Here is a 144,179-nt window from a genome sequence, read left to right as displayed (position 1 = left end):
GTGAGGAGGATCTAGCTCCTACAATCTCTCCTCCTTGTCTCATTCGAGTTTTTTCCCTTAATTAGCCAAAATTGCCATGATTTTCTCTCAAAAACCTGCAATTAATGCACATTAGACCACTAGACATAACATCTTACTTTTACTTATCACACTAAGAAAAATATAATTAAAATATGTATGGAATTATGAGAAGAGTTGATTTTAATAAGATTGGAGGTGTAATAAGGTCCATGTAGTTACCCAATGATGAGGCTCATCATCACCCCCTGATGAGCCTCATCATTGAGTAATTATATGGGCCTTAATTGGCCTTAATTCACCTCCTAGCTTAGTCAAACCAACTATTCTCACCACTTACTGCATACTTTTGATTATATGTTGTTTATGAAATGAGTTAGAGTTGGATATGTTGCTTTGTGTCTAGTGAGCATGAAATGCAGGAATAAAGGATAAAATCAAGGAAAATGCAGGTATAAAGGATAAAAGCAAGGAACTATGGCAAAGACCTTGGTAAAACTAGAATGGGACAAGGGAGAGTAATTATAGGAGGTAAATCCTCCTCATTTACTACCCCTCCATTTGAATATTCCTCCACCAGCTCGGAGTGCAAACAACCATCACTTTGAAGACTATAAGACAACCGAGCAAGTGAAAAGGATAGAAACCAATTTTTCTTCAGTTAGAGGCCAAGCCTCCCTAATGGGAAGGAAGTCATTAGAGACTTCAAATGTATAAATAGAGAGGCTTAGGACCTCAGTAGGATTCGGACTTCTATTGTAAAACTCTGTTTTATTTCTGAGCTACAAAGACTTGTGATAGTTTGCTCTGTAATCCATGGTTTTTATAATAAGAATGAGTTATGTTTAAGCCAGCTCTAAGTTAACTCCGAGGGCTGAAGCTCTTGGGTTAGGGCCCGACCCAAGCAACCACAACTCCTCTTTATTGTACATGTATGCTAGCATAGTTTCCTAGTTTTCATTGTTCATTTGCTTAAATAGCTTCCTGGTTTTGTTTATTTGTTTAAATAGCTTTCTGGTTCTGTTCAGTTGCTTAAGTAGGATTCATGGTTTTTCTGGTTATTTGCTTAGGTAGCTGCATTATTCATTACTGAAGCATAGAGTAGATCAGTTGTGTTGTATTTTTCTTCCATTTATGCCTTCTTTCATTTCACAGGTTAGTTAGAGGAAAAAGATCACTATCAGGTTGTGTGTAGGTGTCTCGGCCTCATCTCCTCCCTCTGGGACCATGACTTGAGGAAGGGACCCTTCAGCAACCCCAAAAACACAGGTTTCTGGTTCTTGCATGAGCTATGGAGTTTGTTGTTTGATGCAGTTACTCGTTCACCTCACTGTGTTTCTCTGTCGTTTTCCTTTAAAAACCTCCTTCAACACATTCTTCAGGCATCGCTTCCTCGTCGTCTGATCCACAACGAACCTTCACAATCACCGTCCGATTCACTATTTTCTGTAACTACTGCCTCGCGTGGAGTCCACCACTTACTTTATGAATTTTAAGTCCCCACCTTTGATCTACCTCGCCTGATCCAACGGTTGTCGCTTCACCTGATCACCAACTAGCTTGGCCGATCTCCACCATTGAGTAGCCCCGCCTGATCCAACGCCTATCGCGCAATCTTGCGCGGATTAGTGCACGAACGTTATCCGCCTGAGAGCATGTGAGAAAAGTGGTTTTCTCATGCTACGTGTCGCGCAGTAAGGCTAATTGTGTGAAATTTCCAAATACATCTTACAGCCTGAAGGGCATGCGAGAAACTACTTACCGCCTTACAAACTCGCTCCCTTATTTTCGCACGTTTCTTTTTCCCACGATATGATCTCCGTTGTCCATCTCTTGACTTCACCCACACGATAAGATCTTAGCCGTTCATCGCTCTTGTTAGCCTCGTTCATCCATCTCTTAACTTCACATGTACGATTAGATCTCGGCCATTCATCTCCTGTTAACCTCGTTCATCCATCCACTCACCTAATCCCTTGCGACACGATCTTCGTCGTTCATCTGCTTTGTTCCCTTGTTCGTCCATCCATTCACTTAAGTCTTTGCAATAAGATCTCCACCGTTCATCCTATTAGTTAACCCTGTTTGGCCATCTATCTACGTAACCTCCTACGATCCAATCTCCATTGTTTATTTGCCTTTCACCCGACTGATCCAACGGTTCTTATGCATTGTTGCTCCCTCACGTCCTACTTTCATCGATTTCAACCTCCGATTACTTTTTCCGCTTGAAACCCGATTTAGCCTAAGTTTCTTTGTTACACCTTAGTCTAGTTTTGATGCTCTTTACTTCTGTAACATAGATAATTAGCATTAGGTTAGTGTTAATTTAGCAATTCTTCTTAGCATAGCTATTTAATTGGTTAGTTAGGTCATGGTGTGATTTAGCATTTCATGTTGTTTTCTTCAATACTATAGTAGACGTAGCTCTCCCTTAGGATAGATTTGCTCTTCTTCCATTAAAGAGTTAAGCTTCTTCTGACCCTATAGAAGTCTGGCTTGGAACCCCTGGGGTCTCTTGCCAAATCAACAGTGACAACAAGCAGTACCTTCACTTCTACTTGTGCATATAACACTGTCACCTCCAAGTTTGTACGAACCCCGGGTTGATAAGTAAAGCTGGTAGCCCTGAGAGTTGCAGCATTATTGTTGCAATACCTAGGCTCATCACATTTAGGCACTGTTGTCAAGGAGGTGTCTAAGTAGAAGTAATTACTGCTTTCTTCTATTTCTAGTCTTCAACTTTCTTTTCTTCTACTTCTTATCCTCAGTATTATTCCATTAGTTTATTTTTGCAAAAGTAATCTAGTTTCTTTCTTTGTTTCAGTTGTCATTATCTGCTTTCCTTTCCATTCTACAAGTAGTTTCTAGCTTTAACAAAATCTTACAAAAACCAGCCCAAAAACATTTCCTTTCATGCCTCGTAGGAATAGGGACAATTCAAGTAAATTCGTGACAAATACCCCCACTACATCCAATAGTCAACATTCTCTCTTCTTTGGTGACTGTGAAGTGGAAGAACCTTTAGGTGAGGAACCTTAACTATTTGAAGAACCTACAAGGGAAGAAGAAGAGGAAAAACCCATTCCTACTGAACTAATCTCTGCAAACCAAAATGACAGTGGAGATAGAGAGAGAATTGAGAGTGCCTTCCCCATCAGGGAAACCAATGGGGACACTAAGATGAAGAATATAAGCCCCTTTGCTCTACCTCATTTCCATGGCCTGACCACAGAGGACCCTGGCACTTTCCTATTTGATTTTGTTGTTATATGTCGAACCTATGACTATACAGATGATGAGAAAAAGTTAAAATTTTTTCCATCTACCCTCAAGGATGTAGCATTGTGCTGGTTGATGGGTTTACCTGGAGATAGCATCAAAACTTGGGCTCAGATGCAACAAACTTTCAACAACAAATATAGGGACTATTGTAGGTCAAAGGATACTAAAGAAGAGATTTTCAGGATGACCATAGGCCAGGATGAATCCTTAGAAGACTATGAAGAAAGATTCCAACTCAGTTACAAAAGGGCCAGGTGCACACTTGACCTTGAGTCACTCAAGTTGGTCCTGCTTAGAGGAGTAAGGAAGGATCTTCTAGATACCTTACATATGATAACAGGAGGAGATGTCTACCAATTACCCTATGAGGATATTAAGAGTGTCTTTAGAAACCATTCTAGGGCAGCCAAGAAAAAGGGTAGGGGTAGTCAACCTATGGCTAGTACATCATCCTCCAACTCATCCATCAAGGGTGAATTGGAAATATGCTAGAAGATTTCAAAAGTGATATGCTGCAAACCCTTGCCTTGCAATTGGACACCATGAACATTAAAAGGAAGCAAGAGGAAGTAGAGAGAGCCTTGGCCATCTTTTGTCCTAGATGCACCAGGAGGAATCCTAGGAATGAATGTCCATTGAACTGTATTAAGATTTGCTCAGTCTCTGAAGAAGACCACTCCACAGACAAGTGCCCTTCTTTACCTAGCCTCAAAGTTGTATATCAAGGAGTTGAAGGTGTCACTGAGTAGCTTTGCTACATCAACCAAAGGAGACCTCCTGGGCCTATACCATACCAACAGGGTATGCAAGGGTCATCCCATGCATATTACAACCCCAACCAAACAACAACTATACCTTCATGGGGACCCCCTGCTCATCCTTCCTGGTCTAAACCCCCTCCTTGGTCTTATGCATCTCAGTATCAATCCCAGCTAGCCAGTCAGTCATTTCAACCTCATGTTCAGCCAAAACATCAGTGGAATACCCCACACCAGGGGTGGAGGCCCCAACTTCCTACCCAACCACAACTCCTGCACTCTGCTCCACCCAAGCAACCCCAGATGCCTGCCCAGTCAAATTTGAACCCAAACAATAGGCAGGCTCAACAAGCATACAGTGGAGAGACATCATACCCAACTTATGTTGTAGAAATCCAGGAGATCAACCTAAGATATGGGAGGATTCTCCCAAACAACCAACCTCCCTATCGACATAAGGAGGTTGAGGAAGAAAGAGAGGAAAGCAACCTTAAAGTAAATCCACCCTTTCCTGAGAGATTAACCCAACCACTCCAGCTTACCCCAGAAGAAACTAAACTTCTAGGAGAATTAAAAAATCTATGTGTAAAGATCCCCCTTCTCCAGGCAATCAAAGATGTTCCCATTTACAATAAATTGATTAAGGAGAAGTGCTTCAAGCATCCAGGAAGAATAAAAAGGGATGCCCCTACCATTAATGTCATTGGGCAGTTGTTTGACTTAATGTCGAGGCAAGTAATATGTCCAAAATATTTGGACCCTGGAAGCCCTGTAGTAGATGTGCACATCAATGGCACTATTGTCCCACACACTTTGATTGATCTTGGGGCTGCCATTAAAGTGATGACCAAGGACACCATGCTCAAGGTCAACCTCCAAGGGTCATTGAGGAAGACCACAACAGTTCTACAACTTGCAAACAGTTCCACAATCACCCCTGAGGGAATTATGGAAGATGTGATGGTCTCCATTGACTCCTGGGAGTACCCTATAGATTTCCTAGTTCTCTAGCCTAAGGCTAAGCTTACTGGTTACCCTCTCATCCTTGGGAGGCCATGGTTGGCCACAGCTGATGCTTACATTAGCTACAGAGCTGGAAATATGACCTTCAAGAATGGGCATATTTCCAAACAGTTAGTATTATACCCTCCTGCTCAACCTACCCTAGAGCATGATTTACCTTTATGGTTAGAGGAGGAAGAAGATGAGGTTTATTCTGCTCGACTTTATGCTTTGGAAGCAACCATAGGAGGAGGACAGCAAGATTAGGATGACTTAATTGAACACCTGCTCCAAAGTCCAACTACTAGTTCATTACCATTAGAAGAGGAAGTAAGGGAAACCCAGAGCAATCATCTAATTGACTTATGCTTGGCCAATTCCAACCCACTCCGTGTCAAAACCATAGAATTTGGCTTAGAGAGAACTTTAAAAATTAACCGATCTCTTTCTGCTTTAGAAGAGGAAAAGCTATGCAATATGTTGAGAGAACACCTAGAAGCCTTCGCCTGGAGTTATAATGAAATGAAGGGAGCACACCCCTCAGTATGTACTCACCACATATACATCAAAGAAGGTTGCAAGCTAGTCAGGCCCACAAAGGAGGATGAATCCAGCTCTTAAAGACATATTCAAAGAAGAACTGCAAAAACTGCTAGATGCAGGATTCATTTATCCTACTCAGACAATGAGTGGGTCTCTCCTTTAGTGTTGGTTCCCAAAAAAAAGATAAGTGGAGGATTTGTGTTGATTATAGGGAGTTGAACAAAGCCACAAAGAAGGATCATTTTCCCCTACCCTTCATTGACCAAGTGCTAGATGGCCTAGCAGGGAAGAAGTTTTTTTCCTTCTTAGATGGATTCAGTGGGTACAACCAAATCCAAATCTGTCCAGAAGACTAGGATAAGACCACATTCACATGTCCTTGGGGTAATTTTTCCTATAGGGTCCTTCCTTTTGGCCTATGCAATGCTCCTGCCACCTTCCAGAGAGCAGTCTTAAGTATTTTTGTTGAATTAGTACATGATGCTGTGGAAATCTATATGGATGATTTTACACCTTATGGTTGTGATTTCCAAGAAGCCTTGACTAACCTAGGAAAAGTATTACACAAATGCATTGAAATGAATCTGTCTCTCAGTCCAAAAAAATATGAATTCTTAATGACTGAATGGACTATGCTAGGTCATTTAATATCTCAGCAAGGACTGTAGGTAGACCCAAACAAAATAGCAATCATCCAAAGGGTCCCACCTCCACAAAAGCAGAGATATGTCAGGAGTTTCTTAGGATTAGTTGGATACTACTGAAGGTTCATAAAGGACTTTAGCAATTTGGCCTCTCCTTTGTTCGGGTTGTTTTCCAAAGATTCTGAGTTTATATGGTCAAAGAGTTGTCAAGAGGCCTTAGACATTCTAAAGGGTAAGTTAACCACTGCACCAATCCTTAGAAGCCCAAATTGGGCCCTCCCTTTTCATATTCATGTTGATGCCTCACACAAAGCCATAGGAGCAGCGTTAGGTTAGGAAGAAGAGAAATTGCCCTATGTCGTCTATTTTACCAGTAAGAACCTGTCAAAGGCTGAGCTAAATTATACTGTGACTGAAAAGGAACTCCTAGCTGTTGTGCATTCATTAAACAAATTTAGGCATTACATTACAGGCTATCAAACATTTGTGCATACTGATCATGTTGCAATCAAATATTTAATGAATAAACCAGATGTGAATGCTAGAATCATAAGATGGTTGCTTTTATTACAGCAGTTTGATGTAACTATTGTTGATAAGCCTGGTAAGGAAAATGTAGTTGCTAACTTTCTATCTAGGATGAATCTGCCTGCAAGTGAAGAAGGAATGGTGGATGACCAGTTACCAGATAAGCATTTGTTTTCTATTTCAGTTCTCTCCCCATGGTTTGATAATATAACAAACTATCTAGTATCATCACAGTTCCCACCAAACTTGCCCTCCAAAAAGATAGTCAGAAAGAGCGCCCCCGTCACCTGGATTGGGGGCAATCTATTCAAACTTGGCCCAGATCAAATCTTAAGAAGGTGTGTAAGGGAAGAGAAAGTCTTTGACATCCTTCTAACCTGTCATGATGGGCCTTGTGGAGGTCACTTTGCAACAAAGAGGACAACATTCAAAGTGTTGCAAGCATGCTATTATTGGCCTACTCTTCATCAGGATGTGAAAAAGTACATTAGTCAGTGTGATCGGTGACGGAGGATGGGAAATCCTACTCCAAGAGATGAAATGCCCCTACAACCTCAAGTGACTTTCAAGCCATTTGGCAAGTGGGGCATGGACTTCATTGGGCCTATCAACCCTCCTTCAAAGCAAAAAAAACACATCATTGTGTGCACTGGTTATTTGACTAAGTGGGCTGAAACCAAGGCAATTAAGGTAGCAACAGAAGAGAAGGTGGCTGAGTTCCTAAGGGATAATATATTCTACAAATTTGGGTACCCTAGAGAGCTAGTCACAGACCAAGGCAGTCAATTTACCTCCAACATGATTGAAGAATTGCTCAGCCATCACAAAATTAAGCATAGGACCTCCACTCCCTATCATCCACAAGCTAATGGGCAAGTGGAGGTGACCAATAGGGCACTGGAGAACATCTTAACCAAGGTAGTGAGCAGCAATAGAAAGGACTGGGCAGAGAGACTAGTTGAGGCCACCTGGGCCTATAATACCACATGGAAGACCACCATTGGATTTACACCCTATGAGCTGGTCTATGGGAAAAAGGCTTTGTTATCCATTGAGTTTGAATATAACACATTGAGGATGGCAGCCCAACTAGATTTGGATCTCATTCATGCATAGAAAGAAATATTGTTACATTTGAATGGCTTGGATGAATTCAGAATGCAGGCCCTCCTACATACAGAGATAGTTTAGCTTCAGAGGAAGATCTAGCATGACAAGCAGACAAAGGAGAAGCAAATTCAAGAGGGAGACTGGGCATTGTTATATGATTCTAGGTTTAAAGACTTCAAGGGCAAGCTAAGGAGAAGGTGGCTCAGACCTTATGTGGTGGAAAGATGCCATGACAATGGTTCAGTGCAAATCAGAACTATTGATGAAGAAGCCATTCCATTGCTAGTTAATGGACACCGATTGAAAATGTACAAGAGGCCTTTATCAAAACAAGAGTTCATTGACAATATCAATAAGATAGTGATGATGGTGGAGCAAGTTCCAGCTCCTCCCTCATCAGGTCACTGAAAAAGGAAAAAAGAATAAGGATTCAGGTGAAAACCTCCATGAGGCACCTGAGTCCCATCTTTGGGTTGAAAACCTCATGAGGTGGCCCAAGGATGAGAAAAATGAAAAGGATAAGAATATCCCTGGGTGAAAACCTTCCTTGAGGCGCCCAGGGCAGATATCTAGGGTGAAAACCTCTCTGAGGTAGCCTAGGTGTTTTTTTCAAAAAAATATATAATAATAAAAAAGAAAAAAACATAATTGTTATTTGCAGGTGGGTGAAAAAGACAAGTAAGGAGCAAAGAGAAGATCCGAAGGGAACCCTGCCTCACATATATTCATCTCCTCCACTCCTTACCATGCATCCATCCATCAATTCCAATGTTTTTACTTCATTACTTTAATTTCAGGTAAAGATTGTGTTTTCTACATAATCACCTCATCCATTACCATCATCCATGCATCCACACACACTCCTACTCCCTCTGTCCATTCATCACAGCACCATCTAGCAACATGATCAAGAAATTATAAGGGAGACACCAAACATTTCCAAGTGGTAATCTAGGGGCTCCACAGCAGCAACAGCAACATCAGACAGGAGCTCCAGAGTAGCAACAATAGCATCAAATCCAGGAGCTCCACAGAAAAAATAGTAGCATAAGATCTAGGAGCTCCACAACAGCAGCACCAACATTAGATCTCTAGTCATAGACACCTCCAAAATCCAAGAAACCATCAACAGACAACAGAAGAGGAAGAAGAACGACCATCAGTAGCACCTGTGATCTTTGACAACTGAAACATGGCATCAATACCACAAGTAAGTATCCCACTCACTCACTCATATGCATCATTTGATCAAAAGTTGTAAAGGTTACGAGGTAGTTGGTTTATAAGTGAAAAGGTGGCAAAAAAGGAATTTCCTTAATAAGTCAAAAGAGAATGCAAGAGTCCATAGAGACAGTATTGTTTTGGAAACCATTTGAGAAGAATTGAAGAATTAAGACTTGGGGTAGAAACACTAGTTCACCAAAGACTCAGCATACCCTATTTTCTGATGCAATCACTCATAGACTCCAACAACAAAGTAAAGAATGGAATTACTAGCAGTTAGTTTACCATGGGTTGACCAGAATCCTCATTAAGGATGCCCTCCAAAACCTCAGGATCCCTATAAAATGGTCAGTCTTCAGAGACTTACCAGCAAAGGATGACATCAAAACCCTCACCTATGATGTTAATCCTTCTGTCAGTGAGGAGGAGGCAAAACAAGAAGAAGAAGATATAGAGCTAGATGGGGATGAGATGGGTGAAGAAGAAACTAATATAGAGGAACATGCTGAAAGAAGACAAGGAGGATGATGTTGAAACAAGAGGAGGAAACAAAGGAAGAAACTGATGGAGATTTGAAAGAACAACAAAAGGAAGAAGATAAGAAAAACAGAGAGGACAGCTATAGGAAAAGAAAGACCAAATAGCATATATGGCCAGCCTCTCCTTGGAGGCCATCTAGTGTAGGATGCCAACTAAATCCTATGCTCTTTACCTTAGAGAACAATGGCTGCAATTTCATATTAAAACACTAGCACAAAGGGGCACCATGCCATTTCAGGACTGCAGACAGTTTATTGATCTTTGTGATCAAAGTGCACTAGGGGATAGGGCCAAAATGGCTGAGTTTTACTTGCACAATATGGCCCTCATAGACATGAATATTTGGGATCCTAATGCAGAGCTAGAAGATCTACAATTAATGGTCTTGGCATCATGGATGAACCATGAGAAGTCAAGGGCTACAGAGATGAAAATAATATTGGCCAAAGAGAAAAATGAACCTCTTTTTCATTAGAGTTGAACAATCAAATCCCATGGCCCTAATCAATACCCATAATCAAATGGCAAATGATCCTCAGTTGGCACCTAGATATCTTGCTGCCCAAGAGCAAGCAATTTCACATTTTCAAAATATGTTTAGGCTACTAAGAGATGATAATATACATGCCTTCTAAAGGAAATCGAACACACTGCCACACAACTTGAAGATCAGAGAATATCACTCCCCTCAAAGGTTGAGAGAGGCACTCAATAGGACACATATGTATAAGCAATCAATGCAAAGGTTGAAGGTCAATTGAATAGGCCTAAAACTCAGTCCACCACTAATCCTAGGGATGCTAGAAGGGAGAAAAGAAGAAGAGGAAAAGAGGTAGTGGGAAGAAGTAGAAAGGAAAGCAGACTTCTATCAACAAGAAGAAGAGACCACAACAGAAGCATGGGATGTCAGAGAGGCTACCAGAGCCATGAAGGACATGGACATTGACTAAATTGTTCAGAGGATGAGCAACACTTTCAGTAGGGGGGTGATGATGAGCCCCATCATTGAGTAATTATATGGGCCTTAATTGGCCTTAATTCACCTCCTAGCTTTGTCAAACCAACTATTCTCACAACTTATTGCATACTTTTGATTATATTTTGTTTATTAAATGAGTTAGAGTTGGATATGTTGCTTTGTGGTCTAATGTGCATGAATAAAGGATAAAAGCAAGGAAAATGTAGGTATAAAGGATAAAAGCAAGGAACTATGGAAAAGACCTTGGTAAAACTAGAATGGGACAAGGGAGAGTAATTATAGGAGGTAAATCCTCCTCATTTACTACCCCTCCATTTGAATATTCCTCCACCAGCTCGGAGTGCAAACAACCATCACTTTGAAGACTAGAAGACAGCCGAGCAAGTGAAAAGGACAGAAACCAGTTTTTCTTGAGATAGAGGCCAAGCCTCCCTAATGGGAAGGAAGTCGTTAGAGACTTAAAATGTATAAATAAAGAGGCTTAGGACCTCAATAGGATTCAAACTTCTATTGTAAAACTCTTTTTTATTTCTGAGCTGCAAATACTTGTGACAGTTTGCTCTGTAATACATGGTTTTTATAATAAGAATGAGTTTTGTTTAAGCCAGCTTTGAGTTAACTCTGAGGGTTGAAGCTCTTGGGTTAGGGCCCAACCCAAGCAGCCACATCTCCTCTTTACTGTACATGTATGCTAATATAGTTTCCTGGTTTTCATTTTTCATTTTCTTAAATAGCTTCCCGGTTCTGTTTATTTGTTTAAATAGCTTTTTCGTTCTGTTCAGTTGCTTAAGTAGGATTCATGGTTTTTCTGGTTATTTGCTTAGGTACCTGCATTATTCATTACAGTAGCTTAGAGTAGATCGGTTGTGTTGTACTTTTCTTCCATTTATGCCTTCTTTCAGTTCACAGGTTAGTTAGAGGAAAAATATCACTATCAGGTTGTGCGCAGGTGTCTTGGCCTCATCTCCTCCCTCTGGGACCATGACTTGAGGAAGGGACCCTTCAGCAACCCCAAAAACACAGGTTTATGGTTCTCGCATGAGCTATGGAGTTTTCCGTTTGATGCAGTTACTCATTCACCTCACTGTGTTTCTATGTCGTTTTCATTTTAAAACCTCCTTTAGCATGTTCTTCAGGCATCTCTTCCTCGCCATCCGATCCATAACAAACCTTCACAATTATCGTCTGATTCAGGAATTTCTCCAACTGCTACCTCGCATGGAGTCCACCACTTACTTTATGAACTTTAAGTCCCCACCTTCGATCTGCCTCGCCTGATCCGACGGTTGTTGCTTCACCTGATCACCAACTAGCTTGGTCGATCTCCACCATTGATCAGCCCCGCCTGATCCAATGGCTATCGCGCAATCTTGCGCAGATTAGTGCATGAACGTTATCCGCCCGAGAGCACGCTAGAAAAGTGGTTTTCTCGTGCTACATGTCACGTAGTAAGGCTAATCGCATGAAATTTCCAAATACTGCTTATAGCCTAAAGGGCGCGCGAGAAACTACTTACCGCCTTAGAAACCCACTCCCTCATTTCCGCACATTTCTTTTCCCCGTGATATGATCTTCGTCGTCCATCTCTTGACTTCACCCGCGCAATAAGATCTTAGCCGTTCATCGCTCCTGTTAGCCTTGTCCGTCCATCTCTTGACTTAACCTGCACGATTAGATCTCATTCATTCATCTCCTGTTAACCTAGTTCGTCCATCCACTCACCTAATCCCTCGCGACACGATCTTCGTCGTTCATCTGCTTTGTTCCCTTGTTCATTCATACATTCACTTAAGCCTTTGCAATAAGATCTCCACCGTTCATCCTATTAGTTAACCTTGTTTTCCCATCTGTTATCTCAAAATCAGATCCTGATAGGCTATTGGTCAGGTTGACTCTAAGTAACTATTTCAAACCGACTTTAGGCTGAGGCTTAGCCTCCTCAACCTGAGAGGGCTCTCTCTTGATGGATTAATGATTTTGATTAAAGATAAGATGGCTAACTCTTATAGAACAGCTGTGAAAAATATGAATGATGTAAACACATTAAACAACTATCCATTGGGCTTATGGAGTCAACAACACCTCAATATAACAATAAACTCAACCTTACATGGAAGTCAGGGCATTCAGCATTTAAACATTCAGAACATAAACTCATATGGGACCACACAGTTTATAAATGTATACAGGAAGTCAGAGCACATTCAGTGAATTCTGAGTGATTATACATCCATACCACTGTAAGAATTAAGAAAAGGACAACATCACATATTCTGAACATAAAAAATCCTTCATGAATCCTGAGAAGTAAAGTCAAGCATGTATTACTGAAAATGAGTCTTACATAGGCCAAATACAAGCTTTTCCATAAATTTTCCAACCCTGATTACATTGTTGTTTCAGCTATATATAGAGCTCTTATTCTAACTGATCGAGATTCCTCCTCCAGCATGAGGGGAATTCGAAAACTACTTCTATTACTAACAACTCTTAAACTCTAACTACTTAATAAATACAACAAAGTGTTGACTGGAGTTTTTAGAGATCTAAATCAACTATGACTCTAACTCCATATTACATGCATGATGGCTATAATTAAGATGATTCCTTTCTATGACATCTGGTTCTCTTTCAGTTTGGCTGAGATGGGTGTTTAATGCTCCATGTTGACCTTGGATGTTGTATCTTCTTTACTGTCCAGAAAAATTAGGAGACTATCCTTGCTTCTCGGCTGTATGATCTTCAAATCTTCATAAGTCGGTTTTTTAATTGTTGTCCCTCAAAATATGAAGGTGGCCACGTTTTGATGTGTTGTACGCTGTTATGAAACCTGATTTGATGATGTGTCATCCACTGTTTCGAAAACAAAAAGGAAAACGTATTCAAGCTGTCTGATACATGCTTCAATATCCTTATGATATGACAAAATGCCACTTTTTTGATTCAAACTATTTATTTCCACTTGTGCTAGTCTGATTGGCTGTTGTAACTTCAGGTGTTCTCGTTGTACACAACTGTCCTTCAAAATTTTCCTGCTTCAACTTCAAAACTGCTTGATTTATGTTGAAATCATCACTTTCAGCAGTTTCGTAGCGCGCTACGAAACTGCTGAGTTATTTAAAACAACTTGTTTTTAACCTGAGACCTTTATTAACCGAGTGCTTGATTGCCAAAAACTTCTTTAGATTTTCCAAAGGCCGAATAGGGATTTAGATTTCTTCAGAAAGATAAGATCAAGCAAACTTATCAAAATTTTGAAACAAAATCTTACTTGAAATGAAAACTCATTTAGCAAGTCCTTTAAGTTGGCTTAGCTGTGCCTTCAGATCTTCAATTTGTTTCTTCATAACCTTATCCCCAGCTCTCAATTGCATATTGATCATTCTGATGTACTTGGCTTCTTTGATTGCTGGTACTGTCCAGGTGTGAGATTGTGTATTGCAATCAACCACTTCTACTGTTGCATTCTCTTCCCATAGAGTTTTAATTCTATAATAGTTTGCTTGTATGACTGCATGTCTTCTAGCAGCTTTCTTCAATTTGGCAATCTCATGCTTAGCTGATTCTAATTGGCTCTTCAGGTCTGCTATATTATCTTCTTTAGATGTAATGACTGTTTTGCCTGTGTTTTTCTTTTGCCAACGTTGTGTCCCTTCCCCTGTTTCCTCTGTTCTTGGCAGTGCTTCCTGTACTTGCTGGAATCTCCTTGTCATAGGTCTTCTAGGTTTAAAAACAAACTCTTCAGCTGGCTCATCAAATTTAAGCCTTTTTGAGGCCTTGGCTTTCTTGGTGCTTTCTTGTTCTGACTGTATCAACTCAATTTGAACTGGTAGAGACTGCTCAAAGTCAATAGTCTGTGATAAGTCATTTAAACTTCCCTTGGACACTGGACTTTCTTCGACTGCTATAGCTTTACCTTTTTCCTTATTCATCTGGCTTCTTGTTTTTATCCTTGAGACTACTTCAGATGTGCTTGTTTCAGGTACAGTCTTTTTACCATGAGCTTTTTCCTTAGTTGATTGCTGAGGTTGATCTTGGATGATGAGTGGCTTCACTTGTTTTCTTACTTGTGAATTTGGAACTCTTTTAGCTCTTGCTTCTGTTTGGAGCTCAGCTATTGTAAAATCTCTAGCAGGTAGAGGAGTGAGGCCAGTCTGGCTTTTGAAGCCAGCCATTAAAATGAATGAATTCCAATCTCTGTCTACCTTTTGGAGCCCATCTAAAACCAGTAGTTTGATCAAACCATGATGAAACAAAGAGGTTTCACAATCCTCTTTCCTCAGCTGTACCTTATCACACATCTTACTCAAACTACGGAAAAGATAAAAGGGTAAGTCTATGGAGACCTTCCCGGTGAAATGCAAAAGGAGTTTAAAATGGTAAGAGTAAACCTTGTTATACCTTCCTTCACAAGTCAGATATTTATGTATGCAGGTGAGTAAATGAGCATAATATTCTTTGACATAACTCTTGGGCATTGCCTTACTTAAATCTTCATTTACAAATTCATCCTTCAAAAACTCCTTGCAAGGATTCATGTCAAACTTGAAGTTTTTAAACCATTGCTCTTGTCCTCGTGGGATCTCTGTCACAGTAGATATCACTTCTGGCGAAACCTACAATTCTATCATGGCTACTTTTGAATTCAAGCCTGTGAAGTTAAGTGCAAATTCTTTAGTTACCTGTGCGTGTCCTCCTTGTAACTTTTTACAAAAATTCCAGCACCCGGCCTTTTTAAATGCTTTCTCCACCTCTTTATTTCTCAGCGTTATATCTAAGCCTTCAGGCTCAGTCCTTAGACATTTGCCGGATCTGTGCTCCTTTTTCTCCATTGATTCTTCCAAATCTTCGCAAACAATGACTACCAGCTCCGGTTGGAATTGTGATTCAGCTTCTATTTGAATTCAGCTTCGCTTGATTATCAGCCTCGCTTGATTATCTTTGTAGTTGAATTTTAAATTTTGCCACTTAAAATCTTTCAAGTTGTAATCTTGCAGATTTTTCTTTCATGCAAGACTTACGACCATCATTAAGATTTATGCACGGTGGTCTTTCTTGGAAATGATGATTCGTGCGTATCAACAGATCTAGTGGTGGTGATAGTGGCAATGAGTGGTGAAATGTGATAAGAGGGGTACATGAGCTGACATGAGAAGACACGGCCTATGAATCACCTAACGGACTTGACATTTCGGGAAAGATTCGCTGCGAAATATATGAATCCATGATTTCACAGCGCTGTCAGTTTTAAATTTGAATGACGCGCTGCAAAACTGCCTAATCAGGATTGCGCTGCGAAACTGCCTAATTGGGATTGCGCTGCGAAACTACAAAAAGGCACGGTGACTGACATAAGATAGCAGGTGGCTATAAAACAATGGTAGATGGAGGGGAACCAATGGGAGCTGAGAATAACTTGACTCAAAAACTCTTCAAAACTTCAGATTCTAAGGGAAGAAAATTAAAACAAAAATAGACTAGCACTGACCTTTGTCATCGGGCTAGGATGAAAAAGTTACATATATCAATTTTAGTTCTAAGTGATAACACCATCTATCTACGTAACCTCCTATGATCCAACATCTGTAGTTCATTTTCCTTTCACCCAACTGATCCAATGGTTCTGATGCACTGTTTCTCCCTCACGTCCTCCTTTCACCGATTTCGACCTCCGATTGCTTTTTCTGCTTGAAACCTGATTTAGCCTAAGTTTCTTTGTTACACCTTAGTCTAGTTTTGATGCTCTTTACTTCTAAAACATAGATAATTAGCATTAGGTTAATCTTAATTTAGCAATTCTGCTTAGCATAGTTGTTTAATTGGTTGGTTAGGTCATGGTGTGATTTAGCATTTCATGTTGTTTTCTTTAATACTGCAGTATAAGCAGCTCTCCCTTAAGGTAGATTTTCTCTTCTTCCATCAAAGAGTTAAGCTTCTTCTGACCCTATAGAAGTCTGGCTTGGAACCCTTGGGTCTCTTGCCAGATGAGCAGTGACAACAGGCAATACCTTCACTTCTACTTGTGCATATAATACTGTCACCTCCAAGTTTGTACGAACCCCGAGTTAATAAGTAAAGCTGGTATCCCTGGGAGTTGCAGCATTATTGTTGCAATACCTAGGCTCATCACCCCCCTAATGAAAGTGTTTCTCATCCTCTGAGCAACTCAATCTATATCCATGTCCTTCATTTCTCTGGTGGCCTCCCTGACATCCCATGCTTCTATTGTAGTTTCTTCTTCCTGTGAATAAAATCCTGCCTTCCTCTCTATCTCTTCCCACTGATTTCTCTCTTCCTCTTCTTTCCTTCCTTCCAACATTCCTAAGAGTAGTGGTGGACTGAGTCTCAAGCCAATCCAATTAACTTTGAGTCTTTATACAGTTTTCTTGTACATGGGTGTTCTATTTAGTGCCTCTCTCATTCTCTGAGGAGAATGGTATTCTATGATTTTCAGGCTATAGGGAAAGGTGTTCCATCTCCTTTGGCAAGCTTGCATGCTGTCATCTCCTAACAACCTGAACATGTCTTCAAAGTGTGTGACTGCTTGCTCTTGGGCAGCAAGGTACCTAGGTGCAAGCTTAGGATCATTTGCAATTATGTTGTGGGTGTTGATGATAGCCATTGGGTTAGATTGCTTAGCTCTTATCATGAGGGGTTTTGTCTCTTCTCTTTCCATTACCTTCTTCATCTCTGCAACTCTTGCCTCCTCATGATTCATCCATGATGCTAAGGCCATCAATTACAAGTCCCCTAGTTTTGAATTTGGGTCCCACACATTTAAATCTGTCAAGGCCAAGTTGTGTAGGTAAAACTCAGACATTTTTGCTCTATCTTCCAAGGTGCTTTGATCATAGAGATCAATGAATTGTCTATAGTCTTGGAAGGGCATAGTGCCTCTCTATGCTAAAGTCTTAATTTGGAATTGCAGCCGTTGTTCCTTAAGATACAAGGCATAAGAATTTGCTAGCATCCTGCAATGGATTTCCTCTAAGGATAAACTGGCCATAGCTGCCAATTGGATTTCCCTTTCTTGTAATTGTCCCCTTAGACATGCATTCTCTGCTTCCAACTGAGCTTTCATCATTGCCTCTCTGTCCCTTATGCTGCTCAGTTCTCTCCCCATGTCCTTTACTTTCTCCTCCATGTGGTCGACATCCTCCACTCCTTTGGATTTGGAGATTTTCATCCACCTGTGTGTTCTTTCCCTTTCTTTTTCAAGCTCAAAGAATAAGGGGATGGAAAATTTATGTGGGATGACCCTACCCCTTCAATGAACCTATAGTAAGAATGGAGGTTGGGTTGAGGAATAGGTTCTCTTAGTTCTAGGTCTTCCTTCTCTGTTTCTTACTGAGTGATACCTTCTTGGTCCATTTTCTGAGTTTCCTATAGGTTTAGCAGAGTTTCCTGTAGGATGGCCTCTGCTTCCTGTAGGTCTTTCTGTGTCTCTTGTAGGAGACCTTTTCTCTTTGATGGGGTAGAACTTGTGACAGGCCTCCTAACATAGGTGATAGGATATTTGGGAGAGGCTTTCCCTGATGATCCTTCTCCCTGATTTTTCTCAAGAGGAGCTATATTTTTTTGCTGCTTTGGTGAGTCTTCAATGACAATAGGAATTTTGGTGGGTGTTTGAGGTCTTCCTTGCCTGATCCTTGTGCTTTTTCTTATCCTAAAGTACAATGGGGTTTGTCTCTATCTCTTTCTTTTGACTTGATAGGTGTACTTAGGGCAGTGAGAGAAGTTGTTGCCTCTTTCTCAGTGGGTTCTGGAGATTCCCTTGTTGATTCTTCCCCTTATTTGCCTTGAATTGTAGAGCTATGTTCTTCTTTCTATTTTGTTTCCTATTTCCCATTCTCCTTCTCATCCTTGTATTTTTCTTCCTCTTCTTCCTCCAGTTCCTCACTCTGTGCATATGTTTCTTCTTCTGTATCTTCCTCATTTTCCTCCTCATTTTCTTCCTCTTTTTCCTCCTTTGTTTCCTCTTCATCCCTTTCACTAGCAATGGGGCTTTTGTCCTATTCAAGAGATTTTATTTCTCCCTTTTCCTGCATGTATCTAAATTTGTCCATGTAATAGGGAGTCTTTTATTTTAGAGAGCATCTTCTAGGATAAGTTTGATTAACCCATGATGGGCTAGCTGTTGATGTTTTCCCTCCTGCACTTTGATGCTCATTTCTATCATTGATTGAAGAAGAAAGTAGGGTATACTTAGTCTGTTTTGAGGAGGTGTGTCTGCTCCAAATCTTAGTTCTTGGAGAAGCCTGAAATGGTATCCATACACCACACTATATCTCCCTTCACATGACATATATTTAATGAGGTGGTAGCTAACTTCATTCCAAGGGTATGGAAGGCTTTCTCTTCTGACCCATTTTTGTCCTCCATTGCCTCCTCCCCTTCCAAAAAGAATTTCTTCTTTGCAAGGGTGTTGTTACCCTTATCTTCTTTTCTCAAAGGCAACCCTAAAGGAAGTGTGGTGATTATGCTTATGACTTCAGGGGTGATTTCTACTGATAAGCATTTCACCACGACAGTGGCATGGGTCCTAGTGAGGGATATGAGTGAGAGAGCAAAGTCTCTGGCCACCTCATCATCGTATCCCCTCATTCTTTCAAAGAAATCCATCCAATTGTGCCTTGTGAAGATTTATACTATAGGAGGGTGCTGATGAATTCTTACTATGTTTATGGGTTCCCTCTTGTTAAAACCCCCTGTCATCTTTCTCTTGGTAATTGTGGAGGCTTGTATGGGTATATTTTGAGAATTCTAGTGGGTGAGAGATTTAAATGATAACTCTGCAATATAATTCCCCTAGACTGCAACTTCCTTAACCAAATGGAGGATTTTTTCTTTATTTTTAACTGGAAAATATGGGAAGGTATAGCTCCTACCTCCTGGTTACTGTCTAATGAGGCCAACCTTTGATCTTTCCTCCCTAAATGCCCACTGATAATGTAGATGAATTCTCTGTATCCTTTAGGTCTTCCTGTAGGTTTTCCTGTAGGTGCCCTTGCGCTGCAAAATACTCATTGTCTTTCCCGTAGATGTTGCTTCAAGAGGTCGAGAGAAACCTTGTTTCGATGAATCCTCGAGATTGTGAATGCCTTCTTTGCATGGAAATCAGTGTTTTATTTCCTCATATGGGTGATCGTGTGGGATGGTGTGTTGGCTGCCTAAGTACAAGCACCCACTTTTGGACCATTGGTCCCACTATCACTCCATTCCTCCTTACCTTGTAATCATCTCCCACTTCGATCATCCGTAATTTAACCATTTTTAGCCTTATCTCCCTTTTTCCTCTGATTTGACTGTTGCCACGTGTGGATTGGTCTAACTGTTTTCTCCTCGTTGATTGGCCGAAGGTGGCCAAGTTAACTGGCCACCTTTGCTTATAAAACCAACTCTTACATAATCCTACATTTTTTTATCATATCATGCTAACGAGAGAGAATAAGCAAGATGACATACTTGTGGGTAATATGCTTTAGTGATGCTGCTTGTTGGAGAATGTTGTCCCTGTGTTGTGTATTTGCTGCATATTTTTTCTTTGTATTGGCCTCTTTTGATGCTTGTTTCCTTTGATGTGCAGGTATTGGAGAGTGATGATGATGATCCTGCTACTGCTGCTAAGCTCTAGAGGATCTTTCTTAACATTGGGATCTCTATACTAAAGATGACTGCAACCTTGTGAAATTTAATTTTGTGGGATAGGCTGCTACAGGATTTCCTACAGGAAACCTACAGGACTTCCTGTAGCTGCCTCTCCCCTAAACTTTCATTTATTTATTTATTTATTACTTTTGGAGCATAAGGATTGTTGCCATGGGTATAGAAGGGGTCTAGTGATTGGCAGGTGATAGGTATAACCTTCAGGTATTGTCCCCTTGTCCTCTGTGCTCACCCTCTTCTATTATTTTTTTTTTTTTTTTTTTTTTGAAAACTGTAATCTTTTTGGAATTGACTTATTGGATGAATGCAGGGGTAACATGGTGATGGGAGGCATGGTGATGAGGTGGTGGAGTGAAAATTTTATTTTTTGACACAGGCTGGTCATCCCCTTGCTCTAGGGTCACTTTTCTTGGGATTCCCAAGCCACTGTAATTCCTACAGGAAACTTCTGTAGGTTTCTAGGGAATCCTGTAGAAAACACAGAGCCTGTGTAAACTGAGCTGGAGGAGTTCATAAATGGAGGGATTGATGGGATAATGAAGAATATGGGATGGAGGAATGAAAATATGGAGTGTATAGGTCCTTCTTCTCCTCTCAAGTTGCTCTGATCCTCCTCCTGCTGACCTGCAAACAACATTTTCAAAGTTTTTCTTTTCTCTTTTTTTTTTGAAAATAACTAGTCTGCCTCCAAGAGGTTTTCACCCAAAGATCTTTTTTTTTTTTTTTGACACCATTGGGCTGCCTCAAGAGGTTTTCAACCCAACAGTGGGACTCAGGTGCCTCATGGAGGTTTTCACCTAAGTCTCTTTATTATTTTTTCTTTTTTTTCTTTCTTTTTTTTTCTTTTTTCAGGGACTTCATGGGGTAGAAGTTGAGACTTGCTCCACCACCATCACTGTCTTGTTGATGCCATTGATGAATTCTTGCTTTGACAAGGCTTCTTGTAGACCTTCAATATGTACCCATTGACAAGTAAAGGAATAACCTCTGCGTCAATGGTACTTACCTGTATTGAACCATTATCATGACATTTTTCTATGACATAGGGCCCTAACCATCTAGTCCTTAACTTGCCTTTAAAATCCTTGTATCTGGAATCATACAACAAAGCTCAATCACCTTCTTAAAACTATTTTTCCTTTATGTTCTTGTCATGCCAGATTTTCCTCTGAACTTGAGTCACCTCTATCTGCAGGAGGGCCTGCATTCTAAATTCATCTAACCCATTCAGTTGGAGCAATCTTTCTTGTTATGCCCTGGTGAGCTTTAGATCTAGTTGTGTTGCCATTCTTAAGGTGTTGTATTCAAATTCAATGGAAAACATGGCCTTCTTCCTACAGACTAGCTCATAAGGAGTGAATCTAGTGGTGGTCTTCCAGGTGGTATGGTAGGCCCACGTGGCCTCAACTAATCTATCTGCCCAGTCCTTTCTGTTGTTGCTAATTACTTTGGTCAGAATGCCTTCCAGCGCTCTGTTGGTTACCTCCACTTTCCCATTGGCCTACGGGAAGTAAGGAGTGGATGTTCTATGCTTGATCTTGTGTTGGCTTAATATATTTTCAATCATGTGAGATGTAAACTGACTGCCTTGATCAGTGACCAGTTCTCTAGGGTAACCAAACTTATAAAACAAATTTTCCCTTAAGAACTCAGCCACTTTCTCCTCTGTTGTTGCTTTGATGACCTTGGCTTCAACCCACTTAGTTAAACAGTCAGTGCACACAATGATGTACTGCTTTTTCCTGGATGGAGGGTCAATGGGTCCAATGAAATCCATTCCCCACTTGTCAAATGGCTCAAAGTCACTTGAGGTTGCAGAGGCATTTCATCCCTTGGGGTAGGTTTCCCATCCTTTGGCACCAATCACACTGACTAGTATACCTCCTCACATCCTGGTGAAGAGTGGGCCAGTAATAACTAGCTTGTAGCACCTTGAATGTTGTCCTTTTGGCTGCAAAGTGACCTCCACAAGGCCCATCATGACAGGTCAAAAGGATGTCAAAGACTTCCTCCTCCCTGACACATCTTCTCAGAATTTGATCTGGGCCTAGTTTGAAGAGGTTTCCCCAATCCAAGTGAATGGGGCGCTCTTCCTCACAATCTTGCTTTTCTCTTTGGAGGACAAATTTGGTGGAAACTGTGCAGACACCAGGTAATTTGCTATGTCAGCAAACCATGGAGAGAGAACTAAAATGGCGAATAAGTGTTCATTCGGTAACTGATCATCAACCATTCCTTCCTCCCCTACAGGCAAAGTCAATCTGGATAAAAAAATCTGCAACAACATTCTCCTTGCCAGGCTTATCAATAATAGTTAGATCAAACTGTTGTAATAAAAGTAACCATCTAATAATTCGGGCATTTACATCAGGTTTATTCATCAAGTATTTAATTGCAGCATGGTCAGTATGTACAAATGTTTGGTAACCTGTAATGTAATGCCTAAATTTGTTCAATGAATGCACAACAACTAGGAGCTCCTTTTCAGTCACTGTGTAGTTCAGTTCGACTTTTGATATATTCTTACTGATGAAGTAAATGGCATAAGGTAACTTGTCATCTATCTGGCCTAGAGTTTCTCCTATGGCTTTGTGAGAGGCATCAACATGTATATGGAAAGGAAGGGCCCAATTTGGGCCTCGGAGAATAGGTGCAGTGGTCAACTTGTCCTTTAGGGTGTCCAAGGCCTCTTGACAACTTTCTGACCATAAAAATTCAGAGTCTTTGGCCAATAACCCAAATAAAGGAGAAGCTAACTTGCTGAAGTCTTTTATAAATCTCTTATAGTATCCATCTAAACCTAGAAAATTTCTGACATCCCTCTATTTTTGCGAAGGTGGGACCCTTTGGATGATGTCTATCTTATTTGGGTCCACCTACAGTCCTTTCTGGGATATTGAATGACCTAGAATAGTCCCTGCAGTCATCAAGAACTCACATTTTTCAGGACTAAGGGACAAGTTCATTTCAATGCATTTGTTCAGCACCTTACCCAAGTTGGACAGAGCCTCCTGGAAATCACACCCATAGGGTGTAAAATCATCCATATAAATTTCTATTGCATCATGGACTAGCTCAACAAAGATACTCAGGACTGCCCTCTGGAAAGTGGCAGGGGCATTGCATAGGCCAAAAGGAAGGACCCTATAAGCGAAAGTACCCCAAGGACAGGTGAAGGTGGTTTTATCTTGGTCCTCTGGGCTAATCTGGATTTGATTGTACCCGTTGAATCCATCTAGGAAAGAAAAAACTTTTTCCCTGCTAGGCCATCTAGCACTTGGTCAATGAAAGGTAGATGGAAATGGTCCTTCTTTGTTTCTTTGATTAACTCTATCTAATCGACACAAATCCTACACTTCCCATTTTTCTTTGGAAACAACACCAAAGGAGAAACCGACTCACTGTCCGAGATAGGGTAAATGAATCCTGCATCCAACAGCTTTTGCAGTTCTTCTTTGACTATATCCTTGAGAGCTAGATTCATTCTCCTTTGGGGTTGTCGGATTGATTTGAAACCTTCTTTGATATAAATGTGGTGAGTACACACCGAGGGGTGCACTCCCTTCATTTCCTTGTAACTCCAAGCAAAGGCATCTAGATGCTCCCTTAGCATGTTTCACAACTTTTCTTCTTGGTGTACAAAAAGAGAGGGGTTGATTTTCAAAGTTCTCTCAGGGCGAATTCTATTTTTTTGACACGGGTAAGGTTTGAATCAGATAAGCATAGATCAATCTGATGGTTGCTCTTGGTTTCATTTACTACTTCCTCTAAGGACAAGGTGCTAGGAGTTGGAATTTAGAGTATGTGTTCAATCAAATCATCTTCATTCGACTATCCTCCTCCCATGGCAGTTTCTAGGGTATAGAGTTGGGTTGAGTAGATTTCATCTTCTTCCTCCTCTTCTAGCCATAAAGGTAAGTCATGTTCTAGAGATGGTTGAGCAGGAGGGTACAAGACCAATTTCTTGGACATATGCCCATTTTTTATAGTCATATTTCCAGCCCTGCAGCTGATGTAGGCATCGACAATGGCTAACCAAGGCCTCCCAAGTATGAGAGGATAACCACTAAGCTTAGCCTTAGGCTGGAGAACTAGGAAGTCTGCAAGGTACTCCCAGGAGTCAATGGAGACCATCACATCCTCAACAATCCCCTCAGGGGCTACTATGGAATGGTTTGCAAGTTGCAAGACTATTGTGGTATTTCTTAATGAACCCTGGAGATTGAGCTTGAGCATGGTGTCCTTAGTCATTACATTAATGGCAGCCCCAAGATCAATCAAAGTGTGTGGGACAATGGTGCCATTGATGTGCACATCTACTACAGGGCTTCCAGGGTCCAAATACTTTGGGCAAATTACCTGCCCCAACATTAAGTCAGACAGTTGTCCAATGACATTAATGGTAGGGTGTCTCTTTTTTGCCTCCTTGGATGTTTGAAACACTTCTCTTTAATCAATTTGTTGTAAATATGTACATCCTTTATGACTTGGAGAAGTGGAATTTTGACACGTAGATTTTTCAATTCACCCAGAAGTTCATTCTCTTCTGGGGTAGCTGGACTGGATGAGTTAATCTCTCAGGAAAGGGTGGTGGATTCACTCTAGGCATGCTTTCCTCTCTTTCCTCCTCACTCTCCCTAGGTGGAGATGGAGGTTGGTTGTCTAGGAGTACTCTCCCAGATCTTAGGTTGATTTCCTAAATCTCCATAGCATAAGCAGGATAGGATGTCCCCACTGTATACTTGTTGTGCCTGTCTGTTGTTCGGGTTCATATTTGGCTGGGCAGGCATCTGAGGTTGTTTAGGTGGAGCAAGGTGTAAAATATGTGGTTGAGTAAGAGGTGAAGGGAATAAGGCTGGAGCATTGTTTTATGGGGGCCTCCACCCCTAGGGTGGTGCATTCCACTGAGGTTGTGGCAGAGTATATGGTTGAAATGACTGGCTGGTTGGCTAGGAATGGTATTGAGGTGCAAAAAGACCAAGGATGAGGTGTAGACCAGAAGGGATGAGCAGGGGGGGCCCCAAGAGGGAATGGATGTGTTCTGATTAGGGTTGTAATATGGATGGGATGACCCTTTCATGCCCTGCTAGTATGGCCGAGGCCCATGGGGTCTCCTTTGATTTATATAACAGAGTTGTTCAATCACCCCTTAAGTTCCCTGATACAGAGATTTTAGTCCAGGTAGAGAAGGGAACTTATCTATGGAGTCATTTTTTCACAGACAGAGCAAATTTCATAACGTTTAATGGACATTCATTCTTAGGGTGCCTCCTTGTGCATCTAGGACAGGAGATTGCTAATTCTCTCTCTGCTTCCTCCTGCTTTCTCTTGATGTGCATAGTGTCCATGTGTAGGGCAAGGGTTTGCAACATTTCACTCTTGAAATCTTCCAACATATTTCCAATTTAACCTTTTATGGATGTGTTGGAAGAGGATGAGATGACCATTGGTTGACTACCCCTACCCTTTTTCCTAACTGCCCTAGAATGGTTCCTAAAGACTGTCTTGATATCTTCATAGGGTAGCTGGTAGATGTCCCCTCCTACTAGCAGGTTTAAGGTATCCAGAAGATCTTCCCTTACCCCTTGGAGCAGGACTAGCTTCAGTGACTCAGGATCAAGTGTGCACCTGGCCCTTTTGTAGCTAAGCTGGAATCTTTCTTCATAATCCTCAAAGGATTCATCATGCCCCAAGGTCATCCTAAAAATTTCCTCTTTAGTGTCTTTGGACCTACAGTAGTCTCGATACTTGTTGTTGAAGACTTCCTACATATGAACCCAGGTTGTGATGTTATCCCCAGGTAAATCCATGAACCAGTGCAAAGTTGAATCCTTGAGAGTGGATGGGAATAATTGCAACTTCCGCTCATCAGTGGTGTAATCATAAGTTCTACATATGACAGCAAACTCAAACAAGAAAGTATCTGGATCTTCTGAGGTCAGGCCATGGAAATGAGGAAGAGAAGAGGGGCTTATGTTTTTCATCTTGGTATCCCCATTAGTTTCTCTGATGGGAAAAGCACCCTCAATTCTTTCTCTATCTCCTTTATCATTTCTATTTTCATCCATTAGGTCAGTTGGAATGGGTTCTCCTTCTTCTTCTCCCCCTGTAGGCTCTTCAAAAATCTCTGGTTGTTTGCCTAAGGGGTCCTCCAATTCACAGCTACCGAAGAAGAGGGAAGGTTGGCTGTTTGAAGTGGTGGGGGTATTTGGTAGAAATTTTCCTAAGTTATCCCTATTCCTATGAGGCATGAAAGAAGTGTTTTTTTGTGGTTTTTTCAAGCTTTGAGACTAATTGCATAATTGAAATAACAAACTGAATGGAAACTAACTGGTGAATGAAATCTAACTTGCAGAATAGAGAAGAAAGAAACCAACTTACATTTACTTTTTCAAAAATGAAGCTAATAGCATAATGTCAGAGATAAGAAATGGAAGAAAGAAAGCAGAAATCACATCGTACTCAGACACCTCCCCGACAACAATGCCAAAAAGTGATGAGCACAAGCATGCAGCAAGAATGTTAACTCCTGGGGCTACCAACTTTACTTTATAAACCCGAGGTTCGTACAAACTTGGAGGTGACAGCGCTATATACACAAGCAGATGTGATGGGTCCACTCTTTGTCACTGCTAGGCTGGCAATAGACCACTATGGTTTCTCAAACCAGCCTTCTATTGATTCAAAAGAAGTTTGATTACCAATGAGGAAAGGGGGAATTTGCACTAACTTAAATATTGTCTACTATAGTAAGGAAAGACTGAAATCAAATGCTTAAACACACCACTCATCTAACTAATTGCTAAGATGCTTTGCTTCAAAAGAATGCTAATTTAACATGTGTGTAATCCTACTGTCCTAGGCATGCAATATGAAATAACCAAACACTCTACTGTTGTGCATGTAAATGAACACAATAACTCTTTTTTCCTTTTTGTCCTTTTTTGTTGTGAAAAATATGAATGCTAAATCCTCTTGCTGATGTGGCAGGTGGGTTAGAGATGGTGGTGAAAGTTCATATGGATTGGGAGGCAAGTAGGGGTATTCTCATGTCTTCCTAGATTCTTTTTCCACAATTCGGCCTCCAAACAGGCCACTACAGGTCGTCCTATAGGATGTCCTAATGCTTCCTACAGGATGTCCTAATGCTCCTACAGGATCCAACTGAGAGAAATAGGAGTGATTTTGAAGGTGGTGTAGGGCTTGGGGAAGGTGAATGGTAGGAGAAATAAGGCAAGGGAGTGACTAAGAATTCTTCAGAGCTCAAAACAGAGTTTGTAAGATGGTTGGATTTTCTCAACAAACCTGGAAAGTTGTTCTTATGGAATGATGAATTGGTTGAGGGACTTAGTGGATTTTGGTGATCATGTATGGATGAGGTTAGGCTGGGGTTGTTGTTCATGAGATCTCCTTGCACTGTTGAAACACCTTCACTGCATCAATCACTGGCATTTATCCATGAATCATGTCAAATAAGAAAGATTTTCAATCAACTAAAGAAAACAAAATTTCATTATCTAGTTGCCTAGTTCATGCATGGAAATACTTGTAGAATAATGTGAAACACTATGAGATCTAATACAAGGTTGAAGATATCAGAAATGACAATTGAATCCTATTCTTGAAAATTGAAGAGATGTTGGCCTAAGTAGCAAAAAACCCTAAATTCCATAAGAAATCAGAATTCTGTCTTTTTGGGGCTGCATAGGAGTTCTTTCCTCAAACCATGGTCCCTAAAGGGAGGAGTGAGGAAAAATCCACATGCTAATAGCTTTTTGGTATTCCTTTATATTTCTAAGCTACTACTAAAGTAATGCACAAATGGAAGCAAACTAATCAAATTCACAACTACTTGTAATGAAATAATGCTAAAACCAATTCAACCATTAATATATGAAATCAACTAAGCATACAAGTACAAGAAGAGGAGTCTTTGCTGCTAGGTTTGGGCCCTAACCCAAGAGCTTCAGCCCTCTGAGTCAACTCAATGCTGGATCAAGGAAATGCTCATTCTCATTATCATATCAGAAAAATTACATAACAATGTCTTCCACAAGTCTTGAACTTGAAAACGCTTAGTCGTCTTACATAAAAAATCTGAATACTAATGAGGCTTTATGCCTCCTTATTTATACAACTGAAGTCTCCAACGACTTCCTTAAATCTAGGGAGGCTTGGCTCCCAAATTCAAGATGAACTGGCTCTTAACTGTCACTGGCTCGACTGCCCATGATCTTCATGACTCAGCTACTTGCAACTCCGAGCTAGTGTGATTTGATGGAGGAATATTCGAATGAGTGAGGATTAAATGAGGAGGATCTATCTCCTACAATCTCTCCTCCTTGTCTCATTCGAGTTTCTGCCCTTAATTAGCCAAAATTTCCATGATTTTCTCTCAAAAACCTGCAATCAATGCACATTAGACCACTAGACATAACATCTTACTTTTACTCATCTCATTAAGCAAAATATAATTAAAATATGTAAGGAATTATGAGAAGAGTTGATTTTAATAAGCTTGGAGGTGTACTAAGGTCCATATAGTTACCCGATGATGAGGCTCATCAAATGTTTGAATCATTTTGGATTGAGAATGGGCAAAAGAGTACGACTGTGATTTTGGGTCGACACTTGATGAGTTACTTTGCAGATATGGGAAACTTATGCTAGTTTTTAAGCCAGAGAGATCAGATCTCTTCACAGTCTTGTAGGAAATGTTGTAAAAAAAAGACCACCATATAGTGGTAGGTACATGTTCAACACATCTCTTTCAAGTTGCACTATAAGCATTATCACCCCCAGGTCATTTTAGACCAACGAATGTTATTTCTGCGAAACTGAAAAAACACAATCCTTTTTTTTATGAATGGGTAATAAACCCCCCTCATTGGGTTCACCCTCTTCAATTGATCCTTTTAGAGGTCATGCACATGATATTTTTGGTTTGTATGAATGGATGAAAATTGTCATATGCCTTCCCTTCGTTGTAGTTAGGCTGATGTTATTCGGGTTGTGGTTTCTGGCCACCAAATTAATTATTCAAGGATGTAATGACAAGCACACCCCATGCCCAAATGGAGATTCAAGACCATTCTTATCTCCTACCTATGCTCTCATTGTATTCTATTTTTCTTCGAGTATCGTTGGATATGACATTCTAGGAAGATTGCTTCAAGAACATCATAAATAGGAGTGGGCCCAACTTCATCTTATAGAGTTGAGATGGCTTACTAAGAAAAGACAATTTGCTTAAGCATGATATAAGCATGTGGATTTAGTGATAGATTTATTTCTATGGGTCCTGCGAGAATCTGCAAAGATAAACCACCATATCTCTACCAGGTAGATCAACAAGTGATCTCGAGGTTCATTATAGGGTATCTCTATCCTTGAACCCTCATTCATCATGGTTATGGGTCAACCACACAAAACCCTTTACCAACAAAGTCCATTTGTTGGAACACACACTGTCCACCTCATAGTTAGCACACCAACATTAAAGGGTATCTCTATCCTCGACTCTTCATTCATCATGGTTATGGGTATCTAACATGCTTGGCATCTTTCCACCAGATATATGCTTTTCCTTTGAGACTGAAGTTACCTATCTTAGCTTTCATATTCTTTAAGTAATCATGAAGTCTGAAAAATTTCCTCACTCCAAGCAACCATGCTTCCATCCTATGATTTGGTCATCTTACCATCAAAAGTAGGAGGCTTGGATTTCTTGAATTCCTCTGGAAAATACCCCTTCTCACTCCTCATATAATGATGTTGGAAATGATGGCGACGGTGTCTCCTAGAAGTAGAGTTAAAATAAAATTTATGTGTACTAGCCCTCCTCTCAGGTGTACCCAAGGGTCTTCCACTCTTTACTGTATCATCACAGTCCATCCTATACCTTTTCTGAGACCGGATTCCATCTGCTCCATTAGTCTTTTCTTCTTGTATATCTCCATGACTGGTCCCCAACTGTCCATGTTTTTGTAAATCTAAAAGGTTTTGAAGAATAACTGCATTAACCTCAACTTTCTTTTCTTGATCTTTTGCAAGCCTTTCTTGGGCTTCAATCAATCGCTCATTATCATATTTACAACTTCTGATCTCTACCCTCAAACTTCTTAATGTATCTACTAGATCAAGAGAGTCTCCCTCTCCGTGCTACTTAAATAATTTTTCCCATCCCACTAATTTCTCTTCTAGCCTATATGGGGAGTCATATGAACTGTAATTAACCATTTTCCTCTTCATCTCTTGGCCTTCTATTTCTTGCAACATACCATTTTTAGATAAAATAAAAGGCATAATCAAAAGCATTACCTAAATTTTACTTATGGTGAAGCTATTGCATCTGCATAGGTCAACCCAGATTAGAATGATAGATAATATTATCAAGACCATATCAATTCATACATGGATCAAGATAATATTATAAAACTGCAAAACCTAATAAAAATCAATAAAATAACTATGACTACGAAGATGGAAGGAGTAACGAAAGGGGAAGGATACAACCCTCTCAGTGATTTAGATGGCTGTCCCTCGTTTGTCTAGATCCGAATAGAGACACGTACATATTGAAAATAAGTGTTGCTACATCCTAGGAGCAATTCGTTGATACAAGAGTGGTTCAATGAGCCATTTTCATTGGTGGGATGGCCCTCTGTGAGAATGTTGTTTATTGACACGCACACATGATAAACATATAGGTAACTCGCATTCATGCATAACAATCTACATTTACCCTGAGGTCCAGTGCTATGAGCCTGCTCTGTTACCACTCTATAACACTCCACCCCACATTTACCCACTTTAACTTACTTACTAGGATAAACATGAGATGAGAGTTACTATGCAGGACCCAACTCCCAAGATTCAGCTATGGAAATGGGGTCCACTTTTCCAAACTTACTATAACGCCCAGGGGCACTGGATCACACTATTGTCCATCTATTTTCACTGGTGATCATTCTCCCTGAGTCTATAACACTCTTTGACCTATATTGCATCCCAGCCACATGCACAAAGACCATTCAGTGTGGAGAGAGGGCTCCAGTCACACACAAAACTCAACCACTCTGCGGCTTCAACTGAATTTACCCAGTTTTGAGAGTACGATCGGAGACTCTGTTCTAGATTTTTAGGGCTAGCCTACAAGCCAACTACCCAGAACTGCCCAGAACTCTAACAACAGTTTGTATAATGCCTCATACTTTGTTTCCAAGATCTACACTTGCTCAAGCTTACAAAACATATGTTATTCATTTCTATAAACACTTTGTAGACATAGTACATGTAGGTCATGAATGCATATCTGTTCACTCTTCAATTAATTTCACCAAATGTTCAACAAGAAGACTTACTTCCCTCTCATACTAGCTGTAACAAACACATATTATCTCATGAATTCATATAAACTATACAAGAATCTGTCAACCATGGACACGATCAATAATAAGAGCACATCATCTAATAAGAAATATACCATGCATGTAACCAACATTTAACCAGAATGCCATGAAAAACCAGTCATATAATCACACATTAAACCAAACTTGTGCTCATGGATGTCAATAAATAATAATTCATAATAACATATGTATAATGGCAACCAAGTCAGGGACTTCCATGTACCACCCGACCATAGATTGGGGCTAAACCAAATCTTTCTTCCAGCCCAATCACCCCATGCCATATTCCAAGACTGAATGCGGGATCACATGGGATAAACCAAAACATAACCAAATAGGGAATCTAGAGGAAACCCACATCCACCCTCAAGCCATAGTGATTTCACCTAAACCGGTCCAAAAATCACCAAACCAGTACAAGTTTGGATGCCTAAAAATTTCTTCACCATACCTAGAGGAATTTTCCTATCTCCACCCACTTGTCAAGAGCTTACCCCGGAGAAAACCATCTCCACTCTCAACGCTTGGGATTTTCCTAAGACCATCTCAATCAAGACTAAAAATCTACCGACAATCCAAAGCTCAACGAAACAGGGAACCCACTACATCATGGCTATCCAAGAAATGACATGAGGCAAGGATGTACATCATTGTCAATCCAGGAAAATCCCATGCCAATGACAACAAAAATGGCCAATAAATCAATGCATGTACCATGCATTCAAATCCTAGCAAGATAATTGACATGCACACTATTACTTGCAAAAATCCTCCTGTTGGCTACTCTTTCCTTTGTTCTTTTCTTCCCTTGTTTGTTGTTGTTCAATCCTTCTTGGCTTCCACATGAATTCCTCTTACGCTCCTTGATTTCCTTGCTTGTTCCTTGCATTTGTCCAAGTTCCCTCCTTTCTCCTTGTTGTAGTGTTGTTGTAGATTCTTCCTCTTTTTCCTCTCTTTTCCCCAAAATATAATGCTAAAATGTTTTCTCTCCAATTTCTTTTATTTTCTTTTCCTTTTTCTTTGTTTTCCCTTGCATGCATATTATTTTACTATTTTTTTTCCTTTTCTTGTCTCTTCCTCTTTCCCACTTGTTGAAGTGGAATTTCTTTCATTTTCCTTTATTTCTTTTGCACTTTGCCACATGTCCTTTCTAGCCTGTAATAAATAATTTGCCATTTATTGCCTTTTTTCATCTTACCAATGCCAATTTCCATAGTCAACAAATAAATAGTTAACCACAAGAGGATCCCAATGTAATGCTTTTCCTTTCATTAATCTTGGAATACATGTCCCATGACCTTGGTTTGATTTTTTCTTTTATAATGTCCATACATTATTTATTCACATGAAATTTTAACCCGGGGCCGTTACATTCGTGTTAACATATTACCTTTGGATTTGATTTTTTTATAACATCTAAAAATGAAGAAACAAAATATTCTTCTATGTGCTTATAGTTCAATTCATTTATTTATTTAATATCTAAATATGAATGAATGTTTTGTAATTGGCATTTTAGACATAAATTTTATCACTCATTAGAAATATTTTCCTATTAACATTGTAAAATAATGTACATAAAGCTTATAAATGCCATATGCATATTGATCATCTAATTTTCCTATAGTCATTGACATATTTTTTTTTTTTTCTAGGTTAAGACTAAACTAAGTACCCACGGGGAATTGAACCAGTGACCTATCGCAAGGAGTGCCTTAACAGCGCACCCATTCACCGTCAATCCAAAGCCCCGTGGGCTATAGTCATTGACATATTATGTATTAAATGCATTGCATATTCTTTGGCATTTGAATGAGTTGAATATTAATGTAAGCAACACACTTCCAAGTACTTCTAGTACCCGTAGGGAACTTGATGTAGTTGAACATTGCCATAAAACTATCTTATATGGTGTTGAGGAAGGTGAGATGACACCTTATTATTTGTAATTCTATTCTCTATGGTGTACATGTACCAACATGAAATTCTTTAATAAGACAATGTCTATGATTTGCAAGTCTATTATTTGAATGCATTAGAGTAGATGTTGAAGCCAAAGAGGGCCACAATGAGGAGCTTGTTCTAAAAATATCGAATACCAAGCATACATCAATGGTTGCAATCTCCATAATTGTGGTGATTCTTATGCTGCCCCACTTTGAAATCCTTGTTGATTGAAGGGCACACATCCTCTTTCAATGATGACCACATTGTGATGTTGATAAAAGTGACTCACGATTTCATCCCTCTTACAATGCCCTCTACCACTTGGGATTGTAGAGAATAGGGTCAATGATATCAAGACCCTACCATCAGTTGTCTATGATAGTAAAACTTATGACCATTGCAATCACTGCAATATAGTAATAGTAATCGCATTATCTTTGTATTAAATTTTTTAACAATATCTAAAAATGAAATATGAATATTATTTTTCTATTTTCTTATAAAATGGATTTTTTTTATAGTAATATATAAATACAAATATGAATGAATGTTTTGTAATTGGCATTTTAGACATAAATTTGATCTCTCATCAAAGACATTTTCTTAAATACTATAAAATAGTGTATAGAAATCTTATAAACACAATATGTGCACATATTGATCATTAAATTTGGCTATACTCATTAACATATTAAGAAGTATTATATGCATTGCAGCCTCCTTGGCTTTAGAGTGAGTTGAATATTAATGTAAGTGACACCCTTACAAGTACTTATAATAGTCCCAAGATGCCTAATGCAATTGAATATTCCCATAAAAATATCTCTGATGGTGTTGACGAAGGTGAGACAACATCTTATTGCATCTAGTTCCATTTCCTCGAGTGGATAGGTATCAACATGAAATTATTAATACAATAATGTTAATGATTTGTAAGTTTATTTTTTGAGTGGATGAGATTAGATGTTGAATCCAAAGAGGGCTTGAAGCTGGAGCATGCCAATCATTATGTAACTCAACATGTAGCCAATCCATAATGAAACTCACATCGCCTCAATAGGCATTCACCTGCTCGTTTGTGTTTTCCAACGCAAGAGGAATTTATCTATGGCATTGGGGAATGTAGTTTGATTTATCTCTAGTTTCTTCATGCTTAGCGGGGTCTGTAATTTTCTTTGGAAAATTATTGAATATGGTAGTATTCGAGTAGCCTAGCCGTACTTGAATCCTTGGTGATCGGTCCAGGGAAACGACACCCCTTGCTGGTAGATTACTACTTTTTCCTGACAAGTTTTTAGCATTTGCTTTGTCTGCAATGCAAGAAGGATGATATTGTTTCCCCCCTCTGTCATTTGTTTCCTTTTTCCTAGTATTTTTCTCTTGTAGGCTAATCATATTATCAATTTCGCTAGGATTCATCACCTTTATCTCTTTGTGGTCATATTTCAACTTCAGCCTCTGATCTCCAGGCTTCTCTGCATATGTCCCCTCATGGTCGTTTAAATCCATCCGAATTGGGCCTCCATCTCCCACTCTCAGAATTTCCTTTGTTCTCCTCTCCCCCACTATTCCTGTACCCTCTTCCCTCTTCCAGGCTATGTAGGTGATTATTTTCTTGACCCTCTGCAGCTGGAAGTTGACATCTCCTAGCTTCCAGACCTATCGCATTTGATGGGCTAAGCTAGTAGTTTTTTGTGGTGACTATTCCTTTTGTTGTCCCCCGTCCATGTCCCTGTGATAAAAAGCCTCTTTGGAACCTGTCCAACTCCTTTTCTCCCTGCCTTGGAGTCTGATTTTTCTATACTCTCGGCTCCCATTGCCATTCCTAACCAACGAGCTTAGGTGCGTAGAGGAGCAACACCTACCAAGAGAGGGCCCATAGGGGTAGTATGAGGATGCACCATTGTTTAGAGAAAGAAACCACCATATATTAAGACCTCACCCCAGGGCCCATACAGGAACTCACTTATGTTGAGGGAAAGGGCTCTGCTCGAAGACCTCATCTCTTGAACATGGAAGTTCTTGTAAAGATGACGACTTGGGTTCTCAATAATGGCCACACTCAAGGTAGGTATAGGCACTACATGCAGACAAACGATCTTTACTGGAACATGAAATTCTTGCTGGGTAGAGTTGTTTTGGACTAGCATGAGCATAGAGCAGACATTATTCACTCTTTCGAACACCTAGATCAGCATATGAAAGACCTAGATCATAGGATGGAGCATATATAGCAACATCTCAGAATCCCACCCCCATCTAGGGGTACGACCAAGGATGAAAAAGATCCCATCCAGATTGCTACTACTAACTCAAACCCATTTTCCTGATAGTATATTATTACTTCGTCATATTGGCATTTTGCTTATGATGTTTTCTTTTTCCCAATTAGGCATGTCACTCTTTGTTGTAAAATTTTGAAACACTCTTCTACTTAGTTATCTTCTACCTCTCTTAGGAGAGTTTATTTTTGGTGATGGTTAGGTCTCCCATGTGAGAGATTGGCCTAAGACTTCCAACACTTCTATATAATTTCTATTTATACAAGAAATACAATTCACCTCACAAAAAAAACAAAGGGCATCCTTGCTCTTGACAAAGCTATGTGTAGGAAACAAACAATGGACTATAAAGCTGAATCCCACAAATGGACGATGGAGGAAAATTGGTGTTGGTGGAGAACAAGCCAGATAGATGGAGGAATAATCAATGTACAAGCCTTTCATGATTGTTTTAAAAACGTCAATAAACATGGCACAACAATTATCCTGTTCGAAGTCATCCGCTAAAATTTGTGTCAACAATTAAGATCAAATCAATACTCATCTGATGAAAGGAAAAATATGACATCAAAATATCAATTACTTTATAAAAACATCTTATAACGCAAATATATCATTATTATTATCCAATTTTAAGGTCACGGCCAAGCCAGACACCACATCGGTTTATGAGACCCCTTTGTTTGTGAGACAAGGGACCCACCTCCACGCAGTGATTTGACTGCTAAGTCTACGAAAGCATACATACTCTACCCCCCTCTAATTTTGAACTTGTGACATTTTAAAGAAAAACACATGCTCTTAACCATTAAGCCCACTCAAATAAACATATATTAATTTAATATATACAAATTGTATAACTCTATCACTTAAAAAATAAACATATTATCGAAAAAATAAACATGTTTATAAATTTGCTTAATATTTTCTTTGCAAGGTTCTCACTAAGTTCAAAGACTAAAGAGCTTTCATGGCCAAACAATTGCCTCTTTGTAAAGCACAAAGATTAGAAATTTTTTACAATGGCATACAAACATCTAATTCAACGACGTTTAGACATTTGTATAATAGAGGGATTTTAGATTATGAATTTCGTACGCTTAAAAAGAGAAGTTTTCTAACCTTGAAATAACCAAAAGCTTGGAATGCGGGTGCACAAAAAAATCTCGAAAAGTGCAAAATCACTATAAACATTGGAGCATAACAATTAGTTCGAGCATATAATCACCTACAAAACTACATTTATAAATACAGTGTCTTTTTGCGTTAACCGTAACTTTTTTTTTTGCATAATAATAATTATGCTTTAAAAACTGAAAAGAAAATTAAAAATATATAATTATTTTTATTTTTATTTATTTTTTTATTTATTTATTTTTTTTTTTTTTTTTTTTCCGAAGGTGGCAAAACCTATCAAACTCAGGTGTCAAACCAACAGTGAGGACAACCATCTCTGGCTGCTATCCGCGAATGTCGATTTAACTCATCACCGTTATCAAGGAAAACCACGCCACCTGTAATAACCCTTGGTGGTCCGTAAGGGAGCAGGCTTTCACATCCTGCCAGATGCCTCTGGGTCTTGGGCCGTTAACCTGTTTCCTTACGTCCGAGGAAGACGAGCTCTTAGCCAAGCAGAAGCAGTTTTACGGCATACTCCAGGCCGAAAAAATATATAATTATTGCTTAATGTTTTTTATTTTATTTTTATTTTTTATCTTTTTAATTTTTAAGTCAATTAACAACTTTATGATCATGAGTGTTTTAGCGTAAATCAATTTATGCAATTTGTTTCGGTATTATATTTTATTAGTATTTTAAGTTTAAATAAAATTTTGTAGTTTTTTAGTTATGTTGATGGGTGTTGTATGTGTAATATATTTTTTTTATTAATAACTTAGATTGGATCATTATATTGTTTGTTATTATTTTGAGGCTTTTAAAGTGAAAAAAAGTGGAGGAATAAGCAAAAAGGATAATTTGTACTAGTGATTAGTTTGACAAATTAGGGTCTGAAACCTTGTGGAGCAGTTTGAGGCATTAAATGACATTTTTTGGGGGTATAATTTTGCCACGATGTGCCACTATTTTTTCATATTCTGCACAAAGAGACCCTTCCAATGATGCAAGAATTGCATCAATCAGAGTACAAATGCAAAAGTTATGTCACTTGGATGTTGACCTCCCTGTTTTGACCATCTTAATTCAAGAGGATGCCACGCCAACCCCCATTATTCAAGGAAAGGGTCTGGCCACATGATCATGACGAATAAGACTCTAAAAGAGTCAATATTGTAACTCTAGCTAAGGATTGGAGTCAAACCTAACCACTAGTAGGTTATTTGGCTGTGTTATAACCAGACCACTAGAAAGAAAAGGGGCTCCATTCTTTCGAGTGCATTTTGTTCCACGGACGAGTAGAGTAGTTGGGAGGGATAGGAAGAAAGCACATGGAGATGATTTGTGCACAATAGTAGCCCACAATGTAACCACTTCCCATACCCTTAAGAGTCCCAGGCTATGAGAGGTGTTACTTGTTTGACCTAATCTTCAAGCTCTGTTATGAATATGGGGTTACAACAAACTCATTTTTCGAAGTCTACGAAATTTAATTTGATACCACCATTGTGTTCAACTCATCGAGAGAATTTCAATGAAATAAATTCTATCTTGATATGAGTCCTGGATCGAGAGTTATGCTCATTAGAACTTTTTTCCTATTAAAGTAACCACGTCACCATTTAAATGTCATGTGGCACCCACACGAACTCTATCTAGACCTCATTGCATTGCCACACCATCATAATATGAGGTTCGCTTGCACATAATTGTGGCAGATCATTTACTCTGTGAAATGAACAAGTTTTCTGTGTGAGGAAACCAACGACAAAGGTCGTTGATTGTGGTGGAGCCCCAAAATCCACATCACACAGAATCAGAGATTTCCCAGCTCCACCTTCCCTGCACAAATTCCATTATGAGTCTAATGGCCTGATGGTCCCACCTTCAACACCTCCCACATTGGATCAGCTTCACCTATCCCCACTCTACTCATATTGTTTGATGCGTCTGATGCAGATGGTCGACAGGCGATGGGGTTCACCCCTGAGCCACGTCACAACGGATTTGACCCTTTACTCATTTGTCTACTAAAATCCATCACAAACTCGACAACCCGACAACCTTGTGGCAGGGTTCCACTCTAAAAAAATATGTTGTTAGATCAACTCTCTAGTAAAGAAAATGATATCCAGTTCAACTCATATCCAAACTATCGAAATGTATGTACCCTTACCACCTCCAAATCCCCAGATTTGTTCCTCATTTTGGAATGAAGGCCGACCCTGAAGTAATTTAGGCCCTCACTAGGGATGTAACCATCACATGTGAACTTCACTTAGAATAAATCCATCCCTAGAGAAATTTGGGTTGTCACCAAAGTGGCTACACCCCACCAGCGTTGGACCCCCATATTCTCAGATTTTGATGACACGCTAAGAAAAAAGGGAAGACGGGAAATTTCTTAAGACATGGGGATGACAACCTAAATGCGAAATTTCTAGGTAGATGGTCCAAGGCATTGTAACAACCCTAGTGAAAATCCCATGTAATAAAAGTTAATAAAGGCAAAAATAATAACCATGGTTGATGGGACACTTATTCCAAGTTGAATGTTGGGCAAGACATCCTAGGGGGTGTCCATTTCGTTTATTATGGCTAAGGAAATTGACAAAGGCAATGGCTAAGACTTTGGAAAGGCAAAATGGCATTTTTTGCACATATATTTATGAAAATAATGGAAACTAGGAGAAAAGGGAGTTCAAAGGTCAAATGTTGCATGTGAGGAGAAAATTGAAGGAAAATAATGGAAAATGAAGACAATAGAGACCTCATTCATAAAAAGGTTTCGGAGGATCAGTTGGTAACCTTTTGTCAGTTTAGCTTTGGAGCTCTCTCATTATTCTCTCTCTCTCTCACTCTTGGACACTTAGAGCTTTCTTGGAGCATTTTGGAATTGGATCAAGAAAGGAAAATAAGGCAAGAGGAAGAAAAGATCAAGCAAGGAAAGGCAGGATCAAGCAGCTACAATGAGATTCATTGAAGGTATCAATTTGCATGTGTATTTTCCTTGATAGATTTGGCATGCATGGTATTGCATGTGGTTCTTTTGTTGTTGTGGCATGGGTTTTTCCAGTTGTAACAACATTTTCAACCTAGCCTTTCCATTTTCAGATAGCCATGATGTGATGGGGTTCTCATGTTTTGGTTGAGCTGGGTTGATGAATGGATTCAAAGCTGAGTGGGATGGATCTCCGAATGATAGAGCACATGGCCTAGTAGTCCCTGAACCAGACTGTGGATCTTTGTAAATCCACTAGCCTAGTGACCCTTGAGCTAGACTGTGGGTTGTGGTAAATCTAAGATTGTGTTGCTTTGGTGGGCCTAGGAATACTTTCCATGAATGGCAGGATATACGATAAAGCCAAGATGTGGTTTTCTCTCCATTGGGCCTAGTAATCCTGGGTTTGGGATATGCGGTAAAGCCTGGAGAGTGGGTCTCGATTTAGGGTCTAGTGATCCGGGTTTGGATTGCGGTAAAGCCTGAGAGACTAGGAGACATGAAAATTCCTTACGCTGTAGGTAGAGAAATCTGGCGGCATCCATGCTTATTTGACCTAGTGATTGAGTGGAGATCACGGTAAAGCCTATTATGATGTGTTCTTTGTGTTGGCCTAGTGATTCGAGATGGATTACGATAAAGCCTGATTTCTATTGATGAGGGTGAGGTGGTTTAGCCTCGATATGCCCTACTTGGTTCTTTTGGTTTGAGTCCCACATTCATCCTTGGAATATGGCATGGGGGTGAATGGCTTAAGAGAGATTTGGCTCAACCATTCTATGGTCAGGTGGAACGTGTAAGTCCCATCTCGGGTTTGGTTTCTACATCATTAATTAAATGTTATTTCTCCTTGTATTCTTATGAGTATTATACTGGATTATATATGGTTTATATGGCTATGATTTCATGGATATTTATGTCCCTATTATGCTGGTTACTTATATGTTTTATGACAACAACTATGTATGGCTCCCAGCATGTTTTTACTTGTAAATGAATGGATAATGTATCTATGGTATAATATATGGTAATGCAAAAAATGACATGAGGGAACAATGGTTCTTAGCGATTCTCAGATAAGTACAAGATCCCTATGTTTAATTATGTTGGTTACACCTGTAGATTACATGTTTGCGACATGTTTGACAAAATGTCTGTCATGGCTAGTAGGGGTCTGATTAAGGTTTTGTTTAACTTATTTCTTTTGCATCATTGTTTCCATGTTCTTTTACTGCTCCTAATTTATCATTCCATTCTGGGCAGTGACCTGGGCTCTGGGCCTGAAAAAGTGGCTCAAATCCCGGGGATGCTGGCACAAAACTGGAAAAATGAGTCTCTGGATGCTGGCAAGCAAGCCTGTGAGAGCGACTCTATATTTTTGGATGTTTTCATGCATATAACATGAGAGCGACTAAGTCTTAAGTTGGTCAAAACTTCACTAGGACCCAAGGAAAAACCGTCTGAAGTGTTGGATTGGTTCCTGAGGGTCCTGAAGCTGATGTTGAATGTTTGTGTGTTATGTTTCCATCGATTCCACTTCCTTAAGGTCACATAGGAGGTCGAATCCAATCATAGTAGCCTCTCGTCACATGTTTACCCCAGTTGGCATGGTTACTTGGGTAGATGTGGGAGGAGGGTTTTATAGAGTGGTATAAGAGCATGGTTCACCCCTCGGACTGGATGGGCGGTGTGTGTTGGTCATGTATGCATGTCAGTTGCATGTGTGTCTCTTACACTTGCATTCCATGTGCTTGTTGCTTTTGCTTGATGTTGATCATGATGGTAGTAAGGTTTTCATGAGGAACTTGATGATTGATTTTGTGGAATGCATCGTTATGAGTATATGACTGGTTACATATTGTTGTATGTTGCTTACATGTTGATTATATGTCGCTTGAGTACATCCTTGTATGCTAGGTTGCAATCTTGTATGTTTGATTACATGTATCAGTCTTGTAGGTTGGTTACAAGAATTGATCGCTTATGCTCGACTACATGCATCTATGCGTATGTGTAGTTGATTAGGCATTTCTTATGCATGTTGATGGTTGCATGTGACAATGTGTACAATGAAGTAATGGTCGTTGTCAAGCATGAGGTCATAGCATGCACTATTGATATGGCCTTGCATTGATGAATAGACCCTAGCTAGAATCATATTTATGCGTTGATGCACTCACTTGTTATATGTCTATATGCTATTATGTTTATGTTATACATGTATCACATTGATTTTTTGATCTTGCAGACGAGGTATCCTCCCCAAATTATACTAAGGTACGTGGATTTATTTTGATTTGGTTTATCTGACATATTATGAAATGCAGGGAAGAAATACCAAATGGCTAGAAAGGTGGTAGATTACATCATAGAAAATTTTAGGGGCGAATTTTAGCCCATGGGAAAAATTTAAGGGGTTTCATATTTTAGAGGGGCAAATTTTTAAAATTACACACTTTTCAATAGTTAGCCCAAAAGATATTTAAAAAATAAATGATTATTATATTTTAGCCCATTAAAAATAGGGCAGATAAACATTGCAAAGCCCGCTTCGCCTGATTTGATTGTAGAATTTTCTTGGCATCGCCCTGATTTCCAGTAATAGGATTGGTTAGGGGCTTTTTCCATTCCTTGGAAAAACAAAACTAGGTTGTATTCTCCATGGATTTTAGGGCGCAGGGGTTGGCAGTTTGATTCGTTGAATTTGCATTGCATTTGACCAGCATCTAAGGTCTCTTATAGCCTCTGGCCCTCATTGGCACCAGGTTCGGTGGACTCTTGCCGAATGAGATATATAAAATGGAGGAGCTGGTAAAATTGGACCTCTCAACCAATGATTTCTCTGGGGACATTCCTGGATTCAGACAGTTGCCTAAGCTTGAGGTATTGTTATTGCACTCTAACCTGCTAAATGGTACTAACCCGTTGAATGGTATTGTTCTCTCCTTCCTTGGAAATCTCTCTTTGTTGAAAAACTTAACGCTAGCCTACAACCCTCTAGATCAAGGGGTAATCCCACATGAACTCGGGAACTTGTCAATGTTGCAGTACTTGTGGATGAAAAATTGCAGTTTAGTAAGAGAAATTCCAAAGTCATTAGGGGATATAAGAGATATGGTACACTTCTTGCATTAGTAGAAGAATCTTACAGGGAGAAAGTTAGGGCACCAATAAGGTAGTAGCTCTTATCATTCAGGTGTGCCTTCCTTTCATTCAGGAAGTGATGTCTTCCTGAAATCTCCTCTCATACGGGCACTAAGGTATGAGTGTTTTGAAGTATGGCTTCTTTTCCCAACCTTATTTCTAAATATACCCCTTATCTTCTTTATTTGTATCTGTCTCTTTAGAAGCTTTCTTTCGATGCCCAAGGCTAGGGGACATGGAAGAAGGAGCTGGAGGCGTTCAACAGAGAGAGCATGGGCGTTCAACTACACACTTGCTGAAAGAAGCATCGTACTTGGGTACATTGCTAAGGGCTTCCAATGGAGGAGATTTTTAGTTGTGTGGAAGGAAGGAACTTCCGGATGGATTATAAATAGCCAGAACTTAAGAAACACGACGGGCGACTGGATGATGGTCTGAGAGAACCCCTCACCAGGTTCATGGTGAGGATGTAACTTCTTAGGAATCTATAGCCTCAAGGATTGGGAAGACTAAGAGTGATTCTGAGTCTACATTTTTGGAAGGGTATAAGATGATGTTTCATATGGGATATAGTGGTGTTATAGGAATCACTTACCCTACCAGCTTCTGGTGGGCTTCTCCCACTTGATGGCTGATGGGTTGGCTGGGATTGCTTGCTTTGGTGACCTCTTACATAATCATTTATCTGGAAGGATCCCCAACACGTTGATGGCCTTTTCAAAGATGACAGATTTATTTCTATATAAGAACAATTTATATGGACCAATTCCAGACAATATCAACAATCTTAAGAGTCTTGTGAATTTGAATCTATCAATGAATGAGCTAAATGGAAGCATCCCCAATGGGATTGGAGATTTGACAAACCTAGAGACACTGCAGTTATACAACAACAAACTCTCTAGGTGTATACCCTCTGGGCTTGATAAGCTTACTAATTTAGTCCATCTCAAGCTTTTTACCAACAAGCGCATAGGAATATTGTAGCTGAGGGAGTATGGCCTCAGCTACACTCTCCATGGCTGTTGTGGCCAACTACAGCAGCACTCATGCATCTTTGCAGGTATACTCTACTTCCCATGCCACTCACCATCCATATCATTCAAAATTACAAGCTGACACCATATGGATGTCTGCCTATTCTTGCATTATTCTCTGCTAGCTAATAATTTGTTCATGCAGGTTTTTCTAAGATACAGTGTTGTTTTATTTCATTGCAGTTGCCATAATGCTAATGCACCATTAGAATTTTGTGTGCTGATGCAAAATTGCTTAACCAAATGAAAGAATGATGAGTGAATATTACTTGGCAATTCATTAATTTAGATGGGTTTTTACTACATGAAGTATTGGATGGTGGTACTGAGCTTATTGTAGTCAGTTTGATTATTATTCAGTTCAAACAAGTATATTTGTTTATGTTTGTTAGTTGCATTTGGATTTGGGGTTGAAGTTGTAATTGATGTGTCACGTGCTATTGTTAATGGGCAGGCTTCAGGGAAGGGATTCTCCGAATACTCAGGTCTCAAGAGCTCCAGTGGCTTCCCTTGCCTAAGGAAATACAACGAGGACTTGGTTTCAGTAGTTGCATTCCAAACTAATGCGGTGAGGATATGTTCACACTTTTGATAATATCCCATATATGATTGTGAGTCACCACCACCGTTGTTGGTCTAATTAGTGGATTTCTTGGTCTGATAATGGCAAAGTGGCATTGTGATAGTAAAGCAAGTTATAGAAAATTAGGAGCTTCCCACAGTGGAATTTTTCTCCATGACTAGACATCACACTATTGATTGTCTTAGTAGTTCTCTTCCACAATGGCCACTTTGGTGTCTCTGGATATTGTTTTGTTGTATAATTGTGATAGTTGTGAGTGTAGAGATCATTTTGCTCTGTGTGGATGCCATATTTCCATCCTTTTATCACATTTACATGCATGGTTTAGTTGGGGTTAGTTGAACTGGTTGTCGCCAATGTCACCGGGGATTTACAAGAAATACCATCTACTTATGTGAGGAAACATTCCTTGGATTTCCCCAAAAAATGGTCTCTTTACCATTGATCTAGTTTTTTAGAAATCACTTTGCTTTGAGATTATTCAGTGGTATCTATGGGACTGTTTTTGCTGGATCAAAACCACTCAGGCCTGTCTTGATGTTGCTTTAGATTGTAAAATTGTCAGACTGATGTATATGTGTATGCAGTTGATTTCAGATTGTTGTGATCATGGTGGTTGTTCATATTGAGGTCACTTGACAATCTGGCTGCAATTTGGTTTATATGGATGTCAGTGTTTGATCCAGAGCTCAAATTGCTTTATGATTCTTGAAAATATTTCCACTGGTTCCTTTTTTTTGTGTATAGGGAGAGAAACTGATGCTTAGATTAGTAGGGGATGAAATTGCATTCCTTTACATAAAAGCAATTCACTACATCAAAATCCCCTCTCCCATGCTTAACTGTGCCACCACGGAAAATATTAAGCACCATTCAGTAAGTCAATTATTGGCTAATTACTTTTCCATATTGTCTCTTGGATGAGAATAAACTAATATTCAATGGACAGGATGAAAAGGCAGTAAGCCAATAATAGGCTTACTGCATGGTTCTTAATATTTTCCGTGGTAGAAGATCAAGTGCAAGTGATCTAGCACCTGGATCTCTTGTATCTTTACATTGCAAGGCTATTGAGTCAAAAATTGATATTCTTTCCAGTATAGAAATCCAATTTTTAGGTAGGTCTTTGAAGGTTCAGACTCATCTTTTTCACAAGAGAAAGTGAAGAGTGGCCATCCTGATTAATTACCAGGCATGCCATGCAGATTATCACCCACCAGGTATCTCTAAGGTAGCGCGCTGCGAACTTGACAATACCCAAACACCCTTTGTGAACAGGCATCTCAGAAAAACATGCACAACATCTTCTGGTTTTCTATAGTTTTTGCAATTTCCTGTTGTGAAACCTGCTTTAATCAGTCTTCCTTTAGTAAGGAGCTCAGTAGTTTGTTTTTCCTATGTGATAGTCATCACATTGCTGCATGATTATATACAACATCTTCTAGTTTTCTATAGTTTTTGCAATTTCCTGCTGTGAACCTGCTTTAATCAGTATTCCTTTAGTAAGGAGCTCAGTAGTTTGTTTTTCCTATGTGATAGTCATCACATTGTTGCATGATTATATATGTAAGTCCTACTCTCTTTTTTATGATTGCTACACTATTGTTTGGAGAGCCCGCTTTATTTCATTATGTTTACCCTGGCATACAATTATGTTGTTGTAAGTTAATTACCCCTAGTGCTTTAGAGTTCATATCACGGTTCACCATCCAATTATCACACATATAATTGGGTGTCATTTCATCACTGTCTTATTGTTGATGTGTTGTATGTGGAGGGAAAATCTGAAGTAGAAGATAGATTTATTATAAATACAAGTAGTATTTTCATGTTAAGCTAGACATTTAGGAAAAACATATGTTATATCAAAGTTATACTTTGAGCTGCCTCTTTGAAGTGTGGGAAGAACAATGAGTGTAATATTGTTGTCTATAGTATGTACAGGTCTTGTATGTCTCTCTTCATTACGTTGAATTTTCTACAAGATACGTAGTAGAAACCAATTTTCTGATTTGATAATTACTACTTAATGATCTTCAAACAGTTTATCTAATGTCACTGATATCATTGAGCAATTATGCATAGAAGATTTCAACAGTAAATACAACGGAAACAATAAAGATCATAAAGATACAACCATGCACGATAGTGACAACAAGTTTTCCCTGGGAAACCCAAACTTGGGAGAAAACCCAACAACTCTTCTTCTAGGAGAAATTATTCTTCAACAAGGTTTACAATTCCAAATTGTCTAGAAATATGTGCCAAAAATCCAAGTCCAAACTTCACTCAAATTCATCCTCTATCTGCTCCCACGTGTGGTTGTTATAGAAGAGAGATGATGATGATAAGTAATCAAATGAAGTATCACATTATGTATATATATACAAGTCGAATGGGCACATTTACCCCAGGGGACATGTCCCTTCATGAGCTGGGTCGACTTGTCCTTTTTGAGCCTACATGAAGCCCAATAAAAAATTAAATTTTTATTTGTATTTTCATAAATATTCTAGGTCGACTTAGGAGGCCTCTTGGCATGTGGGAATACCTCCTGACACTACACAAAAATCAAAACTTTGTCTTAGCGAGGGAGATATTCTCCTTGGCTGCAATAGATTTCCCCTTAGCTGAAATTTCTCCTCCATAAGAAAAGTTCATGAGCTTGCTATGTTGATGTATGTCTATAGATAACTCCATCCTGGAGTGGGAAATGTGAATATCTAGGGCATTTTACCTCTGGCCAAAATCTTTTATGGCTCCTTAAACAAATGTATCTTCCCTTGGACCATTCACCCTCAACCAAAATCCTTTATGGATTCTCAAGTGAATTACATCTATCTCCTCTAGTCAAAGTCCTTTATGACCTAGCCAAGTCGTTTTGGCTTCTCAGGAGAAGTTTTGTCCAATCCTGTAAATTTCTCGTATCATTGCCTTGGGCCATTCACCTTTCTAGTCAAAGTCCTTTATGACCTAGCTAGGTCCTTCTAGCTTCTCAGGTGAATGTATCCATCTCCCCTGGAAAAATTCCTTTATGACCCAGCCAAAATCCTTTATGGCTTCAGGAGATGGCCTGCCCTAATCCTACAAAGAAATCAACCCTCCCTCTCAACAAGGGAGACTTTCTGCATCATGCAAAGCTTGTCTATGAAGTATACAAACTTCACTATAGATAGAGGCTTGCTGAGAATGTCTACAATCTGCTCATCTATGTATGTGTACTGCAACTCCACTACTCCTTTCTGCACCATGTCTCGGATGAAGTGACCTGATCAAATATTCCTGCAAGAAGCTTTTGATGTCATATTGTTTCACAACTTGCGACATAAGCTACGATATACTCTGTCTCTTTTGTACTGGGTGCGACAGAAGTCAACTTCCTGCTGAACCAAGGTATCATAGCCAATCCCAAGCTAAAGCAGCACCATGATGTGCTCTTTTTTTCCTCTACACTCCCAGCCCAATCTGAATCCATATATCCCTGCAAATTCACTTCACCACCTGAGACATATATCAAACCATATCTATTGTATCACACAAGTACCTCCGCCATGCTTTTAGACAACCCAATGTATCTACCTCGACTCGACCATATATTGGCTTAGGGTGTTCACTGCAAAGAAAATATCAAGCCTGGTGTTAACCAGCTATATCAATAATCTAATCAATTGCTTGTACATCGTGAGATCCACCAAATCTAAATCTCCAATCCCAAGAAATAGTGTATCTTTCCAGAATCCTTCATTTCAATCTTCAAGGCCAACTCCCTCTGACACTGAAGTAGGCCTTCCTGTGGTAGTCCTGGTTGCTCCCTCTGTCACAGAAGCAAATCCTCCTGTCATTGTTTCTCCCTCTGTCATGCAAGCAATTCTTTTTGTTGTTGTTGCTCCCTCTATCATGTAAGTAAGTCCTTTTGCTATTTGACATTGTCTCCTCAAAGAAGGCATATTGCTCTTAGAGACCTTCTGTCTTTGAGCATCTTGACAATCTCAACCCATGACATCCTCTTTGGAAGGTTGCTCCTTCCACTCTGCTTGACTATCTGCTCCCTCGGTACTGGAAGCTCTTCTGCTCATCTAGCACAGTCCTGGATGTCTATACAATTTCTCCCTCTCGAACACCAATCACTTTTGTTGAGTTTATGTTCGAGCCCTTAGGTCATACAAGAAATTATCCATCAGAGACTGGAGCAAGAAAAATCCTTGTGGTACACTCCCTCTTATTGGGAGAACCCTCTTGCCACAAAATTTGCTTTATTCTTCTAGATGCTACCATCTATTGCCATAATCATTTCCTTGGCAGCCTTCACAATGTACCTACAAACCTCATTCAGGAGGCCATGGAAGAAACAATTATAACCAAGCAAAAAATTACAAAGACAAGAGGTTGACCAAGGAATAAAGATAATAATAATATTCAAGGGAGAAAGATAGGAAGTACTTATCTCTTGATTAAAAAAAAAAGAAATTGTTGAGGGTTGTAGGGAATTGTCAACTCCTTCTTGATCCTTGCCTCCTTGCATAAATCAATGAAGTCCATCTGCAATATCATCAAGCTTGGATTCCTTATCTTCTTCTGAAGTGGATGCTCATCCTCGTCCTTAACATTCAGTTGCTAATGCATGCTGCTTTCCATTCTTGCATGATCTATAAGAGATAGGGTTTCTTCATCCTACAGATTAGGCTTAGCAAGCCATTCATCGAGTTATCTAGCCACACCAAAGGCTTAACAACAAGCTAGCATCAACACCAAGTCCACCCTTGGATCTCCCGCTTGCATTCCACATGCTATCAAGGAGATAAACCAAGTAAGCATCTCACAAACTCCACTTGCATCCAACACTCCAAGTCTTGCTCTAAGGTTTAATTCCACAAGCCCTAAGACTTTCAACAAGTATAAAGACTTCAAGACAAATAAAAAACTCCTCATATCCCTGATCATAACAGCCACTTATCACCTAGTTGTTTTCCCTTTTGTTCATTGTTGATTAGCCTACTTTTGCAGCCTCAAACCTGTTCAAACTTGGCCTAACATAGGCCTGCAAGTTTACCTTTGACCTTTGGCAGCCTTCCTTTCCTCAACCCTTCAGGTTGTAGCCTTTTTCTTTGCATCGCTTTCCTAGTTGTTGCACAACCAACTCAACCAACCTTCTTAGCAGTCTCCAACAGGTTTTGGTACCCTTGTTGATGCCCTAAACTGCCTTGCAGCCACCTTCTCTTCCTCACTCTGTGTGTTTATACTTCAAACACAACCCAACAACTTCCCTTCTGCTTATGGCCAGACACCTTGTGGCTATTAGCCCTCAACCAGGTTGAACAGACTCAACACAAGCCTCACAAATGCCTTCTTTCAACTCTGTCCAACCTTCAGTTGCCCTAATTCAAGTCTATCTAGCTTCATGGATCCCCTATTTTAGACTTGCGGAACCTTCCTAGGCTTTCCGCCCTATGGCCAGGCCTGTAGCCCTTGGCCTTCTTTATGCAGCTCCAGACCTAACCAGACCTCGGTTAACTTGTTTGGATAGACCTTTGACTTAGCTATTTCGGAACAAATCTCCTTGTTCGTTCCTTAATTCGACCTCTTCTAGCTTGTTGCATGTGGCTCCTTCTAGGGCTCTCTTGCTCCACAAATGAAGTCCCTCTCCCTTGTCTCTTAGGCTGACTTTAGTGGCTGCTCTCTCAACAAAGCTTTGATTCCATGTTGAATTTTCTACAAGATACATAATAGAAACCAATATTTTGATCTGATAATTACTACCTAATGATCTTCAAACAATTTATCTAATGCCACTAATATCATTAAGCAATTATACATAGAATATTTCAATAGTAAATAGAACAGAAACAACAATGATCATAAAGAGACATCCATGCACAATAGAGACAACAAGTTTTCCATGGGAAACCCAAACTTGAGAGAAAACCCAACAACACTTCTTCTAAGGAGAAATTATTCTTCAACAAGGTTTACAATTCCAAATTGTCTAGAAATTTGGGCCAATAATCCAAGTCCAAACTTCATTCAAATTCATCCTCTATCTGCTCCCACGTGTGATTGTTATAGAAGAGAGATGATGATGATGAGTGATCAAATGAAATGTCACATCATGTATATATATACAAGTCGAATGGGTGCATTTACCCCTAAGGACACATTCCTTCATGAGCTGGGCCAACTTGTCTTTTTTGAGCCTACATGAAGCCTAATAAAAATTTGAAATTTTATTTTTACTTTCATAAATCTTCTAGGCCGACTTAGGAGGCCTCTTGGCATGCGAGAATACCTCCCGATGCTACACAAAAATCAACACATTCTGCTATGGTACTAATGATTGCATGTCATTGTGTCACTTAACAAAATGATTGGTAGTAGTTGCTTTGGTTTATATGGAGGTCGGTTTGCTCTCTGAATTGTCATAGGGGCCTAATTGAAGTCCATTTTGTTGTGTGTTTGTTGCATGGTTCATCAGAGTTTTGTGCATGAAGGTTAACTGTTAAATTGTATCATGATCATTGTATTGAGGTTTAGATGTCACTAGGTTTATTAACAATATGATTGTCAGCCTCACTTATGTTGGTACACTTTGTACTGAGAATTATTCATGATACTCGTATGTGTAGAAATACGGATTGTCTAGACTCTAATTATTTTATGTTTTGGAGTTTTTGGTGACAATTTGGCAAAACAATTTTTGGTCAGAAAGTGGTTTTTTTGTTATTTAAGATCCATTTTTAATATAAGAATGGATTTAGTGCCCTGAAAAACCCAAGGGCACTCAATTTGTGCTGAGTTTACCAATCAAACTTGTAATTCCAACAAATTACTGTCAGATTTCAGGCAAATTTGACCAAACAAATATTAAGGCTTTTGATCATTCTGTTGGTGTATGTTGATTTAACGTATTTATATGATTGATGCCCTAGTCCATGTAGGGGTTAGACACTTCGAGCTTGTTATAGTATTGCAAGCAGAGATTACTTGTTTAATGATTGTCCTTGGTGTATATGGATCTCACTTTGCAAATGTTGTTTCATCACATTAAATGTGTGTATCGGATTTTCATGGTAAACAACAAACTGATCTGGTTTTTTGTCCTCTTGCCCTTGTTCTTTCATTCCAGGTAGGATCATCTAGACAAAAAAGGGGCGTAGTGGAGGCAAGGATAAAAGTTGCAATCAATGGGTTTGGAAGGATTGGTCGCAATTTTCTGCGATGTTGGCATGGTCGAAAGGACTCCCCTTTGGATGTGGTTGTCATCAATGACACCGAAGGTGTTAAACAGGCCTCGCATTTGCTCAAATATGATTCTATTCTTGGAACCTTTGACACAGATGTGCAGGTAGCAGGAAATGATGGCATTTCTGTAGATGGAAAGGTCATCAAAGTTGTATCAGATCGGAACCCTGTAAATCTTCCATGGAAGTAAGTACATGAAACTAATCATTTGTATAGGATTATAGGTTAATGCTACATATCTGCTTACACTTAAGTATTGGATCAGATTCCTAATGTTTACAGTTGGGTTTAGCAGATATTGAAATTCTTTGGGATAATTATCGGTTCATTCAAAAATCAATAATTAGAGCATTGTGAAATTGACATGTTCAACACTTAACAGGCTCCCTTGGGTCTCAATTAGATTACTCAAATGCACTAACTTTAATCAAAATGGTCAATTCTTTATTTTCTATGTATAGTATTTTGGTTGCTTAGGTGAACTTGGCTTGAAGACCAAAAGAAATCAGAATAGAGAATGAAAGACCTGATTTAACAAAATATAAGCATGTGCATTGCAAATTTGCTAAGCCCATGCATTGCAAATTTGTTGATTAGCATATTTTAAGGGTATTGTTTAACTATTTCAAGTTTTGGAGTTTTTGGTCAAACAATTTTTTGTCAAATTGTGATCTTTTGTTATTTAAAATGTGTTTTGGCTTGCATATATGGATTCAACACCTGAAAAACCCATAGAACACTCGAATTCTGGAAATATCGCAATTCAAACTTACAATTTCAACAAATTCCTAATTAATTATGAACAAATTCCACTAAAAATATGCCCAGACAACTCCAAAACCTATAACAAATAGACTACTAGCAGAGGCAACAACAGCCACCGCCGCAAAAAAATTGTTAAATCTGTATAATACTGGGTAGCCTTCCAGGATTATTATATAGAGATAATTGATGCTTCTCAGCTCATGACGAAATGCTTCATATTGTATTTGCAGGGACTATGGGATTGATTTGGTCATAGAAGGCACTAGCGTGTTTGTTGACAGGGAAGGTGCTAGTAAGCATCTCCAGGCTGGGGCAAAGAAGGTTTTGATCACAGCTCCTGGAAAGGGATATATTCCTACATATGTTTGTGGTGTGAACGAGGAAAAATATAATCCTGCAGAAGAAATTATTAGCAATGCCTCCTGCACTACTAATTGCCTGGCTCCTTTCGTTAAAGTTCTGGACCAGAAATTTGGTGAGTGTCATCTGGTTAAATAGAACGAACAATATATTCATTGTTTCCCCTATTTCATGTTGAAATCTAACTTATCATTTTCTACTGTCGATCACCATAGTTTATCTGGATTTAAAATGGCATTGTTTAGTTCCTATTTGAGGACATTGCTTTGTTCTTGTTCAATATGCTTGCCAATGTACACCTAAATTTGTTTAGTGCAGGAATCATCAAGGGCACCATGACAACAACTCATTCATATACTGGTGATCAGAGACTTCTCGATGCTAGTCATAGAGATCTTAGGCGCACCAAAGCTGCAGCCTTGAACATTGTCCCAACATCAACAGGAGCAGCAAAGGCAGTGGCACTAGTTCTCCCTATAGAAATTCCCACATGTAGATCACCTGATAATGCAATAGAATAAAGAAAAATACTTGATCTACTTCTACAACCAATTTAGCGGAATCTTAATCGAACATGAGCAACATCAATTGAACACATATAAATGATAAGAAGGAATCAATCAAACACAACATGGAAGAAATATCCAAGGGAAAGCACCAGCCTAAAACCCCATCTCTGTATTATCATACAAGTGGAAATATAACCAGTATTACAAAAAGAATCAGCTCAAAAGCTATCCTGCTCTCTCTGCAATACCTCTGCTGCTCATAGACAGTCAAAGGCCTCTCTCCAACCTCTGGTCTGCCCTCCAAGCCTCCTATTTCTTTGCGCAATTTTGATTGGGGTCCATTGTAGCCACTTGTGTGAATTGGCCTCTTCACACACTCACTAACCTCTGATCCAACTACGCAGTCCTGAAGGAGATAAATCCTCATCATGGATGAGCTTCCTTTATAGGAAAAAATTTCATCCAACTGATAGTACATTGTCCCTTCTTTGATCTCAACTGGGTCTCTGTCTGAACTGACATGCATGAGTTATTCATGAGAGAATCTTCAGTTATCTGAAGTGCAGCAGTTATATGCAAGCATGCATTAACTAACTGAACTCACATTAATTTAAACAAACTATTTAAATCAATCTATCTGGACTTGACTCTGTTAATTGAGCCAACTAATTACAACTCAAATTAGAACTCATACTTATCTCCTTAACTACAAATTCCTCAATTAATAGAGAAACTGTTGCATGTTCTCACATAAACTTCATGTTTGATTTTTCACAACTAATTAACTCATGGAAAATTAATTTATTTATTTTCAAACAACTGTTAAGTTCAAATTCGAATTTTACTTCCTATTTTTAGTCCAAGGACTGACTAAAATAGGAATCCATCCTGAACTGCTAAAAATAGAATGCTATTTTTAGCACTTCCATTTTTCATTCCCTGTTGCCCAATCTAGCACTAGTACCCAAACTTCTATTTTTAGCAGTGCTATTTTTAGCACTTCTATTTTTAGCATTTTTGTTGCCATTTTTCGACACTCCCTCTCAACAAGAAAGGCTTCAACTCGAACCCGATCCTGTACCTTCGGAATACTCTGCATGCAACACTTCTACCAAGTGTGGTTGCTCCAGCGACTCTCGGAACAAAAAAAAACTCCCAACTGACCTCTTTGTTGGGCTAGAAACATACTCTGATGTTGAAGCTCTACCTGTTGCTGACAAGTGCTCCCTCTCTAACCTCTGAGTTGCTGCAACACTCCATGCATCTCGCACCGTTGCACACCTCTCTGTGCCATCCTGCACTGGTGCAACACTCCTGTGCCTCTCGCATCATTGCAGCCTACTAGCTCTACACAGTCCTGGGACTCCTGCACTGTAGCTCTCTCTACCGCTCCATCCGCATCTGTCTCTACCCAATCAGTCAGTCCTGCTACTCCTCATTGGGGCTCCTGTAGCAAAGTCAAATCAAAGAGGTTGGGTACCTCAAGGATCCTGCCCCTCCTCCTTGGGACGATCACTCCACATCGCCCCACCTCCTACCTAGAGGTATGGCTGCATGTGATCCCTTTGCCCACCTAGCTTGAAGTTTCCCCCTACTGGAGGTCTCTACATGAGTAGATGTCTCTACTTGATCTCCTCTCAGCTTCCCCTGTTGTGGCTGCTCCACAACCTCCTGAAGCTACTGCACCAATCGTGGCTCCTCCACAATTGTCTGAGACTTCTTCTGGTGCTGCATGTTGAGAGGTAATATACTCTCCCTCTCAACCACCAAGTCTCCATGAGTTGCCTTGCTGCTCAAGGCTTTGCATGCATCTTTAACCTCAAGAGCATACAGGTTCTTGACCCATGAACCAATCTGCGTCACTTGTCTAGTGATGATGTGTCTACGGAAAACCTTTCCCTTACTGAAGACTACATCATAGCCTCTGTCTTCTAGCATCGCGATCGACACCAAGTTTCTCTTCAGTCCTGGTACATACTTGACATTGGTCAAGGTAAGGCGAGCTCCATGCTCCCTCTGAAAAATAACCGTGCCTACACCTGAGACACTATACTTTTCATCATTACCCATTGCTATGAGTATCTGGAGATCTTTCTCCTCCAAAGTACTGAACAAACTCTTGTCGCCAGTCATGTGGAAAGAAGCTCCACTGTCAAGAAACCAACCACTTCCCACCATGGATGAAACCATGCATGCGAAGAGTGTGAAATCCAACTCGAACTGTGAAGCAAGTGCCTCACTTTCTGATCCTTCCCCGGATCCCTTCTTGGATTTCCTCTGTGGAAAATTGTAGCAAAATGGCCCACCTCATGACAACGAAAGCATCGCACTTTTGATTTGTCAACCTTCTTCCCACCATGGGAATAACTGGATTCGGAATGAGAAACCTTCTCCTTCCCGTTCTTCACCTTACTCACTAAGTCACAGTTTTCTTCATCCTCCATGGATGAAGAACCATCTCTGGTGCTTCTTCTTATCTCCTCCTGCATCAAATCTAACCAAAGTTGTTCCCAATCTGGAAGTTTCTCTCTTCCATTAACCGAGTCTTGGTAGCTATGCCAACTCTTAGGAAGACCGAGGAGTGCAAGACTCACCATGTCATCATCAGTTGTCACGATCCCTACACTTCCAAGCTCATCCCTGTATGTGGTGAGCTTGTTTAGATACGTAGAGATTGTTTTGCCCTTTTCACACTTGATCTTCTGAAGCTTGTCTTTCAGTGCCAGCTTCCTCTAATCACTGCTATTCTGATATAGATCTTTCAATGTTTTCCACATTGAAAATGGTGTCTCCTTCCCATGGAGACTCGAGACTATGTGATCTCGAACTCCCTCCAAAAGGATTCTCCTTGCTCTAGCCACACATTTCTTCCATTCATCGAACTCAGCAGCACTAGTCGGCTTGGGGACTTCTTGATCAATGAAGTCCTTTAGACCGTTATCCTCTAGTACTGCTTCCATGCGATCCTTCCAGGCTATATAATTCGAACTGCCATCAAGGGCATATTCGAGTCTCAAACCATTGAATGCCATAGGTGAAATAGAGATGTGATAAGAACTCGATTTCTATATTCAGGAATCACAAACTTCAACTTCTCCCTTCTTGTATATTGTTCTTCCTTGATCACCTGTGCTCTGATACCATGTAGAAATTCCCACCTGTAGATCACCTGATAATGCAATAGACTAAAGCAAAATACTTGATCTACTTCTACAACCAATTTAGCAGAAGCTTAATCGAACATGAGCAACATCAATTGAACACATATAACTAATAAGAAGGAATCAATCACACATAACACAGAAGAAATATCCAAGGGAAAGCACCAGCCTAAAACCCCATCTCTGTATTATCATACAAGTGGAAATATAACCAGTATTACAAAAAGAATCAGCTCAAAAGCTATCCTGCTCTCTCTGCAATACCTCTGTTGCTCATAGACAATCAAAGGCCTCTCTCCAACCTCTGGTATGCCCTCCAAGCCTCCTATTTCTTTGCGCAATTTTGATTGGGGTCCAGTGGAACCACTTGTGTGAATTGGCCTCTTCACACACTCACTAACCTCTGATCCAACTACGCAGTCCTGAAGGAGATAAATCCTCATCATGGATGAGCTTATTTTATAGGAAAAAATTTCATCCAACTGATAGTACATTGTCCCTTCTTTGATCTCAACTAAGTCTCTGTTTGAACTGACATGCATGAGTTATTCATGAGAGAATCTTCAGTTACTTAAAGTGCAGCAGTTATATGCAAGCATGCATTAACTAACTGAACTGACATTAATTTAAACAAACTGTTTAAATCAATCTAACTGGACTTGACTCTGTTAACTAAACCAACTAATTACAACTCAAATTAGAACTCATCCTTATCTCCTTAACTGATGGATAAATTCCTCAATTAATAGAGAAACTGTTGCATGTTCTCACATAGACTTCATGTTTGATTTTTCACAACTAATTAACTCATGGAGAATTAATTAATTTATTTTCAAACAGTTGTTAAGTTCAAATTCGAATTTTACTTCCTATTTTTAGTCCAGGGACTGACTAAAATAGGAATCCATCCTGAACTGCTAAAAATAGAATGTTATTTTTAGCACTTCCATTTTTCATTCCCTGTTGCCCAATCCAACACTGGTACCCAAACTGCTATTTTTAGCACTTCTATTTTTAGCATTTCTTGTTGCCATTTTTCAACACTCCCAATCTGAAAGGAAACTGAATGGAATTGCTCTAAGAGTACCAACACCCAATGTATCAGTTGTTGACTTGGTTGTTCAGGTGGAGAAGAAGACATTTGCAGAGGAGGTGAATGCATCGTTCCGAGAAAGTGCAGATAAAGAGCTTAATGGCATCCTTGCAGTGTGTGATGAGCCTCTAGTGTCAATAGATTTCAGGTGTTCAGATGTCTCCTCAATTGTGGATTCATCACTCACAATGGTGATGGGAGATGATATGGTGAAAGTGGTTGCTTGGTATGACAATGAATGGGGTTATTCATAGAGGGTTGTTGATTTGGCTGACATCGTTGCCAACAATTGGAAGTCTTAGACAATTAATTTCTCCTTGCTCAACCTAAGTTGCTACATAAAAAATATGGTTGTTTTTGTTTTCCATTATTATTTGCTATGAAATGAGCCACTTAGTCTAATCTATGTAATGTATGTTTTATGTTGTTTATTTCATGACAACATTATGAACAGTTTTTCAAATTATATTACAATTTTTTGGTTTTTGCAAGGTGCTTTGCATAATTCTTTTTCCCCTCTATTGGTAAGGGGTGCCTTATTCAACTTACTGACATCATAGTTTCAAGCTCATAGTGTGTATTTATTAAGTTTATTTTTTGAATTACATTCTGAATCATAGAAATTTTAGATCAAAAAATTATTCAAATTGTTAATTTTTTTTGAGAAATTGTGTATCATGATTGAAACCACTCATCTTGGTAAATGGTATTGGGACTTGGAGGACAAGATAACCTCCTTGCAACTCAATCCCTTGTGATGCTTCACAACCATCAATTTTCACTCAATATCCATCATTTGATAAAGTGCAAGGGAAAGTTATGTGCCAAGAGGGAAAGGATGTGGGATTGGCCTTGCTTGTCACCTTAGCCTATGAAGAGGGGATAGGTAGATGAGTGATAGAGGATGTGGGACCCTTTTCCCATTTGTAACAAAAATGGTGGGTTGTTTTCCAGGATAAGTGGGCCCCAAAAAAAGTGTACACACTATGATAAAAGGAAAATAAAATACGAGGGAAGGAAGAAAGAGGAGCAGAGAGAGAGAGAGAGAGAAGGGTGATTGAGTGATGACAGTTCAAATAAAGGTGGCCAAGGAGGTGATGTTGCAACTTCTTAGGGTGACATGTGGACCTGAGGTGCCACATCAACAACCACATCAAAAACATCCCAGATCAACAAAAGTTGCCCTATGTTAAAAAAACAAAAATAAATAAGTTTGGAGCCAAAATCTTATTTTGGCCATAATAGGAGAAAAAAACTCCAAGTTAGATGAAAATTTTGGGTTAAGTCTATAATGAGGAAAATCATAGAGGTGCCAATGAGGGCCACTAACCAATTATGCACCTGGTCCTGCTTCATATCTTTTGTTGAGCATTATCTTCTGGTCCTGCTTCATATCTCCAGTGTTACTACATGCATTGACAAATGATGTGTATGTTGGGTATCAGGTGAGATGCCATGCTAAACCACTGCTACTCATACATCATCATGTACAGTAAGGTCAACACCAATATATCTTCCTTCCTTCCGATATTTTATGATAGGAATCCCCACATCATACTTATCTTTATTAAATGATTGTGACAAAAATGGCATTGATTGTGTCTCGTTGCTTCCAAATGCTTTGATCATTGTGAAGAAAATGATCACATCATACTTATATTTATTAAATGATTGTGACAAAAATGGCATTGATTGTGTCTCACTGCTTCCAAATTCTTTGATCATTGTGAAGAAAATGATCAGGAAACCTTTGCAAGGCCCTGGTAGCATCTTCAAGTTCCTCATAGTCACAAGATGATGAACTCATTCTTGCAATGTATCTTCTCACGTAATGTTTCATGCAATGGTATCATCTATAGGGCACTCTTCACGCAAATATACACAGATCCTCCATATGACAGTTACAAAGTAGGATTCTTACAAATCTTGTGAGGAAAAAAAAGGTTTTTGCTTCAAGGCTCCCCGTTTAATACCCAACAGAATTGAGGGTACCAGTCTACAAAAAAGTAGATTCACCTCTGAAATGATGGAAAGGGTTGCTCCCTTGCAATAATTTCTCAAGTGAACATTTTGGAGATTAACTTGCCACTATGGGTGTCACTACATAAATGCAAGTTTTTTCAAAATAAAATAGGCATTCCAGTTTTTGTCTTCATAAATTAGAAAGTATTGTTGAGCATGTATTCCTTAACCTCTTCCTGGTCTGCAGTGTAAATCTTGTTTTACAAACATTACCTACCACCTCCATATATGCCCAACCAATATTGGAAAATGTTTCATAAAATTCCTCAAATTGAAGGTGTTAATTTAACTCCCACAATGACTTTGTATACCCTATCATTTAACTCCACCAAACTACAACTCGATGTCATTTGAAATAAAAGTTATTTTAATTGTTCTCACTTTTGTTGCATTATCCCACCTGCCATCTGCAACATGAATGCTTGATAGAAGTTCATAAAATTCAGAATTTCCAGGCTCTAAGTTGCAAAGGTGTTCCACTTTAACTCACCTACCTAAAAAATGCAATGAATTCAGGATGCATCAAACAAGGACCTACACAATAGGATAATTTTATAGTGTCATCTTTCTTAATAAAGTCTTGAGTCTATCTAAAATAATATGCATGACCAAGATGATCAACTATGCAAAAATAATATTTTTGGCACAAGACTTCTGACTTGTGCTCTATCAATGTTTTTCCATGTTAGGTCCCTATACTACTAGTGTAACCCCTTATTGTTAGTAGTGCAACCCCCTTATTATATTTTTGTGCCCATGTAGTCCCCATATTGTTATTATTGTGCCCCATAGAAGCCCACTATTGTTATTATTGTGCCCTTACATTATTATTGTTATGTCGGCTCTGATTAGATTATGACCCCTTAGACTCCTATATATAGAAAGGAGGTCTTGTCATTTGTATCATCGAGGCTTATTTCTAGGCGTTGATCTATCTTTTCTATCTTTTTGTGAGCTAGTTTCATAACATTCCAGCTCTGTCCATGAGTTTTGGATGACTGCAAGTACACAAAAGTAAAAGAGATTAATTTGGTAAAAGAGAGAAATAAAGAGATACTTACATCCTTATACTTGTTACAACATATATAAATTCAAGATCAAGTGTAAGAAAATTCTAAATCCATGCAGATGTTAATCTGATATTAGCACTAACTACAATCAATAATATGAATTAAATTAATTCTTTGTTAGAAAGGAAAGAGGGAAGTGTTGTTAAGATTATGAAATAAATTAAGAGCACAATAAAAATGTATCTAGAAAGGAGGCATATCTTTCAAACACAAAAGTAGCTATCTAGGTTGAAAAACAAACACCTAGCTATAAAACTCCACAAAGGAGGTCGTTGAGGATTCTGAAATACATTAAGAGCACAATAAAGATGTAACTGAAAAGAAGACATATCCTTAAAATACAAAATTAGCTATCTAGGTTGAAGCACAAACACCTAACTATATAACAACACAAAGGATACCGTTGAAGTATGTCAAGTGGAGGGATGGAATATTGGGAGCAAAAGATCAGATTAATGAAACATATCAAAAGTTTATGTTGAGCTTAAAAGATTTAAATCGTTGAAGGGTATGGATAGCCTACAATAATATTCCTACCATTGACCTTTGGAGAGTTCATTTCACATAGCAATCAATCAGAGTCTTTATGGTTGCTTAAAAGTAACCAAATGGTGTTATAACAAGCATATATGTTGATGAAAGACAAATAATCAACTAGAAGAGCTTGAATGTTTGTTTATTAACTATAACCTACCTCCAAGTTCAAAATGGGTAAGAACCAAACTTTTCTCAAGCCATATTTATTCTTTGTGCCAACAGAAGCAGGGTGCTTGATAGCCTAGGGTGGGGGAGATCCCCATGTGTGGGTGTGTCACTAATACAACAAAATGAACAAAAAAAAGACCTGATGTATTATTTATTTAAATAATTCTACATAAAATAAAAATGAAATGACATCATATTTATTTCAATTTCTATATTTAAATTTTAAGCAATTATAAACTAACATAAATCCATCTTATCCTTAGATCTATTAAACATCGATAGGGATAAAAAAAGGCAAGGTGAAAACCTCAAACATCTTTTCTCACACCAATGGATATTGTTTGAACTAAAATTAGGGGGTTGTAGCTATACCTGTACAACTTGTTACAACAAAAAAATGGGAGAATTATATCTCCAATACTCATATCCGTCCATCTCCATCTCAAGATAGGCAGGACGATGAAAACGTTTTTTCACAAATTCCATTCTCTAACATAGCTACTTGGAAACTATTTTACAAACTAATTAGATAACAAGATACATAGATAGATCATACCTAATTTTTCAATAGGCCTCAAAGTAAGTACCCAAACTCAACAAGCAAGGATTGTAATCCCAATGCTTTATTCCATTTAAATTCTTGTTCTCACATTTCTTTCACAGATTTCCTCCCTCTCATGACTGGCATTGAGCTTAATGTTTGTTTAACTACACTTGCATAAGTGAGAGTTCAAATGTCTGCCTTTGTTACCCCTAGGCTGAGGGAACATCTTCCCTCACTATCTCTAATCATTGTTCCTCCCATGGATTGTGAATTTGTTGTTTCACCATTTTTCCCTTGTATTTCTTCTCCATTTTTGCATTTTTTTCCTTTTTTATTTTTTGCACTTATCTTCTTCTTAGGGAACATCTTCCCTCACTATCTCTAATCATTGTTCCTCCCATGGATTTTGAATTTGTTGTTTCACCATTTTTCCCTTGTATTTCTTCTCCATTTTTGCATTTTTTTCCATTTTTTATTTTTTGCACTTATCTTCTTCCTATCAATTTTCTAAGGAATTCTTATGGCTCATTTCCCACTCCTCGCTCATATATTTATATTCCAATACATGAGAAATATCTTTATATTCCATATGAGGAATATACATATTTCAGTCCTCGAGGGATTGCTTAGACAACAAGGCTCATAGCCATTACAAGGAATACTCATTATGAGTTCAACACATTGTGACATGTAGGATTTCTCCCTACCACATGCGCTAAACCTAATTGACTTTCCATGAGAAATATATTTATATTCCATATAAGGGATATACTTATAAGGAATATACTTGTTTTGGTTCTTGATGGATTGCTTAACAAGGCTTGAAGCCATCACAAGAAATACTCAGTATGAACTTTGTTAGCCCTTTACAAAGCCTTTATTATTCAGTGAAAGATTCACCAAGATCTTACAAGATTTTATAATTCAGTGAAAGATTCGCCATGATTTTACAAGATAATATAATTTGGTGAGAGATTCGCCAAAAAAATATATACACATATTATATTATTGATAAAATCGTCTTCCATTTTTCCTATGTATCATGGGGATTCGCCCATTTATAATACATATAAATTTAGGGGGGTTCTTAAAATTTTCCCTGTTTCCCACCATCAGGAATGGTCTTGTATGGCACATTAGAGATGGCCAATCAGTGCGTATAGGCATGGATCCCTGGACAGGTAGTGGTAACATGTACCGACTTCCCCTTGACCTTATTCTTTTCCTTAAGCACAATGAAATACATAGGCTTGCTAATATTGTTGATATGGAGAACACTACCATATTTTCTCAATCATGGAAATCGGCTGAGATATTAGGCATCCCTAAACAATGGCACTAGGCATGGGCAAATTATATAACCGCACTGATAGAATCCCACGTTCGCATCAAGGAGGGTGATGATGAACTCATTTGGGCACATGATGGACATGGTGTATACACACCCAAAGAAGGATATCCCATCATTTATGCCATCCACATGCCACCTGTGCTCATAGATTGGTGGCAGACATTATGGAAGCTTAAAGCTCCTCCCCGCACAAGACTGTTAATGTGGAATATCTTAAGGAACAAAACACCTACCGGGAGCAACCTGATGAAAAGATCCTTTCATGGCCCCTCCTGGTGCGTATTATGTCTTCAGGCTGAGGAAACAAATGACCATCTCTTTATCCATTTCCCCACTGTGATCGATATCTGGTCACAGGTTCTTACTTCTCTATCCATTACTATCAGATGGCTTGGAAATACCACTGTGGAGGCTTGGAATCACTGGAGGGAGGGGACCACGAACCAGAAACATCATTGTCTCCCCCTGATCATCTGTTGGACCATTTGGCTGAATAGGAATGGAATCATCTTCAGAGACAAAGTTGTTCGTTGGCCAGTATCCATTTCCCGAATCATCAATGCATATCACGAAATTCTAGACGATGACTCCACACCATCTGTACGGGTTGTGACTCCTGAAGTCATTAACCGCAATCTTCCATGGGCATATTTCGATGGTGTTGCACAAGAACAAGGGTGTGGGGGGGGAGTATTCTATTGCACCAATCTAAAAATCATGTTTTTCGCATCCAGATGGGTTTGGGGACTGGCACTAATAACTTTGCCGAACTGATCACCCTTAGACACTTGCTCCACTTTGCACTTGCACATGATTGCAGACATTTACAGATATTTGGGGACTCAAAAATCATCATTAACTGGTTCAACAACACATTTGCATGTCATATGCACTCACTCAGAAATATTTTGGATGAAGTTATGTTATTAAAATCATAATTTGAATATATTTCTTGTCAACATATTTACAGGGAGCGAAATCAGGTTGTCGACCAGCTATCCAAGGCGGCCACGGTCTAGCCCAAGGGGATTTGGCTTATAAAGGAGCAGCACGGAGCCAAACATTTTCAATACTATCATCGGCCTTAGATATATCAGTTCTACCAGCAGGTCGATAGGCCCTAATTTTGTAGTATATATCAACACTTTTTATCAATTTCTGGTTTATATATTTTGTATATATCATTTACATGAATAGTCATAGTATACCCTATATGGGTAATTTTGAACAGACATATTTTCGATGGATACAGCCCAACATATAGAATATTCCGCCCAGGCATCTACAACATGTAATTTTCTCAATTAATAGAAAATTGTGATTTTTCCCCGAGAAAAAAAATGTCAATAAGAGAGAGAAGTGTGCATGTGCCTTTGTGAAAAGCAAGTAAGTGTGTCTGGTGAATGTTCGGTCACAGGTGTATCAAGGTTCTTTTACTGCGGAGGGAGGAGAAGTGAACCTCTTAAAAGAGAGGTAATAGTACTACCCTAGTAGCGGTGCACACAAGCGGAAAAGAGAATAACCTAACTTCAAGCATAATAGTCCACATAGATGCGGAGATTGTTACAACCATTACAACACATTTTCAATAAGATAAGCACAAAAATAACCGAAATAGTTCAACTACTTTAGTATAAGTGAAAACAAAAATGAATCATAAACATTCACAGAACAGTCTTACAAATATTCACAATACATGCATGAAAATGTGTTGGAAATCAAGCTTCAAGTATTAAGTAAAAGTCCAAAGATACATGTGTACAATGAACATCACTAGCTCCAATAGTGGAGAATTGGAGCCACGACTTTCTCCCCAAAAGTACTGACTTTGTATATCTTTGATGCCTTATGGGAGAAGCCAAGGAGAAAAGTCCTTTACTTGTAGAATGAGGGTGTATATATAACCAATGGGGTGATCCTTCACCTCCCTTGTGACTCTTCAACTACCCTCATGACTGTTTGACTTCCCTATGACTTTTTGACTTTACATGACTCTTCATATTCTATTCATGTCCTTTGGACTTCCACTTTACAATACATTTTGAATAAGAATTTACATAATCCACAAAATGATGTGGCGTATAATGACTCATGAAAAACACTAATGACATGGAATTCATAATGACATGGAAATGTCGAGTCATTCTTGTTTTTTCTTGTCGTATGTCCTCTTGAGAATGATATTTATTCCACCTCCATGTGGCTTAGAGATGAGGAGCCTTTAGTGTTATCAGTTCTTGAGCTATGGTCGCAAACTGATGTAGCTTTGTTTTCTCTTGATCGATCAACTTGCATTCCCAACTACAAAGGTGTCTTCTAGCATGTTCTCCCTCTCCACCTCCTTCTTCATCATCATGTCATATCATGATGGAATACCTGCATTTGTAATTCACTCATGACAAGACGACAACAGTTTGATAAACCCCTAGTCTAATATGTTACATGATAATCCACTGACTAAGTCGGAACCGGGTGGCATACTGTGAGAGAGGTTCAGTGACTACACAATTGCACAGCTCAGGCAGTCAAGGGTCAGACTTGAGCCTTGAAACTATGTAATGCACAGTTCAGGCTAGACTGTGCAAGAAGATTGCGCAGTTGGGGAGCTCAGGGAGCCAAGTTGAGGGCTTGAGCATTGATTTTTCCCACCGTGCATTTCTGGAAGGAAGAGGAGGCCAGGTGATTCCACAATTGTGTAGCTTAGGAGCTTAGGGTTGAGGCCTGAGGCCTGAGCCTTGAGACTGCACAATGTGTAGTTCTAAATGGGGGGAGAGAGAAATTGTGCAGTTTTGGAGGTCATCGGTTGAGCTTGGGCACTGTGACTATGTAGTTACAGAGCTCAGGGAAGAAATAAATGTACATTGTGCAGTGCGCAGTGCCAAGACGCAAGGTTGTAGCTTGAGGGCTAAGACTGTGCAATGCGCAGTTCAAGAGGTTTTGATAAGGCTAGGTTTCCCAGTAGGGATGTTTTCCAGTTTTGACTAAGTGTTGGAATTAGGAAGTTGATGTGAACAGTGATAAGACTTGATTTGATCACACACTTAGATACTTGACGACACAACATAGATCATCCATAGCACTTGAACAACATATTTTCCCTTAGCGTGACAACTTTGCAATGACTTATGAGAAGTGTGACGCCAAAGTTACACTTTGTGATGACACTTATGTGACAATGCTTAAAACTTTGGAAATCAGTGTGATACATGTCTACATGATAAGATAAACTCATTATTGCAAATATTACCCCTTGAAACACACCAGAACTAGCTCTTATACAATGTACGACACTTAACATGCTAAAAGACGACATTTGTTATATGAGCAGGAAAAGTGTGAACGACACTTGCAATGTACGAATGACACTTGAAATGTGCGAACGATGGTGAAAGTGACACATGTCAGAGTGAAGATAACATGAAAGTGATATTAATTAAAGTGAAAGCAACCAAAACCGACAATCAAAAACGTGAAAACGACACTTGTGAAAGCAGAGGTGTGCAAAAGCGACAATTTGAAAACTCGCCGAAATAAAAGCACAAACGTAGCCAAAAGTGAGAGATTGTAAATAACAGTGCACACTAACTATCGACATGGGTTGAACCTTGCACGGGCAATGTCTTTATGGACTATATTATGCCTGTTCAAGCTTGCATAAAAGAATACACTCATGAACTTGTTGCGAACTGAGCATGTGTGAGAAAGTGACTCTGACCAATCAAGAAGTGACCACAGAACGACCAATCGCAACATCCAAAGTAGGCTCCAAAATTTAAGTGTAGGTAAAATTTTGGAGGGTGCTTGTCACAACAATAACATACCCCAATGGCAGCGAAATTCAGCCTGACCATAATGGTCATGACACCAATTTCCACAAGGCAATACTTAATCATGTCGGTTTTTCACCTCTTTATTATTGTAGCTAACTGAAATAGCCATGATATCTCATGTATTTTCCTTGTAAATTCACAATTTTCTACAATATTAGGGTTGATGTAGCTAAACTTTGATATTGGTTCAATTAAAATCGAAACAAGTAATTTTTTAATTGTACCTTCCATTTGAATAACTAGAGCTTGTTGGTTTGACTACCTTTTGTCCAATGCAACATAAATTTTGGGTATGCTTTGGGCCACATTATTTACAGTTGTTGGTTCATGTATGTTGTATATCTTCTTGTCAATATATTGTTCTTGAGGATAGTTTCTCCACAGGTGATTTTCTTTACAATTCCAACATTGCACAGGCCCTTTCCTAGACCCCTCGACTTCTTTATTTACCAACTTCAGGGATTTTTTTCTACTAATGAATGTTGAATATTACTGATATGAATTACAAGTAGAGGCATTAAATTTTCCATTATTTCCTCCTTGCTTATATTCTAAGGTATTTTTCCCTTTTCCTTTGGAATTTCCTTTATTGTTCTTCTTACAATCAATCTGGACCTCATTCTTATGCTTGGATTGCTCCTAGCAGTGCTTGGTCTTTCGGATGGTCTCTTCCAATGTTTTTGGTTCATCGAACTTTGTTATGTCGTGGTATTCATATGGTAATCCACTAAGATATCTCTAGATCTTAGTATTCTCATCTTTGATATAAGGTACATACCTTAGTAATTCCAAGAATATTCTTGTATACTCCTCGAATGTCATATGTCTGAAATTGTGTTCATAAAATTATTTGGCCTTGTTATCATAATATTTTTCAGATAGGTACTTCTCCTAGAAGTATTTTTCAAAATTACTCCATGACAATTCCTTCTCTCTTATGTCTTTGATGTTCTTGAGATCCTCCCACCATATATCAACCTTTCCATGTAGGCTGAAGATAGTCACCTTGGCCTTCATATTCTATAAATAATCATGTAACTTAAAGTAATTCTTCATCCCTAAGAGCCAATCCTAAGCATCCTCTGTTCTCTTCACCTTTTTGTCAAAGTTATTCTCTTTCTTGAATTCTTCTTGCATGGGACTCTTCCTGCTCTTCCTTTGATAATGGTGTCTCTTAGTTGCAGTGTTTAATGAGTTGTTCAGACTACTTGATTCTCTTTCTGGATTGTTGAGTCTATTCCTCCTTCTACATATCTTTTCTTTTTTCTTGATTGGCTACCCTCTACTCTATTAGTATCCAACTTATACCTTTAGATATCTAATGGAAAATACTTGGGCATGTATCTGTTATGATGGTTGGTACCAAGTTCCTATTGTCTCTTATTTTGAAAATCTAATAGAATTTGCAATATCACAACATTCACTTATGCTTGCCTCTCTTTTTCTCTGGCAATCTTCTCATTATTGTTCCTTGCAACTTCTTAATTCAACTATTAGGCTTCTATGAGTGTCCGTAAGTTCAGGAGTGTCCTCCTCTTTCATCTTCCTAACTAGCTCTTCTTCGAGACACTATTGAGATCTATTTGCACCATACAGCTTTAATTTTTTTCTCATATTTTATATTTATGTTGTACCTTGAAATCTTCTTATTCGTTTTTACATATATATAGTTGTTAGCAAAACCAAAATGAAAAAGGAAAATAAGAACCACTATCCATCACCTTGGCTTACATTGATGTGAGATCCTTTGTGATAGAAAATCTTGGTCAGTGCATAGATAAATAAATAAATCAATGGTTCTTTCCACACATCATTACATCATATACATCTATTAATTGGGAGAGGACTTTAGCAGTTCAAACATTAATTTCGTTGGGTGCATGTGAGCCTTTCCAGGTCCTAAGTTTGAACCATACTCTGATACCACATTGTAACATACCCTCCCACCCCTCAACATCATTCTTGGGAAATGGAATGTGTTAGCTCAAAACTTACTCAATCCTCGAGGTCTATTATAAGATAGGGTCTTAAAAATCCTCAAATTTCAATTCTCTCAAAATTCAAAACAAACACCACCATCATGACCGGCACATCGAGAGCTTTCCGACGATATAATTTTTATCAAAATTCAATGCCCATATCAAAAGATATGGACATTTGAATATTTGTCACTTAATCCCTGCCATGTAGGCAATGGTCTACCACATGGCACCCATGTGGTACCCACATGGTTCCCACGTGGCACCCACATAGTGCCATGTCACCTATGGGCATCAATGTCTCCTTATTTCTACCTACATGCCCCCTTCCACGTCACTCAACTAAATGGGCCCATGGATCCCCCCCAAGCGTGCTTATCGAGAAAACACATTATTAAGTTATTTAGGGTCCAACCCTTTTCCTAAAATTGCACTAGTCCAAGGCCCTAAACCCTCAAAGCCCCCCAACTATTCATTTATCACACGGGTATTTGGGTCAATCCCACATCTAGTCTCCTAAATACCCTAAACGCATCTAATCTGGCCAACCCATTAGGGCCTTCGTTGTGAGTGCAACTTGTATTTCAACTCTGACTCCCAAACCCCCCATCTGGTTGGGCCCCGCCATTAAAACCTTCATTAAGATTGCAAGTTAGGATTCATCCTGAACTCTCGGACCTTTGGTCTGCTCGGGCCCCACCATTCAGGCCTTCGCTCAACCAAATATTAAATATCCCAAAGGGCTCCACGCAATTGAATATTTAATTAAATTTATTAACTTCAATGAATTCTTCATGGCGTTTCCCTTGTCCAGCCAACTGATAAAATGAGTAATTTTAAGGATAAACGAAGAGTTCCATGGGCTTAGCCTTGAATTTGACTTGTCTAATACAAATATAGCTCTTAGTAAATAAACATTGATTTTAGGCTTTCGACCGAATTCGACCTTACTAATACGATTAAATAGCAGAGCCCCCGCTAAGAATAAACAGGGGGATTTGTCCCCAATTTAAGCACAATCATTTTACCATAACAACATTGTAGCATCCCGTTGCTCAACCCTTATATTATACTATGTAAACTCTCATAGGCAACCAAGAAACAAAACACGACCAATTAGTTGTGTAACTAATCTCAGCAAGCATTATACCATGGTTGTATATTCACAACGAATAAAATCACATTGATTTTTGCAAAAACAACTATTCCTCATAGCAATAAACAAAATAAACAACATGTGGATCTAATAAAAAAACCAAGTATCGGGGCAACCGTGCCCATTGAACCCCACATGTCTATATGCAGCACATATTCTTGCACCAAAGACCAAGACATGTTTCTTACAACCACAAGGCAAAATTCTAAATTAATTCATAGAACTTTCAAGGCATTTTTGGCTTATTAATGTCATGCATCACTTTCCTACCACCATGCAAATTAATACATAATCATACGTCAATTCACTAAAGAACCATTCACTATCTTCATAGTTCGCAATTAAATACACTTATCTGAAAGATAACAATGGTTGAAACTGAAGGTGGGACTTTGATTTTCCACCCAACCATAGACTAACTGCAGCGAGTATTTCTTATAGCTACCACCCCTTAGCCAAATCCACAATCCAAGGGGATTTCTTCAAACAACTTTAGCATGAAGCCATGCTCAACTCTAGGAGTATGGGAATGTTATATACAAGTGGTTTATCAACAATGGTAAGCACTGCATGAATCATTGGGTGGTTTATCAATCTTCTTGGCTAGCACCCAGTGGTTTATCAATCATTTCCAGCAAGCACCCTCATGTCTAGTGGTTTATTATCCCTACAACAAGCACCTTCGGTGGTTTATCGACCCTTTAAGTAAGCACCCTAAGTGGTCTAGCAACCCTTCAGTAAGCACCTAAGGTGGATTATCAACCCTCTAAGCAAGCACCCTGAGTGATTTATCATCCCTTCAGTAAACATCTTCAGTGGTTTATCAGCCCTCTAGGCAAGCATCCTAGGTGGTTTATCAACCCTTCTAAGAAAGCACTCATGACCCATCTCCTCAAAGCTTTCCTTGAGCTCCTCCAAGCTTGGACACACATAGTCCACATATTCACAACACAAACCCAATCCCATTCCCTCAGCCTCAATAGGTGACACCAACACTCCACATTTATTTGCTTATTACCCAAAATCGAATTCCTTCCAGAAAAGGACCAACAAGAGACCAACCTCTCTCTTGTTGCTAAAATCCCTTTTTATCTTATTTTTGTGTGTGTGTGTCCCTTCATGTTCCTCAGGGAACGTTCTTTTTTTTTAATATTTATTATTGGTTATATATATAATTAAATAGTAGCACCAGCTAACACCACTCAAATTCATCCTCCTCTTCCTTCTTAGATTGTGGATTTGTGGCCCCACTCTTCAGACCATTCAAATAAATTATAATCATTTATAATTATAGTGCAATTATAAAAATCAAGAGTATACCAAGGATGTTACAAAACCCTCTAAAGTGCATTAATTCCACAATTATCCATTTTCAAAAATAATCAATAAAAAAACATATCATACTTAATTATATATGTTAAATTGAACTCAAGGTTTAGAGTCAAAATAATCATTGGACTACAAGCTTTATGCTATTGTTATCCATGTAAATAAAACGTAATATGGAAAATTATTTAACAAAATAGAAACATAGGGATCACTTCAAAAGACTTTAAATCATACATTAAATGTGTGAAAGGTGAAATGAGTATATAGAAAACTTGAAGCACTTCTTAAGTCCAAACAAGATACCGGGTCATAACTAACTATTTTGTTTTTGCTAAAATGTGGGAAAAGGGAAATATATAATCACAAATATATAATCTAAACAATGAAATTCAAATGCATTACAACTATTAATTATAAATATAATTACCTAGTTTAAAATTTTGAAAACAAGATTTCAGTGGAACCTAAACATAACATGATTGAAGGATATGCATGAAATTACATCCAAAAATAAAACCAAATTAAAAATAGAAATTGTCCATTACAACAAAAGAAATACCTTATGTAGTATTAATGAGGTTGGCCATCACTCATCAGCATGATAGGAAAGACATCGAATCACAGCACTCTATATCAATGTCATAGATTGTCTCCAAGAAAGCAATATATCACAAATTGAAAATTAAGTACTTCGGCACAAACTGATGCTATAAGGTTAAGGGTCGCCATCACCACGACCACACAAAGCGAATTTACTCATAATTGTAAATTATTATAAAGGAATTGTTGAGTATATGATCTGGCTAGAAGCTTTCTAACTAACTTCGCATATGTTATTGGATTGAATACATGTGTTGGTGATTGAACCAATGTTTGGACTTTTTGCTCTCCCATATTTCTATATACGAAGTGATGGGAATTCGTTGCAGAAGAGGAATAAATAAAGTTTGAGCCTTCGATAACCATGCAATGAAGAGATAAATGCTTCATCAACTATGACAATTTAGGTTGGAATATCCACCTCCATAACCCATTCCAAAATTTGCTAAGAGATTATCTTCTTTAGTGGGGTAGATTTACTTTTATGTATGAGAATTAATGTTGATTATAGAAAATCGTAAATTATTGTTAATTTTGAATATAGAAAATTGGAAATTAACCTAAGAATATATGCCAAAATTATTGACAATAATAATGAACAATTAGAAAATTCGAGGTCTCGGACTTTGGGGAAACCACCTCCCGATTACTCACTAACAGTGTGTTGATGATATCATGCTCTTTTGCCATGTATCCCTGAAAGAAGCTCGTTGTATCAAAGAAATCCTCCAAGACTTTATGGAAGCCGCGGGGACCCTGATAAACAATGATAAATCATGCATCTTCTTCTTCAATACCGCAAGAAATATCCAAACCTTCTTAGCTCGTGTGCTAGGCTTTGGAATCAGTGCCCTACCCTCCAAATACTTGGGAATGCCCCTATCTTTGAACTCTTTAAAAACCTCCTGCTGGAACTCTCTCTTTCAAAAAATTCAAAAGAAGCTCAGTAACTAGACATTCTGAAATCTCAACCTGGCAAGTCGCACGGTCCTCCTCAAAGTCGTTCTCCAGTCCATCCCAATTTACCAGCTATCGAGTATGGCTGCCCCCAAAACATCTTGCACCAAAATGGTTGAGACCTTCAAAAAATTCCTTTGCGAAGGAGCTCAACAGCTTAAGAAATGGGCTCTAGTGTCATGGTCCAACTTATATAAACACAAAATGGAAGGAGGATTGGGGGATCCTCTCATCTTGAACCAAGTTATGGGAGCTAAATTATGGTGGAGGTGGACAAGAGGCGGTGCAGATTTATGGAAACATATTTGGACCCGGAAATATGGTATGCCAACCCGCATTGAAGATATCCTTAGGTACCGGGACCCGCCTAAAGGATCATCAATATGGAATCTGGTTGCTCAAAACAGGGACCTTATTCACCAACATTTCTTCTGGGAAATCAGGAATGGGGCTACTGCCCGATTCTATTAGGAGTCATGGCAACAGAGGGGAAATATTTTCGCCAGACAGGATCTGAGTGATCTATTCCTCTACGCCTCAGAAAAAACTATCAAATAGTAAACCAATACTAGAAAGAAGGCTTGGGAACTGAAGAATGGAGAAGATGGAAAGCTTGTGAGGATTGGCCTAAACCACTGGATTTGAACCAATGGATACAGCGAGAAAAAGAGCTGGAATCTAGAAGAATAACCAGACAGGAAGGACTGGACATCCTAAGATGGGGATACAAAACAATAGGCACTTACACAATCCAGGAGGCATACGAATTAAAAGCAGGTTGGGGTCACGAGAATCAACAAACAATTTTGAAAAAAATATGGGGGGCAAATGGTGGCCAAAAGTGGCTTCCTTTCTACGGCTAGTGTGCAGAGGCAGAATTTTAACATGGGATCAACTTCAAAAAAGAGGCTTTTACGAGCCCTCATACTGCATTCTTTGTGGAAGCCACACTGAGGATCTTGAACACCTTTTAAATACATGTCAGTATGCCACTCAAAAATGGGATCAAGTAGAGGAACTCTTTGGTAGAATGGACTGGGACCCCTAGAGAATTAGAGAATCCATTATTTTGTGGCGCCAAGGCCTTTTCTCAAGCCCAGTTCTCAACCGGGCCTAGAATTTAGTCCTAGGTTTTACACTCTAAGCAATCTGGAAGGAGTGTAACCATAGGATCTTCAAGAACAGAGGACAGAACCAAGAGCTAGTATGGGAAGGGATAGTTCAAAATATCTGTGAAACTATCCTGGTAGAGAAATGGTTACCAGACGATTGGCAAGTAAACCCCCAAGACGCTAGAATTCTTAAACATCTTAAATTGGCACCGACTATGATAGCGCCATACTCTTGGAAACTGATCTCAGGGCGAGTGGAATCAGCTCAAATCTTCACCACCCCACCTGAAGGATTTATTAAATTAAGTTTCAATGGGGCCTTGAAAGGAAGGAGGGACACAGAGCAGGGACCAAGTTCATATATGTGGATTATTGTGGACAAGCAAGCAACAATGAAGCGGAATTTGCAAGTGCCCGTAGAGGCATAATCCTAATTGCTAAAATGGGATACAAAAAGATAATAGTGGAGGGAGACTCCCAAATTGTAATCAATACTCTAAAGAAACTAAGCCAAGGGACTAATTGAGATAAGCTTAGTCATAGTTGGAGAACCACCAGGCTGGTGCAGGAGCTGGGGGAGATAATTAATAATTTTGAATATGTAATCACAAATCATGTAAGGAGGGAAGGAAATCGAGTAGTTGATTTCCTGGCAAATTGGGGTCGTTCTCATCAAACCAAACCCCTAGAATTGATTTGGCCTCTTCAACTGAAGAAAGGTTGTTTGGAACCACTGAATGAAATTATCGACCAGGACAAGGCCAACAACTCATGCAAACTACTGGCCCCTTAATAGAATCCTCGATCGAGGTGCATACGAGACCTTCGACGCAATCAATGTGTTTAATGGGAGGTGCCTCAAAAGAGAAACCCACCACCCTCAACATGTGTGGCATGGATGGCAGGGTTGCTTCAAGTAGATGGGTGATTAATAAGAATGTGGGTGGCAGAAGGAGGCGAGATCAATCTTGGTGTGATGCGTTAGGAGAGTGCATGAAGAGGTCAGAAACTTTGATTTTGAATGGAGATTGCAGTTGTGGACAAAGGAAGGACTAGGTGCGAGATCAACCAGGAATAGCGTTGGTAAATTGGTCAACAGGTTGGCAGTAGTTCTAGTTACTCGGGAGGATGGGGGCTCATATCACCCGCGAGCATCCACCGCCACAGAACATCACGAAGGAAGTTGAACAAAATGGTTGAACTCGCAACCCAACCCTGCATGGCCGCGGTCGAAAAAGTAACGGCAGACAAGAGGAAGGGAAATCTAGCAACCCAGAGAGCAAGCCGAGGGGTCCTAAACTGTATGTGAGCATCATCAATGAAGCAGAAAATTCATATCATGAGGGCATAAATGAAGAAATTCGAAAGCTGATAGAGGAGTGGGAGGTAGACCTGAACCGTCAAGGAGGATCCATGGAGATTGAAGCAGATGATTGAAGGGTCTTAGTTATTGACCCAAGGCATACCCGAGGTTGAGTGACCCAATTCAAACACACATTGTTCCTCTATTGGTCAATGAAAGGAATTATGGGCAAGGCCTTGGAACAAATTGCTTTAAATATGGCCATCGCAGTGCAGACCTTCCCGGATTACAAAAAAGACTTCCAGAAGTTATTGTTTCAAATGCAGAAGCAGGACAGGCGCCTCCAGCGCATTGAAAAGAATTTGCCTTGCATTCTAGCATCGACAGAACTCCTGGGGTCGACTGCAAAATACCTGGCTCCAATTGAATCTGCCTCAGCTGAGGAAGCAGAACAGTGAAATTGATGTCTCTCTTTTTTGTAGATTTTGATGCGGATAACTTTTACTTTTACTTGTAATTACAATTATGCTAGTAGGCAAGTAGATAGCAGGATATACATGAACATACAGTCATATATGGCTTGGGTAGAAAGACTCAAAATGTATCATTTTTGGATGGCATACCATGTCGTTAGGTGGCCAACAAACTTGGTTTCCCACAGGGCAAGTTGAGGCCACCTAACAAATTTCAGAACTGGTTGTAACTTGCTGATAAAATCAATAGAAAAAGGAGGTACTACCAAGCTTAACAAAAAATAATAATGAACAATTAGAGTGTTTGTTTTTAGTGTATACACTTTAATATCACTTATCATTATATTTCAAATTCCTCATGATTCAAGTCATACAAATTTGTTGGGGCATTTTTTTTTTGTTCATATCATATTAGAACTTGGAAGTAGTTACAAATCCTTAGTCATCACTTTTAGTTAAAAACGGGTATGATAAAAAGGTAAGAAGAAAAAAAAGGCGAAGAGGATGAAGGAACTTATTATACTTTGTTTCATTAATAGATACAAGGATATTGGGAGGAGAGGCTATGGAGGAGAAGGAAACATGGATTCTTCAGATTTGTGGAGCCTAGGGCCAAAGGATGAGTAGGTTGACTACACTAGAGATCTTATTGAGGTTTTATTTATCTTCTCTAATGGAGTCAAGATTAAGCAGTTTAATGATGTTTTTATGCCTACGTATAGCAACCTAGGAAGGATTTGGGGACATTCTTCAACTAGCATTAATATGCCATCTTCAACTTTGGAAAACCTTATTAAGTTGGGTGCCCATGTGGGATTAGATTTGATAGTTGTCACAAGGACATGCCTTGTCATAAAGGAAAATATTGGCACCTTGGGAGAAAGGACCCAAGGGCATGCCAAACTTGCCTTTTCATTAATCAAGTAGTGCATTTCTTAACCAAAGAACCAATGGATTGATTACAAGGAAGGAAAGGCCTTGAAATTCGATTACTTGGAAAACATAATGTAGAAAAGAGTAAAGGTGCCTTACCACTTACAAAGATCTTCAATTACTCTATGAAGGAGGTGGCCCTTGTTTTCGTTGAAGGGTTAGGTTTGGACAAGGGAGAAGAGAATTGGGTTGGAACACATGGAAGAAGAATCATAACAAATGAAGTTACGGAAAGTAAGAAGTGTGTAAATATTTTCAAACTAGTGTTAGGGAAGGCTATTATGATGGATAAGGTGGTAGATATATCATGCCAAAAACTTATGATTTTAGGGAAGGTGCATTCTGAAGAACTTTCTGTTAGGTTGCTCACATGGTTTTCATACCTTGGTAAAAGGTTGACTTACATTCCTCTATAGAATAGCGGAGAGTGTCATTAATATATTGCAAACAAAGTGGTTTAGGGTTCAACATCCTTACAATTGAAAAATTAATCTCATGCTTCTTACACTAGAGTGGAAAGGATTACTAACCATTCAATGTGGACCAAGATGAATGGTCTTGCTTTGGAGTTGGTCAGTGGAAGCATTTACGACCTTCAAAAATTGCCTTGGGACAATTTTGGAGGTTGATGAACAATTTTAAAATGATAGTGTGCTCGGAAGTTCATATTTTGGCAGAGTTAGATTTGCAAAGCAAGATGACAGAGGAAATTGAAATTGAAGTGGAAAGACAAACTTAAACCCAGAGTTCGAACTATATCAATATTCCTTTCCAAAATTCCAAATGTTAATCATATGGTAATTTCATGGAGTGCCTATTGAAGTTCCATTGTAGTGTGTGAAGAAGAAAAAATAGGGCACGTGGGGTTTTCGAAGCAGCACCCACAAAGGAATCTACTAGACTAGAAACAATGCCAGGTGGTCAAGACCAAAATGGAAGCCAAAGGGTTTTCAAGAAGCTTTGGCCTCTAAAGGTGAGGAAAGCACTGGAAGTTACTTTTGTAGGATGTCAAGTGGACACTACAAAATAGAGTAGGCTCCCTCTTATGGAGTTACTGAATGCAAATTGTGGAAAGTTGATTTAAGAGTCAAAGAGATTGGATTCATCACTTAGGTAGCCTACCCTTCAAAAGTGATTTAGGAAATGAAAAACTTAGTTTCCATTTTATTTAAGGTAGGGGCTTGAAGTGAATAAGGAATTACATCCTAAGAAAATAGTTAAGAAAGGAAAAAAAACACAAGTTGGGGAATGGTTTATGGGATTATCAAGATTTGGGTAAGGCTACTCTTCTATATGGTTGTTTAACCTCAATTCAAGTCCTAGGGGAGGACCCTTTTGGTGATAAAGGGAATCAACCTTTCTTGAATCTAGAAGAGGAAAACTTTGTGCCTAATCCTTTTATATAACCTTTAAGATCAAGGAAAGGAGTAGGATTATAGATAATTAAAGGGGGTGTAAGCCAAAATGGGGGGGAGGAAGGCCCTTGCCTCTGAAAGCTAAGGAATCCTCATATCTCCATTATATCCAATAGTGAAGCCCTTAGGGAAGTGATGGACAGAAAATAACAACCCGTGAAAGGGGCCTTTAGAGCAGGGGAAATCCCAAAGAAGGTTAACCCATTTTGATTGATTCCATTTATAAACATAAGAGGTTTAGGCAAGTGTTAGAGAAACTTGCCTTCGTTAAATTAGTGGGCCTACACAAACCTAACAACATAATGATACATAAATAATGAAGGAAGAAAGTTGAGAGAAGACCTCTCTAAATCCTATAAATATTGAGATTTTGTAGTTGTCGATGTTGTAGGTCACTTCAGCAATTTGTTCACTCGATAGAGATGCAGATTAATGAGATGATTTTTTTTGTGTTTTTAGCTTCAAGGATTGGAGCAAAGCTCTATTCATCCACATTGAGAAAGGATTTCTTAGTGGTAAATGTAGTTGGACCATACGAGGAAATAATAACCCTTTGGGAGGAGGTTTTGGACGAAAAATTCAAAAGAGCTTAAAATATGATATTAGGTGAATTCAATTTTACCATTAAAAGAATAGAGATCTAAGACAAAGAAGACCCATTAGCAAATTTCCTTGTACATGAATTTGAGGAAGTCGGCCTAGTAGATGTGAAGCCTATAAAGATGGTCCAAACTTGGAGGAATCTGAGGCTTTTCAGAAGGATAAACAAATTTCTAATATCTAAAATCAATTTAATGATCCTTAAAGCATCAAAGTCTTCATAAACCTTTGAAAAATGTCTAGCTCTACTTTTACTTGTTTCAAATGTGTATTTGTTTTTAGTTAATGTACACTTCAGTAGATCATAGTTTATAAGAATTATTTTTGCATTACAACTTAATAATGGTTAAATTAATCACTCAACCTAACCCTCCCATATAACCGATTACAATCTCTATAAAAGAGAAAATATTATAACGTTAAATTAAAGCATTTTTCCAAAGTTCTATTATTTACCTTTTATTACGTTAATATAAATCTTATACTTAAATAATTTTAATAGACTATGAACAAATTGTATTATTTATATGCTTATACCTATCTAGCATATATATAGTATTTCTTAACAGAGGGTGCCCATTAGCAAGCAAGCTCACCCCCGCACCTCCCTCCCCACCCTGATATGATTGCGAGGCAATTAATGGGAGGGTGTTGTACACCCTGCACTTGGCCCAATGCGTGCAAGCATGTCACTTCAAATGTGAAGGTAGTTGATGAGCATGAAGGGAAATGCTAATCCAACAATTGAGAGGGTAAGGGAGAATACAAGCATGCTCAATTGGAGGTTTAGGCAATCACTCACCACGCTTAATTCGTTCAAAATTCTCTACATCATTACACATATGAGAGGTCTGCCATGAAGATTACTACTAAAGTCTCAAATTTCTGGTTATTCTATCTCATCTCTCCATTTAGATATACTACCTCCAAGGTTACTTCTTGCTTTTGGACGTTGGAATCTCGATGTTTTTGTGTTTTGGGATCTCGAGTATCATGATGATCCAAAATTCAACACATGGACAATAGACAGAGCTAACTATGTCGAGCTTATCTAGTGCAATGGTTATATCCAACTCCACATTTGGACCTTTCAATGTGCAAGGATTTGGCCACTCAATGATAGTTTCTCCACACATGACCATTCTAGCCAAGAGCTTTGTCAATATCACCTTCTCTAAAGCAAGGTGATTTCTAATCGCAAATGCAAAAGGATCCAAGATCATCCTCCTCATTTAACAAGCGCTATTGGAATTTTTCCTATGCTTTTCTAGTCATACATTTTGTTTATTTATGACATTGGATGAAAAGGTTTTGCATAGCTAGCTTGTTTGTAATATTTTCTATCTCAAGGATGCTTTGATCAAAAGGAGTAATAGCAACCTCAAAATTTTGAACTTGTGTTGCTGGTCTAATTTTCCTTCAAGCAGACCAATAACTTGCTCTACTTATCTATGTAATCTCTTTTCAAAGTAATGCAACACATATAGCCTTTAAAAAAAAAACAACATATACAAAAATTTTTACTTTTCATATTTTAATATAAAACAAATTGAACAATAAATAAGCATGTGTTTCCTCCTAAAAGGTCATAGGTTCAAACCCAGAGGGAGGTAGAGTATGTATGCCTTCGTAGACTTAGCAATCAAATCACTATGCGGAAGTGTCCCTTGTTGCATAAACAAGGGGATCTCATACACCAATGTGGTGTCTAGTTTGGTCGTGACCTTTAAAATTGAATAATAATAATAATTTGTATTATTTGTATGCTTATACCTATTTAACATATTTTTACAGTTTAATATACAATGTAAAGTAAAAATTAAATAACTATAAATTAATTATTTACAATGGAACTTCCAAGTTGTTGACCATTGTTATCTTCCTCATTGTTTCTTATTAATCCTATTTTTCTACTATTTTACATATCTGTGACCATTATTTTGTTCATTCTCATTATTTTGTTCATTCTATATTGTTTGACACTATACTAATTTTATTTTATTTACATATCTGTGACCATTATTTTGTTCATTCTATATTGTTTGACACTATACTAATTTTACATGTTGGTAACGATTGTTATATTCATTCTTTATTGTATTCATTCTTTATTGTTTCAAAGTAATGCAACATATATAACTTATAAAAAAAACATATACAAAAAAAATTACTTTTCATATTTTAATATAAAACAAATTGAACAATAAATAAGCATGTGTTTCCTCCTAAGAGGTCATAGGTTCAAACCCAGAAGGGGATAGAGCATGTATGCCTTAGACTTAGCAATCAAATCACTATGCGGAGGTGGGTCCCTTATTGCATAAATAGGGGGGTCTCATACACCAATGTGGTGTCTAGTTTGGTCATGACCTTTAAAATTGAATAATAATAATAATTTGTATTATTTGTATGCTTATACCTATTTAACATATTTTTACATTTTAATATACAATATAAATTAAAAATTAAATAGCTATAAATTGATTATTTACAACAAAACTTCCAAGTTGTTGACCACTGTTATCTTTCCCTGCATTGTTCCTTATTAATCCTATTTTTCTACCATTTTACATATCTGTGACCATTATTTTGTTCATTCCCATTATTTTGTTCATTCTATATTGTTTAACACTATACTAATTTTATTTTTATTTTGTTCATTTTGTTCATTCTCTATTGTTTGACACTATACTAATTTTACATGTTGGTTATATTCATTCTTTATTGTTTCCAATGATACCACTTTCATAATCACTGATCAATTATCTTAATACTAAACTTGTATACCTCTCCATGCCTTCAGCCATCATTATGTTATCTTATATGGTCTCCCATGGATAATTTTAAGAAAACGAATATAGAACATCCTTCTGCTAGTAGTACTCTTGATGTATGCATTGTAATGGATTTATTTCATTGTCCCCTGATTAAGCCCATTCTAAGATGCCAATACACGAGATACTGTACACATGTTCAGTTTAAATTCCCATTTTTTTCCAAAAGCTACTATTCTAAATCCTAAAAATATTGACTGACACGGACAAAGTTTTGAAATTCCCTATGCAGTCCCTTGCCTAACCAACGCGCTTTTCTTGGTAATAACCCATACACCAAGCACATAAAACAGCAATCACACAATTTCAAGAGGTTCTCCACGAAATTTACCCTTAGACGGGATTTACAGGCTAAAATCCGCAAAATATGAAACAAGAGAGCAGATGTTCCATGTTTATCACCGACTGGAGAATACATTTATACATCTAAAGAGTTTACATATTTTGCAGACCAGCAAAAAAGAAGAAAACAGGATAAAGCCAACCAGATAAATCTTCCTTGTCCTGATCTAATTATGCCATATCACTCTTCTATTTTTTTCAGAAGAAAAAGCTGTATAGTATTTCTATTATATACTATTATATTCAAAAAGATCAGTATATACATATGAGCGAGATTATATCCCCGACATAGTATCCTAATCAGAAAGTATTTTCATTTTTACATCATTTTTGTTCATAAGACAAGTATGAGGTCTGTTCATTTTTGTTCATATCACTCTTCCACTTACGTTGTGGACAGTCTATTAAATTCTGCGGACTGGAGGCAATTCTCACACGATTTAAAATTGCACGTCAAGGAGAAGCCAAAAATAAATTCTCACCGTATCATATAAAATTTGTTTATGGTCGCATGCATCTTTAACGAATTTCTATCCAAACACGAACTCCAGTCAAAAATATAGAATTAACTTTTAAATTCAAAAATAATCCACTTTATATTTGTAACTTTTTCCAACTGCCTGCTGGGAAACATTCTTTCAAAGCATGCCGCCAAAATGTTTAATTCAAGAACAGATAAAGCTTAAAAGAAAAAGAGATTTTATGTGCGTAAAACAATATTCAAGCCTAAAAGCACACAAGATAGGATAAAACATGCCCGGAAAATCCACCAACGCAGTATTCGGAGGAAAGACATCCATCCTTGACCACCGAGAGCCTGCAACCTCGCAGCACTCCCGTGACTCTTTCAATAATTAACCTTTTAGCGTATTTGATTCATGTCTTCCGTAAATTAATTATTTTTGGGCAGTACTGCAACATATGAGCACAGATGAGTACAAGAATGTTTCTGGAGCAAAACTTGTAAGGGCAAATACCCATCACAGATTCTTTCCCAAGTGCAGGTTTCAAACAAGTTGTCTTCGTACTCAAGTTGCACAAATCTGGCATCAGGCGACCCAGTCTCTGGAAAGAGAGTGTCTGCAGCTGCACTGCCAAGCCAACGAGTGCATTATCAGCGCTTGAGTTTTGTGAGATCAGGCCACTGTTTCAGTAGATTTAGTAGATCTGAGTGCAACCAGCAACATTCAGTCCCTCTTTCCGTGCGCTCTCTAAAGGTCGGGATATGATTAAAATCGGTGTAGTGTGGGCTTCTCAAATATGACATACAATTATCAAAATTATCTGGATCTAATGCAAAGAATGTGGATCATCTCCCCAAAAATCTAATGTGATGGAAAATTAACGGAATAGATCTGAAGCCCTAAAAGGCAGATCAGAAGCGGCATAGAACGGACATGTTCTCAATCACTGCCTACCCCACAATCGGAGTTCAAACCAAAGCCAAACACAGATATCTGACTTGCATCTCACACCTTGACTCCTTCCCTAGTGTTTCCAAACTTCTGTGCCCACGACTCTTCTCTGTTGATTGCCTCCAAACGTTTGATCCATATCCATTCATTAAGGGGATCAGTAATCTATATTAGTTGCAACAGAGATTAATTTAATATCTTACGATCTAGATGCTGAGCGCTATGACCTAGCCGATGACTGCTGCAAGGCACAAGAATTGCCAACCACATATGCAACTTCGAAACGAAAAATTCGCGTCTGCTGGGGCTGCTCACTTTGACACGATAGAAAGAAGGCAAACAAGGAATACAACCAGATGCAGGCTATCGAAAAGAAATTGATTTCTGTGGCAAGAAAAGTCGATTTTCTGCATGGATTGAGAAAAGGAGAGGCTGTAGTGAGTTGAAAGGGTTCAGAAACCCCTAGGGAGATTCATAGGTGGAACCCTTGTGTGCCATAACCAGACCTGCGTTTCAGTCCATATTGTTCACAAACCGAGAACATGCGCATGGTAGCGGCAACAGTACTGTCAGACGCCCGTCACAGCTGAACACAAGGCAAAAGGAGAGAACAAGATGGACGACAAATCTCATTTATGCACCATCCCAAAATATGATTAATGGAACAAAGTAATGGCGTGTATGCAGTCATGGCATTATCTGATTGCTGGAATGGGAAAAAAGTGAGGAGAAGAAATTCTATAAAAAAACACCTATCAGCGTAAACATTGTTAGATTTCTGCCTTATTTAATAATCTCCGGAAAAACGCTAGAAGTTAACACATGGATTACAAATGACTGACATATATGCTGGAGGTTTAGCACCGAACACTTATTTTATTCAATTTATCAAATAAATGTTCATCTGTCACACAGATCAGTGTCCATTGCATTAATCCAGTAGCTCTACTACTGGTCTCTGCATTACACCTGGTGCATTTGCTCCATCCCAAAGAACCTAACCCACAAAAGAACGTCTAATACACTAATCTCTACATGCCTTTTTACATAGTTGAATAGTAACAAAACTACAATTGAGGAATATTTTTTAGCACTATCTTTCCATGACAACACTCGCAAGAAACTAACCTTCTCCACAACCAAAGCCATCTCAAATCTCAAATGCAAGCAATTTTATCCATTAAAATTATACTTAAAATGGTCCAAATTCTTCAGTATACACAACAGTGCCAAGTGTAGAGGCAAAGACAACACACTTGCAAATAACAGGGTTTTTCACAATCCAAACCAATCTAAAATCTCAAAATGCCAGCAATTTTATACAATAAAATTTCCGACTATACACTAATGCCTAGTACCTAGCTAGCTTATAACTTGTAACATATTGGAAAATTTAGAATTTGCACACTAGAAAAGATTAAACCAAAATTAATGACAAACGAATCGAAGAACATCCTTGACAAGAAAGAGAGCTACAGTTAGGCAACACTTCATAGCAATACTCATTTTGACAAACTAAGGATTTAAACAGTCAAACTTATTAGCTTCAATCTCACAAAATCAAAAAGAAAAATCATGCAGCTTTAAAATTATCATTCAACATGAATTATGGCAGTCGAAGTTGTCAAAGAATGAAACCACGTAACCACGTCTAAGCAATAATAAGCCAGTACACTTGCTCGTAATATAAGATGACAATAAATTTAAAGCCTTTCTAACCTTCACTGCATTGCAGCACAATGAAAATGGCTTTAAGCATAGTTTAAAGATATCAAAATCAAATTAACTAAATATCTAAATAAGAAACTAAATTTTCACCAGATACAATTCTCCGCAAAAATAAACCAGCCGGTCCAAAATTCAGTTAATTTTGAAGTTGTCAAAACGCTACAACTCTTAACATCTTTGAAATTACAAGAAATGGTCTCTGTTTTTGAATGCTCATGTATCCGCAATTGTAACCTCCACCTCAACTCCAGGTTCAATGGTGATTGATGTTATCTGCTTCACCACTTCAGAAGAACTAACCAGATCAATGATTCTCTTGTGCACACGCAATTCAAAACGATCCCAGGTGTTGGTACCTGTATGGCAAATTTAACAAAACACAGTCAATCCAAATTCCAAAAAGAGAACATCCTCGGGAAGTAGACAACAATTTAATACTAACTCTAGCTTCCAAGAATAAAGTTCCATGCATAAAAAGCCATTCCATAAAACAGATAGAAGTGAAGTTTGATGGGGATGGTAGTTTCTATAGGAATTTGATAGGAACAGCCTAGCAATACAACGAGTGATCTTTCCAACGGTACAACATAGCAAACGCAAAACATGTTGGAGACAAAAGGCACCATATAGTGGAAAGGACGCACTCGGGGGAAAATATAATATAGGTCTAGAGTACAGTCACAAAATGCAACAATTCCACAATTTATAAGATGGTGAACAGTGAGGCAAATTGCTTCTAGGAAAAAATCAAGAAGAAAAACAAAGCCACAAGCATAAAAGTAATTATTTGGCACTTCAACCATTGCTCTAACCTGTGCAAAGCACTCAAACAACCTACAAAACATAGGCAGTGATAAAGACAGAACAACGTTGATGGAACAATAACTTCAAAACACATTATTATTTTACAACACGACTTGTCATCATTACCAGAAACAATGCAAGCAACAGTTATCTCAATCAATACCTTCAACACAAAACAGAAGATGGACCAACAGTGCACCTTAACATGGACAGTTGTTAAATTAATGCCACAATAGCTATTCAATTCAACACATGCACAGAGGAGAATCGCATGACTTGCTCAGACAATACAACCTAGCTGCTGACAGCATAATTAACATAGAAACAGATTGCCCAGAGGCTGGCTTTCTCACAGTTGGTAGATCAGATTCTGCACACTGGTCTGCTGTTGTAGTTAAGATCCCAGCTTCTAACCAAAAGCAAAAGTAATAGATACTGACAGAATACCAGAGTAGCAATAGTTGACAGAAAACCTAGATAATGGCTTTATCAGATATCTCAAGCCAGGAATTCAGATTCTGCATACTAACAGTAGTTAGGTTCCAAACTTGAATCAGAGAACAAATGTATGTTTTATTTTTCAATTTTCACTCTCATAAAATACAGTATCACCATAACAAATATCAAATGAAACACCCCGTTGCATCAGATATGCAATAGCTAATATACATAAAAGGCCAAGAACACTCACTCCTATGGGGAATCGAAATTACAAACGTATTCTTTTTCAAAATAATACAACTAAGTTTTGGGAGCCACTTCAATCCATTGACACTACACTTGAGGTTTGTTGAAGTCCATTGGTTATCACTGAGATTAATTCTGACAAAATGCTCAGTATGAGCTAACTCTCACCAAAGAGATCATAACTAAAGGCTGGAAATAAAATAAATAAAAAGACAATACCTTCTCCACAAGGAGACTTTCGAGTTGTGTGATTGAGGACCTTTGTTGGCATTCTTACAGGTCCCTTGACCTTCAGACGTTTGTCCTTGGCACCGCGCACAAGATCCGCACAAACTGAAGGAGAAAACATTTTAAAACCATATTTATGAACCTTCAAAACATGAATAACATTTAGCGGGCTAGCCTTATATGTGTCTCAATAAATCACACAACTACGATCACTTTAGGAATGCCATAGCAAGTTTACACCCAGTTTATATCTATCTTGCCAGGCACAGTAAAGAGGTTATCACAAAACTACATACCTTTTTCAAGATTCTTTACATTTTTTGAAGACAAAGTAATCCTGATCCGGTGCAATTCTTCCTGAGGGTCCTCAAGCCCACCCTTAATGGGCTTCATCATACCCATTGCCATGGTTCTGTTAATTCAACAAGCAGTAAAACACAAAAAATTCAGATCAAGAAAACCCGAAAGGACTGAAACAATACAGAATAAAAACTACTGAACATTAAATTCAAACAGCAATCCCTAATTCTCTGGACAAGAGAAATATGAGCAGATCCAACAAAAAATTGAATAAAAGAATATATCTTCAATACAAATGTAATCGCTATACTCTTCAGGTTCAGAATAACAGTCCCTCCTGAAAATAAAAGGGGCAAAGATCCATACCTAGAAACATATACCACACAACAAGAAGAGTTGGAAACTGTGAGTTTAGTCTAGTTGGAGGATTTACTATTTTTCAATAGTTGTTATTGGTGTGTTCAATGAGTGCTTCTGAATCCTGATCTCAAATACCACACAACAGGAAGTGTTAGGAAATGTTGAGTCTAGTGCTAGTTGGGGGATTTACCATTTTTCAATCGTTGTAACTTGTTAGTGTTGTGTCCAGTAAGTGCTTCTGATTATTTACATAGATAAGCAATGTCTATTATTGTGGAGTTTCTTGAACCTTAATTGGATACAGGAGATTCATTCCAAGAGGATTTTCTCCTAGATTAGAATGTGGAGTTGAGTTGTTGTTGGCTTGAAGTTTCAGTGGGATAGTATATCTATAATAGTCAAAGACCTCTATGTATAAATTCAGCTTGAGCTTAATGGAATAAGCAATTCAATGTCTTGCTGTATGTTATGATTGTGCTTTTGTGAGTTGTTTTGTTTCCTCTTCAATTTTTTTGCAGTAAACTTGTTACAGTACTGTAGCCAGTTTCAAATTCGATCCTTATAAGGATTGGGGACAGAACCACAAAAGAAAAACTGTGTACAGGTTTCCTACCATGGTATCAGAACTCCACGAGTGCTCCATCATCATGCAACAGTGTTCTATGATCAGCAATACTTGCAATCAATCTTATACAAGCCACCATCTCTAATGCCTTTGCAAATCACCCTTGATATTCCATTTTTACAATTGTTAGTGTTATATCTCCACTTGGCATTCGAAAAGGAATAGTTCCTACATTTTACACATTTTCCATGGAACCACCCATCAATCGGATGACTTCTATACCCCAATGAATTAATTCGTCATCATATACTGTCAAAATGAGATTCATTTACATACAAAACTCACAGTGCTATAACCATCACATAGCAAATATGGATTAGCAATGACAGATGACTTCTTTACACCTTTTCCATGGAACCACCCATCAATCTGACTATACCATGCATGAGAAGCCTGCTTAAGACCATAAAGTGCTTTTTTTCATCCTGCACACAAAAATCCTCTTTACCGACAACTTCAAACCCCTGCAGTTGTGGTATGCTAAGTCATCTGGTTTGAATTTGAAATTGAATTCAACGACCTTGAAGCTTGAGCAAATTCGACAATGAAATTTTTGATAATAAAATTTGGCATTAAATTCAACATATTACAACATGATGGAGACAAAATTTCTAGAAAAAACTGTGGAAATTTCAATTTCCAACATTTCAGGTGAACATTTCACCCATCTTCAAGGACCGTAAACTTAAATATTCATGGTGAAAAGAGAGCAAGATCAGTTAATTTAAAGACGATTGGGGTTAATTATCTATTGGAGGAAAAAATTAATTAATCAATTAAAAGGGGGGTTTCGAATATTTATTCATAAATAATTTCGTTTTAAATAAATTTAAAGGTTGAACATTCAAGTAAATTGGGAGAAGGAATTAATAATAAAAAATAAATTAGAAATAAGGGTGGGTAACACTGAGAAAGAAAAGGTCATAAATAATTCCTTGAGATTATTATAAGGGGAGGCGGGAACAGGAGGGGTTATCTTTTGGCCCGACAAAGAAATAGAGATTCAATATGCATGGGTGTTAAAATATGCAACTAGGGCCAAATTCCACTTTGGGGAGCTCATTTGAAAAAGATGATTATTGGATTGAATTCCTCTTTCCGAGAGGTCCAAAATTGAGCCAAAGCTCACTGAATTTGGACATGGAGAAATATGATTTTGAAGGTCAGCCCACACGTGCAACTGGTCAAGCTCAGCTTGGGGCTAATTAGACAAATTGAACCCCTCTCCATCACATATAAATAGAAGAGACCTTCATCCTCATTTGGCACATTCATAAACACATCTCTCTCTACTCATCAGATTGGTTCGTATATCTGATTGGACAGCTATTCATCTCACGCGTGCGAGTTTGTGGACGACTGATCTGACCTGCGTTGACTTTCTGTTTCTGGGAGATTTTGACCAGCATTGACCAAGGCTCCTTTGACTTCATTTGACTGTGTTCTTGGAGGGATTATCTCTGTTTCAGCAGGCCACATTTATTGGCACAGATTACAAGGCATTCTGGGCAGGTTGACCTGCATTGACCACATGCCTATGTTAACTGATTTGACTGCAGAGTTGACTTTTTGGTTGACCAAGTTTGACTGCCCCTTTGTTGACTGTTTTTGCTGCTGGTTGACCTCCAAGGAAAGCCGAATTGCTTTGACCTTGACCAAGCTCAAGGTGGACTCCTTTTCTGCTGTGTTGACTACTGTTGACTTTCTGGTTAGGGCTGTTTGACTGCTGTTGACTGAGAGCAGAATTGCATATTTTGATTGGGCTATTGGATAATCTATTTGGCAAGTCAACTTTGACTTTGTATCATTGTACAATGTACTCTATTGGATATTCTCTCTTTGTTGAACATTTGATATTTGATAATAAGAAGGATTGATTAAGGGTTTTCCCCATCTTGGGGTTTTTCCTTGGCTTGAGCCAAATTCTTGTGTTCTCTTGTCTTGGCTTGTCTTCTGCAGTTTATTGTTTATGTTCTATCTACAGTTACTGTCAATGTGAATTAATGGTTTATGTGATTGCTATTGGAAATTAAGTGGAAATTATCATTGGGCTAATAAAAGGACATTGAAGTAATTGTTGCAAGCATAGAACATACCATTGTTATCTAAAATTAACAATGGGGCTTGGGGAGTGCTACTAATAACCAAGCTGAATTCTTAACTTTGTGCAGTATTACTTGGGAGCGGGAGCGCGGAGCGAAAACGAGAGCGGGAGCGACATTTTCAAAAGCTCCCAATTTTGGAGCAAATCCCAGAGTGATTTTTATATAATATATATATTTTTTATATTTTGATACATATATGTCAACAAAAACATGTAGAATGATGAATTAGATATAGAAAACATAGAAGAACAGCAAACAAACAAATTAACAATGGGGCTTGGGGAGTGCTACTAATAACCAAGCTGAATTTTTAACTTTGTGCTGTATTACTTGGGAGCGGGAGCGAAAGCGGGGAGCGGGAGCGAAAACGGGAGCGGGAGCAACATTTTCAAAAGGTCCCAGTTTGGGAGCGAATCCCGGAGTGATTTTTATAATATATATATATATATATATTTTATATTTTGATACATATATGTCAACAAAAACATGTTGAATGATGAATTAGATATAAAAAACATAGAAGAACAACAAACAGCAAACAAAAAATAGATTGATCATTGAACCATCAACCATATAACATCAATCATCTAGAAGTTATAATCTTCATCAACCATGTCCACAAGTTAGTAACATACAACATATTGAGTCTCGTGAATCATGATTCATCAATATTAAAGTTTCAACTTCAAGCTTTCAAAATTGAAAATTCAATATATGACATTTATCATCATTGATCACCAAAGTTGTACTTGTAAGCTAAGTTTAAACTTTAAACTTTAACCATTACAAGAAATAATATCTAACATGAAATGAAATGTTATAAAATGAATTATGAAATGAAATGAAACAACTTTCACGAAGCATCATATTCATAATTCAGAATCATTACCAATGAGTTATAATTGCCAACTTCAAACTTCAAACTTAAATTGTCACAGTCATATATTGTTTACAAAAATATCATTATGATATGAAAGAGTCAAGACTCAACAGTTATGAAAACTAATAGAAACTAGAAAAGACAAGTAAACTGTAAATCTATTATCTACTACTACATGTGGCCCTTGCCACGAGAAGTGTCTAATGTATGAGCAGGTCGTGGTGGTCTTCTAGGAGTCTCCCGCACAGACCGACGACCAGAACCAGAAGGCACATGCCCTCCACGTGAGGGTGTAGATGGAGGCGGCGACAGCAAAGGAACAAGACTCGGAACTCGAGCACTGCTACTGGATGGTGGAGGTGGCATGGTTGTTGCTTCATCTTCCTCTCTTATAAGTTTCGCTTCCAGTTCTTCAAGTTGTATAGTGCCATCCTCCAAATTATCATCCTCTGAGTGGTTTCCCAAATTTCATATGTTAGATCCTCATAAGCCCGATCACAGTAATGACTCAACAACCTCAAGTTGTAGTGCACATAAACCAAGCTTTCTGCCCAGTTTTCATTGCGTCTGTTTCTTTACACATTATGTATGAAGCTATAGGTGCTCCAACACCTCTCTACAAAAGAAGTATTTACAACTTGTGAGAGAACCTTTTTTTTGCCAATTTTGGCAAAAGTCCATGGCCGCCATATGATTCCCACCATGTGAGAGCATCAAATCTGTCTCTATCTTCCATTGCATGAAAGGTATCAAACAAACCAGTGCAACTGAAGTATCTGCCTATTTCAAGACGCACACTAGCACATTCCTCCCTGTCAGGTATCAACTTTTCTAATGCTTGCAAATACCCTGTAGATACCTCTTCATCTATATGGCGTTTGGCCCTAACCCCACCACCTGGTGCAGGTTGGCCCAACCAAGATGTATAGTATTTTGGCATAAGGATATACGCCAAGCAATGTAGTGGAACATTAAGTTTATCCCACTGTATGCACACACAATCGTGAATCAGTTTGTACAAGTTGGGATCATTGTTATGAACAATATCTTTTATTTGCCCCAACATGGTATCCATCTACTCATACACCTCGCCAATCACTAGGTTATCTGTATCTGCAAACCGAATCATGTGATAAATGGGCTTGGTGAAATCCAATACTTGCCTCACATGTGCCCAAAACATACCATCAAGGGCAGCCTCCTCCACCTGTTCAAAACCTTCCCTGTCAGCTACATTTGTAGCCCTTTCCTTTAATACCTGCCAGTGTGGACTTGATACCATGCTAGCCAATGACTCTCTTACCTTCAAAAGGTGCCTGAAGGTGAGGTAATAGCTACCAAATCTAGTCCTCACAATCTTCAACAACTCCAATCTTGAGTGACTGCGGAAAAGCCCATGGGTATTGCTATGATTTGTAATAAATTTTATCATTTGTTTGCCTTTCTTGTACAAATCACCAACCCATTTGTATTGTTCGTTTTTGTTCTTAACAATATCATGCATCAAAAGGTTCATTGTGTGAACCAAACACCCAGACCAAAATATGTTGGGGTATTTATCCTCAATAACTGCTCTCGCTGCCTTACAATTAGGAGCATTATCAGTGATGACTTGGATGACATTGTATGGCCCAATACGGTCAATTGTTTCAAGTAATGGTTCTACAATGTTGATGGCAGTCTTGAACTTGTCTGAGTAATCATATGTTGAAAGAATGATGGCACCACTAACAAACACAGCAAGAACATTTATCAATGGCTTGCCTTTTACATTTGTCCATCCATCAAATACAATGGGCAGTCAATGGGCAGTCCAAGAACTTGTCATTCTATTCAAAGAATGTGATATTTTTTCTTTTTCATGATCAAGTCCAACGGTTCTTGCCTTGTCATACCCAGGGCTCTTGTATCCTTTAGGGGCATCATTTATGGTAGAAACCATTTCGTGCCAATAAGGTGAGCGAAGAACATTGAATGGTATCCCACATGCATGGAGAAACCTGTCAACTTTTGAATCCACATCATTCCTACACCCTTCATCAAGGAAATATGATATGGTTCTACGCCTTAAACCTGGTGACCTTGTGCCTCCATATCCACTGCCTTGGGAGGATGCTGAAGGAGTTCTTTGTGCATGTGATTGTGAGCTTGGTTCAAAAAAACCCTTTGATTTTTTAGATTTGTATTGGGCTTCCTCCTCTTCCCTTATGTATTTGGCTCTATCTATTGCTGACACACCTGTACAAGTTTTGATTCCTATTTGTTTATCTCCATCCCATGGCATTTTCCCGCAGAGATGTTTTCTGGCACGGGTCTATGAACCTGTGTAATTATTGTTGCAATGGGGGCAATGAAATTTAGTGGTTCCACCCCCTTTCCCTGCTTCAGGCCTGTTAACATATTTCCACAATGGGGTTTGGTCTTGTTTAGTTTTTTGAACTAACTCATGTTCACTCTCCTCCAGCGCCTCCTCGCCGGGGTTTTCATCAAATCCACTATGTCCCCCTTCTTCATCCTTCTTCATTTTCAATTTCAACCCTCCTTTTTCTACTCTTCAGCATCATAATAACCAAAAAAGGAACCAAGAAGAAGAAAATGCCAAGAAATATAACCATGATGTTTGAAATTTGAAGTTTTGAATCTGCAAAATTTTAAAAAATGGAATGGGAATGGGAAATAGAAAAAAATTTATTTATTTATTTAGGAATAAACATTAAAAAAAAATTGCTAGAAACTCTATTCAATATTGTAGGGCCTACCTCTTTGGCGTCCAATCTCCCCTTGCTCCTTGCTTTCTCTTGCTCTCTCACTCTCTTGCTCCTTGCTCTCTCCTTACTCCTCCCTCTCTCGTTGCTCTCTCTTGCTCTCACAATGATGAAATGAAATGAGGGAGGGTCTATTTAACCCTCCCTCCCTCCTTCACTTTTTTTTTTTTTTTTTTTTTGGCGTGTTTCGCTCCCGTAGCAACGTGTCGGTCCCTGACCACTCCCGGGTTATAAAAATCGCTCCCGGAGCGACACTCCCTGCTTCGCTCCGGAAATAGGCAAGGAGTGCAGATTTTTTTACAGGAGCGTGCTCTCGAGTCGCTCACGCCGGAGCGGGGATTGGGAGCAAGATCGGCGGGGGCGCTCCCCCGCAACACTGGCTTTGTGGCATGGGTTAGAATTGGCTATCTATAGAAGAATTCGTGCAATTAACAGTGTAAGCTCAAACAAAATTCTAAACAGGTTCAATCCTCAATTCTGCAAAGAATAAGCTTGTAAATTGGAAATTTTGAGATTGTCGAGTTTATCATGTCAAGAGACATCTCAACTCAAAGGCGAATGCATTAGCAAACAAGGGAGTCCCCTTAGAACAAGTGATATTGGCTCAAGATGAAAGAGGTGGTCTATATGAACCTTTACCATGAAAAATCCCAAACATAAATCAGAATACAGGTGTATTGAAAGTTTTAAATAGAAATAAGTGGCAAAGGATTTAAAGGGTGGATCGACAACCTAATGTCAGCCCATAATTTTGTTTCTCAATCCTTCAAATTCTCTTTTTAGCACTTTGGTGGCTCCCCTCTTCTGTGGGGATCTAGGTCAGTACACACACTTGGCCTATCCACGTGATTTCAAGAAAGGTCGAGGACAGATGGAAATCTACTCAATTTCTTAATAAATGTGGGAGGAAGCTGAGGGACGCCGTTTTCGTATCCAAGGAGAAGCAAGCACGCTCGAGGTACAGGGTTTTAATGGCAAAGAGAAAAATTTGCAGTAATCTTAATGTTGAAATCAAATTTCTAGTTCAGAGAATGTACAGGGCTGTTTGTTGCATTAAAGAGGGTGAGATAATTGATGGATTGGTAGAGGCAGGCATGCATTATAAGGCGAGGTCGCTCTTCATCATCTCATCAAAAGTTTGGGTCTGGTCTCCAAAAATTATGCAGGGAAAGAGGATTGTTGCATTGGTGTTCACATGGAGCAGTCGTTTGGCACAGAGAAGAAAGAATTCAGTCAGCATTTGGATTACCTCACAGCAACAATGGAATAATATATTATCTTAGGCAAGGAGAAATGGGGGCCATAGAATTTCAAGCTTACTTAGCTCTCCTATATTAGAAAATTGGCCTCTTACAAACCAAGTTCGACAGATTGCAGTTGAAAACTTCTAGACCTTCGTCTTGCTAGAATCATTGGACGAGAATGATGCAGCAGTAGTTGTGGCGCAGAAGATGACAGGAGTGTAGCAATGGAGATGCATTAGGTCATGGTCCCAAAACCACCGATGAGGAGTGTTGAGGTGGCAACAAAGGTTCTAGTTCCTACTCCATTGCAACCAAGGCAGTTTGACGACAAAAATGAAGAAGTCAATCTTGAATCCAGTCCAAATAGTGTGTTAGTGTCGATCAGTTCTACCTGTCACCAGTGATCAAATATGCTCTTACAAGGTTTTGTTAGGGTCTCGAGTCAAATTTTTATCATTTCATTAGGTTTTCAGAATAAAATTTGGTCATTGGCTAGTGTGTCTAGGTCTATTGCTGCTCCTTCAAAATTTTCATGTTTCGGTCACTGCCATCACTCAGTTGGATGTGCCATCACTGAAAGATCATTATCATCATCTCAGTCATATCACCATGGTCTTCATTCAGCTCAGTGTCACCTTTAGGTCATTAGGGTTAGAGTCATCACAACACAATCTGTCATGTCATTCATAAATCTGGCTAATGAAGGAGTAGTAATAGGGTTTTGCTCACAAGTTTTTGTTTCAAAATGTAATTTATTTCAAAAGATGATGTAATAAGTTCAAATGCTCCAGAGTTGCATTCAAATGTTCCAAAGATACATAGTTTTCAAAGCAAAGTGAAAACATATGGTGGGCCACCCTACCATTATGAAATTGACTTTTACAAGCTATAAAGACCATGTCATTTCATTTCTCTCCCTCATATTCATTGGTAGAGAGCTCTCATTCACCAACAAGTCATTTCCTCAACATTTTCGCAGGCAAAGATACTCCAAAACAACCACGCTACGTTTTCCAGAATTTCACTGTGTTTTCTCTCCTACAGTCACAAAACCGGTTTTAAAGGGTTTCCAAAGGGCAATTAAGGTTTCATCAACTTTATACAAGTAAGTTCAAGTCTATTGACCCCTCCATAAGTCTGTTTTCCTTGATTTCATGGCGCATATCCTCAAATTTGCCCACACGTTGCGTTTTCATAGTTTTCCTAGTTGGACTGTATATAAATTCCCTAGACCAGATCCCACACCCAATTCATTCCATTCCACTTCCCAAACATTCCTAAAACCCCTACCTACTTCCCTAAATTTTCCTACCCTCTTTTACCTTCCCTAAACCCTTCATCCTATCCCCTCATCCAATTCCCATGTTTTCGTAATTAGGGTTTTCTCTTGCACACTATCAAAATGGAGGAAAGGAAATCCTATAATAAGGGAGGCCAAATTTCAAGGTTTGAACCACTAAACACTAATGAGCTGATGTCTTCCTCATTGTCCAAACAATGCTTTCAGAATGTAGGGTGTTTAGGGTTTTGTGAGCTAGTTCAAAAGGTTAAATACCATGCCAAGTTGACCAATTTGTTTGCCACTCATCTTAGGAGAGATAAGGTCACTGTTGCAGGTGTTAGTTTCACTATTTCAACTGAAGTCATAGCAACAGCCACAAGGATACCCAACAATGGAGAAAAATGACTTAAGAGTCTGGACTTGGATCTGCAAAACTATCAACCTTTCGTCAAGGGTCACTATAAACACAGCATTAAGAAGGTTTTCCTTTTGGACAGCTCCTTGAGAAATTTGCTCCACTGATGAAGGTTATTATGAAGTACTTTACATGTGAGGGTAGATTTTCTAAATTGTACAAATACCATGTTAGACTACTTATGCATTTCACATGGGTAAAGCCACTAAACCTACCCTGCTACCTCTAGAAAAGCTTGGCTAAAATGGCAGAGAAGGTGCAACATAGACAAAGTGATCATCATAAAAGCCTATTTCACCATGCCCTCATCAAGGTTATTTTATTGCATCAGCTCGCTCAAAAGAACATCACTTGGGAGACATTCATTCAATCAAATGTCTTGTTATCTTCGACTAGCCGATCTACAAGCCCAAGTACACCATCAGCACCATCTAAGCATGTGAAGAGTGGCTCATCTAGCAGACCTGCAGTTGAGAGGATACCTAGGCCTGAGGTGACTCAAACATATCAGAGAGGCAATAGGCTTGTGTTTACTCCACATATTGTGGAAGGGGCCAAGCTTCACAGCATGAGGCACCTTTGCAAGATGAGGAGCCATTCCATCTTGACACTGACATGGTTGACTTGAAGGTTAATGAGGAGCATAAGACAATAGAGCAGGTCATCATGGAGAAAGATGCTGAGATCAAAGAGCTAAAGGACAGATTGTCATTTGGAAAAGCTTATTAAGAGGGCTAACAGAGACAACAGGTTGCAAAGACACATGGTTGCTCATTACTACACAAGGAATCAGGTTTCCAAGATCAAGATCAAGCGGTTGAAGGAAAAACTCAAGGAAACCCTAATCAGGCAAAAAGAGAATGATAAGTTGGATTTGCTTGTTGATGCCTCCCTCATAGCATAGCATAGCACTTCAGGACTTCATGAACCAATTTTGAAGAGATTTGGAGAAATTTTGGTTTTTTATGAATTTTTGGAAATTTTGACACAGTCATAGAGTCAAAAATGCAGCATGCCCCACGCTGCACTTTTGATAGGGAGCTCCAAATCACATTTTGTTTGCATATTTGGATTCCTCATGACTTGTATATCACATCTAGCCTTTGGGAGCAGACCTTCAACAAGTTTTGATAGGTGGAAATGGCCAAAAACTACCTAAAAATCACCTTTTTGCCCTCCTGTTGAAGAGCACGTTGCGCTTTTGAGAGTACCTCTGGGAGAATGCAGTTTTGGGGGGCTAGAAGTAATATTTTTCAACTCTTGAAGATTCCATCATGTAGCAGACATCCACAACTTTCCAATGAGCCATCAAGATCAGAATTTGGACCTCAGGAAGGCCTTCAAAAATCAGTTCTCCCAGATTCACTACGCTTTCTCCTGGCAAGCTGTGCTTTTGACTAATTTCGCTACGTTTTTTCCTATAACAACTTTTTCTCAATTTTATCAGTTGGATTCGAGTTTTGATGATGTAATTACTTGATTTTGGTGTAACTATGATGTAATTATGGGTAAATAAGCTTGTTAAGTTGTTTTTATGTTAAATTAGGCCTCATTAATGAGTAGTTTGATCAAAGTTTACATGAAGGAGTTCTTTTAACCTCCCTAGACATTAGGGTTTGGTTGGAACACCTCATGTATCAGTTCCTAGACTCATGGATTCGACCCTTGAGAGAAGGGAGATGTTGTTTTGGTCTATATGTATCATTTTCTCAGTCATAGAACAGGTTGGATATCAGAGAAGAGAACACTTGTAGCTTGTACTTGGACATTTTACTCAGGAAATCAAAGGAGCAGTTTGCAACTATTATCTAGGAATTCATGTGCAGTGAGTTTGTGATGATGTATTTTCTCTGTTTTAGTTTTATTTGAATGATATACATCTCTCCTTTTCATATCTTGTTTCTTCAGTGGTTTTCCTTAAAGTTTATAAACATAATTCTTTGCATAAAGCTCTGTTTTGATGGGAATATCATTTTGTGTAATTTTCCTTCTTACTTAATGAATTCATGATGCACATGCTCATTAAGACCTTTTTCTTCTTCCAAACACTACACTACACCGACAAACCCTAAAGCCATCACAAAAGTATTGCTACCTTGCTCCTCTATATCTTTGTTGTTGTAACCCTTTGATCCTTTGACCTAGCTACCTGGTTTTCATCCCTTATCCAGCATCAAAACCTAAAACTTTCAAAACCCTACCTGAGCCTAACATATCTAGCCTAAAATCTTTTCCCATTCCAATCATCATTGGTTGTGAATTCATAGAGAGATCCCTCTCTAGTTTAGCAGGGCTAGTTGTTGAACCGTAAGTGGTTTGAGGTTACCTCCTTCGATTTCCCTTCTCAGCCTTGGGATATTGTGGAGGATAACATAAGGTTACCTCCTTCGATTTCCTTTCTCAACCTTGGGATATTGTGGGGGATAACATAGTGCAGGCTAGTTTGTTTCTTGTCTTAAAACATGTTATGCAAATATGTATTAGTTCTAGGCGTCTTTTGGAAGGTTTATAGGTAGTGTCAGCTTAAAATTGCAGTATGTAGACAATGTAGAAAGAACTCAAGTCTTTTTGGACAATTTTGATCTTAGTTGAAGGAGATCCCATGGAAGATGTAAAAGGTTTTGGCCTTGGAACCAAATTGAAATCAATAGAAAAAACCTAACCATTTCGTTTAAAAAAATTAAGGACATTATTATAATGATAACAATATATATAACCAAAATATTATAATAATTAGTTGTTGGACAAAAAATTAATTAATTGATTAAAATGTTTTGAACATTTATTTATAAATAATTTTTGAACGCCTACATGGCTTCAACCCATTGTCTATAACATGAAGCCTCATCAAATGTATTGGGTTTAGAATCAACCACGCCACTCATGAAGGCAGCAAAATTAGATTTACACATTTTATTTGGGATTCTAGTTCATGTAGATCTTCTAAGAGGAATCAATTTTGGCCTATCATAAAGTTTCAAACCCAAACCATCTACCAAGTTATTATCCACGTTTGTTTCTCCCTAGCTACTTCATGATGATCCTAGTGCACATCAACTAATTCTTGCACTTTTATATCCCTAGTCATGACATCATCACTACCTTTTGCAACTAACTTGCCATTGACTTTTATCACAATCAGTTGCACTTTCTCACCATGATTGTTAGATGTCATTTTGTAACATGATTCGTCTAAAATAACATCTATCCATATTATGGGTCTTTCACTAGGAACAAATATTCTATATGCTTTAGACTCATCATTATATCCAACAAACACACCTTTTATGCTCGTAGGTTCAAGATTTGTTCTCTTATCAAAAGTTATATAATAATATGTTGGTGAACCGAAGACTCTAAAATGATCAACAAAAGGTTTTAACCCAAAAAAGGCCTACTCAGAGGTAACATCTCTTAATGACTTGTGAGGACACTTATTCAATATTGCACACTTTTGCCTAAAGGAAACAAGGCATACCAAACCGCTCCAGCATGCATCATGTAGTTTCAAAAATGGTCATGTTATTCTTCTCTGCAAAGCCATTCTATTGAGGATTATAAGGAACACAATACTCCCTCTTAATCCCAAATCACTTGCAAAAGGAAACAAATTTATCAAAGTTGTACTCCTAGTTATTATCACTTCTCAAGATTTTTTTGCTACACATTGTTTGCTTTTCTAAAAAGGATTTAAATTCACGAAACCTTTCGAACACTTCATTATTATGATTCAAGAAATATATCCAACATTATTTGTTACCATCATCTCTAAAACTAACAAGCTAGGATAAACCAATGATAGAAAATAAAACAAAGTGTAGCATAAAAAGAGCATTGTGTTCCTTATACTCCTCAACAAAACGGACTTGCAGAGAGGAAGAAAAAGAGCATTGTTAACGTTGTATGATGCATGTTGGCATAGTTTGGTATGCCTCATTTCCTTTGGCGAGAACATGCAATAATATTTTGCACATATTGAACATGTGTCCTCATAGGTCATTACAGGATGTTGCACCTAAGGAGACCTTTTCTAGCATAAAACCTTATATTGATCATATTTAAGTGTTTGATTCACCAACATATTCTCACATACCTTCTAACAAGAAAACAAAGCTTGATGCTACTAGCAAGAGAGACATATTAATTGGATTTCAATGAATCAAATTCCAAAATGGCATCTAACAATTATGGTAAGAGTACAATCAATTGTGATGGAAGTCAATGATGAGTTAGTTAAAAAAAGAAATGATGATGTTGTGATTGGTGACATAAAATTGGTATCAAATGATGTGAGTAGTGGAGACCACCAAGATCATAATGAATTATCAAGGGAGAAAGTTAGAAACCAATGTGGATAAAGACATTGGTAGACAATTTAGGTTTGAAACTTGATGACATGCCAAAATTAACGACTCTTGGAAGAACTTCTACACAAACCAAAATCCCAAATAAAATCTATGAATCTAATTTTGTTGCCTTTTATGAGTAGCTTGGTTGACTCTAAACTGAATATATTTGATGAGGCTTTACGTTTAAGACAATAGGTTAAATTCAAGAAAGAGGAATATGAATGCATCATGAAAAATGATGTGTGATATTTAGTTCCATTCACTCAAGAACAAACAATTATAGGTAACAAATAGATAGTCAGCTAACGCATAATGTTGATGGTTCCATCAAAAAGTATAATGAAAGTTTTGTTGCAAAAGGTTTTAATCAAAAACATTGACTATGATTATACCTCCCTTTTGCTCGATATACTACCATTAGTGTGTACTTTCCTTGTTTGTTCCAAATGTAGTCTTCACCAAATGAACATGAAAATGGCATTCCTAAACGGTGTTTTGCAAGAGCGAGTCTACATATGACAATTGAAGGGGATTGAAGTTGTCAGTAAAGAGGATCTTGTGTGCAAGTTGAAGAAGGACCTTTTTGGTCTTAAGCAGGCTCCTCATGCATGGTATACTTGGATTGTTTAGTGATTCCATGGAAAAGGTGTAAAGAAGTCATTTGTCATTGGTAATCTATATGTTTTGTGTGTGGTTATAGCATTATGATTGTCGTTTTGTATTTAGATGGATCACATTCTAACAAGAAATAATGATGGATTAATTCACTAGTTGAAGAATGAATAATGTGAGGAATTTGAAATAGCAAATTTGGAACATTTTCACTCATGTATTGATTTGGAGATGTAGCAGGATAAAGATCATCAACTCATTTTGAAGCAAACTAAATTTTGAAGAAATTCAAAACAAAAATTTGCACACCTATTTCTACCGTTGTGGATCCTTGTGCTAAAACCGAGTAAACATTGTGTCACCAATTGACCAGCACTCCTCTTTACTTGTGTAATACTCGTCTTGACTTATCCTATGCAATAATGTGCTAAGTCGATATAAGGAAAAAAACAAAGGAGGTTCATTGGAAGATTAGTAAGCAAATTCTTTGTTATTTGAGTGGGATTATTTCTTATGGTCTTCGTTATGAAAGAGGCAAATATATTTATTTTCATGGCTATGTAGACATTGAATGGGTGAGTGATGTGAACTCCAAAAAGTTTACAACAGGGTATTATTTATGACCAAGTTCTAGTATGGTTACTTTAAGCAACAAATACAAGCTTGTGTTGATGTATCATCTGCAAGGGCTAAAAAGTTGTTGTTGCTACTAGTAGTTGTGAAGCAATATGGCTTAAGAAATAGTTTCTTAAGTTTGGAATGTAAAGAAGAATACTAATGTTATTTGTTGTGATAATCAATCATGAATGATGCTTGCAAACAATATTGTGCTTCATGATAGATCAAAGCACATTGACACCAAGTACCATTTTCAATGGAGACTTTATCAACAAAAAGAAGATTACATGGAATATTGTTCTATTGAATATAATGGAGCCAATATACTTACGAAAGGCTTACCTAAGCAAAAACTTGAAAATTGTAGGTTTGGACTTGGTTAATGTGTACCTAGCACTATCCTCAACAAGTAGTGTTAGAAAATAGTTGTTATTTTTCAATAGTTGTTATTGGTGTGTCCAATTAGTGCTTTTGGCTATCTAGTTAGATATGTATTGTTTATTATTGTGGAGTTTGTTGAATCATAGTTGGATAAGAGATATTCTCTCCAACAAGATTTTCTCCTAGATTAGAATGTGGAGTTGACTTGTTGTTCACTTGAATTCTCAATGGGATAGTGTATCTCTCTTTAGTCAAAGACCTCTATATATCATTTCAGCTTGAGCTCAATGGAGTAAACAACTCAATGTGTTGTTGTATGTTATGATTGTGTTCTTTTGAATTGTTGTGTTTCCTCTTCCATTATTTTGCAGTAAATTTGCTACAGTAAGAGAAACTGTGTGTATAGGTTTTCTATCAGGAAGCACCCAGCTCATGGATCCCAAACAAGCATTTTACTTTTGAAAACACAGGAAAACTCTGAAACAGGAAAGAAAGCAACTAGAGGAAGCGGAATGATAACAAGGAGGGGAGAGAAGAAATCCATATTGTAAGTTAAAAGTAGCATTCCATGTCAAAACATCACAACTCAGTTTTTGTTTCTATAGGAAGCAGAATAATGTCAGGGAACAGGGGAGAAGAAATCCATATAGGAATTTAAAAGTAGCATTCAATGTCAGAACTCCACAACTCATTTTTGGTTTCTATGCTGCTGCTTCATAGAAAAAGAAGGAAAAGGACAAGAAACATCCACTCATAAAGTTTCTTGACACACATGTAGTGGTTCGAGCATTGAGAACTAACAAGCCCAAAGAACAAATAGAATAAACAACAAATGCAAAACAAATTTGAAAGTAGTACAAAATCCAAGATTGCAGCTGATTATAATCATAGCAATAAAACTGAATTATAAACTTGTGGAACAATAACGTTGAGAGGAAAAAAATAGATAGCCCCCCGATTTTTAGTATCATATATCATATACTATTATCGCCATCATTTATTCCTCAATTTTCAAACTTTTGAACCATTCAGGTATTCTGCCAAATTCTTAATCTCCTGGGCTTTGGGATTTATCATCTGTAGGACCTTGAAAAGCATATACAATGTTATAGATGTCATACAAGTACAGTTAGAAATGAATATCTGCAGGAGTGGATCACTCATCTCACATCAAATTCAATGTCTTATTAAACACAATTTTTTCCCCAGTGGGGATGCAGTTCATAACTGAAAGCGGTGGTATGTCCGGCCAGCTACCAAGGTTTGAATCCCCTCGTGAACAAAATAATGGTCAGGGTCAGGTGCAAGTCTTGGGTGATTTTACAGATAGGCACCTTCTGGATTGTGGCATTCTAGCCAAACGTAAGTGCTTAGGTTTAGTAGTTCATCCCTCCAGGGCCATTTCCCCTATACAAGGGGAAGTTTATGATGCTCAACCTCTTCAGACTAGTTGTAATGCTTCACTTTCAAGCTTCATCTTAAATACGCACTTCCAAAAAACAAAATATTAGCGATGAGAGGCTAGTTGTAATGCTTCACTTTCAAGTTTCATCTTAAATACGCACTTCCAAAATACAAAATATTAGCAAATCATTGCTAGGCTAGCAGTTGGACCACCATGAGGCATGCCCCTTTCATCCTTGGATCCTCCACAAGAGTATCTTCCTCAACATTTGACTAAAATAACTTCTGGAAATTCAATTCTTTGATCATGAAATTTGTCACCGGCCTGTTCCAAACATCCTTTTAGGGTGAATATGCAAATAAGCTTGTCTCATTCCTACATAACCTAATAGATGTCCACTGCAGCTCATTTACTGCATTCCTCTCTTTGCAATTTCTACTAACGTACTTCACCCCCTGCATTATTTAATCTTGTTTTAAAATGTGCCAATTTGTTTAGTTCTAAAAGAGCACAGTACAAGTAGAGATAGAGCGAAGTATGATGAAAGAATGAATAGGAAAACGAAAGATACAACTGAAGATCTAAGAATGAATCCTTAAAAAAGACACCTGACTGGAACAGTGAAAAACGACCACACACAAACTGATTGAAGCATTGCATGTTCAATTTATTCTCGTCGAAATCACAGGGCACAGACACTTACGTTTATGCACGTCATACAAGACAGACCCTGGATATTCAAAAACCATATGCCAACAAAGCTTTGGATTCCATTGAGAAATGATATTTGAAGCATTCTCTTGATATTCGGACAACAAACTCTGTTGCACTCGGGGAACGTTTAACTTGCATTCGAAGCTAGATGGATTATCCTTTCATAAATAATTGGAAAAAAGTCTTCGACATTGTTATTCGAGCATCTCACGTCAATTGAGAAGCCTGTGAACTTTTGGAAAATTTCGAGACAAAAAAAGTCATATTTATCATGACAAATATAAAGTTGCAAACAAGAATTAGACGGCAGCAGTTTTTCTCGAGGCAGAAGAACTGACTGCAGTAGAGAAGGAATTTTCCAGATTGGAAATATTTGGAAAATTATTGAGAGAGAAAGAGGAGAGAGAGCTGAAATAAAATATTCTTGACAAATATCTGCAATGCAGATGATTCATGGAAACGATCAGTTATCAATAAACACTCCAAAACTCAGATAGCATTCTTAAGGTAACATAAATGCGAGTAACTACGAATGACAGAAAAAGAAAAACACAACCAGCACAGCAGATCAGTGATCTCACCCACCCAAAATCCCTAAATTGAAATCTTTCAAAGGAAAAATAGAGTACCCAACAACTACAACGAAAAATGCAATCCCGCAAATCCACGACCTGGAGAATAAAAGTATTATTTAGAAAAAGATCTAAAAACAATGAACCCTGGCACTGCAGAAAAACGCTATTAACAAACGCTTAACATTGTATTTCAGCATCCATTACAATACCCATCAAACAACCTGAGCGCATATAATCACAAGGGCAATATATTCCCAACATAATACCAATCGGCCTCCATAAACAAAGGCAGTTTATCTAGGGCTCAATCCACGGCGCTGTTAAAAAGAATTATTTTAACATGTGAATCAACTGAAAGCGCCCAAAGCTCTTTATTGCAAATTCAAAAAGAAATTTCACTTGAAACCAGTGTGAGCAAATCCTTGGCAACCAGATGAAGAAAATTTCATGTGCAGTTCATACCTCCTAAATCTCCTCTGCCTCCCCTTCCCAGTGTCTGCAAACTCTTGCTGTGTGGCTTGTCTTCGGATCTGTCTCAAACAAATCACACAAATAAGCCCTCGCCCGTATTTGTGCAAAACCCCTTAATCATAATTGCTACAAAACCCTATCCCTACTCGAAGGCAAGTGGGCCCTCAAAATATATGTTTTATATTTTGCATCTGAAGACAATTAATTGTCAATGGGTCAATGTAGTTTTAACATTAACGATGCGTTTATTTAAGGAGTGGCCTTGCTATATTGGTTAATAGGCCGTAAAACAGAGTCTTTTTTTTCCTTTTTTAATATAACTTTATACTAGCAATTGCCTTAAAAATTGCAAAAAGAGGCCGATAGATTTTTTAAATTAGAAAAATAGTATGGAAATTGGAAAAATGATAAAAAAATGCATTTATAGATATGTATTCAGCTCATAAAAATGAAGGACCCCCATAACAAAAATGAAGGCGAGGATGAGTTTGGCTAGTAATTGAAGGGTGAAATAATCACAAATATTCAAACTAAAAATATTAAATAATTACAAATTCTCAATTGCATTACCCTCAGATCAATGAAACACCAATTTAATTAAGACAATAGATTTTTTAAATTAAAAGAATAGTATGAAAATTGAAAAAATGGTACAAAAAATGCATTATAGATATGTATATCATATGTATTCAGCCCATAAAAATGAAGGACCCCATAACAGAAATGAAGGCCAAGACGAGTTCCGCTATAAAATTCTACCATCTGAAAAGCTAACAGAGCCGAACTTCTCAGTCGACGCACTTTGCAAGATTTCTTTCTGAACGAGATTAACAACAACTCCACGGTTGCAAACCTAAATTTATACCGATTTTGTCACTAATTTTTGTAGCGGACAGTTCGACTCGTTCAAATAGAAAATTTTGATTCATGACTGAAAGAAAAATAGACCCACACAGATACTGAAAAAATGAGGCTCCAAACGCGTGCGCAAATTCCTATGCTGTGGCAAATTCCAATATATTTACCCTAAATAAGAGTCTTTATACAAAAACCCGTCAGTCAGGTCGAATGTAGCATGAGAAAATTGACCAGAACAGAAAAAAAGAATCCGCGAATTCTTAATTTCTTTACCTAACGAAAAATTCAAGAACACTACTGGATATTCGTTCTTAGAAATAAACCTAAATCTACGAACAAACAGAACCTACGGATTATTGCAGTGTACATCAAGACCACAACGTTCAAGAAAATTTTCTACGAATGTGCTGAACAGATTGCCTTTCCCTAGAGCTTTCTTTCAGCAGATGATTCCCCAAATACTAAACACAGAAATGCTCACGCACCAACATTTGAACCAAATATTATCAAATTAATCCGAATTGGAGAAACTAAAGTTGTTACTGCAACTTAACTAAATACAATGAATTCTGTCAATTTTCCTTCAGCAAGAACGTGTTCTTTAAACATTAAAAACATGCATATCTGAAGCAGACGAGAAATACCTGAATTGAGAGGGTTAAAAGGTAATGGCAACTGATCTCTACGCTTTTCCTTGAAACGTTGATCTCTACGCTTTGCCTTTAAAGCGAGGCGATTGTGGCATGCAATGCAAACTCAGCTTCTTCAGAAAAGTCCCCACACCATACCAGCAGCTTCTTGGGCAGTTATTCGAATTCGCATGCCTTTCGAAGAGTAGTGACTTGACTCCCATTTCCACATTGTGATGGATATCATTCTGCATGAAGGACGAAGACCATAACAAAAATACCTATGAAGGATGAAGACCGTAACAGAAATTCCTACCATTTCGTCTGAAGGATGATGAAGAGCATGACAAGACAGGATGATGAAGACCATGACGAGACGAGTGGCGCTAAAAACCTGAAAATGCGTTACAGATGTCAGTGGAAAGCAGACGAGTCGCGCTAAAAAACTGTGCACAAATGTCAGACGGAGATCAAAAGTGTAGACGGTCCAGGTGTCAACGTGAGATTGAAAAGGACGACGAAAGTCTGTTTCAATAGGAAAGGCCTATCGGCCTAATTAATCGAGTTTAGGTTTTTATGATATATGTTACTCACTTTTTTTTTTCTTTTTAATATAGCTTTATATTAATCGAGTTTAGGTTTCTGTGATCTATATTTAATTTTTAAGAAGAAAAAAAAAGCAATAATTACATCAAGAAATATTTGTTGACGCATTTTGAACGAATTAGTGTGATTCATCGTCAAGATAAGATGAAGAATCAGATCTTGGCACCAAGTTAAATAGAAAGAGAAATCGATATAAAAACGGCTACTATTTTGTCCCGGTCAAAAGTAGTCATTTTTATATTTGTTATATCGATTTGTCTTTCTATTTAACCTAGTGCCAAGATCCGATTCTTCATCTTGTCCTGACGATGAACCACACTGGTTGATTCGAAACGCGTCAACAAATGTTTCTTGATATGATTATTGCTAAAAAAAATTCTTAGATAACTTTATATTACTATCAAAAATTAAGGGAATTATATAAGGTGTAAAATTAATCATGGTTAAGAGCTTGAGTGGGCCTAGTGGTTAAGAGCATGTGTTTCCTCCTAAGAGGTCACAGGTTCAAAACCAAAGAGGGCTAGAGTATGTATGTCTTCGTAGACATAGCAGTCAAATCGTTGCACACAGGTGGGTCTCTTGTCCCACAAACAAGGGGGTCTCATACACCAATTTGGTGTCTCGCTTGGCTGTGAACTTAAAAATGGACAATAATAATAATAATATAGGGTGTAAAACTAATATAACCTAAATAGTTTAGTATATGAATATTGGTTCATGGGGTGTAAAATGAATACTCATTTATTTGATGAAATGGGTTATATATATTTGAATGATAAATATATATAAATTTGTGGTGTGGGTTTTTAGAATAGTATTGTTATGGTGTTGAATAGATATATTTGTGTTTGGGAGATATTGAGGGCCGCGTCGACTAGCTGGTTGTCGTGCAACGCGAGTGAATGCAAAGTCGAAGGGGTGGAGGAGGATGTCGAGGCCCACAAGGGCACAGCCAAGACCAAGCACAAGCCAGATTGGTTGTTGAAGCCTTTCATGAGACCATCTCCATTGATGTCCACAATGAACTACATAATCTGGAGAATTTGGCATTCAGAGATATACACTCTATGTCTAATTCAGAATTGTTGGAATAAATTGGGCAATTGGTCTCATACCCTGGACACATCAGGGGTAGAACGAAGTAGTATCTTCAAGCCCTCTTTCTTTACTAGAAAATGAAGTCACTAATGGGTAGAATCTTGATGGAGAGGCAAGCAAATCAGTATAATATATTTGCAAATCTTGTAGATGTTAAGAGGGAGCAGGGAAATATGAGATTCTATATGGAGCAAATGGACAATCGGCTAGCTCGAATTGAACGACATATCCCTTGCATTGCCACTTCATCAGCGCCTTCAAGATCGAGTGCAAGAGATCCAACACCTATGAACTCATCTAACTCTTAGTTTTTTTATGTAATTAGTCTTAGTGTTATGGTTTGATGTTGCTATAAACTCTTTTGTGAGATTGCAAATTGTGATATTGTTACAATCTTGGAATTGTTATTCTGTCAACATATGGTTAAGAAACATGATTTCCCACAAGCAGGTTCAAACCATTTGTCGCAAAATAGTATTAGTTTGGATATTGTAATATCCTTTGATTAATGAAAGGTGACATTACTTAGCTTGCCATATATATATATATATATATATATAGAGAGAGAGAGAGAGAGAGAGAGAGAGAGAGAGAGAGATATATATATATATATATATATATATATATATATATATATATATATATAATTTGATTCTCATTGTGCTCACTTAGTTCGTTGTTAATTGTGTCTTAGTTCGTTGTTAATTGCGTCGAGAGGCGCTCTTTATCACAATATGTAAAAGATGTTATAATGTCCTTTTAAACATTTTGACTTGGCCAAATTATATAAAAATATAAATATAATTAAAATAAAATAAATTTATAATTATAATTATTAATAAAACATTTGACTTGGTCAAATTACATAAAAATAAAAATAAAATAATAAAATAAAATTAATAATTATAATTATAATTATAATAAATCATTTCAATGAGAAGACTTCTACTCTCTTGATCTGGAGCACGGATATTGTGAAAAACATGAAGCAAAGAATCTAGAACAAATTGGGTATTCCTGTAATTTCTCAATGTTTGTTATATGAAAGGAAAATATTACATGATTCTTTGCAGATGAAAGATTATAGCATTGCTAGGAACTCCACCAAAATATCAGTAATTTGATTCTCATTGTGCTCACTTAGTTCGTTGTTAATTGTGTCTTAGTTCGTTGTTAATTGCATTGAGAGGCGCTCTTTATCCCAATATGTAAAAGATGTTATAATGTCCTTTTAAACATTTTGACTTGGCCAAATTATATAAAAATATAAATATAATTAAAATAAAATAAATTTATAATTATAATTATTAATAAAACATTTGACTTGGTCAATTACATAAAAGTAAAAATAAAATAATAAAATAAAATTAATAATTATAATTATAATTATAATAAATCATTTCAATGAGAAGACTTCTACTCTCTTGACCTGGAGCACGGATCTTGTGAAAAACATGAAGCAAAGAATCTAGAACAAATTGGGTATTCCTGTAATTTCTCAATGTTTGTTATATGAAAGGAAAATATTACATTTGCAGATGAAAGATTATAGCATTGCTAGGAACTCCACCATAATATAAATATGAGGCTATGGGAAGGAGCTTCAAGTTTCAAAAACCCTAATGGATCAGTCTCATTCAAGGATGCAGTGAAATGGAAGAGTTTCATTCCTACATACCATATCCAAACTATGTCAAGACCCTACATCGTCGAACACACGGAACAAGTTCCAGTAATGGAAGTTAAAAACACTGAGGTAAACTCACTTTTCTCTTATATTCAATCTTTGGATATTATTTGCAGGTTCAATGGGTTCTGGCAAAGATCTAAATACCTACACCTTTGGGTCTACTCTTCCTGGACATCAAACTATAACATTTTCTTATGTTCCAAAGGTTTTTTCATAGTGGAATTTGAAACAAAGAAAGATCTAGAAAAAGTCTTCAATAATGGGCCTTGGTTTTGGGGTACAACAAGGATATTCATCACCCCATGGGTCCCAATTTTTTATGCCACAAGTATGGTGGTAAAAACTATGTTAATTTGGGTAAGATTTTCAAACCTTCCTCTTCCCTTCTGGCACCATCAGGTTTTAGAAGACATTGGAAACTTGCTTGGAGAATTCAAAAAATAGAATATGGATAAAATAGAAAAAGGCATGTTCACCTTTGCTAGAAACTGCATAGAGATAGATCTCAACAAGGGCCTACTTGACCAAATCCACCTAAAACATAAAAAAAATCAATGGACACAAGTCTTAGATTATGAGAGCGCGACCTTTAGATGTTGATTGTATTTTCAAACCAGACACATGCGGAACACTTGCCCATAGGCAAAAAAGCTCCCAAAAAGGAAAAAGAGGTAGGCACATAAGCCGAAGGGATGGAAAGTACATGATCTTTACCTTTCTGAAGAATAAGAAGAGGAAAATGTGGTGAAAAAACTCAAATAAGGAACCACATGAACAACAGGGAAATCAAGTAGAAGAAGGGGGCGTGGACTAGATAGGACCAGAGACCCAAAATTAGAAGGGCACAAAAATGATAGAAACCCAAGCAATTGAGACATAGAAAGAGGAAATACATAATAAAACGGACATAGGGGGTGTAAAGAGAACCCATATATCTTAGGGTTATGACTTAGAAAAAGAAAACCTTGTGTAGGCAGCAAAGAATGAATTAGCCATGGTATTAGTGGAACCTTCCCAAGGGGTTTGGAAAAAGGTTCAAAAGAGGAAAGGAAAAAAAAGGAAGTGATTATTATCACACTTAACCCCCATCATATTTATGTAATTATGTATTGTTTTTCGGCCAAAGTCTGGTGTAACGAAATACTTTACAACATTTGCAGGATGTGGTTTTGTTCCTTGGTTTTAGGTTGAATAAAATTTTGATTTTCTTCGGAAAATAAATAAAAATAATAATAATAATAAAATTAACCTAGATCCATCTTAACTCTGGATCTACCAAGCGCTGAGAGGGATAAAATCTCTTGATGTTTTATATTTTTACCACATCTCTTCTATACTTGATTGTAATACCAGCTAAGATCCATCTTAACTCCGGATCTACCAAGTGCCAAGAGGGATCAAATCTCTTATAGGAGATTAGATCTCTCTCAACACTTTGTAGATCCGGAGTTAAGATGGATCTAAGTTGGTATTACAATCAAGTATGGAAGAGATTTGGTAAAAATATTTCATTTTCACTCACTCTTGGAGTTATAAATAAAATATGTCAATGTTTATTCAACAATATAATTTTGTATCACCTTTACCAAGATAAAGTAATTAAAAGTATTTAAACAAAAAAAAAACAAAACGAAGAAACAAATATCTTCTATTTCTCTTATAAATATTTCAATATAAATCTTTAAAAAATTGTTTGAATATTCATATTAACTAATGTATTTCAAAATGAACTATATAATATATGCACACACATACATAAAGAGAGAAAGCATGTATGTGTGAGAGAGAGAATGTTAACCTTAATAAAATAATTTAATGCTCAAAAAGAAAAAAGTAATTAAAAGTAAAATAATTTAGTTACTTCTTAATAAGAGGAAATGCGTAATTCATTCATTATATATATATATATAGAGAGAGAGAGAGAGAGAGAGATATCTTAACCATGAATTTATCAAGCGCTAAAAGGGATTAAACCTCTTGAAGAGTAAACTTAGTTTTGCATTCTAAAAAGAGATTTGAATATCAAGATATTTGAGAGAGAACTATTATAGATCCATCTTAATCACAAATTTATCAAGCACTAAAAGAGATTAAATCTCTTCACGTGTAAACCTAGTTTTGCATTCTAAAAAGAGATTTGCATATCAAGGGATTTGATCCCTCTCCAAGCTTGGTATTTGTGGTTAAGATGGACTTATACAAGTTTTTAAAAAAATTGTCTTCTTATCTTTGGATTTGGCCATAGTGGGATTGAGACAAGACTTTTGGATTGTGTTTCCCATGTCATTTGGAGGAATTTTTGGTAGAGGTGTTTGGTAATTTTTCGATGGGAATTAAGTCAATTTTGTTTTTCAGTGATGAAATACATGAATTTTATATGTTGAGATTGCATGTTCTAAGTGCCTGTTTATGGCTTGAATTGACTTCATCAACATTTGGGAAGCTACCCGGTCAGAGCCCCAAATTAAACTCTTTTTTGTTTGGGTTGGTGATTCCTACTGGTTTTGAATTGGGTCCAGTTACCCATTTGGAAGTTGCTCCAACAAATGGAGGCTTGAGGATATAGGGATTAAAAGAGAAATATAGAAAGCAAGGTAATGATTCGTAAAGACATGAAAGTAAAATGAATAAACTTTAGCAAAACTACTTCATCTAATATATAACCCGAGTAAAATCATATATGTGAAATGAAAAGATGACTCAATAACTAAAGATGTAGATCTTTTTTGTTAAATGGTTTAATTAAAACAAACTATAAATGATAATGAATTCAATTAAATAGTTAATTGAATTGTTAAATGAACAACATCCATATATAATGTTGTATTATTATGCTTACACATGATAGGTACAATAAGACAATAATGAATTATCAATTCCTTCACTTATAACATACATAAACTTAAATGATTGTGATCAAAAGCTAAAGCAAGACAAAACCAATAATAGTACCAATTCTACTCTACTTCTCAGAGACATGGAATCAAAAGTGGTTTAGTTTATATTAGAAAAAAAACTCGTACAAAAGTGCAATTGGACCTTTTCTTGCAAAATTTCAAAACTGTTAGCCTTGGGCCTGATAGTTGTTTAAATATTTTTCAAACAAGATAGTAGAATAGTTACATCTCTGAAATTTTCTCAACTAAAACAAAAACAAACTTGAGCAAAACATAAATTTTAAAACTAAAATGAAATTTTCAACTCGAAGGAACATTTGTTTATGAAAAGCTAGTGGGTGCTTGCCATTGCCGGTAGATTTCTAGAAGAGCCAACTCAAGAGGTGAATGAGGTCTAATGCTCACTTGACAACTATACACTTAGGCTCACAAGGTTGGTAGCAGTTGAGTAATCTGCTTGTTGATAATCATAGTTACTCGAAGATAGCCACGAGATTTGATAAGGAACTCCTAGGTCAACTAGAAATTTGCCTTTGAAAATTGTTCAATCCTACCACAAAACTTTGCCCTGTCATTTTTCAACTTAGATTTCACTACTTCTACCTCAGGGGGAGTCTCCTCTGAATCACCTGGTAGCCTTTTTGCTTCTTTTAGAGGCCGAGTGATTGATTGGACCACAAAATTAGATAGTCCCTCAACATCTTCTTACCAATTCCTTGACCAAGCATATATTGGTTTTCCAAACATGAAGAACTTTAGACTTATGCATTTCATTAATTATAGGCAAGTTTGGAAAGAACCTTTTCAAATCCTATTGTCATTTCAAAACCTTATTATGCTTGTGCTTGGTTTCATCATACTAAATTTCCATGTCAATCAAATCATCCAAGAAAGAATTGATTAATTTCTCCTGACCGTGTATAGTGCTTAACTTGTCACATAATAATTGTTGATCATGTTGTAGTTGATCATCTAGACCATGGGCTTCATGTTGAAACTTGGCAAGATCTATAATACTTGATTCGACCTACTTCATCTTTTCCCACAATTCATTCATTTGGACATCCTTTTGCTTGATTTCAGATTCATATTGGCTTCCAACCAAGGAAATTTGCGCTTGCATTCTAGTTTCAACATGTGAATACTGTTGTTCCTACTAATGTATTATCTCATCCTTTTGTCTGATAAATTCCCTAACTTTGGTAGCAATATCAATGTTTGCATTTACATGCGCCCCCACATATTGAGCTATTTCTTCAAACACTTCATCTATAGACTTTGAAGATCCTTCCCAAATTACCTCAAAGGGTATTGTTGATGGACCTGTGATTGTTCTTGAAACCTAACTCTCACTAGTATTTCTCTTCTTTTTTCTCCCTTTCAATAGAGCATGTTGTCTTGGACTGTAAAAGACCTTAACTGGTGCATTTCGAATATTTCAAAATGAGGTTCAGGATTTGAATTAGAAACTCATTCAGAGCCAATAAACACACTAATAGGTGTCTTCATTTTCACTTTAGGATTTGAAAGAGTTGTTTCTGGAGTAGTTGTTGGTGATGTTGTCATTTGTTGCTTATTGGTAGTTTTACTAGGCATCCTAGTTTCAGTTGATGTTTACCATGTTTGCTTAGTAGGTTGTGAAGTTATTTGTTGAAATACTTGTCCTTCCTTGATCATTTGATTAGTACCTTTTCTAAAATTATTTCTTTAGGAGGATTAGCATATGTCCCTTTACCTGTTGGTACAACTGGTTTCTTTGGCAAAGGAGTTGTTTATTTTTTAGGTGAAGTTCCGTGAGATGAAGTCTTTTGAGTAGAAGCATGTTGAGATGAAGAGTTGGGAGCTTTAGCCACAACAAAATCTTCTTTTCTTTGTTGTAAACTCAGTGGCAATGGAACTCTCCTAATATTTATGTATATCATGAAGCCCTGATAATGCTCAGGAGATAACTCTTTAGATGTCCTACATACTTCTTGATATGAACTAGCCTCCTTAAATATATAATCATACACAGAAGTCTCATGGAAATATTTTTAATACCAACACTCATAGTTATGTTCTCAATGATCTTATGTGGATCATGCATCTCCGGAGGAATAGTAAATAACTTCAAAGCATTAAAAGGAATTAACTCCTTTTCAACATGTTTGAAATTCTGAAGGGTATATATACCAATTGGGACTAGGAACTCAGCCCGCACTCTCTTGGATGACCTTCTTAACTCTAGGGTGATTCTAGAACCCACAATCTAATATGTTGCTTCTCTGCATAGAAGCTTGTCTGGTATATATAGGGGAAGAACATGAGGTGGGCTGAGACAACCAATTACTCTTATATAAGAAAAGTTTTCTTTAGTATACTTATCTCCTATTATTTCTAGATGGTACATAGTAGGTTGGGACATCCTTAGGGGTTTTGTATTGAATAAAGCTTGATGGAAAGGAATTATAACAAAATGACAAATTTGATCAAAGTGGTCATAATAATTGGCTTCCAATAGCTTATTGTGGTAGATCTGGATGAGTAAGGATTCAACATGTGTCTAATTCCAACCCATTGTTGGAAAGGTGACTAAAAGACAAATGGTATCCACAATGTATGCACACATAACAAAAGGAGGGTTATGGCTTTGGGTAACATTCTTTTCTTTATGAAAATTGATAATGTGTTGGGCAATGCCATTGGACAGGACAACAACCAAATTGAAACTAAAAGCTTCTGCAATTCTTTGAATAAGCAGGACCTATTATAGGGGAAAGTGTGCAAGATCTTTCATGCCATGAATTCTACAAATCATAGAGGCCACATAGTTAAAAGGTGGAGCTAAAGAGGCAATATTATATTTGTGAGAAGTTTCATCTTTGTGTTTGTTTGGGTCCCTTCTCTAGTCTTTTATTAAGCCAGGCATGGTTCTATCAAGCATTGTGCATTCTTCATCAGTAATTCTTTTGAGAAAAACAAGGTCATGATTTAGTTCGACCTCTAGCAATTTATACATATCTTGAATGTCTTGAGGTTGAAATGAGTCAACCACTGTGTCGCACTAGGTGAGAATTTGTCCCTTTGTAGTATCAATATGGTCTAGCAACCATTGTGTCATATATGTGTAAGGTAAGATTCTTGGTTTGGTGCCTACTTTATGTAACCTTGACCTCATAATTGTTAATAATGTGGCTTCTTGTTTTTTTTTTATGCCTCCTTGGTCCTTTGTTTCCACTATAGCAGTTGTTTCTTCCTTGCTAATGTCTATTAATTATTCCTCCAAGGATCTATACATAACATTCGAAGTAGATATGCCTTCATTTTCGAGAGTTATGACAATATCAGAGAACAGGAAAGCGTCAGGGTTTTTCTCATCATTCTCTTTTAAAACCAACCTGACAACTTTCTATGCATGTTGCTTCCTCTTAACTCTTCTCATGTCTAGAGGTTTCAAGGAGCTTGAAGGGTTTTTTCGTTGAAATCAAAGAATGTAGGGTTGAGTCTTTGTTGTATGAAATAAAGATCGTGAGATTCAATTCAAAATAACTATGAATAATTGTTAAAAGAATCATAATCATACGTAGATAACATATCAAATTAAAATGAAAAGACAAAAAATAAATTTAGGGTGCACAAATCGAGCTTCTAGGTGGAATGTGCCATGTGACATGGATAAATGGCATGCCAAGAATGGAGTTTGAGGTGTTGTGTGAACAGATGTATCTTCTAACGTAACCCCAGAGATAAAATCTCAAGAAAAAGGAATTAAGCGCTCATGGGAGAGTGTTGGGGTTTTCCTTCCTAGATGATGTGGTAGTTACATAAAGGTAGACATGACATGGATGAATGGGAGTCGTTGAGAGATGTAAAGACTAACACATGAATGGAGTAAGTCACCCCAGCATTTCAATTCTCGCGAAAATATGTAGGTGCTCTTTATTAAAAAGTGCAAGATTGTAATTCTATGAAGACGTGGTGGCTTAAACACCTATTTATGACTTAGACCAATGGGAAAGATCACATAAAGTTATAAATAACATATTTGTAGGCCAAGTCATCTTGATTTTATTTTCTTGGGGAAAAAGAAAGATACATTCGCTTCAAACTTTCAAGAATAAACTCTAAGAGGAATTGGATGGCGTGGGCAACATGGGTCAATGGGATAAAGTTGAGGTGTCCCGAGAATTAAATCTCAGAATGGTAGAAATGTAGCAAAAAAAGGCTCCATTTTGACTTGTGCCTTAGTCAAATTGAGTAATTCAATTTTCCACATCACCGAGATTACTTGGATTTCAGTTAACTAGAGTAACATGGTCTTGTCTCCTAGTTACATGAGTAAATTCAAGTTTGTAGGCTAAGAGTAGAGTTGTGCATGTAAAGATTTCTAAGATTTAGCAATCTAGTTGAATTGTTGTTAGTTGAACTCATTTAATTGAGCTCTAGTCGCTAGTTGAGTCAGTTGAAGGTTAATTGAGTAGTTAAGACTATTGTTAACTTATTGATCTCTAAGTTAACTAGACAATCGGTTAAAAATAGACACATTCATGCATGGAATTCAAATTGCATAGTTGAAGTGGAGGAAAAGGCATGTTTGTATTTATATTTGGATATCGTTGAGTCCACAATGCTTTTGCACTGAGGAGGATGATTTGGATTTCAGTTAACTAGAGTAATATAGTCTTGTCTCCTAGTTAGATGAGTAAATTCAAGTGTGTAGGCTAAGAGTAGAGTTGTGCATGAAAAGATTGCTAAGGTTTAGAAATATAGTTGAGTTGTTGTTAGTTGAACTCAGTTAATTGAGCTCTAGTCACTAGTTGAGTCAGTTGAAGGTCAATTGAGTAGTTAACCCTATTGTTAATTCATTGATCTCTCAGTTAACTAGTCAATCAGTTAAAAATAGACACAGTCATGCATGGAATTCAAAAGGCATGTTTGTATTTATATTTGGATATTGTTGAGTCCGCAATGTTTTTGCACTGAGCAGGTGATCAGTTCCTCGAGCTATTACACAAGGAAATAGGGAATTTATCCTATTTTTTAGGGGCTAATTCCTCCAGGATTGCGCAATGAAATGGGAGGTTCACTGAGGCTTGAATTGCCTAAGTGTTGGCTAGAGAAAGTCAAGAAGCAGGAGAATAGGCTTCTAATGTAGGGTGTCCTTCAGGATTGATGCAAGACATTGTAATAGCTTCTCATTCTATCTGATTAATGAAAAGTAGTGAAGGGGTTTTTCCTAGTTGGGTTCCCTTGTAAATCATTGTGTTCTTGTGGTTTTGATGGTTGCATATCATTGCATGTGTTTCTAAATTTTTATTTCCATTTCGCAAAATTATAGAGGAAAATTGTAATATCTTGTTTTCATTTCAAATTCATCAATAGTAGAAAATTTCTATTAATTTCTACATGGTATCAGAGCATAAATCACACTAGAATCCAGTCAATAAATCTTCTCCTTCAGAGATTTCGTTTTGTAGATGCAGTGAAACAATTTTCTTCTGTGCAGGAAAATTTCTTTCAACGAATTGAGATTGGAGTATGCCCTAAAGGGAACCTCAAATTTCATAGCTTGGAAGGATAGGATGAAAGTTGTACTAGAAGATAATGGATTGTTGGAGTACACCAAAACTGACACTCCAAAACCAACAGTATCAGATGCACAACAGTTAGCCCAATGGAACAAGGATACCTCAAAATCCAAGAGGATCATCCTCGAGGGTGTGAGAGACCACATAATCTCGAATTTACATGGTAAAGAAACTCCATTTTCTATGTGGAATACCCTCACCGAGCTATTCAAAAATAGTAGTGATGGCAGGAAATTGGCATTGAGAAACAATCTCATAAACATCCACATGAAGAAAAATGAAACCATTCCACACTACTTCTTCAAATTCACTTAGTGTCGAGATGAGATTAGAGGAGTTGGACAAAATATACCATCCTCAGAGCTAGTGAGCCTAGCTCTCCTAGGCCTTCCAAAATCCTGGAACAGTTACCGGGGCTCTGTAAATGGAAGGGACAAATTGCCAAATTGGGAGAGACTTTGGTCTGATTTAGTGCTAGAAGAAATCTAAAGGAACACTAGAGATGGAGTAACATCCAAAGCTGAGGTGGAAGAGAATGTTTCCTTTGTTTGAAAGGGCAATAAAGCTAAGGGCCTGAAGGCCCAAAGTAAGCCAGAGTCCAGCTAGAACAATGGCAAGAAGAAGGACCTAAGCAAGATAAAATGTTTTCACTGCCACAAATTTGGGCACTATGCAACAAAGTGTCTGCACAAGAAGCCTTCAGGAGGAGCAGGAGGTGAGGCACTTGCCTCACAATTCACATTAGACTTCACCCTGATTGCATGCATGACCATCACTATAAGAGGAAGTGATTGGTACCTAGATTCTAGTGCCTCTTACCATATGACAGGAAACAAAGAATTCTTTTGTAGCCTAGAGGAGAAGGATCCCAATATGAAAATAGGACTTGGAGATGATGGGAGGTACAATACTCAAGGAATTGGTATTATCAACTTTAAGAGGGAGTCGAGCTCCCATCTTCATCTAAAATATGTTATAATGTACCTGGGCTGAAGAAGAACTCGATCTCTGTAGTTGTATTAGAGGATTGAAGCTATGATGTTGTATTCAGTAAGGGTAAAGCCTTTCTAAAGCATGTGGCTACCGGGCAAGTGAAACAAATTGGAGTTAGAGTGAAAATTTTCTACAAGCTAGAGGTAGACTTCACTATGCATGTAGTTATATCTCCATGAGTGAGGTGGGGCAATCTAGAGACTTAAACCCAAAGTTGCAAAAATTGGGTGGATCCATAGGAGAGCAGTAGCAGTTGCAGTATACTTTCCTCATGGATCATTACCTTGCTACAAGGGCCCACAATATTTAGTAGCATAATGATCAATGTCAGTTGGTGTAGTCAAATGTTGAGGAGCACAAAATAGTGTTTATAGCAGTGCAAGAGGCACAGTGCAAGATCAACAACAATGTAGTTTTCCCAGTAGAGAGTTGCAGAGACACAGTTGATTAAGTATTTTTTGGATGCTTCTCAATTTCAATTGTTGTAGTAGAAACAACAATAGTGAGAAGTAGTGCTACAGTACATTCCATAGGAGATTGATTGGGTTTGTGCAGAGCCCTTTTCTTGCTAAGAGGGAGTGGTAGAAATGTAGCAAGAAAAGACTCAATTTTTACTTGTGTAACAACCCTAGTGAAAATTCCATGTAATAAAAGGTAACAAAGGCAAAATAATAACCATGATTATGGGACACTTATTCCAAGCTTAATGTTGGGCAAGACATCCTAGCGTGGGTTTTCATTTCGGTTATTATGGCTAAGGAAATCGACAAAGGCAATGGCAAAGGCTTTAGAAAGGAAAAATGACATTTCTGGCAATTTATTTAATAAAATAATGGAAATTATGAGAAAAGGAAGGTGAAAGGTCACAAGTTCCATGTGAGGATGAAAATGAAGGAAAGTAATGGAAAAATGAAGAAAATAGAGGCCACAGTAATAAAAAGGCTTTTGAGAATCAGTTGGTACCTTTTTGTCGATTAAGTTTTGGAGCTCTCTCTCTATTCTCTCTCTCAGACACTCTTGGACACTTACAGTTTTCTTGGAGCACTTTAGCTTTGGATCAAGAAAGGAAAAGAAGGCAAAGAGGAAGCAAAGAACAAGCAAGGAAGAGTAGGATCAAGTAGCTACAACGAGTTTATTTGCAGGTATCAATTTGCATGTGTGATTTCCTTGCTAGATTTGGCATGCATGTTCTTAGTTCTCTTTTTGTCATGGGCATGGGTTTTTCTAGGTGTGGCAATGTTCTTCAACCTTGCCTTTCCAATTCCCAAATAGCGATGGTGAGATGGGGTTCTCATGTTTTGGTTGAGTTGGATTGCCGGATGGATTTGAAGCTCAGTGAGGTGGATCTCTGAATGAAATAACACATGGCCTAGTGATCCCTGAACCAGATTGTGGATTACGGTAAAGTCACTGGCTTAATAACCCCTAAACCAGACTGTGGGTTGCAGTAAAGCCATGTATTGTGTGCCTTGGTGGGCTTAGGAATCCTCGACCGGTGAAAGGTGAGATATACAATAAATCCTAGAGGTGGTTGCCCTTGATCATGCCTAGGAATCCTTGTCGGTGAATGGAGGGATATACGGTAAATCCTGGAGGGTGGTGATCCGGATTTAAACAGGAATGCAACAAATTACAGAGATAACCATAAATACAGATATATGCAGCGGAAATAATACTTCATTTCATTACTGTAAAATACTGAAATGTGCTTACAAACATAAATGGAAATAAATCAGCTAGGGCGATGGTAGCTTATCTCTGAGAAGAGATGTGGCGGCTACATGCCTCTAAACTGTGTTACAATGAGGCTCGAAGGCCTATTTATTGTTGAGAAACAATGGAAACCCCTTAACATTCCAAAACCTAACCCTAGAAGATGAAACGCCAAACTGTGGGCCCCGTTTGGGTAAATTGGTACATCAACTTCCTGGGGTCGTAACTTTGGCATACGATCTCCGTTTGACGCGTACAATAGCTCGTTAGAAAGATCTATCCAAGCACTACCACTTTGGGAGGCAACATGGCATGGGTCCATGGACCCATGTTGGCCCAAATTTCCCAAAAAACGTCGTTTAGGGCCTCAAAACGGCTCCGGAAGTTCAGGACCCGAAAAACTGCTAAAAATAGTAAACTGTGCTACAATTTAGGGAACTGAAAAAGCTGAAAGAGACAGTTGTGGGGGTCCAAATGGGATAGGTGGGTGGCCACCAACATCCACTTGGATCAGGTGGTGTCTCAATTATGGACTAGTGATCCCTGGATCATACTGTGGGTTGCAGTAAAGCCTCGATACTAGGAGACAAGAAAGTTCCTCACGGTGTAGGTGGAGAAATTTGGTGGCATTCATGCTTGTTTATGGACTAGTGATGCGGTGAGGATTGCAGTAAAGCCTGATTCTATTGATGAGGGTGAGGTGGCTTAGCCTCAGGAAACCCCGGTTGGTTCTTTTGGTTTGAGTCCCACATTCATGCTTGGAATATGGCACGGGGGTGATTAGCTGAAGAGAGACTTGCTCAACCAATCTACGATCAGGTGGAACGTGGTAGTCCCATATCGAGTTGGCTTTTGCATTCATTAATAAGAGTTTATTTCCTTGGTATTTTATGAGCAGATGTATTGGATTATATGTGGCATTTATGGTTGTTGTATCCTCATCATTTCTGTTGATTATATGTTGGTTATGAATATGTTTTATGACAGTGAAAATGTATGGTTCTCATCGTGTTTTGATTTGTAAATGAATGAGAAATGAATATATGACCTAATAGATGATAATGCATCTAATGTGATAAGGCACCAATGCTTCTTAGTGATTCTCATATAAGTATAAGACCCCTATGCTCATATCTGTTATTATGACATGTAGGATGCATATTTGTGACATGTTTGATGAAATGGCTGTCATGGATAGTAAGGGTCCAATTAGGTCCTTATTTAAGAATTTACGTTGGCATCATTGTCTCTATGTTTCTTTTCATTTCTGCAAATTTCATGAAGTTCTAGGCACTGGCTGGATCCTAGCCCTAGAATTTAGCCTTAAATCTCGCAGTCGCTAGCATAGCACTGGTAGAAAAAAGGCTACAGTCACACTTAGGCAGGCTCATGGGAGCGATTGGGACCCTCAATCGCTTGGAGGGCTTGGTAACGAAGCGACGAGGGTTCTAGGTCCTTGAACTGTTGAGTTTCCTCAGGGGTTGGTCACCTGGAAAGGTGGGGTAGCTCCTGGAGGTTCTGTAGGATGTATGGATGGTCAGTTTGGTTGTGTTTTGTCAGTTCCACTTCCTTAAGGTGACCTATGAGGTTGAATTAGATCATAGTAGCCTCTCGTCACATGTTTACCTCAGTTGGCTGGTTACTTGGGTAGATGTGGGAGGAGGGTGTTACAGAGTGGTATCAGAGCATGGTTCACCTCTTGGAATGGATGGGCGGTGTGTTGGTCATGCATTCATGTCAGTTGCATATGTGCTCTCATGTTTGAGGTCTATGTACTAATTGTGTATGCATGGTGTTGGTTATGGTTGTAGTGGTGTAAGTTAATGGGGTTGTTGTTAGATGTGTTTATCATGAGTTTATGTCAGTTATGCACTAGATATGTTGGTGTTTGTATGTAAGGTGTATGCGTGTGTGTCATACATATGTTGTTATAAAATACATTGATATGGGTGTAGTTGTCATGCATGAGGTCATCATGTGTGGTTAATTTGGTCATGCATTAATGACTAGACTATGGTTAGGATGATATCTATATGTTGTTATAATTATGTTTATACATGTATTGTGCTAATATGGTCGGTCTTGTAGATGAGATATCCTCCTCGAGTTATACTAAGGTATGTTGGTTTGTTTATGATTTTTTTTAGCTAACATAGTGTGCCTTGCAGGAAGAGATCAAGATGAATAACAAGATGGTAAACTAAAAAGATTCTCCTTATGAATCATATGAGCAACATGGTGTTGGGCACTCTTCTAACTTAGTAGACACATTAATGGGTTTGAAGGAAGAAACAAGGATTTGTAAAGCAAATAATGACATAATCATGCAGGCACAGGAGAAACAAGCAGAAGTCAATGTAGTAATCCTTAAGAGTTTGTCAGACTTGCAAAGACAAGGACCACTCTGGATCAGCTATGGACAGGAGAATGGGACTAATGGGGCATACGAAAGTAGGTCTCAGGGTGGTCACATGTCAGAAAGAGATGACACAATCAGAGATGGTAGATTCTTGTATACTCTAGATATGAGAGGTGATGGAAACAAGTATTATTCTAGTTCTGGTTATGACAGGTATCATGATTGTCATCGTTATCACCCTTACAGGAGGAGTGATAGGGGATACTTGATGGATGAGTTTAATAAAGAAAAGTCACTGACTTTTGATGATGAGTTGAAGAAGCCCGAGGATGCAGAGGCTTGGTTACTTGGTATGAATAAGTTATTTTCTCTGCATGAGTATGCAGAAAATATGAAGGCCAAAATAGTTATCTTTAGCCTCAAAGAGAAAACAAATATCTGATGGGAAGATGTAAAACAGGTCAGAGACATCAGGACAGAGGAGTTGAGTTGGTATGAATTCAAGAGATTCTTCAAAAATAAGTACTTGTTGGAAAGGTACTACGATAACAAATCCAAGGAATTATATGAGCTCAAAATGGGATCGGTGACAAATGAGGAGTATACGACCAAGTTCTTGGAGCTATTGAGGTATGTACTGTATCTTACAGATGAAAAGGCTAAATTTTAGAGATTTTCCAGTGGATTTCCATTAACATTTAGAGATCGGATTGAGTATGATAAGCCTCGATCACTTGAGGAAGTTATTGGGAAACTAAATCATTGTTATGAGCAGTCAAAGCATAAGTATGAATCTCAGCAAGGATGGGAAGGGAAAGATAAAAGTAAAGGTAAATGGCAGCCAAAAAGAACAAGGCCTCAGAATGCAGAAGAGAAAGAGAATGTTGCACCGCATAAGAAGTTCAATGCAGCTAGACAGGGACATGGATCACAAAAGTAGAATAAAGGTGATGGTACAAGATTTTTGGAGTGTTGGACATGTTGTAATGAGCATCTTAAGAGAGATTGTTTGCAGAATCGGGGTGGTAGGACTCAAATCTACAGTGCATAGAAAGCACAAACTGTTGGGGATGTTTGGCAGAGCATTCCTCATATCTATGTAGCGCTGGATAATAGGCAGGTAGATCATCAGGCATCTATCATTGAGATGGACAATAAGCTTTGTGATCAAATTGTTTCTATTATAGTTATGTTAACCCTAACTTGGTGGATACGTGTGGTTTAAATAAAGAAGTGCATGAAAAATCTTGGTTAGTACGGTTGGTTATAGGTACAAAGAAGAGAGTTCATCATTGGGTAAGAGCTTATGCATTTGAGTTGAATGGCATGCCTACTTCAACACATTTGAACGTATTACCATTGGGATCATATAGTATGCTTTTGGGTATGGACTGGCTATATCTTCATAGGACCAAAGTGGATTGTTATGACAAAGCCATTGAGTGCTTGGATGACAATGGGGAGCAAAGAATCTTGTAGGGTAAGAAGAAAACAACATCAGTTAGGATGGTGACAACTATGCAGGAAAAACATAGTCATAGAAAAGGGTGTGTGTTATTTGTAGTACATATTTCTAGTGATAAAGGTAAGGAGGATGAGGATGCAGAGGTATTGAGTAGGTACCCAATCTTGCAATAGTTTTAGGATATGTTTCCAGCAGAGATCTTAGAGTTTCCACCTCACAAAGAAGTGGACTTCTCCATTGAGTTGGTACCAGGGGCAACACTAGCATCAAAGGCACCATACAGGATGAGCACTCCAGATTTAGTAGAGTTGAAGTTGCAGTTGAAGGAAATGCTTGACAAGGGATACATTAGGCCAAGTGTATCACCATGGGGTGCACCAATCTTGTTTGTGAAGAAGAAAGATGATACTCTCAGGTTATGCATTGATTACAGGTAGTTGAACAAGGTGACCATCAAGAGCAAGTATCCATTACCGAGGATTGATGACTTGTTTGATCAGTTGAAGGGAGCAACAGTATTCTCAAAGATTGATTTAAGATCTGAATATCATCAACTACACATCAAGGAAGAGGAGATCTACGAAACAACTTTTTGAAACAGGTATGGGAATTATGAGTTTGTTGTAGTTCCATTTGTTTTGACTAATGCTCTAGCTACCTTTATGTGTTTGATGAATAGTGTGTTGCGTCCTTATCTGGACAAGTTTGTTTTTGTATTCATTGATGACACTTTAGCAACAATATTCTAAGAACGAGGAAGAGCATGCCGAGCATTTAGCAACAATATTGAGATTGTTGAGAGAGCATCAATTGTATGCTAAGCTTAGTAAATGTAGTTTCTTTCGGACAAAGGTGCATTACTTGGGACATGTTGTTTCTAAGGAAGTCACAACAGTGGATCCAGAGAAGATAAGAGCTAGCATGGAGTAGGCAACTCTTAGAATGTGGTCGAGGTAAGATCATTCATGGGGTTAGCAGGCTATTATAGGAGGTTCATCAGGAACTTCTCTCAGATTGCATATCATATTACATCATTGTAGAAGGAAGGTAAGAAATTTGAATAGACAGAGGAATGTGCAACAAGTTTTGAGCAGTTAAAGTAGTTGTTGACAAACACTCCAGTGTTAAAGATTGCAAACCCAAACAAAGAGTTTGTAGTGTGTACAGATGCTTGCAAGAGAGGACTTGGTGGAGTCCTCATGCAAGAGGGACAAGTAGTATGTTATGAGTCGTAGAAACTGAATGAGCATGAGCAAAACTATTTGACACATGATCTTGAGTTGGCAACGATCATTCATGCGTTGAAGATGTGGAGGCACTATCTTCTTAGCAGGAGGTTTGTATTGATGAGTGATCACAGTGGGTTGAGATACTTGTTTGACCAGCCGAATTTGAATGCTAGGAAAGCTAGATGGTTGGCCATGATCAATGAGTTTGACTTTGAGATCAGGTATATCAAGGGTAAAGAGAACAAGGTTGCAGATGCTCTTAGCAGACATATACAAGTAAATCACATTGCAACTATGAGTTCTTATGGGACAGACTTACAAGATCATATTTTACAGGCAAGTCAACAGGATGATAGGTATAGAGAGCTTATGCACAGGTTACAACAGAGTACAAGTATAGGTAGTGGTACAAGTACTGGTACAGGTGCACAGGATGTAGACTATCATCTCTTAGCAGATGACTTGATTAGATTTAGGGACATGATATATGTGCCAGATAGTAGTGAGCTCAAGAATATTATCTTGAGGGAGTTTCATGCGAAACCATATTCAGGTCAGCTGGGATATCAAAATACATTGACAACGGTGAAGAAGTTCTACTATTGGCTGAACTTGAAGAAAGAAGTGGCAGAGTTTGTGGCAATATGTTTGAACCGTCAACAGGTAAAGGCAGAATGTAAGCATCCAGGTGGACTACTACAGCCGATTGCGGTTCTAGAATGGAAATGGGTGGTCATTTCCATGGATTTCATCACAGGTTTGCTGAGAACATATAGACAACATGATTCCATCATGGTTGTGGTGGACATGTTGACTAAGGTAGCACACTTCATTCCAGTGAAGACTATGTATTCAACTAGTGATGTGGCACAGGTGTTCATCAAAGATGTGGTTAGATTGCATGGTGTTCCGAAGAATATTGTGTCAAATAGGGATGTAAAGTTCACTTTTAAGTTTTGGAAGGAATTGTTTGTAGGTTTAGGTACGGAGTTGGCCTCCAGTACAACTTATCATCCGTAGACAGAGAGGGTCAACAAGATATTGGAGGACATGTTGAGGATGTATGTGATGCATCAACATAGGAGATGGGAAGAGTACCTTTTGTTGGTCGAGTTCGCTTATAATAATGGTTACCAGGAGTCTTTGAGGATGAGTCTGTTTGAGGCACTCTATGGGTGGAGTTGCAATACTCCCATCAATTAGAGTGATCGAGTGAACATGGTATTGATTGGACTAGATATGTTGGTAGAGATGGAACAAGAAATGTTGGTGATAAAAAAAAAAGAATCTAAAGGAAACACAGGACAAGCGAAAAATATATGCAGATCGGAACATGTTGTTTAAGGAGTTTAGGTTGGGGAACAAGTGTACTTGTGCATCAAGCCAAAGAAGAGCTCCTTGTGGATTGGATCGTGTGCCAAGCTGGCACCTTGGTTTTGTGGACCTTTCAAGATTCTTGAAAGGATTGGACTTGTAGCCTATCGACTTTCAATGCCTCTGACAATAAAAGTCCATGATGTTTTCCATGTTTCATAACTTAAAAAGTATTTTAAAGATGTTGATCATGTGATTGATTGGTTTGTATTGTAGGTGGAGCCAGATGGAGAATTCTCTGGGGGTCATGTTAGTATGATTTCCATGGTATTATGTTGTCATGTTGATTTGTTTCTCAACAGGTTGATCATTATAAATACTGCAATGAGCTAAATTGTAAAGCTCCATGGTCAGTATGTTTTGCTTTCAGCAGTCTTGTTGGTTATAGGTGTCATTTAACACCGAGGACGGTGTTCCCCCAAGGGGGAGGGTTCTGTAACATCCCTGGTGAAAAATTCATGTAATAAAAGTTAATAAAGGCAAATTAATAACCACAGTTATGGGACACCTATTCCAAGTTGAATGTTGGGCAAGACATCCTAGTGTGGGTGTTCGTTTCAGTTATTATGGCTAAGGAAATTGGAAAAGGCAATGGAAAAGGCTTTGGAATGGAAAAATGGAAAATTTGGAAATTTATTTATGAAAATAATGGAAATTAGGAGAAAAGGAAGGTGAAAGGTCACAAGTTGCATGTGAGGAGGAAAATGAAGGAAAATAATGAAAAAATGAAGAAAATAGAGGCCACATTAATAAAAAGGCTTCTGAGGATTAGTTGGTACCTTTTTGTCAATTCAATTTTGGAGCTCTCTCTATTCTCTCTCTCTCTCACTCTTGGACACTTAGAGTTTTCTTGGAGCACTTCAACTTTGGATCAAGAAAGGAAAATAAGGCAAAGAGGAAGCAAAGATCAAGCAAGGAAGAGCAGGATCAAGCAGCTACAACGAGTTTACTTGCAAGTATTAATTTGCATGTGTGATTTCCTTGCTAGATTTGGCATGCATGGTTATGCATGTGTGTTCTTGGTTCTCTTTTTGTCATGGGCATGGGTTTTTCCAGGTGTGACAATGTTCTTCAGCCTTGCCTTGCCATTTTTGGATAGCCATGGTGAGATGGGGTTCTCATGTTTTGGTTGATCTGGATTGCTGGATGGATTTAAAGCTAAGTGAGGTGGATCTCTGAATGAAAGAACACATGGCCTAGTGATCCCTAAACTAGATCATGGATTGTGGTAAATCCACTGACCTAGTAACCCTTGAACCGGACTGTGGGTTGCGGTAAAGCCAGGTATTATGTGCCTCGATGTGCATAGGAATCATCAACCGATGAATGGTGGGATATATGGTAAAGCCTAGAGGTGGTTTCCCTTGATCAAGCCTATGAATCATTGTGGTGAAAAACAAGATGTACGATAAATCCTAAAGGGTGGTGTTTCAATTATGGCCTAGTGACCCCTAGATTAGACTGTGGGTTGCGGTAAAGCCTAGAGACTAGGAGACAGGAAAATTCCTCACGATGTAGGTGGAAAAATCTGGTGGCATCCATGCTTGTTTATGGCTAGTGATCTGGTGAGGATTACAGTAAAGCTTAATTCTATTGATGAGGGTGAGGTGGTTTATCCTCAATAAGCCCTGGTTGGTTCTTTTGGTTTGATTCCCACATTCATGCTTGGAATATGGCATGGGGGTGATTGGCTGAAGAGAGACTTGGCTCAGCCAATATATGGTCGGGTGGAACGTGGTAGTCCCATACCAGGTTGGCTTTTGCATTCATTAATAAGAATTTCTTTCCTTGGTATTTTATGAGAAAATGTACTGGATTATATGTGGCATTTATGGCTGTTGTATCCTCATTATTTCTGTTGTTTATATGTTGGTTATGAATATGTTTTATGACAATGAAAATGTATGGTTCTCATCATGTTTTGATTTGTAAATGAATGAGCAATGAATATATGACCTAATAGATGATAATGCAGCTAATGTGATAAGGCACCAATGCTTCTTAGCAATTCTCAGATAAGTATAAGACCCATATGCTCAAATATGTTATTATGACCTATAGGATGCATATTTGTGACATGTTTGACGAAATTCCTATCATGGCTAATAGGGGTCCAGTCAAGTCCTTGTTTAAGAATTTGCATTGGCATCATTGTCTCTATGTTTCTTTTCATTTCTGTGAATTCCATGAAGTTATGGGCAGTGACTGGGTCCTAGCCCTAGAATTTAGCCTTAAATATCGTAGTCGTTGGCATAAAATTGGCAGAAAAAGGCTACAGTCGCACTCAGGTAGGCTCATGGGAGCGACTAGGACCCTCAGTCGCTTGGAGGGCTTGGAAAGGGAGTGACTGGAGTTATAGGTCCTTGAACTGCTGAGTTTCCTCAGGGGTTGGTCACCTGGAAAGGTGGGGTAGCTCCTAGAGGTTTTGTAGGATGTGTGGATGGTCAGTTTGGTTGTGTTTTATCAGTTCCACTTCCTTAAGGTGACCTAGGAGGTTGAATTAGATCATAATAGCCTCTCGTCACATGTTTACCCTTATTAGTCGGTTACTTGGGTAGATGTGGGAGGAGGGTGTTACAAATTGTGACTTAGTCAAATTAAGTAATTCAATTTTTCACATCAGCAAGATAACTTGGATTTTAGTTAGCTAGAGTGACATGGTCTTGTCTCCTAGTTAGATGAGTAAATTCAAGTTTTTAGGCTAAGAGCAGAGTTGTGCATGTAAAGATTGCTAAGATTTAGCAATCTAGTTGATTTATTGTTAGTTTAACTCAGTTAACTGAGGTTTAGTCACTAGTTGAGTCAGTTGAAGGTCAGTTGAGTAGTTAATACTGTTGTTAACTCACTGATCTCTCAATTAACTAGTCAATCAACTAAAAATAGACATAATCATGCATGGAATTCGAATTGCCTAGTTGAAGTGGAGGAAAAGGCATGTTTGTATTTATATTTGTATATTGTTGAGTGTACAATGATTTTTCACTGAGCAGGTGATCAATTCCTAAAGCTATTGCGCAAGGAAATAGGGAATTTCTCCTAATTTTTAGGGGCTAATTCCTCGAGGATTGTGCAAGGAAATAGGAGGTTGAATGAGGCTTGAATTGGATAAGTGTTGGTCAGAGCAAGTCATGAAGTGGGAAGTTTACAGTGCAGGGTGTGCTTCAGGATTAAAGCAAGACATTGTAATACTTTCTCATTCTCATATGATTAATGAAAATCAATGGAGGGGTTTTTCCTAGTTGGGTTTCCCTCTAAATCATTGTGTTATTGTGGTTTTGTTGGTTGCATGTCATTATATGTGTTTCTAAATTGTGATTTCCATTCTGCAAAATTGAAGAGTAAATTTGTAATCTCTTGTTTTCAGTTTGAATCCATTAATAGTAGCAAATTTCTATTAATTTCTACACGGAAGAAACTGAAATGGGAATTTGTAAAAATATCCGAGGGAGAACCTATGAGATGAGATTTAAAGTAATGAACACGCGAACCAATAAGAATCACTTGTGTGGGACATCAGGGTGCATTAGATTTTCTTTGTGTAAAGCTAATTTATCTCAGAGATTTGGAATAGGCGGGCAACAAAGGAATTTTGGGGAAAACCTTTAGAGATGACAGAAAACATTTACAGAGAAATGTCTACTATCAGGAAAATGTTGTCTCGAAGATTAAGTCTTGGCATTTTCGAGAAGGTCTGCACAAGATATCTTTGAGAAATATCTTTTGAGATGACGTGGATGAAAGGCCCAATAAGGAGTGTTGAAACAAAAGAAAAGTTATTGATTGTATAAATGGGTTATTTACAATGTTCATTATTTCATGAAAAATATTGCCCGCAGTGGTTCTAGCCGTTAGGACTTATATATATATATATATATATATATATATATATATATATATATATATATATATAATCAATCTTGGTTGCGATAATTATTTAACCCTAAAGTCATATATTAATGAAAAATATAGGATTTTAAAAGTTTTTTGGTTTTTTAAAGGGGAACATTTTAATGAAAGATAGAAAAATATAAGATAAAAATTCAAAAGGGTCCCCATTTTTTATTATGATGAAATACAAAAAAGGGGGCTTGTTGTTTGTTACAACCGTGCCTTAAATGTTGTTGATGCCTCTAATGATTTAGTGCATTCAAAATGTCCATTACAAATGATTTTAGGGAAATTTAAGTTGGATTTCAGTGGTTCTAGCCGTTAGGACTTATATATATATATATATATATATATATATAGATGTAAAATCAATCTTGCTTGCGATGATTATTTAACCCTAAAGTCATATATTAATGAAAAATATAGGATTTTAAAAGTTTTTTGGTTTTTTTAAGGGGAACATTTTAATGAAAGATAGAAAAACATAAGATAAAAATTCAAAAGGGTCCCCATTATTTATTATGATGAAATACAAAAATGAGGGCTTGTTGTTTGTTACAACCGTGCCTTAAATGTTGTTCATGCCTCTAATGATTTAGTGCATTCAAAATGTCCATTACAAATGATTTTAGGGAAATTTAAGTTGGATTTAGTTCTTTAGATTTTGATGATGCTTTATTATAAAAAATTGCATTATAGGTGTGTATATAACATCAATAGAAAGTAGATTAGAAGAAGTGTTATTCATTGATGTTTACAAGGCTTATAAACATGTATTTAAACCATCAATCAAAATCAACTCTTATTGTGAGCGTTGATTCAATACTAGAACTACCTAATAATGAACAAGCCTCTCACTTTTCATATTTAGGCTCCCCAACTATAATTTGAGGGAGGAACTAACTTCAAATAGGGACATATCAAAACACCTTTTACTTTTATGTTCATAACCTATAAGTAAAGAAGGCATTATCTATATGGTTGAATATGCCATGAAAATTGATACCTTTTTTAGAGAAGGCACTATTTGTATTGATGAATGTGCCATGAAAATAAAACCCTCTTTATTTTTATTTTTGAATGGTTATAGAATTTTCGTGCAAAATGTAGGCATCAAAGCGCATAGCTAACAAAAAATAACTTTTTACATGCAATTCTTTTAGAATCATTCTTTAAATTATTTCACGAGCCTTAATAGGGAAATTTTAAGTGCTTAATCACATAAGGAATGTGTTTTTCAAGTCTTCTTGTGATGGAAAATAAAAATAAAATTATATATATATATATATATATATATATATATATATATATATATATATATATATATTTGATTATGATTTTTCTGAGGTACACTAGTCTACATTAACATGATTCCTAGGGATGATATCCATAAATGTAGAGAAGCATCCATTTGGTTTCAGTATGAGGTTTTCCTTAGGAAAGAAATGACATATATATGGTTAGTTCTATGCCAACAAGTGCCCAATTGAAATCCCCTTAGGCAAGGTGCATCAGTCTACATTGGTGAGTTTAGTAAGAATGCCATCCACAAATGTGGGGAAGCATCCCTTGGGTTTTCCCATTATGTTTTCCTTGATTATACAAATATACATACATATATGCATGTATATATATGTGTATAATTCCTATCCATGAGGGAACTCAATCAATTGATGCAACGATTGTGAGTTAATTGACAGTAATCCATCATGCTATGCAAAGACACTGATTCAATTCTTATGGAGTTAGGCATGCTATGTTTGTGCCACCTACTATACATGGATACCATCATTGAAGTGAGGGGAAGTGCTTGGGAATTTCCCAAAGAGATCATTTCCATGGACAAATATATAGAATATTTTCCATAGTGTCATGCTCTCTCTTCACTCTATTCATAACTATTGAATTCATATGAATCAATACATTATAAAAACACTTAATTGTTCAGTAACATGTGGAGTTGTGTTTCTCTTTCTGTTATCACTAGTTACTAAAGAGTCAACATAATGCACCTTCTTTGACATGATTTTTTAGCACTTTTTTTATAGGAATCTAGTGAGAGAGGGGGAGAGAGAGAGAGAGACAATTATGAGTCCTATAAGTGAGGCACACTAGTATACATCAATGGGTTTCTTGGGGATGCCATCCATAAATGTGGAGAGGCATTTGTTTGGTTTCACCATGAGGTTTTCCTTGAGGAAACAAATGATACATACATATACTTCATTACCAACAGGTGCCCAGTTCAAATCCCCCTAGGTAAGGTTCCTGGATCTGTACATTGAAAAGTTTAGTAGGGATTACATCCACAAATGTGTGAAAGAATCCCTTGGGTTTCCCCGTGATGTTTTCCTTGATTAGACATACATACACACATGCATATACATACATGTGTATGTGTACCTATATTATTCCCATCCTCGAGGGTTAACTCAATCAATTGGTACCACTATTTCAAGGTAATTGTCAATAATTCAACATGATATACAGATCCCTAGTTTAGTTCCCATGGTAGGCGTACTAAGTCCATGCCACTTACATTGGGCACCATCCTTGAAATGAGGGGAAATGCTTGGGAATTCCCTACAGAGTTGTAATTTCCAAGGAGAAAAAATATAAAATGTTTGCCTTAGTGTAACAATCTCTTTACTTTATTAATAACTATTGAAATCATGTGAAGGGATACATTATAAAAACATTTAATTGTTAAGTAACATTCAGAGTTATGTTTTCTCTTTATGTTACCTAGTTACTGAAATGTCAATAAAATGCACCTTCTTTGACATGCTTTTCTAGCACTTTTTTTTTTTTTCCATAGGAATCTAGTTAATTTTGTTTTTGTGGTGATGGAATTGATGAAATCCATATGTTGAGATTGCATGTTCTAGGTACTCTACATGGTTTTTATGCTAGTAAATTGATTTATAGCATTGATAATGCCCACTGGAAATTATTTTGTGGGGATTTAGGTTGGATTTAGCTCATTAAGTTTTCAAAATGTCTCACTAAAAAAATGCATTATGGTGGCTAATGCATGTGTTTGTAGGAAGAAGTGTACTTCATTGATGTCTACAAAAATGTATAAACATGCGAGCAAACCATCTATCAAAGGTAGTTCTTATTATGAATATTTATTCAATTATGAAGGTAGAAAATAAGAGTGGGTAAGATCTATGAGCAATGCACAAACCTCCTCATGTTTGGGCTCCACTAGCTACAATATAAGGAAAGAATTAATTTCAACAAGGGACATATCAAAACATATTTTCTTCTACTTTCAAAACTTATAAGAGAATTAGGCACTATTTATGTTGATGAATATGCCATGAAAATTGGGACCTCTTTATTTTTGAATGTTTATAGAAGAGTTGCATAAAAGGAAGACATCAACAAGCATATACAACAAAAAAAAAATTGGTGCAACTCTTTTAGAATGGTTCCTTTAAATTATTTCATAAGCCTTGATAAGAAAATTTGAAGTGCTTACATGCAAAATGTACTTTTCATGTTTTTTTTGCAATAGAAAAGAATGATTTTTTTCATGGGATATGTGTGTGAGAGAGAGAGAGAGAAAGTGATAGGTAGTTACCTTATTATGATTTCCCTAAGTGAGTCATACTAGCTTGAATCAATAGGTTTCTTATGGATGCCATCCATACATGTGAAAAAGCATCCATTTGGTTCCATCATTATTTACACATGCACACACACACACACACACACACACACACGCATGCACACATGCGCGGCGCACACACACACACACATTTCAGTTCTTGGGGAACTCTCAAACAAGAAGGCTTGAAGCCATTACAAAGTTACATTGATTTATGAGCTCAACATGTCACATGTAGGAATTGAATTCGATTATGGAGGTGTTGATGCCCCGAAAATCGTTGTATCAACATTGGGGGATAACCACCCGGTCCGGACCTTAATACAGCTCCTTTTCCGTTTGGAATGGTGGCTCCGACTGGGGATAATGGGACCAGTTTCCCAGTAATGAATAAAAAGGGTGGATAAATGATTGATTGTCTAATCTAATGATAGGCGAATAACTTAATCTATCAGCAAAATAAAAGAACTACTACTAATCCCGGGAACTATTGTACTTTGAAATGTAGCGCTTGATGATCAATGTCTATTGACAGGCATATAGATGACTCTATCTAATAGACATAGACATTTATTCATTCAAGGATTACTTTGCTTAAATAGTTAAACAAAGTGATTAACATAATATTGCTACACTTATCATTTATATCATCGATACATATATGATCAAAAGAAAAGCATACTATAAACATCCAATAGTGGAGGGAATAAAGAATGCTGTTAAAACACATACATATATCTGATAATAGCAAAGGCGATCAAATGACAATTCATATAAAAAGAATGAATTCAGACATAGATAATAGTACCATATGAGTTGCGAGTCACTCCCAATATCAATCGCTATTTGAGATTCTTCTTCCGACTCAGAAATACTTTCAAACAAAGACAGTAGTGCACATTCGCATAAAAGCTTCCTTGCCAAAATCAGAATAATTGGTCCAGTTTTATAAAAGAATATGCCTGAAGTACAATAGTGCAACTTCAGGCTTTTAAGTCAGGTACAAAACTTACGACCCTTTCCAAATACATGAAAGGGTCTATAAATACTAAATTAAGCTAACTATCTATGAAACTGAAATCCTACTTAATTGGTATCAATTGATCTTGAATATCTCCTTCTCAGCAATCTGGCAGTCGGCGGCATGAATCATCATGTAGGCTGTTTGCCTTTAAACCTGAGTTGACTTATTGCAAGCATTGGCTCCACTTCGGGCGGTCTGTTGAGGCGAGAGTTGAGTTGGGCGGCATAGGTGGCATCCTGAATATCGGGAATAATATACCCGATTGCATCTGTAAGGCATTTGAGGGCGACTCTCTGGCTGTGTGGTTTGACTAAGAAGAACCAATAGGCATCCCATGTCAAATTGTTAATTCCTGCGATTAATCTCCCATTTTTCTCTAGTTCCGAATAACATGACTGCTCCAATGTTTTCGCCGCTGTCAATTTACCTGGAGTGCATTGGGAAATCATGTTAGACAAGTAGAGAGTATTATTAATCAATTCAACCAAATTACTTGTGGTTGATTTGCATCTTGAAACTGCTCTCTTTGCTTTCATTAATTGGGACTGCCATTCTATAAATAATATTTCCTTATGTGATTCTAAAATCTTTGGTAAATTAGCCGCCTGTCTCTGATCGGTATCTTACCACTCAAGAAAATCAGTTAATGTTTCATCGGCTTGATCCAAGTCTATCCTAGCTTTTTCTGATTTTTTACTTATCGATGTCGTCAAATCGCATAATGGTTCCACTTGGGCAATTTGTTCACATAAAAGCTTTATCTGTGTTATCAATGCCTTGTTTATCTGTAATGCCTCTACTTTGAATTCGGCTATCTGTGGAAGATTCTTTGTCTTCTCTAGCTGGGCTGATAGTTGAGAAATCTGCTCATCTTTTGACTTCAGCATTTGTTCATTCGCTGCCTTCAGTTGTGCCAATGCCTCAGACAACTCTTTCTGCTTTTGGACTGCACTGTGATCAATCCTCTATTTCTCTTCCTGCAATTGTTGAGTTAATTGATTATTTATTTGCTGTTGTGTTAACAATTGTCGTTCTGCCTGCTCCGCCTTCTGCTGTGCTTCTGATAGTTGCGCTTGTAATGAAAAGATCTCCTGGTCTTTTGTTTTTAATAGAAGACTCACCTCTGATGCCTTGTCTATTGTTGCTGCCGAATAGGCTCCAGCATATTGTGATAGTTTTGTTAGGTCGTCAGAGGGGTCAAATTCCTCCTTCCAAACCACATTGCCCATCACCGTTTGTTCTGGGAATAGGGAAGGTTGATCAGTCCTTCTCCTCTTCCTTTGTTGTTTTACCACAACTTTGTGTCTTGGGCTATAGAAGACATCCAAGGGAGGAATTTCTTCTATCTGCAAAATAATCTGATCGGAGGGATCCTTTGGGATTATCTCTACTTCTTTCGAACTGGGTAGGCTGTTGGTTCCACTTGGAACCTGTTTTGAAGTGGTCTCCTGTGTATCTGCTGCTTTTGATGTCTCGGTATCTTTAGAGCATTCAAGATTACTGATAATTGAATCGAATTGTTGCCATTCCTGGAGCAATTTCGGGTCAATTTGAGTATCTACATTCACCTCTATGCTGCTCTGTTCCTGCTCTTTCATCTGGGTTTCCTCTTGCACTTTCTCCTGTTCTTTTGATGTAACCGGAGGTTCCTTAGTATGTCGCTGTTCAGGCTCGCTTGATTCTGTTGCTGGGGTTGTTGCTAACAGATCTAGAGGCAGAGTTTGCAACCTCTGTTCTCTAAGTCTATTGAATTCAACTAACCCTTCATCTTTGTATTCCATTATGGCCAGCGATCTAACTTGGGACATTGACTTAGCTGAGGAGAACAGGTCATCAAACTTATCCTCTTTATGGTCAAACTTTGTCAATTTGGCCTGTTCAAGTGCATTATAGGCGACTTTGTTGGGATCAAATCGCCTATTAGGGAGAGTTGCTAGAGTTAATGACTTCATCTTTGTAGATTCTTTCTCTGCATGTTTGAAATCATGCAACGTGTAGACACCACATCTCAGAGGAAAAGAGGGCCAGACCTGCTTCTTATTTTTCTTTAGAGTTTGTGTAACTCCTTCGGAGATAATCTGATAGGCTATCTCCCTCGCCAGCAGTTTATCAGGTATGTACAAAGGAAGGACATGAGGTTCGGCTTGGCTGCCGAAAATTCTTATATAAGTAAATTTTTCCTCTCTGAACCATCTTCCTATTGATGTCAAATCAATCCCTGCTTGGTAGGAAATCTTGGGAGCAGGTTTATCAAAAATAGAGTAATGAATGGGTAACATGAAGCCATTGCAGACTTGGTATAAATGGTGCTTATAGGAAGTTTTCCACAATTTCTGATGGTATATGTGAATAGGCATGGGGTCTTGTGAAGTCCACCTCCAGCCGAGCACGGGAAATTCAGAATTAAAACACAGGGTGTCTAGTATATAAGCACTGTAGTAGAATGGGGGAATAAGCCTTTCGGTGACGCGGGTTTTAGTTCTAAAATCAAAAACTGCTATTGCTAGCTTATCTGACAGTATAGTTGCCCAATCCATTATTTCACTATTACACGCCGCTTCCATCAAGGGAACCATTTCTGTAGTGAAATTAGCGAAATCGTGCAACCCCCACAATCTACACATCATTATCCCAGCATAACAATAAGGAGAACATAGGGAATCAACAGAGTACTTACCGGAAGTTTCATGCTTATGTTTTGCCGGATTTTGCCTCCAATCCTGAATGGGTTCGGATTCAGTTTCGTTCTCATTTCGGAATTTCTCTAGAAATGCCTTGTTGTACTTCTTCTCTGGCGCAGGCAAATGATACATTTGCCTTAAATCATTAGCCTGAAATGAACCGAAGATTCTCCCATCTCTGGTGCAGAAGGTTCTGTCTGTGATTGGGATTTCCTCAATTGCCCACCTCACTACATCCGTATATGGGAGAATTTGTTCTTGAGCCGCTATTCGATGAAGGAAAGAGTCGACTAAGTCCTTTAAAGTAGCATCAGATTTTCGATTGGTATCCGCTGTGGCTTGTACTGCTGTCACCTCTAGTTCTTCGGCCTCAATCAAATTATAGGTACTTTGCCAAGTAGTTCTTCCGAGTCCTAGACATGTAGTATCAGATATCAACCCTTTCTTTTTAGTTCCTGGATCAGCGATGGGTTGTCCTGGGGCTGGTGAAGCGGAAGCGATTGCAGTTTTCTTAGACTTCTTCCCCATTCTGCTTGAATCTATTACTTCGGAAGAGTTCTGCACAGGAGTGAAAATGAGCGTAACATAGAGAATTGGTAGCGAAAACCAAATACGAGCGAGATATATTGATCAATGCACGATGAAGGATTAACTTAAAGTGGCCGCGGATACAATCTGTGAAAAGATTTTTAAGTTTACTATTTCATTAAATGGCCGTTAAAACCTGCCAATCCTTTAAATGCCCATCATATCGTTTTATTGGCCGAATGATTTGTTTAAGCGTGCCTTGGATGTTTTGGTGGTTGAGCGCAGGTGAATGACTGTTTGGAAGATAAGGCCTTTAATACAAATTAATCGTAATATCCTCGCTTTAACAATTCTTGAAGTTCGTGCTTTTGGCTTTATCGCAATCGGGCGTCAGGGGAAAACTTAAATCGTTATATTGGTTCCTTTTGGAATCCACGATCGCCGATAGCGATATCGCATCGCATCAGGAGTATTAAATGGGCACTTTGAAAAGCATGCATGGTACATCCCCGATCGCCGATAGCGATATTGCATCACATCGGAGCGAAAGGGACTTGATCGCATCGCATCAGAGCGAAAGGCACTTTTGTTATGGTAACTTATTATTGTCGATATCCGATAGCCTATTGCATGTTGTCGCGTCAGAGAAAACCAATGGGTCTTTAAGTTATGCCTCCTTTGTCATTGCGATATGCGATCTTGCGATCGCTTTATCGCAATGATAAAAGATTAATCATTTATATTATAAGACCAAATAATTGGTTTGTCAAAAAGGTTTTGTAATGTTTTCATTTTGTTTTCGGACCTTTTTGAATAATACAAAGTTGATACCAATTAAAATAAAAAGGGACCCATTTCATATTATAGTTTTGTGAATAAAAATGATATGAAATGGGGGTTTGTTGTAGAGCACAACAGGAGGATAACAACATTTCCACCAACCACCCAAGCCATTATGGTGGCTAATGTGTGCATATGTGGGAATAAATGTACTTCACTATTTTCTACAAAATCTTATAAACATGCAAGAAAACCATCTAGAAAATGTAACTCTTAATGTGAATATTGATTCAATTACGGAGGTAGAAAATGAGAGTGGGTAAGATCTCCAAGCAATGCACAAAACTCTCCATGTTTGGGCTTGTTGACCAAAATTTTCAATCAACACTAATAATTTTGAACTTTTTAATTCTCATACCCTTTATACATTTATTTGGTCCCTAATATCTAATATCTCTCTTGATTAGATTTCTCCCTTTATTTTTCAATGTTTGATTAGATTTCTTATCTAAGACTTTATGATGAGCCGCATTTGCTGGGTCAAAATGTTGATTGCAAATATTTGAATGTGATGGATCTAGAAATGCAAAATCAAAATTGATCTTCTCATAAAAGACTTAACTTTGAAATTTAGGACTTACTACCATGACCCCATTTCAATTGATCTTAGCATTGAATACGACATGGTTCTCGATAAGTTGATCACATGGTTGTTACCTTGGGGGAAAATATCATCATTAAAGCACCATTATGTAATGTTTTGACAAGTAATTGATGGAGTTAGTAACATCTAGTATAACCTTCCTTGTTAAGTGAACATTATGAGTCTATTATACCAAGCAACTTGAGGCTATCAAAAGAAAAGATGACAGGTAGGAGGGAATGAGCCTTATTGTGGAGATACTCTTAATACACTTGCAAGGGAGAGTTGTGGCTATTATTAGTCTATTGCATACAAGTGGTATTCTAAATCACTAGAAGATAAACAATGCACCAACCAAGCTTTGGTGATTAGAATAGTAAAGGAAGGTTATATGCTTGAAGTATTGGACTTCACAAATGATGTTCCATGATGTGCAATGAAGTTTGATAAGCGTGAAAGGGTAATTCACCTTGAAAATATTAGTTGAGATCCTATGCATTTAACACCAATCTTTTTTGAAAAATGTCATGACTACCGACTTTGCATAAAGAGTCTTTGAGGTAAATGAATTCATCAAAGGACAAGGAGGATGTAGTAAAATTTTAAGAAGTTTTCTAAAGAACCCTTCTCCCACCTTAATGAATGCTTCTCAAATTCAAGGTCACCAATCTGAATGAATTTTAGAGAAAATAATAGAATTTTCCCTCAAACACATGGCTCAAACACTTGAAGGCTTAATGGAATGAGAGAAATAATTATCTAAAACAATTTATTAGTGATTGTGAAAATGCCCATATAAGAAGAACTAATTCATTCTATAAATTTGTTGACATGGTAAAAAATTAAATGGCACACACATAGTAGTTGATGCCATATTAACAAAAGAAATAATGACATAAAAGTTAGATGAATGTGTATTTTATGGGCCAAGACTTCGTAAACAACCACAAACTTTTCTAAAAAAGATAATAAAAAGTTGTTAGTTAACTATGTCAACAAGAATGATGACCAAGAGATTGTGATGCATCAACCAAGTGCCGAACTATATGAAATTGAAGAAGAAGTCTCTAATGTTTGAGTAAAGCATGAGATAACGATGGTGCCATTATGAGACTTCATCGAGTAAATAGGAAAGAGTGTTTTCCAAAATCATAAGTAAAGTGTCTCTTTTGGTCTTTCCTTCTCTTCATTATTTCTTCTCATTTAATAATCATTCAAACATCTCACTTTAGAGTCTAAAGAATATTAATTTTGATTCGTAATTGTTAAATATCTTATCTTCCAAAGTTTCTTTTCCTATTGAAATGATCTACAGGAGCCCCATCCTAGTCCTTAAATGGAAGAATGCATTTTAATTTCTCAATTATTATAAAATTTATTCAAATATCTATATATTTTTTAAAAGCTTCCACAAAGAACTAGCAGGAGTTCATAGCTAGCGTGATAAGTTTACTTAGATTTTTAATCTTAAGATTGCAAGTTTGTAACTCCTTTCATCCCTATGAGTTTAAATGCAATTATCCTTTAAATTTCTCTACAAATGTGTTTCATATTTCTTTTACCTGTCCATTGTGTGATGCTTTCCTTTCTATTATGTTAGAAAATTATGTCTAATAAATATATAACTTTTATTTATGCTTGTGTGAATGATGTATTATATCATTGTTAATACTCATTTCATATAAAGCCTAGTCCTGTCTCACACATTCTTTATTTGCATTTTTAACTTTATTTTCTTTATTTAACGAGGAGTGCCATCTCTATCAGAATGAGGGGGGAGTTTTTTTCCCCAAATGTTGTCTTTGAAACTTTGACCAATCCCAACAATCAATTTTATGGGAAACTCCACTGGGATATAAACAAAAGGTTGGTTTTGAGGACCAATAAAAATATACATTTTTTATGACTCGTTAAGATCCTATCCAACCTCATATACTCGATATACTTGAAGACGAGAAAAGTGTGTTAAATCAATATATAATTTGGGCTTGCAAATTAAATGATATCAACAACAACTTGAGCAATTTTGGCAAGTTCTTGCCTAACAAGAAATACTTATTGAAATACAAAGAGAAAGAAAC

At 37.9% G+C, this 144,179-nt stretch overlaps 3 protein-coding genes across 4 annotated transcripts; 2 read left to right on the top strand and 1 right to left on the bottom strand.

The window, feature by feature from the left end:
* The first annotated feature begins 44,192 nt into the window (after positions 1-44,192).
* Positions 44,193-44,949, top strand: LOC149140128 (glyceraldehyde-3-phosphate dehydrogenase A, chloroplastic-like). Its single transcript, XM_089446436.1, has 2 exons — positions 44,193-44,261; positions 44,690-44,949. Exons 1-2 carry the CDS (start codon positions 44,196-44,198, stop codon positions 44,825-44,827), a joined length of 204 nt encoding a protein of 67 aa, XP_089302562.1. The 5' UTR covers positions 44,193-44,195; the 3' UTR covers positions 44,828-44,949.
* A 6,911-nt stretch (positions 44,950-51,860) lies between these two features.
* Positions 51,861-58,433, top strand: LOC149140127 (glyceraldehyde-3-phosphate dehydrogenase A, chloroplastic-like). The gene is made up of 4 exons (XM_089450899.1): positions 51,861-52,240; positions 53,050-53,294; positions 53,498-53,655; positions 57,894-58,433. The coding sequence occupies exons 1-4, from the start codon at positions 51,861-51,863 to the stop codon at positions 58,194-58,196; spliced, it is 1,086 nt and encodes a 361-aa protein (XP_089307025.1). The 3' UTR covers positions 58,197-58,433.
* A 27,131-nt stretch (positions 58,434-85,564) lies between these two features.
* LOC149140126 (small ribosomal subunit protein uS10y-like) lies at positions 85,565-106,610 on the bottom strand. 2 transcript variants are annotated; one of them, XM_089446225.1, is made up of 5 exons: positions 106,452-106,588; positions 106,044-106,085; positions 87,656-87,771; positions 87,351-87,464; positions 85,565-85,996 (listed from the first exon to the last, which is right to left on the bottom strand). In XM_089446225.1, the coding sequence occupies exons 3-5, from the start codon at positions 87,765-87,767 to the stop codon at positions 85,854-85,856; spliced, it is 369 nt and encodes a 122-aa protein (XP_089302351.1). In that variant the 5' UTR covers positions 87,768-87,771; positions 106,044-106,085; positions 106,452-106,588; the 3' UTR covers positions 85,565-85,853. The 2 variants fall into 2 exon arrangements, with proteins under 2 accessions (XP_089302351.1, XP_089302350.1); XM_089446224.1 differs by lacking the exon at positions 106,044-106,085 and having other exon boundaries at positions 106,452-106,610.
* Positions 106,611-144,179: the final 37,569 nt, after the last annotated feature.

The sequence above is a fragment of the Pinus tabuliformis genome, chromosome X, assembly GCF_031772625.1.
Source record: "Pinus tabuliformis cultivar Carrire ecotype Pingquan chromosome X, CPIR1, whole genome shotgun sequence".
Classification (NCBI taxonomy): domain Eukaryota; kingdom Viridiplantae; phylum Streptophyta; class Pinopsida; order Pinales; family Pinaceae; genus Pinus; species Pinus tabuliformis.
This window is presented reverse-complemented; position numbering and strand designations above follow the sequence as displayed.

Coding starts and splice junctions, on each gene's coding strand:
- LOC149140126 (XM_089446224.1), bottom strand. CDS start 87,767: ATGGCAATGGGTATGATGAAGCCCATTAAGGGTGGGCTTGAGGACCCT. Junction 87,465..87,655: donor TGTAAAGAATCTTGAAAAAG/GTATGTAGTTTT, acceptor TTTCTCCTTCAG/TTTGTGCGGATCTTGTGCGC. Junction 85,997..87,350: donor AAAGTCTCCTTGTGGAGAAG/GTATTGTCTTTT, acceptor TTTGCCATACAG/GTACCAACACCTGGGATCGT.
- LOC149140127 (XM_089450899.1), top strand. CDS start 51,861: ATGTGTGTATCGGATTTTCATGGTAAACAACAAACTGATCTGGTTTTT. Junction 53,295..53,497: donor AGTTCTGGACCAGAAATTTG/GTGAGTGTCATC, acceptor TGTTTAGTGCAG/GAATCATCAAGGGCACCATG. Junction 53,656..57,893: donor CAGTGGCACTAGTTCTCCCT/ATAGAAATTCCC, acceptor ATTTTTCAACAC/TCCCAATCTGAAAGGAAACT.
- LOC149140128 (XM_089446436.1), top strand. CDS start 44,196: ATGGCCTCAGCTACACTCTCCATGGCTGTTGTGGCCAACTACAGCAGC. Junction 44,262..44,689: donor GCACTCATGCATCTTTGCAG/GTATACTCTACT, acceptor GTTAATGGGCAG/GCTTCAGGGAAGGGATTCTC.